The 144,179-nt window shown below is 46.7% G+C and overlaps 3 protein-coding genes across 5 annotated transcripts; 1 reads left to right on the top strand and 2 right to left on the bottom strand.

Moving 5' to 3' along the window:
* Nucleotides 1-38,184: 38,184 nt before the first annotated feature.
* Nucleotides 38,185-70,799, bottom strand: APOO (apolipoprotein O). 2 transcript variants are annotated; one of them, XM_038757234.1, is made up of 9 exons: nt 70,671-70,799; nt 64,841-64,948; nt 55,220-55,339; nt 51,416-51,470; nt 47,730-47,825; nt 44,964-45,055; nt 40,672-40,785; nt 39,408-39,486; nt 38,185-38,440 (listed from the first exon to the last, which is right to left on the bottom strand). In XM_038757234.1, exons 1-8 carry the CDS (start codon nt 70,677-70,679, stop codon nt 39,442-39,444), a joined length of 639 nt encoding a protein of 212 aa, XP_038613162.1. In that variant the 5' UTR covers nt 70,680-70,799; the 3' UTR covers nt 38,185-38,440; nt 39,408-39,441. The 2 variants fall into 2 exon arrangements, with proteins under 2 accessions (XP_038613162.1, XP_038613161.1); XM_038757233.1 differs by lacking the exon at nt 38,185-38,440 and adding an exon at nt 39,169-39,187 and having other exon boundaries at nt 70,671-70,727.
* A 537-nt stretch (nt 70,800-71,336) lies between these two features.
* On the top strand, nt 71,337-98,991 carry C15HXorf58 (chromosome 15 CXorf58 homolog). Of its 2 annotated transcripts, XM_038757282.1 has the most exons (10): nt 71,337-71,404; nt 75,955-76,082; nt 78,626-78,725; nt 81,038-81,132; nt 83,198-83,309; nt 84,476-84,607; nt 86,324-86,553; nt 92,883-93,024; nt 95,545-95,562; nt 98,120-98,991. In XM_038757282.1, the coding sequence occupies exons 2-10, from the start codon at nt 75,973-75,975 to the stop codon at nt 98,282-98,284; spliced, it is 1,104 nt and encodes a 367-aa protein (XP_038613210.1). In that variant the 5' UTR covers nt 71,337-71,404; nt 75,955-75,972; the 3' UTR covers nt 98,285-98,991. The 2 variants fall into 2 exon arrangements, with proteins under 2 accessions (XP_038613210.1, XP_038613211.1); XM_038757283.1 differs by lacking the exon at nt 95,545-95,562 and having other exon boundaries at nt 98,108-98,991.
* An 801-nt stretch (nt 98,992-99,792) lies between these two features.
* KLHL15 (kelch like family member 15) lies at nt 99,793-127,989 on the bottom strand. Its single transcript, XM_038757051.1, has 3 exons — nt 127,783-127,989; nt 116,622-117,333; nt 99,793-105,209 (listed from the first exon to the last, which is right to left on the bottom strand). Exons 2-3 carry the CDS (start codon nt 117,324-117,326, stop codon nt 104,100-104,102), a joined length of 1,815 nt encoding a protein of 604 aa, XP_038612979.1. The 5' UTR covers nt 117,327-117,333; nt 127,783-127,989; the 3' UTR covers nt 99,793-104,099.
* Between the last annotated feature and the right edge of the window lie 16,190 nt (nt 127,990-144,179).

Below are 144,179 nucleotides of genomic sequence, written 5' to 3'. Positions count from 1 at the left end.
CGCTTCACTTCTCTGGGCCTCAGTTCCCTCATCTGTAAAATGGGGATTAAGACTGTGAGCCCTCCGTGGGACAACCTGATCACCCTGTAACCTCCCCAGCGCTTAGAACAGTGCTTTGCACGTAGTAAGCGCTTAATAAAATGCCATCATTATTATTATTATTATTGGTATATTCTTCTCTTTCAAAGTTTGGGGGAAACGTTTCTTTTTCTTCATTCCTCCAAACCATCCCCTTTAATTCATGGAATCCAAGAGGAAAAGTGGTAATAATCAATCCTGTTTATTGGAAGATTTCTGTGTGCTGAGCACTGTGCTAAGCATTTGGGAGAAAACACTATAACAACTGATTCTCTACTCACAAGGAGCTTATAAATGAAGAGACAGGACCTGAGATCCCCCAGTATCAAGTCACAGAGAAATTCCCATAAGGGCGCTCAATAAATTTATTACTCTATTTATTTAGTTTACTCGTACCTATTTATTCGATTTATTTTATTTTGTTAATATGTTGAGTTTTGTTCCCTGTCTCCCCCTTCTAGACCGTGAGCCCGCTGTCGGGTAGGGACCGTCTCTATATGTTGCCAACTTGGACTTCCCAAGCGCTTAGTCCATTGCTCCGCACATAGTAAGCGCTCAATAAATACGATTGAGTGAATGAATGAATAAATACCACTGATCGATCGAAAGGTAAAAAATGTCAGTTTCACCGACCCCTCTTTCACCCCAAACGGGACTCCTTAAATTTATTCCAAAACGCGTTAATCCTTTTTAACTAGATCATACAACTAGAGTCCTCCTGCCAAAGCATTTACATAAGCAGATTTATTTTCGCTCCTTTTTGGAAAACTTCCTAGAAAATCACGTCTGCACAAGTGAGTCGCCCGCGTGCCTGTCAGCTGAGTTTAGGGTTCAAACAGGCACGCTGCTCGTTTGGGCAGGCACTGCTTATTTTAAACTTCTGACCGCAGTCCGGATCTGACGGAAAATCAGCTGAGGTTGGAGAACTATGAAGTTCATAACCTGTCGGTCTAAAAGGAGTTTATGAAAGGCCCGGTGACCGTGAGTGAGACTAAAACCCCACTTTTTTTTAAAAAAAGTAATTCAACATCAGTCTGATTTAGTGCTGCAGATCAATCAATCAATCAATCGTATTTATTGAGCGCTTACTGTGTGCAGAGCACTGTACTAGGCGCTTGGGAAGTACAAGTTGGCAACATACAGAGACAGTCCCTACCCAACAGTGGGCTCACAGTCTAGAAGACTGTGCCAACAAGTGCTATTATTATTATTATTATTATTATTATTATAAGACTTCAAACCACTCCCTAAGAGCAAAGGCAAAAACCACCAACAATGAGAAAATAGGCTTGAGGCGGACTTTAACATCTTTTATTTATCATTCCCAGGGAGTCTCAGACTGAAGGGGGACAGCAGTGGGGTGGTGGAGGGGTAAGCCCAGGCTCTGGAGGAAATCCTGAGGTGTTGGCCTGGAGTTGCTTTGGCTTTGTCCAGGGATGATGAGCAGGGGTGACCCAGGATGGCTTCCTACAGGCTCACGGGGAAGTTAGAGCCGGAGAGACGGGAAGACTGAGTCTAAAAACTCGAGGGAGATGTGGGAACTAAGATTTGTGTGGGGAAGGAGAACAGGATGAGGAGCAGAGAAGGAGACAGAGATGGGAAGGGAGTTAAGAGAACCAGAAATCCCACCCCACCAATCCCCTCTTCCTTACCCTGCACGGCCAACGTCCCTCCTGCCATGAGGTTTCCATGGAGATGGAGCTGAGGGGCAGTTTTCCCCCCAACTCCCACTGCATCCTCTCCCCATGCTGCCCCTACTTCCCCCCCGGCACTATGGGGGTGCAGGGGAGTCCGCAAGTCACCCATCACAAGACGCCTGCACGAGTCTTGCTCCGCCTGTATCTTCACCTCGTCGTCTCCTGGACTCCCTGCTCCCGCAAAGAACTAAAATCCTCCCCGCAGATTGTGAGGCAGAACAGCTACGGCAGGGGAAAATGTTCAGACGCTTCAACTCAACCCTCCCCTGCCCCACGTCCATCCAGAGGCGATCGCGACAGCCCACCGTTCCCGGAAACCTCCTTCACCCCTGCTCCTTCGTACTTCTGCTCAGGTTCCGCCCATCTCCGGGGAGATTGCTCGCTGCTTCATCTCGACGGGGCCTGGTGCTCTCTGGGTCAATCAATCAATCAATTGTATTTATTGAGCGCTTACTGTGTGCAGAGCACTGTACTAAGCACTTGGGAAGTCCAAGTTGGCAACATATAGAGACAGTCCCTACCCAACAGTGGGCTCACAGTCTAAAAGGGGGAGGGTCAGAGAGCCACCTCCACCTGTCCCATCAGCCAAGCCCCAAACTCTCCGCGCCCTTAGGGAAAAAAGTCTAAATGTGCCGGCTTAAAAGTAGGCAAGTCATTGCTCGTCCTTCGAGGAAACGACATTCTTAAAAGAAAGATGTCACCAGACTGGGCTGGATACAGCAGGCCCTGAAGACCTGTTAGGGAGGGAATAAACAAGCCATGAAGACCTGCAGGGGATGGAGTGAGCAGGCCCTGAAGAATTGTTAGGGAGGGAATAAACAAGCCATGAAGACCTGCAGGGGAGGGAATAAATGGGCCCTGAAGACCTGCAAGGGAGAGAATGAGCAGCCAGTGAAGACCTGCAAGGGAGGAAATGAACTGGCCTTGAAGACCTGCAGGGGATGGAGTGAGGAGGCCATGAAGACCTGCAAGGGGATAAAATGAGCTGGCTTTGAAGACCTGCCAGGGAGAGAATGAGCTGGCCTTGAAGACCTGCGGGGGAAAAATAACTGAATTGGACATGAAGACCTACACGGGAGGGATTGAGCAGGCCCTGAAGACCTGCAAGGGAGGGAGTGAACAGGCCATGAAGAATTCCTAGGGAGGGATGGAGCAGGCCATGAAGACCTGCAAGGGAGGGAATAAAGAGGTCACAAAGACCTGCAAGAGAGGGAGGGAGCAGGTCCTGAAGGCCTGCAATGGGATAGAATGAGCTGGCTCTGAAGACCTGCAAGGGAGGTAGATGAGCAGGCCCTGAAGACCTGAAAGGGAGGGAATAAACGGGCCATGAAGATTTGCAAGGGAGGGAGAAAGCAGATCCTGAAGACCTGAAAGGGAGGGAGACAGCAGGCCATACAGACCTGGAAGGGGTGAGTGAGCAGGCCCTGACAAACTGCTAGGGAGGGAGGGAGCAGGACCTGGAGACCTTCAAGGGAGGGAGTGAGGAGGACCTGGAGACCTTCAAGGGAGGGAGTGAGCAGGCCATGAAGACCTTCAAGGGAGGGAATAAATAGGCCACGAAGACCTGCAAGGGAGAGAGTGAGCAGGCCGTTAAGACCTACAACGGAGGGAAAATATAGGCCCTGAAGACCTGCACGGGAGGGACTGAGCTGGCCTTGAAGACCTGCAGGGGAAGAAAGTGGCGAGCCCATGCAAACCTGCTACAGAGGGAGTGAGCAGGCCCTGATGAACTGCTAGGGTGGGAGTGAGCAAGCCATGAAGCCCTACAAGGGAGGGAAGGAGCAGGCCCTGATGAACTGCTAGGGTGGGAGTGAGCAGGCCATGAAGACCGGCAAGGGAGGGAAAATCAAGCCATGAAGACTTGCAAGTGGGGGGGAAAGTAGGCCATGAAGACCTTCCAGGGAGGGAATGAGTCGGTCTTGAACACCTGCAGGGGAGGAAGTGAGCAGGCCCTGACCAACTGCTATGGAGCGAGTGAGCAGGCCATGAAGACCTGCAGTGGAGGGAATAAACAGGCCCTGAAGACCTGTAATGGGAAGGGTGAGCAGGCCATTAAGACCTACAAGGGAGGGAAAAAATAGGCCATGAAGACCTGCAAGGGAGGGAGAGAGCAAGTCCAGAAGACCAGAAAGGGAGGGAGACATCAAGCCATGTAGAACTGTTGGGGGGGAAAGAGCAGGCCCTGATGAATGCTATGGAGGGAGTGAGCAGGCCATGAAGAACTGCGAGGGAGGGAATAAACAGGCCATAAAGACCTGTAAGGGAGGGAGAAAGCAGGCCCTGAAGACCTGAACTTGAGGGAGTGAGCAGGTCCTGAAGACCTGCAGGGGATGGAGTGAGCAGCCCATGAATACCTGAAAGCGGGGGAGTGAGCAGGCCCAGAGCAGCAAAGGACCTGCCAGGGAGGGAATGAACTGGCCTTGATGACCTGCAGGGGAAAGAAAAACTGAACTGGACATGAAGACCTGCACGGGAGGGACTGAGCAGGCCCTGAAGACCTGCAAAGGACGGAGTGAGCAGGCCATGAAGACATGTTAGGGGGAAAGTGAACAGGCCATGAAGAATTGCTAGGGAGGAAGGGAGCAGGCCATGAAGACCTGAAAGGGAGAGAATGAGCTGGCCTTGAGGACCTGCAGGGGAAAGAAAAACTGAACTGGACGTGAAGACCTGCATGGGAGGAACTGAGCAGGCCTTGAAGACCTGCAAGGAAGGGAGTGAGCAGGCCATGAAGACCAGTAAGTAGGAAAGTGAGCAGGCCATGAAGAATTGCTAGGGAGGGAGTGTGCAGGCCATGAAGACCTGCAAGGGAGGGAAAATCAGGCTATGAAGATTTGTAAGGGAGGGAGAAAGCAGGCCATGAAGACCTGCCAGGGAGGGAATGGGCTGGCCTTGAAGACCTGCAGGGGAGGAAGTGAGCAGGCCCTGACCAACTGACAGGGAGCGAGTGGTGAGCAGGCCATGAAGACCTGCAGGGGAGGGAATAAACAGGCCCTGAAGACCTGTAAGGGGGAGAATGAGCAGGACCTGGAGACCTATAAGGGAGGGAGTGAGCAGGCCCTGAAGACCTGCAAGTGGGGGAGTGAGCAGGCCCTGAAGATTGGCTAGGGAAGGAGTGAGCAGGTCCTGAAGACCTGAAAGGGAGGGAGACATCAAGCCATGCAGACCTGTAAGGAGGAGCGAGAGCAGGACCTGACAAACTATTAGGGAGGGAGGGAGCAGGCCATGAAGACCTGCAAGGGAGAGAATAAACAGGCCATGAAGACCTGAAAGGGAGGGAGAAAGCAGGCCCTGAAGACCTGCCACAGGATAGACTGAGCTGGCTCTGAAGACCTGTAAGGGGTGAGTGAGCAGGTCCTGACGAACTGCTAGGAAGGGAGTGAGCAGGCCATGAAGACCTGCAAGGGAGGGAATAAACAGGCCATGAAGACCTGCAAGGGAGAAAATGAGCAGGCCTTGAAGACCTGCAGGGAAAAGAAAAACTGAACTGGACGTGAAGACCTACATGGGAGAGATTGAGCAGGCCCTGAAGACCTGCAAGGGACGGAGTGAGCAAGCCACAAAGACCTGCAAGGGAGGGAATTAACAGGCCATGAAGACCTGCAAGGGAGGGATTGAGCAGGCCCTGAAGACCTATAAGAGGGAGAGTGAGCAGGCCCTAAAGACCAGCACAGGAGGGAGTGAGCAGGCCATGAAGACCTGGAAGAGGTAAGTGCCCAGGCCCTGACAAACTGCTAGGGAGGGAGTGAGGAGGTCATGAATATCTGCAAGGGAGGGAGAGAGTAGGCCATGAAGACCTGCAAGGGAGGGAGTGAGCAGGCCTTGAAGACCTGCAAGGGAGGGAGTGAGCAGGCCCTGATGAACTGCTAGGGATGGAGTGAGCGGGCCCTGAAGACCTGCAAGGGAGGGAAAATCAGGCCATGAAGATTTGCAAGGGAGGGAGAAAGCAGGCCACGAAGAACTGCCGAGGAGGGAATGAGCAGGCCATGAAGACCTGCAGGGGAGGGAATATAAAGGCTCTGAAGACCTGCAAGGGAGGGAGTGAGCAGGCCCTGAAGACCTGCAAGGGAGGGAATAAACAGGCCATGAAGACCTGTAAGGGGGACAGTGAGCAGGCCCTTAGATCTGCAAGGGAGGGAATTAACAGGCCGTGAGGACCTGTCAGGGGGACAGTGAGCAGGACTTGAAGACCTGCAGGGGTTGGAGTGAACAGGCCCTGAAGACCTGCAAGGGAGGGACAATCAGGCCATGAGGATTTGCAAGGGAGGGAGAAAGCAGGCCATGAAGACCTGCCAGGGAGGGAATGAGCTGGACTCGAAGACCTGCAGGGGAGGAAGTGAGCAGGCCCTGACCAACTGCTAGGGAGTGAGTGAGCAGGCCCTGAAGACCTGCAAGGGAGGAAGTGAGCGGGACCTGGAGACCTCCAGGGCAGGGAGTGAACAGGCCATGAAGACCTGCCAGGGAGGGAATGAGCTGGCCTTGAAGACCTGCAGGGGATGGAGTGAGCAGGCCCTAGAGACCTGCAAGGGAGGGAATAAACAGGCCATGAAGACCTGTAAGGGGGAGAGTGAGCAGGCCCTGGAGACCTGCAAGGGAGGGAAAATCAGGCCATAAAGATTTGCAAGAGAGGGAGAATGCAGGTCCTGAAGACCTGCAAGGAGGAAATGAGCAGGACCTGAAGACCTGAAAGGGAGGGAGACAGCAGGCCATGAAAACCTGTAAGGGGGAGAGTGAGCAGGCCATTAAGGCCCGCAAGAGAGGGGAAAAACAGGCCATAAAGATTTGCAAGAGCGGGAAAATACAGGTCCTGAAGACCTGAAAGGGAGGAAATGAGCTGGTCCTGAAGACCTGCAAGGGAGGGAATAGAGCTGGCCCTGAGACCTACTACGGAGGGAGTGGGCAGGCCCTGAAGGCCTTCAAGGAAGGGATCGAGCATGCCCTGAGGACCTGCAAGAGAGGGAATAAACAGGCCATGAAGACCTGTAAGGGGGAGAGTGAGCAGGACCTGGAGACCTATAAGGGAGGAAGTGAGCAGGCCCTGACCAACTGATAGAGAGTGAGTGGTGAGCAGGCCATGAAGACCTGAGGGGAAGGGAATAAACAGGCCCTGAAGACCTGTAAGGGGGAGAGTGAGCAGGACCTGGAGACCTATAAGGGAGGGAGTGAGCAGGCCCTGAAGACCTGCAAGCCGGGGGGGGGGGCGGGTGAGCAGGCTCTGAAGACTGGCTAGGGAGGGAGGGAGCAGGTCCTGAAGACCTGAAAGGGAGGGAGACATCAAGCCATGCAGAACTGTAAGGAGGAGAGAGAGCAGGCCCTGACGAACTACTAGGGAGGGAGTGAGCAGGCCATGAAGACCTGCAAGGGAGAGAATAAACAGGCCATGAAGACCTGAAAGGGAGGGAGAAAGCAGGCCCTGAAGACCTGCAATGGGATAGACTGAGCTGGCTCTGAAGACCTACAAGGGAGGGAGATGCGCAGGCCATGAGGACGTGAAAGGGAGGGAGACAGCAGGCCATGAAGACCTGGAAGGGGTGAGTGAGCAGGTCCTGACGAACTGCTAGGAAGGCAGTGAGCAGGCAATGAAGACTTGCAAGGGAGGGGAAAAAACAGGCCACGAAGACCTGCAAGGGATGGAGGGAGCAGGCCTTGAAGACCTACAAGGGAGGAAAAGTGCAGGCCCTGAAGATCTGGACTGGAGGGACTGAGCTGGCCCTGAAGACCTGCTACAGAGGGAGTGACCAGGCCCTGAAAACCAGCAAGGGAGGGACACAGCAGGCCATGAAGACCTGCAAGGGAGAGAGTGAGCAGGCCTTGACAAACAGGTAGGGATGGAGTGTGAAGGCCATGAAGACCTGCAAGGGAGGGAAAATCTGGCCATGAAGACCTGTAAGGGAGGGAAAAAGCAGGCCACGAAGACCTGCCAAGGAGGGAATGAGCTGGTCTTGAAGGCCTGCAAGGGAGAAAATAAACAGGCCCTGAAGACTAGCAAGGGAGGACGTGAGCAGGACCTGGAGACCTACAAGGGAGGGAGGGAGCGGTGGGTTCACAGTCTAAAAACACATCGAGTCCATCAAATCAGCCCCACCACCCACTCGGAGCCGGCCACACAGCAAGTCTGAGATCCCCAATCATCTTGTTGTCTACATTCGCTCTCTCCATTACCTAACGCCCAAGACCGTGCGCCCGAACCCGCCTTCTCTTACCTCCTGCCCAGGCGGTACTTCTGGCTGCCAATGACCCCGCTGGGACAGAGCAGGAACAACTGTGGAAGGGAGATCCCGGACGATAAAACATCCATATCCTAACTTTGCACTCAGATGGTGGACAATCCTGCGTTTCTGTGCTGAGAGCTGCAGGTCAGATTTCGGTTCTGTGGGTCACAGGGGGGAGAATGTGCCAGGCACCTATTGCCAAGTAACTACTCCATACTACTAAGGGAAGGAAAAATCCCAATCTGACATTCTACCCATCGTCCCTCATGACATCCTGCCCCTAAACCCTTCCCTCCTCTGTCTTACCTTTGGTGCTGCCAGCTTCATGTTATCTGCCCACCTAACCCTTCCTCCCCTCCCGTTCCACGTTCAAGATCTGCTGTCCTGAACACAACGGGTCTGAGTACTTACTGGAACATTTCTTGTAACTTTTGGAGGCCACGGAGAGGCAGTTGTCTGGGCTTCTGCTAACAGATCTTTAACTGTTAGGGAGAACGGAAGTGGCTACCTGGTTTCAACTTTGCCTTATTTTGAAAGAAAAGTAAAATGCAGAAAAGAGACCAAGAGAATACCCCACCCCTCCCAAAACCCTTTTTCCCTGCCCTTCCCTCCATGCCACTGTCCCCCCTAAAACGTCGTTCGGGGGCACCAAGTGGCACTGTTCCCCTCCCATCCATATGCTACCCTTGCTTCCCTGGGGGTGCAGGAACAGCAGACAGGCCATTTACACAGACAGATTCACGGGATTCTTCCATTAGCCAGGGATTCTCTAACTGGATAGGAAAAAGCAGAGGAAAGAGAACCAGGAGCACCTAATAGCAATAATACAGCGTGGCTCAGTGGAAAGAGCCCGGGCTCTGGAGTCAGAGGTCATGGGTTCAAATCCCAGCTCCTCCAACTGTCAGCTGCGTGACTTTGGGCAAGTCACTCAATTTCTCCGTGCCTCAGTTACCTCATCTGGAAAATGGGGATTAAAACTGTGAGCCCCTGTGGGACAACCTGATCACCTTGTAACCTCCCCAGTGCCTAGAACAGTGCTTTGCACATAGAAAGCACTTAACAAATACCATTATTATTATAATGATATTTCTTTGGTGCTTACCATGTGCCAACCAATGTACAACACTCCTGCCCAAAACAGGACTGTAAGTCTAATATGAAGGAAGAACAGGTACCCGATTCCTGTTTTACAGCTGAGGAAACTGAAGCACAATCAATCAATCAATCGTATTTATTGAGCGCTTACTGTGTGCACAGCACTGTACTAAGCGCTTGGGAAGTACAAGTTGGCAACATATAGAGACAGTCCCTACCCAACAGTGGGCTCACAGTCTAAAAGCACAGTAAATTGTCTTGCTTGAAGTCACAGAGCAAGTAAGTGGCAGAGCAGAAATTAGAACCAGAGTTCCCTGACTCTTTCCACTAGGCCATATTGCTTGGCCCCATATTCCCTCTTCTCTGCCCCTCCATGACCTGCAATACTGCTGCTCTCCCTGTCCAAATGGGGTTTGGATTGAGGTTCAGGGGGTAGCAAATGATGGTGTAACCCCCCACACACACACTCTCCAGTAATAAGGGGCTGCAGGGACAACTGCTACAATCATATATTGTACTCTCCCAGAGCTTAGTAGTGCCCTGCACACTGTAAGCGCTCAAAAATACCATTGACTGACTGAACAATTCAGACACAATCACATACTCCTGCACTAGTCCATACTTTCTTGCTCCCCACCTGCACTTTATCAGACAACCCATCTCTTTCCTCCATATTCAAAGCCTTATTAAAATCTTCCTTCCCCAGTAATCCTTGCCTGATAAATCCTTCATTCCCCACCATATTTTCCCTCCCTACTGAGTCAACTATGCATTTAGACCCACCTATTAAACCTTTAGATATGCATTCCACCTCAGCAATTCGTACCTATCCTTTAAATCTGTTGTTTCTCCAAGCAATCAATCAATCATATTTATTGAGCTCTTACTGTGTGCAGAGCAGCAGGTCACCTCTTAATTCACCTCATTGGGTCAGCTACATTAGCCTTATCTTCCATTAGCCTCACAGTATCAACAATTACATTCACCATTCTTTTTCTTCTCACAATTTTAGAAATTGCCATAGCCTTAATCCAGGCATACGTCTTTACACTATTAGTAAGTCTATATTTACATGGCAACACTTAATGACCCACCAAACCCATGCTTACCACATAGTTAACCCTAGCCCATGACCCTTAACAGGAGCTCTGTCTGCTCTATTATTAACATCAGGTCTAATTACATGATTTCACGTCAATAATACTACACTACTTATACTAGGCCTATTTACTAATTTAATCTCATTTTATCAATGATGACGAGATATTGTGCAAGAAGGTACCTATCAGGGCCAACATACTAAGATTGTCCAAAAAGGTCTACGCTATGGAATAATCTTATTTATTATTTCAGAAGTTTTCTTTTTTCTAGGCTTTTTTTGAGCCTTTTATCACTCCAGCCTAGCTCCAACCCCAGAACTTGGAGGATGCTGACCTCCTACAGGCATCTCTCCTTTAAACCCACTTGAAGTTCCTCTATTAAATACCTCAATCCTTCTAGCTTCAGGAGTGACCGTTACATGTACTAAGCACTTAGGAGAGTACAATATGACAATAAACAGGCATATTCCCTGCCCACGAGTGTACAGTCTATGGGGAGAGACAGAAATTAATATAAATAAATTACATATATATACATAAGTGCTGTGCGGCTGGGAGGGGAGATGAGTAAAGGGAGCAATTCAGGGCAACATAGTAGGGCAGGAGGGAGTGGAAGAAAAGGAAAAGAGGGCTTAGGGAAGGCCTCTTGAAGGAGATGTGCCTTCAACAACGCTTTGAAGGGAAGGAGAGTAGTTGTCTTTCGGATAGGAAGAGGGAGGGTGTTCCAGTCCAGAGGCAGGACATGGGAGAGGGGTCAGCAGCGAGATAGACGAGATCAAGGTCCAGTGAGAAGATCAGCATTAGAGGAGCGACATGTGCGGGCTGGGCTGTAGTAGGAGAGCAGTGAGGAGAAGCAAGGAAGCAAGGGGATTGAGTGCTTTAAAGACAACGTTAAGGAGTTTCTGTTTGAAGCAGAAGTGCTTGGACAACCAATGGAGGTTCTTGAGGAGTGGAGAAACGTGGACTGAACTTTTTTGTAGAAAAACGACACAGGCAGCAGAGTGAAGTATGGACTGGAGTCGGGAGACGCAAGAGGGAGGGAGCAAGGAGGCTGATACAGTAACCAAGGCGAGATAGGATAAGTGCTTGGATTAATGTGGTAGCAGCTTGGATGGAGAGGAAAGGAAGGATTTTAGCAATGTTGCAGAAGTGGAAGGAACGGGATTCTGTGATAGATTGACTATGTGGGTTAAATGAGAGAGAGGAGTCAAGGATCAATCAATCAATCGTATTTATTGAGCACTTACTGTGTGCAGAGCACTGTACTAAGCGCTTGGGAAGTACAAGTCGGCAACACATAGAGACAGTCCCTACCCAACAGCGGGCTCACAGTCTAGAAGGGGGAGACAGAGAACAAAACCAAACATACTAACAAAATAAAATAAATAGGATAGATATGTACAAGTAAAATAAATAAATAAATAGAGTAATAAATATGTACAAACATATATACATATATACAGGTGCTGTGGGGAAGGGAAGGAGGTAAGATGGGGGGATGGAGAGGGGGACGAGGGGGAGAGGAAGGAAGGGGCTCAGGAAGAAATTAACAGGAATTTCTTTCTAAAAGAATATTTCTAATTACAAGCAATGAAAGCAATTTATGTTCTTTCCTATAAAGTTAATAAGGAAGGATAAAGCCAAGGCTATGGGCTTGTGAGACAGGAAGGATGTTGATGTTGTCTGTGGTGATGTGAAAGTCAGGGTTTGGGTGGAAAGATAATGTGTTCTGTTTTGGACATGTTGAGGTGACAGGACATCCAAGTAGAGATGTCTTGAAGGCAGGAGGAGGTGCAAGTCTGCAGAGAGGAAGAGAGATAAGGGCTGGATATGGAGATTTGGGAATCATCGCATAGAGGTGGTAACTGAAACTATGGAGAGATCTCCAAGGGAGTAGGTGAAGGTGGAGAATAGAAGGGGACCCAGTCACTGACGCTTGAGGGACACCCACAGTAAAATGTAATGTAAAATTTAGACATACAAAAACTTTATTAGACATTAATACCTCCTTCCCTTCCCCACAGCACCAGTATATATGTATATGTTTGTACATATTTATTACTCTATTTATTTATTTTACTTGTACATATCTATCCTCTTTATTTTATTTTGTTAATATGTTTGGTTTTGTTCTCTGTCTCCCCCTTCTAGACTGTGAGCCCACTGTTGGGTAGGGACTGTCTCTATATGTTGCCAACTTGTACTTCCCAAGCGCTTAGTACAGTGCTCTGCACATAGTAAGCGCTCAATAAATATGATTGATTGATTGATTAACAGGAATTTCTTTCTAAAAGAATATTTCTAATTACAAGCAATGAAAACAATTTATTTTCTTTCATATAAAGTTAGTAAAAGGCCTCAGATTATGCCCGGGTCATTGATCAATGGAGAGAATTGCTGCAAATCAGAGACTTTTAGGATTTGAAATTTGATATTTTATAAAATAAATATAAATTACATTTCCCTCAGAAATCAATTGACTCTAAGGCTTTTACCTAGTTTTCACATGTTATATTTAATTCTAGTTCAGCTCATTTTGTTTTCCATTTATTTAGTCCTAATTATCCTTAGGCTGCCTACTCCACTTTTCTTTAAGGTATAAAATCATACCAGCAGTAGTCACTTCTACTGAAAATGAATTGGATAAATACTTGTGAACAAAATAATTGCATATATTTTTTCTTATATATATCTTATATATATATATATAAATAAAAGTTTCTAAGGGATAAAAAAATACATCAGCTACAACAGCAATTTTTCAAACGATAATTTGGGTACCACAAGGATACAATTTTCCCCAACACCACAAATAATGATAAATTCTTATTTTTGTCAGTAGGGCAGACATCTCCTCTCTACATATCCTGGTCTCCATAGGTCAGCTGGTACCTCTCCAACATTCACTGAGATCTCTAACTCAAAATATCCCCTTAGGACTGCAGGAGAAGTTATCTGAGTGGTCCAAGAGTACCTAGCCTATCCACCCCAGCACTTAGAACAGTATTTTAGCACATAAGAAGCTCTTAATAAAATACCATAAAAAATGAAACAGCTGGGCAATCGCAATAATTTTCCCACCTTTTTTTCCTGTCAGAAATTTAATTTTCTTCTTAATCTTTTACAGAAAACCACCTGAAAATTTTAAAAAAAGATGCTTAACATTGAATAGTTTCCAAGATATCCATAATTCAATTTCTATCTTAGTTATTAAGGAGACAGGTCAAATTAAAGGAGCCCTTTATACTTCAAGGGTGTTTCCCTCTCCGAAGGGGACCTTTGCCTCCTATATTGTTTTTCCTGAAGACAAAGGTATTTTTACAAGTAGGTGCTCAATAAATGTTCTTGCTATGATTTTCTCCCTCTGTTGTGGTGCCTGTGTTGCTTGGCATTTTTCACCTTGCATTGGGGCTCCCATCTGAAGGTTTGCTGACATAGTTTCTGAAATTATGTCAACTCAAGCTTTGTCTGAAGCAGTTTAATAATCTTCCTCATCAATCACAGGGGGATCAATTCATCTCCTGGGGAACTCATTGGGACAACTGCCTTCCTTGAGATTTTGCAGGAAGTTTTCATTTTTTTAAACTCTTAAAGATCTCAGAATTTTTCCACAAAAGTAGGGAAAAGATTGTCTTTTTCATTTCTTGAGTGGAAATGTTGATGATAGAGTAGTATATTTAATTTTTCCACATTAAACCTGTTTTCAGAAGTATTGTACGTTAGTCACACATTCTGGAATGAGCATATTCCCTTCTCCACATAACAACTATTAAAAACAAATTCCTAAGGCACTCTGGCACTTAAATGCTTTTCTACACTTCATTTATTTCTGTTTTATCATGATTTTTTTCTCATCATTTAAGTTTTACATTTCCTATCAGTAATTCCCTTGAGGGTGACTTCCTAAAATTCAACTCCTAAATCACCGAAACCTTTAAATCCTTGTGTTCCACATACAGTGAGCGCTGAATAAATGCGACTGAATGAATGAATGAATAGCCTGTGAGGAAATCTTTTTAAGATTAATTTATCCTGATCTTTAAGAGTGAGATGAAAAAATCGTGATACTCTGAGGGGATTTTATCAAAAATATTCACATACTTGTTTAAAATAAGAGGGAGGATTTGAAAAGCTATCCCAGTAAAGTTTCCCCAAAATAATTTATCCAATTAAGGAAGGTTTTCTTTTCTGAAGTTAGGTTATTTTTGTTAGCTTTCATCAATTTTTTAAAAAATTTCATTTGACCTAATTTTAATTGTCTCCAGTTTTATTGCGGTTATCAGTAATTAGTATTATTTGACTGTGGTTCTTTGAATAGTTTTACGGCCTTCCAGTAAGCAAGAAAATTCTACAAAAATTATCAATCAAATCAATGTCCTTCCTAAAGAAAAAAATAAGCCTGACTAGCTGTTTTTCTCTTGGAATTAAATATTCACTAAATTGCCTGGGAGACAAGTGCTCAATAAATACCACTGATGATAAAATATCAAAAAGACGATGCAGGTTTTTTCCCTGGTGTTAGTTTCATGTTTATCTTGCACTTTGGCTTGCACTTTATCTGATGTTAATTCCTTTAAAGGATGACTTCCTTAAGCCAAACCCTTAAATCACTGAAACAGAAAAAAGATTAAGCTTGACTCACCCTTGCCCATAAGCGGAGTTGAGAACTGGAGAGCTGCTCTGAATTTTGCTTCCCAAACTAGTCTGTAATAACATATCAATAGTATTTATTGAGCACTTACTATTTGCAGAGCACTGTCCTAAGCACTTTGGAGAGGACACTACAATACGGTGGACGGATTTCGTCAGAGAAATGTCTGAAATGAGGTAGAAATTTTTGAGAGATTTGAGAGACAAATTTGACTCAACCACCCCAAAATGTTGGGTCCATGGTTAATCTCAATAATTTTTCTCTCTGCAACTATATAGAAGGCTTTTATCAGTCACACAAATTTTTGAAATGAGGCAGAAATCTAAGACAAATTCACCCCAACCACCCCCAAATGATGGGTCCACAGTTAATCTTAATCATTTTTCTCTGTGCTACTAGATAGAAGGCTTTTATCAGCCACAAAAATTATTGAAATGAGGTAGAAATTTCAGACAAATTCACCCCAACCGCCCCAAAATAATGGGTCCATGGTTAATCTTAATCATTTTTCTCTGTGCAACTAGATAGGAGGCTTTTATCAGTCACACAAATTTTTTAAATGAGGCAGAAATTTGAGACAAATTCACCCCAACTGCCCCAAAATGATGGGTCCATGGCTAATCTTAATCATTTTTCTCTGTGCGACTCGATAGGCTTTTATCAGTCACACAAATTTTTGAAATGAGGTAGAAATCTGAGGCAAATTCACCTCAACCGCCCCAAAATGATGGGTCCATGGTTAATCTTAATCATTTTTCTCTGTGTGACTAAATAGAAGGCTTTTATCAGTCACACAAATTTTTTAAATGAGGCAGAAATTTGAGACAAATTCACCCCAACCACCTCAAAATGATGGGTCCATGGTTAATCTTAATAATTTTTCTCTGTGCGACTATATAGAAGGCTTTTATCAGTCACTCAAATGTTTGAAATGAGGTAAAAATTTGAGACAAATTCACCCCAACCGCCAAGAAATGATGGCTCCATGGTTAATCTTAATAATTTTTCTCTGTGTGACTAGATAGGGTTTTATCAGTCACACAAATGTTTGAAATGAGGTAAAAATTTGAGACAAATTCACCCCAACCGCCCCAAAATGATAGGTCCATGGTTAATCTCAATAATTTTTCTCTGTGCAACTATGCAGACGGATTTTATCATTCACACAAATGTTTGACACAAGGTAGAAATTTTTGAGAGACAAATTCACCCCAACCACCCCAAAATGGTGGGTCCACGGTTAATCTTAATCATTTTTCCCCGTGCGACTAGATAGAAGGCTTTTATCGGTCACACAAATGTTTGAAATGAGGTAGAAATTTTTGAGAGACAATTTCACCCCAACCGCCCCAAAGTGATGGGTCCACGGTTAATCTTAATCATTTTTCTCTGTGTGACTAGATAGAAGGCTTTTATCAGTCACACAAATTTTTTTAATGAGGCAGAAATTTGAGACAAATTCACCCCAACTGCCCCAAAATGATGGGTCCACGGTTAATCATTTTTCTCTGTGCGACTAGATAGAAGGCTTTTATCAGTCACACAAACTTTTGAAATGAGGTAGAAATTTGAGACAAATTCACCCCAACCACCCCAAAATGGTGAGTCCATGGCTAATCTTAATCATTTTTCCGTGTGTGACTCGATAGAAGGCTTTTATCAGTCACATAAATTTTTGAAATGAGGTAAAAATTTGAGACAAATTTGCCCCAAAATGATGGGTCCACGGTTAATCTTAATCATTTTTCTCTGTGTGACTAGATAGAAGGCTTTTATCAGTCACACAAGTTTTTGAAATGAGGTAGAAATCTGAGACAAATTCACCCCAACCGCCCCAAAATGATGGGTCCACGGTTAATCGCAATAATTTTTCAGTCACACAAATGCTTGAAATGAGGTAAAAATTTGCGACAAATTCGCCCCAAAATGATGGGTCCACGGTTAATCTTAATCATTTTTCTCTGTTTAACTAGATAGAAGGCTTGTACCAGTCACACAAATTTTTGAAAATGAGGTAGAAATCTGAGACAAATTCACCCCCAACCACCCCAAAATGATGGGTCCACGGTTAATCGCAATAATTTTTCAGTCACACAAATGCTTGAAATGAGGTAAAAATTTGCGACAAATTCGCCCCAAAATGATGGGTCCACGGTTAATCTTAATCATTTTGCTCTGTGCGACTAGATAGAAGGCTTTTATCAGTCACACAAATTTTTGAAATGAGGTAGAAATCTGAGACAAATTCACCCCCAACCGCCCCAAAATGATGGGTCCACGGTTAATCGCAATAATTTTTCAGTCACACAAATGCTTGAAATGAGGTAAAAATTTGAGACAAATTCACCCCAAAATGATAGGTCCACGGTTAATCTTAATCGTTTTTCTCTGTGCGACTAGATAGAGGGCTTTTATCAGTCACAGAAATTTTTGAAATGAGGTAAAAATCTGAGACAAATTCACCCCCAACCGCCCCAAAATGTTGGGTCCACGGTTAATCACAATAATTTTTCAGTGACACAAATGCTTGAAATGAGGTAAAAATTTGAGACAAATTCGCCCCAAAATGATAGGCCCATGGTTAATCTTAATCATTTTTCTCTGTGCGACTAAATAGAAGGCTTTTATCAGTCACAGAAATTTTTGAAATGAGGTAAAAATCTGAGACAAATTCACCCCCAACCACCCCAAAATGATGGGTCCACGGTTAATCGCAATAATTTTTCAGTCACACAAATGCTTGAAATGAGGTAAAAATTTGAGACAAATTCGCCCCAAAATGATGGGTCCACGGTTAATCTTAATCATTTTTCTCTGTGCGACTAGATAGAAGGCTTTTATCAGTCACTGAAATTTTTGAAATGAGGTAAAAATCTGAGCAAATTCACCCCCAACCGCCCCAAAATGATGGGTCCACGGTTAATCGCAATCATTTTTCAGTCACACAAATGCTTGAAATGAGGTAAAAATTTGAGACAAATTCGCCCCAAAATGATGGGCCCACGGTTAATCTTAATCATTTTTCTCTGTGCAACTAAATAGAAGGCTTTTATGTCACACAAATTTTTGAAATGAGGTAGAAATCTGAGACAAATTCACCCCCAACCGCCCCAAAATGATGGGTCCACGGTTAATCGCAATAATTTTTCTCCATGCTACTTGAGAGACGGATTTTCTCAGAGAGACGTTTTAAATCAGGTAGCAATTTTTGAAAGACAAATTGCACCCCACCACCCTAAAACGATGGGTCGACTGTTATTCTTCATTATTTTTGTCAGTGAGACCAAATTTTTCCTCACGACGAGTTTTCCTAGGCGGTTTTCCTGGTCAGAGCAAGGGTCGGCCGCAGGCCGCTCCTCTCCCCTCAGAGAAAACGCCCTGCAGCCACCGCGGTCTGCGCCTGCGCGATGAAGGGGGCGGGGCCGGCCTTTTCCCGCGCTTTTGCTCCAAGCAGCCCTGAGGGAGAGAGAAGTGGCGGAAAGAGCCCGGGCTTGGGAGTCTGAGGTCGTGGGTTCAAATCCCGCCTCCGCCTTTTGTCAGCTGCATGACTTTGAGCAAGTCACTTCACTTCCCCGGGCCTCAGTTCCCTCATCTGCAAAATGGGGATTAAGACTGTGAGCCCCACGTGGGACAACCTGATCACCTTGTATCCCCCCAGCGTTTAGAACAGTGCTTGGCATATAGTAAGCGCTTAACAAATGTCATCATCATTATTTTTATTATCCCACCTCCACCACTTGTCAGCTGTGTGACTTTGGGCAAGTCACTTCACTTCCCCGGGCCTCAATTCCCTCATCTGCAAAATGGGGATTAAGACTGTGAGCCCCACGTGAGACAACCTGATCACCTTGTTTCCCCTCAGCGTTTAGAACAGTGTTTGGCACATAGTAAGCGCTTAACAAATGTCATCATCATTCTATTATTACCCCGCCCCCCCCCGCTACTTGTCAGCTGTGTGACTTTGGGCAAGTCACTTCACTTCTCCGGGCCTCGGTGACCTCATTTGTAAAATGGAGGTTAAGACTGTGAGCCCCACGTGCGACAACCTGATCACCTTGTATCCCCCCCAGCGTTTAGAACAGTGTTTGGCACATAGTAAGTGCTTAACAAATGTCATCATCATTATTTTTATTATCCCGCCCCTGCCACTTGTCAGCTGTGTGACTTTGGGCAAGTCACTTCACTTCTCTGGGCCTCAGTGACCTCATCTGTAAAATGGAGGTTAAGACTGTGAGCCCCACATGCGACAACCTGATCACCTTGTATCCCCCCAGCGTTTAGAACAGTGCTTGGCACATAGTAAGCGCTTAACAAATGTCATCATTATTATTCTTATTATCCCACCCCAGCCACTTGTCAGCTGTGTGACTTTGGGCAAGTCACTTCACTTCTCTGGGCCTCAGTGACCTATTTGCTAAGCGCTTACTATGTGCCAGGCACAAGCAAATAGAGAAGCAGCGTGGCTCAGTGGAAAGAGCATAGGCTTTGGAGTCAGAGGTCATGGGTTCAAATTCCGGCTGTGTGACTTTGGGCAAGTCACTTAACTTCTCTGTGTCTCAGTTCCCTCATCTGTAAAATGAGGATTAAAACTGTGAGCCCCCCGTGGGACAACCTGATCACCTTGTAACCTCCCCAGCGCTTAGAACAGTGCTTTGCACATAGTAAGCATTTAACAAAAAAAAAAAGCTAATTGTGTTGGACACAGTCCCTGTCCCACAGTGGGCTCACAGTCTCAATGACCATTTTACAGATGAGGTAACTGAGGCCTAGAGAAGTGAAGTGACTTGCCTGAGGTCACACAGCAGACAAGTGGCATAGCCAGGATTACATATACATATGTATGAGCGTGGCTCAGTGGAAAGAGCACGGGCTTTGGAGTCAGAGGTCATGGGTTCAAATCCTGCCTCTGCCAATTCTCAGCTGTGTGACTTTGGGCAAGTCACCTAACTTCTCTGGGCCTCAGTTCCCTCATCTGTAAAATGGGGATGAAGACTGTGAGCCCCCCGTGGGACAACCTGATCACCTTGTAACCTCCCCAGCGCTTAGAACAGTGCCTTGCACGTAGTAAGTGCTTAATAAATGCCATCAGTATTATTACATATACATATATATGTTTGTGTATATTTATCTATATATATATAGAGAGAGAGAGACTTCAAGATTACAGAAATTTTGGATTTCTTTTTTGGGAGAGGATAATTTGAAAATGGCAGGAAAACAGGACATGCTTCAGTTGTATTCCAACAAGCGCACATCCTAAAACCTTTAATTTAGTAATGACAAATGGATTAACCTTCTAATTTGATATCAGTTTGACATTACTGAGAAATACATGTTTCAAATGTATTATGTCAGCATTCATCCTTTAATTCTTTTGCCTCAGTGTAGTTATTTCTTCGGAGTATTTGTTGATTATTGTGATGATTTATGTGACTAAAGTTATTGAACCACTTTAACCTGTCCTTTAGTATGCGTGGTTTTGGTAAATTTCTGTGGGAAATTTTATTTGAATTACTACTGTTAAAAATAACAAAAAAACCTCCACTGCTCTGTCCTCTAATAAGGAAAAACCTCCGCTGCTTTGTCCTCTAGTACGCATGGTTTTGGTCAATTTCTGTGGGAAATTTTATTTGAATTACCACTGTTAAAAATAACAAAAAACCTCCGCTGCTTTGTCCTCTAGTACGCACGGTTTTGGTAAATTTCTGTGGGAAATTTTATTTGAATTACCACTGTTAAAAATAATAAAAAAACCTCTGCTGCTTTGTCCTCTAGTATGCATGGTTTTGGTAAATTTCTGTGGGAAATTTTATTTGAATTACCACTGTTAAAAATAACGAAAAACCTCTGCTGCTTTGTCCTCTAGTACGCATGGTTTTGGTAAATTTCTGTGGGAAATTTTATTTGAATTACCACTGTTAAAAATAATGAAAAACCTCTGCTGCTTTGTCCTCTAGTACGCATGGTTTTGGTAAATTTCTGTGGGAAATTTTATTTGAATTACCGCTGTTAAAAATAACGAAAAACCTCTGCTGCTTTGTCCTCTAGTACGCATGGCTTTGGTAAATTTCTGTGGGAAACTTTATTTTAATTACCACTGTTAAAAATAATAAAAAAAACCTCCGCTGCTTTGTCCTCTAGTATCCATGGCTTTAGTAAATTTCTGTGGGAAATTTTATTTGAATTACCACTGTCAAAAATAACAAAAAAATTCTGCTGCTTGGAGGGTGTTTTTTATTAGAATGAAATATTCACTGCATTATCTTAGCTACGTTTTTATTAAAATCTGCCCTAATCAGGTCTGCTGCTTAATGTCAGTTTGATGTTCCTCTAAAGTCCTTCTTTTTTCTTTTATTTGATCTAACTCCTTTAAAAGTAACCTTTTAAACCTAACTTTATCTTCCCTCCCTTAACCTTACCTTCACCCCTTCAGCCACCAGTGACCCCTTGTTGGAGTCAATCCACAGTGAAGGCGACACTTGGAGCAAAAGCGCGGGAAGAGTTTGGCTCCGCCCCCTTTTCGTCGCGCAGGCGCAGACCGTGGGCACTTGGGGCATATACTCTTGAAGGGGAAGACTTGGAGCAAAAGCGCGGGAAGGGTTTGGCTCCGCCCCCTTGTCGTCGCGCAGGCGCAGACCGTAGGCACTAGGGGCGCTCACTCCTGAAGGGGGAGACTTGCAGCAAAAGCGCGGGAAGAGTTTGGCTCCGCCCCCTTGTCGTCGCGCAGGCGCAGACCGTAGGCACGCGGGGCGCTCACTTGAAGGGGGAGACTTGCAGCAAAAGCGCGGGAAGAGTTTGGCTCCGCCCCCTTTTCGACGCGCAGGCGCAGACCGCGATCACGCAGTTGATTCACTCTTGAGGGAGGGCAGGAAGGATTGATGGTGGCTATAAAAATAATAGTAATAATAATAATAATAGCATTTATTAAGCGCTTATTATGTGCAAAGCACTGTTCTAAGCGCTGGGGAGGCTACAAGGTATCAGGTTGTCCCACAGGGGGCTCACAGTCTTAATCCCCATTTTACAGATGAGGGAACTGAGGCCCAGAGAAGTGAAGTGACTTGCCCAAAGTCACACAGCTGACAAGTGCTAGAGCCGGGATTTGAACCCATGACCTCTGACTCCAAAGCCCGTGCTCTTTCCACTGAGCCACGCTTACTACGTGCGAAGCACTGTTCTAAATAATAATAATAATGGCATTTATTAAGCACTTACTATGTGCAATGCACTGTTCTAAGCACTGGGGAGGTTACAAGGTGATCAGGTTGTCCCACGGGGGGCTCACAGTCTTAATCCCCACTTTACAGATGAGGTAACTGAGGCACAGAGAAGTTAAGTGACTTGTCCAAAGGTCACAGAGCTGACAATCGGCGTGAGCCGGGATTTGAACCCATGCCCTCTGACTCCAAAGCCCGGGCTCTTTCCACTGAGCCACGCTGCTTCTCTGCACTTACTACGTGCGAAGCACTGTTCTAAGCGCTGGGGAGGATACAAGGTGATCAGGTTGTCCCACGTGGGGCTCACAGTCTTCATCCCCATTTTACAGATGAGGGAACTGAGGCCCAGAGAAGTGAAGTGACTGGCCCGAAGTCACACAGCTGACAAGTGGCAGAGTCGGGATTAGAACCCATGACCTCTGACTCCCAAGCCCATGCTTTTTCCAATGAGCCACGATATCAAGTCGGTCAAAATTTTACCTTATTCAGTATTTCTACCTAATTTCAAACGTTTATGGTATTTTTGATAAAATCTGTTACCACTGACTAGCTAGGGTACAAGACTGAATGAATGACTCCCCACAGCACCTATGTATCTATCTGTAATTTATTGTGTTACCTATTTGTATTAATGTCTATCTCCCCCTCTAGACCGTGAGCTCGTTGTTGGGTAGGGACCGTCTCTATATGCTTCCAACCTGTACTTCCCAAGCGCTTAGTACAGTGCTCTGCACACAGTAAGCGCTCAATAAATACGATTGAATGAATGAATGAATGAATGAATTCAGAGCAGCCCCATGTCCTTCTTTCATGGGCCAGGATAAGTCAATCTGACCGTGATTTTTTCCACCGTGTCAGTGATTTAAGGGTTCAGCTTTAGAAAGTCACCCTTAAAGGAGTGATTCATTTATTTCCTTCAAACGTATTTATTGAGTGCTTCTAGACTGTGAGCCTGTTGTTGGGTAGGGACCATCTCTATATGTCGCCAACTTGTACTTCCCAAGCGCTTAGTAAAGGGCTCTGCACACAGTAAGTGCTCAATAAATACGATTGAATGAATGAATGAGTGCTTAGTGTGTGCAAAGCACTGTACTAAGTGATTGGGAGAGTACGCTTTAACAATAAACCAGATGAGATTATTGTCTCTATTGCCGAATTGTACTTTCCAAGCGCTTACTACAGTGCTCTGCACAAAGTAAGCACTCAATAAACACGATTGAATGAATGAATGAATATTCTATTTATTTTATTTTGTTAATATGTTTGGTTTTGTTCTCTGTCTCCCCCTTCTAGACTGTGAGCCCACTGTTGGGTAGGGACTATCTCTATATGTTGCCAACTTGGACTTCCCAAGCGCTTAGTACAGTGCTCTGCACACAGTAAGCGCTCAATAAATACGATTGATTGATTAAGTGAAAAGAAAAGGAAAAGGATTTAGATAAACATGAAACCAACACTTAAGGAAGAAGCCCTGTGTAAGGCAGGTTTGGGGTTTTGTTTTTTTTAAATATACCTCCAGGATGATTTAGTGAATACTTCATTTTAACAACTATCCTTGTATTACTATCTCTTGGAGGCCCAAAAGGAAAAAAAAACTCAATCCTTTTAACAATTATCCCTGTATTACTATCTCTTGGAGGCCCAAAAGGAAAAAAACTCCATCCTTTTTTTAAAAAGAATGTCTGTTTGAGGCAAATTTTCCACAGAAATTTGTTCAAACCATGGTTATTGGAAGACTAATGGCAGAGCCAAGATTGGAACCCAAGTCCTTCTTACTCCCAAGCCCACGTTCATGCTTCTTTTTCCCTACAGCAGCAGAGATCCAGCCCTCTTCCTTTGTCCAGGGAAGAACGAGGTGATGCTAAGTGGAGCAAGGGAGCATCCCTGATGAGCATAGGTATCGCCTAATTGTGACTTCACCCATGACCTGATAGCTGTCATATTGCAGGAGGCAGCAAGGCCGGCCACTGCCATTTAATGCCCTCTGTTCCTCAGTGGGAAGGACGGTGCTTAGTACAGTGCTCTGCCCACAGTAAGCACTCAATAAATATGATTGATTGATTGACAGTGGCAAGGCAGAGAGGGAGGGCAGGGAAATGGGGAGATTTGGGATAAATTTGGCCACCTCCCTCCCCATCTTGACCATTCCCTTTCTTCTATCCGACTTAGAGCATCATTATAATAATAATGATGGCATTTGTTAAGTACTTACTATGTGCCGAGCACTGTTCTAATCGCTGGGGTAGATACAAGACATGGTTGTGTTGACATTGGTGACCTGACGACTTTCCCATTATGCGAGGAGGGAGCAGGGCCTCATTGGGAGGGGGAGTAGTGGGACGGGAGACGTCTGCTACTTGCTACCCCCTGAACCTCAATGAGATACCCCATTGAAGGGGGAGCTGTGGCAGGGACCAGGGAATTAGGCCATTAACTCCAGGTTTTTCCTCTTCTCTCCCAGTCAGAGCATCCCTGGATAACGGAGGAATCCTGTGATTGTGTCTGTGTCGGTTGTCACTCCAAGCCCCATATTGCAGGGGAGTAGAAGTGAGAGGGGGTGGGGACACTGCTACTTGGTATCCTCAAAACCTCAATAGGATTCTCATGACTGGAGGGGACAGAGGTCGGGAAGAGAGGATTTGGGGGTGACTCTTTTCTCTATCCTACTTCTTCTTCTCTCCCAGATAGAGCAGTCCTGATAAATGGAGGAGTCCTATAATTATTTGCATCCATCTGGCACCTGTCCCTTAATAGCCCCTTATTACAGTGGGGGAAAGCAAGGACAGAGTGGGGAGGGAGACACTGGGGGTGGGAGTGGAAGCATTGCCACTCTATTCTCACTCCTACTTGGACTGTGAACCCCACATGATGATCTTGTGCTTAGTACAGTGTTTGGTACATAGTGAGAGCTTAAAAATACTATTAGACCAGTGCTAGGCACATAGTAAGCCCTTAACAAACGCCATCTCTATTATTGTTATTATTAATAATAACAATAATAATAACACATTATTGGGATACAGGAAGTGCTTAATAAGTACCATAATAACAATAACATGGGAATTCTAGCCCAGTAATGGTGAAATGCCAAAAGCAAATCTTGCCTCTACACACATTCAGGACAATGAAATACTGACTGAATAGTAACTGAGGAAAAGTGATAAAATATGCCATGCTAATGCTGACTCACTAATGGTAAGAAATAGCAATCAGGAGGTTGCCTTTTTGGGTTTCCTATCAAAGGACTGTGCCAACTCCAAGACCGCAAAAGGCCCGGATGCTCCAGTGAAAAGAAAATTGGAAGACTGAAGATGGTGGTGAAGAGTACAGTGCTCTGCACACAGTAAGCGCTCAATAAATACGATTGAATGAATGAATGAAGAATATAACTGAATCAGGTTGGTGATGGTTGGGCAAGAGATGGATAAAGGAAGACTCTTTTAGTTCCCAAACTAATGCCCTGAAACCTGTAGGTGCTCTACCTTATGTCTTTATGGCCAGGAGGAAGAAAAAAGAAACACTGAATACTTAAGGAAAAAGGAGAGATTTTGGCTTCATGCCAAGATTCCTGGTTAATTTTCTCCTTAAAGTCTTCATGGCTACTTTAGCTTTCCTGTTTAATTCATTCACTCAAGTCTTCAGGACCTATTTAATTCTCCCTTTCAGGTTTTTAAAGTCTGCTTAATTCTCCTTTGAAGTCCTGATGGCTTCATTAATGCTCACAATTAGGGCTTCATTCCCTAGTTAAATCTCCTAACTCACTCTGGTCTTAATGGCCTGTGAGGATTCCCATTTGATTAATTCTCCCATTTAATTCTTCCGTTGACCTGGTTAATTTTCCGTTTTAATTTTCCTAGTCAGGTCTTCATGACCTGTATAATTCTCCCAGTCAAATCTTCATGGTCTATTTGATTCTCCAGTTCAGTTATCCCATTTAGTTCTTTGTGGCCTCGATAATTTTCTGATCTAATCCACCTGGTCAGATCTTCATAGCTGGTTTAATTCTCCCGTTTAATTTCACCAGTCAGATCTCCTTGTCCTGTATGATTCTCCAGTTTTAATTGTCCCATTTAGACCTTCGTGGCTGGAATGCTTTTCCTCTCTAACTCTCCTAATCAGGTCTCTATGACCTGTTTAATTCTCCTTTTGAGCTCTTCACAGCCTGTTCTTTCATTTGTGTATTCATGGCTTGGATATATTTCCATTCGAATTCTCCCACGCAAGTCTTCACAGCCTGATTAATTCTCCCATTCTGGTCTTCACGGCCTGTTGGTTTTCCTCTTTAATGCTCCCATTTAGGTCTTCAAGGCCTGGGTACATTTCCCTCCTAATTCTCCTGTTTGAGCTCTTCTCAGCTTGTGTGATTCTGCAGTTTAATTATCCCATTTGGGTCTTCATGAACTGGATATTTTTCCATTGATATTTTCCATTGATATTTTCCCGCTCAGGTCTTCATGGCCTGTTTGACCCTCCTATTTAATTCTCTCATTCTGGCATGTTAAATTCACCCGTGTAAACGTGCCAATTAGGTCTTCATGGCTTTGATTGTGGTCCCATTTAATTCTCCCATTCAGGGCTTTATGGACGGCCTGATTTTCCCACTCAGTTTTCACGGTCTATTTGATTTTCTTGTTTTATTCTTCCATTCATGTCTTCACGGTCTGTTTGATTCTCCTGTTTAATTCTCCCATTTAGAACATCATGATCAGGATAATTTGCTATTCTGATTCTCCCAGTGAGGCCCGCGTAGCCTGTTTAATTCTCCCACTCAGGTTTTCGCGGCCTGTTGAATTTTCCAGTTTGGTTGTCCCGTTTAGGTCTTCATGACGTAAATCATTTTCCCTTTTAATTCTCCTAGTCAGGTTTTCTTGGCCTGCTTAATTTTTCTATTCAGTTCTTCAAGATCTGTATGCATGAGAGAACACAGATGACATTTTAGGTGGAAAAGGAGATAGGTAGCCCTCAGAAAAAGTTTGAACAAAATCAAAAACAGCTATCAGCGCCAGTATTTTTTTTGATGGTATTTGTTAAGTACTTACTATGTGTCAAACACCCTTCTAAGTGCTGGGGAAGGTATAGGTCAATTAAATAGGCTATAGTCCCTGTACCACATGGGGCTGACAGTCTAAGTAGGAGGGAGAACAGGAGTTGAATCCCCATTTTTACAGTTGATGAACTGAGGCCCAGAGAAGTGAAGTGACTTGCCCAAGGTCATACGGAGAGCAGTTAGCAGAGCCGGGATTACAAACCAGGTCTTTTTACTTTCAGGCGCGTGCTCTTTCCACCAAGCCAGGCTGCTTCCCTTTGTGGCTTGGGCTGCTGGAGAAAGAAAGAGAACGTTTGAGGCCTTAGGGGCATCCACGCTGTTTCTCCCAAATGAGCCGGGGAAAAGTTTTCATCTTTATCCTCTCGCCCTGCCCTGCTCCATCCTCTCATCGCGGGGACAGAAGCACCAAGCCCTCGACCGCTGAGCCAACGAAGCAGGTAAGAAGACGGGTCCCTTTGGGGGAGGGTGTGCTTGATATTCCTTAGATCCAGTCCTAAAATGTACAAGTCCCAGCTCAGCCGTGTTTGAACAGCTCACGGTGGGATAAAATGAGCCGCAGTTTGCTGAATTTAATTCAAACTAAAGTTGAAGTTTGCCCAATAAAGACTGTGTAGTTGGAATTCCAGTTAGAAGCTGACTTGGTTACTCTTCATCTCTGAGTCTCTGTGATATGATTTTAGTGATTTTAGACTGTGAGCCCACTTTTAGACTGTGAGCCCACTGTTGGGTAGGGACTGTCTCTATATGTTGCCAATTTGTACTTCCCAAGTGCTTAGTACAGTGCTCTGCACATAGTAAGTGCTCAATAAATACGATTGATGATGATGATATGAGAGAATGTAATTTTTGTTTCCTTAGCGTGAACTCTCTCAGCTTAGCACCTTGGAAACGCAGAGGACCGGAGAAATTTCAGACCGCTGGTCTTACCACTCAGCTTGCTCTAGAACCCCAAGGAGTTGTTTTTATTATTTCTGTGAGGATGAAAGGATAGGTTTGTGTGGTTCGATGCCATCAACTTCTCCCTCTTCCTCCCCTGAATCGAGTGAAACTACAGACTTTCAACCCCCTCAACTACCTGATGGTCTCTTATTGACTCTCCTGCAGATTCATTCATTCATTCGTTCATTCAGTCAGGTAATTGAGCTCTTACTGTGGGCAGAGCACTGTACTAAGCACTTGGGAAAGTACAGTAAAGCAATAAAGAGAGACAATCCATGCCGCCCACAACAAGCTCACGGTCTCGGAAGCGCCGTGGCCTAGCAGAAAGCGCTCAGGACTGGGTGTCAGAGGACCTGGGTTCTTTCCCTGGCTCCACCCCTTGTCTGCTGTGTGACCTGGGGCAAGTCACTTCACTTCCCTGTGCCTCATTTTCCTCATCTGCAAAATGGGGGTGCAATACCTGTACTCCCTGATTATTTTATATTAACTCCAGTTCTTAGTACAGTGCTTGATACATAGTAAGTGCTTAACAAGTACCATTATTATTACTGTTATTATTATTATTCTGGAGATCCAGTAATCGAGACAGGTTGGGATCTGTCATACAGTCATACGGAGAGCGAGATTGAGGATAAGGAAACAGATAAGTGAGGTAATCTAGGGATATATGATAGGCCCAGGCAGAAAGGAAAATGTGAATCATTTATAGCAGAGTAATTATAATTCTTTACCCTTTTGCTTGTGTGTGTTGTTCCAATTTGACCCGGGCTGTAAGTTGGCAAAGGTGGGATTCTGGTCTAGATACGATAAAGTATCAAAAGCAGTTACCTATAACAAACATTCAGGGCAGTGAAATACTGACTGAATAATAAATGGAGAAAATTGATTTTTAAAAAAGACACGGCAATGCTGAATCGCTAGCTTTAATGAACAACAATAAGAAAAATGAATTTTTGTGTTTCCCATCCAACGACTGGTATGAGAATTCCAAAACTTCCAAAGGCTCAGATGCCCCAAGAGAAAGAAAATCGAGACAATGAAGCTAGAGTTGAGGAAAATATATCTGTGAGTCAAGTTGTAGACAACTGGGCAAGAGATGAATATAAAGGAGAACTCTTTTAGGTAATAATAATGGTATTTGTTAAAAGCTTACTATGTGCCAAGCACTGTTCTAAGCATTGGGGTAGATACAAGATAATCAGGTTGGTCACAGCCCCTGGACTATATAGGGCTCACAGTCTTAATCCACATTCTACAAATGAGGTAACTGAGGCACAGAGAAGTGAAGTGACTTGCCCGAGGCTATACGGCAGACAAGTGGCAGAGTCAGGTTTAGAATCCATGACCTTCTGATTCCCAGGCCTGTGCTCTAACCCCATTAAATCTCAAATTATTTCTCAAAGACTTGTGAGCATTTCATGGCCGTGCCTCTATAGAATCAGCGTGGCTAAATGGGGAGAGCCTGGGCTTGGGAGTCAGAGGATGTGGGTTCTAATCCCGGTTCCGCCATTTGTCAGCTGTGTGACTTCGGACAAATCACTTACCTTATCGGTGCCTCAGTGACCTCATCTGTTAAAATGGAGATTAAGATTGTGAGCCTCATCTGGGACAACTCGCTTACCTTGTATCTACCCCAGTGCTTAGAACAGCGCTTGGCACATAGTAAGTGCTTAACAAAAACTATTATTATTATTATAGCCAGGAGCAAAAAATTGAATATTTGAAGAAGAAAAGGAAATATTTTTGGCTTTATGCCAAGCTTCCAGGTTAATTTTTCTCCAGGTTTTAGTGGTGGGTTTCATTTTGTTTAGTTCATTCGATCAGATATTCGGAGCCTGTTTAATTCTCCCATTCAGGTCTTAAAAGCCTCGTTAGTTCTCCCTCTGAAGCCCTTATTGCTTCATTAATGCTCTCGATTGAAGGCTTCACAGCCTGGTTATTTTTTCTGTCTAATTCTCCCAGTCAAGTCTTCATGGCCTGTTTAAATGTGCCTTTCAGGTCTTTATGGCCTGTTTGATTCACCACTTTAATGCTCTTATTAAGGTCTTTATGTCCTGGATCATGTTCCTGACTAATATTCCCGGTCAGATCTTTGCGGCATATTTAATTCTCCAGTTTAATTCTCCCACCTATTTCTCCTGGCTAGGTTTTCATGGCCTCTATAATTTTCCATTCTTAACCTTCTTGACGGGTCCTTATGACCTGTGATTCTCCACTGTAATAGTCTTATTTAGGTCATCGTCATGACCTGTTTGACTCTTCAGTGTAGTTGTCTGATTTAGGTCTCCATGGCCTGGATAACTTTCCCCACTTATTCTCCTGGTCATGGCCTGTTTGATTCTCCCTTTGAGAGAGAGAATTGGTCATGGCTTGTTAGACTGTGCAGTTTAATTCTCCCATTTAGGTCTTCAAGAAATGGAAGATTTTTCCATTCTAATTCTCCCAGCCTGGGAGAATTATGGCCTGTTTGATTCTCCAGTTTAGGTCCCATTTAGGTTTTTATGATCTGGATAAACTACCATTATAATTTTCCTAATCTTCAGATCTTCATGGCCTGTTTGATTCTCCAGTTTCATTCTCCCATTTAGGTCCCAATGACATGGGCAATTTTCCCATCTAATTCTCCTTTTCTGGTCATCATGGCCTTGATTATTGTCCCATTTAATTTCTCCATTCAGGTCTTCTTGGAGTTGCATGATTTTCCCATTCAGGTCTTCATGGATTTACCTGATTTTCCCTTGCAGGTCCTCATGGCCTGCTGGATTTTCCTGTTTTATTTTCCTATTTAGGTCTCCATGGCCTGCCTATCCCATTCTGCTCTTCACAACCTGTTTGATTCTTCCTTTAATAATCCCATATAGTTCTTCATGGCTAATTCTACTTTTCCAGGTCAGGTTTTTATGGCCTTTAAAATATCTCCCATTCTTGTTTTCATGGCCTGTTTGAGTCTCCTGTTTAATTCTCTCAGTCAGGTCTTCATGGCCCATTTGATTCTCCCCATCTAAGTCTTCATGGCCTGTTTGATTCTCCCCACGTAGCTCTTCGTGGCCTGGATAATTTTCCTATCTAATTCTCCCAATCAGGTCTTCCTGGCCTGTTGAAGTTTCTCTTTCAGGTTTTCCCAGTTTGGGTAATTCTTTCATTCGAGTCTTGATGGCTTCTTTTATTCTCCACTTTAGGTCTTTAAAGACCTGTTCAGTTCTTCTGCTAAATTTTCTCAGTTAAGTCTTCATGGCCTATTTTTTCTTCCAGTCTAAATTTCCCTAACAGGCCTTCAAGACCTAAATGCTTGAGGTGGAGAGGAAGAACTAGGTAGTCCTGGGAGTCAGAAGGACCTAGGTTATATCCCGGCTATGCCATTTGTCTGCTGTGTGACCTTGGACAAGTCACTTGACTTCTCTGTGTCTCAGTTACCTCATCTGGAAAATGGGAATTAAGACTGTGAGCTCTATGTGGGACAGGGACTGTGTCCAACCCGATTAGCTTGTATCTACCTAGAGCTTAGTACAGTGCCTGGCACATAGTAATAATAATAATAATGGCATTTATTAAGCGCTTACTATGTGCAAAGCACTGTTCTAAGCGCTGGGGAGGTTACAAGGTGATCAGGTTGTCCCACGGGGGGCTCACAGTCTTAATCCCGATTTTACAGATGAGGGAACTGAGGCACAGAGAAGTGAAGTGACTTGCCCAAAGTCACACAGCTGAGGGTGGAGCCGGGATTTGAACCCATGACCTCTGACTCCAAAGCCCGTGCTCTTTCCACTGAGCCACGCTGCTTGTGAACATATACCGTAAAAAAGTCTAGAACTTCAGACTGTAAGCTTTTGTGGGTAGGAATCATGTCTACCAACTCCGTTGTATTGTACTCTCCCAGGTGCTTAGGACAGTGCTCGGCTCATAGTAAACGCTCAAAAATTGATTGATTGTACGCTCCCCGGCGCTTAGTACAGTCCCTCTAGACTATAAGCTCGTTGTGAGCAGGGAATATGCCTGTTAATATTGTTATAGCGTACTCTCCCAAGGGCTTAGTACAGTGCTCTCCACACAGTAAGAGCTCAAACAATATGATTGACTTGACTGCTCAGCACACAACAAATACACTGATTTTCGCCATCGGTTTAGGAAGATGCCTATTTCCAAGTACGTCAGGGGTTCGGTGAGTATTTTTTAGCCGCTCTTTGGATTGTCGTGTGGACTGCTCTACTCAAATCTAGAACCTGGGCACTCCACGACAATCCAAAGAGCGGCTGAAAAATACTCACCGCCCCCGATGTACGTGGAAATAGGCATCTTCCTAAACCGATGGCGAAAACAAGAGATGATTGTTTTTAAATCAGCGAGTCGTCACCCGTGTTTCCTGTTGACAAAACTTCCACCTTGGCTTCCAGCTGCCGAGCCCCCAAGAAGGATTGCCCCCGCAACAGCCCCGTCTCCTCCCGCCCCGCTCCGGAGCTGGCCCTTCTGCCGGCTGAGGAAGAGGAAAGGAAAAAGACAATGAAAAAATTGGAGGCATAGGGGAGCGGGCGCATCTTGTCCACGTCCTGCCTCTGGCCTCGAATGCCCTCCTTCCTCATATCCAACAAATAAGTACTTTCCCCCCTTTCAAAGTCTTATTGGAGACTTTCCCCCTCTCCATCTCCCCCGCCTTACCTCCTTCCCTTCCCCACAGCACCTATATATATGTTTGCATGTATTTATTACTGTATGTATTTATTTATTTTACTTGTACATATTTATTCTATTTATTTTATTTTGTTAATACGTTTTGTTTTGTTCTCTGCCTCCCCCTTCTAGACTGTGAGCCCACTGTTGAGTAGGGACCGTCTCTGTATGTTGCCAACTTGTACTTCCCAAGCGCTTAGTACAGTGCTCTGCACACAGTAAGCGCTCAATAAATATGATTGATTGATTGATTGATTGATTGATTGAAGGCCCATCTCCTCCAAGAGGCATTCCCTGACTGCGCCCTCCTTTCCTCTTCTCCCACTCCCTTCTGCGTCGCCCTGACTTGCTCCCTTTATTCATCCCCCCTCCCAAACGGCACTTACGTCCATATCCGTCATTTATTTCTTTCTATTGATGTCTGTTGCCCCCTCTAGACTTAGCTCGTTGTGAACTGGGAATGTGTCTAATTATTGTTATATTGGCCTCTCCCAAACACTTAGTACAGTGCTCTGCATACAGTAAGCGCTCAACAAATATAACTGACCGACTGACCAGGGGCCCTGGTCAGCAGCGTGGCTCAGTGGAAAGAGCCCGGGCTTTGGAGTCAGAGGTCATGGGTTCAAATCCTGCCTGCGTGAACTTGGGCAAGTCACTTAGCTTCTCTGAGCCTCAGCTACCTCATCTGTAAAATGGGGATTACGAGTGTGAGCCCCACATGGGACAACCTGATCACCTTGGATCCCCCCAAGCGCTTAGAACAGTGCTTGGCACATAGGAAGCGCTTAACAAATGCCATCATTATTATGGGAAGCAGCGTGGCTCAGTGGAAAGAGCACGGGCTTTGGAGTCAGAGGTCAGGGGTTCGAATCCCGGCTCCATCAGTTGTCAGCTGTGTGACTTTGAGCAAGTCACTTCACTTCTCTGTGCCTCAGTTACCTCATCTATAAAATGGGGATTAAAACTGTGAGCACTCCATGGGACAACCTGATCACCTTGTAACCTCCCCAGCGCTTAGAATGGTGCTTTGCACATAGTAAGCGCTTAATAAATACCATCATTATTATTATTATTTGAGGCATGTTAGGATCTCATTACTTCCGATCTTAAAGCGATAAGGAAGGTGGGATCCCGCTGCCGCGTGAATAATACTAACAATAACAATAATAATCGTGGTATTTGTCAAGCGCTTACTATGTGCCGATCAATCAATCAATCATACTTATTGAGCGCTTCCTGTGTGCAGAGCACTGTACTAAGCGCTTGGGAAGTATGTGCCAGCCACTGTACCAACCACAAGTGAATTGGTTTGGACACAGTCCCTGTCCCACGTGGGGCTCACAGTCCCAATCCCCATTTTACAGACGAGGCACAGAGAAGTGGAGCGAACTAGCGAAGGACTCACAGCAGGCAAGTGGAAGAGCCAGGATTGGAACCCAGGCCCTCCTGACTATCCACTAGCCCACGCTGCTTCTCTAACAGCGCGGCTGCTGTTGCCTCACTGCCTCCGTGATACGGCTCCGGGAGCTTCCGAAAAACGCGTCGGGAGGCCTGAGTCAGTGTCCTGTTGTGAGGAAACCGAGCGGCTCTTCGGTGGGAAACCGAAACCACGTCTGAATCACAGGAATCTGTTTCAAGTGGGACACAAAGGCCGGCGATAATATCCCCTGTGAGAACAGAAGTTACAACTGAGTCTCACTTTGAAGGGCGCTGCCAACTTCTTCCTTGTTCAGTCCATCAATCAGTGGTATTTACTGAGCACCTGTCAAGCAAGGCTTTCAGTCTAATCTGCCCTCTGCCCCTCCGCCAAGCTCGCTCTCTTCCTCCCTTCAAGGCCCTGCTGAGAGCTCACCTCCTCCAGGAGGCCTTCCCACCCTCAGCCCCTTCCTTCCTCTCCCCCTCGTCCCCCTCTCCATCCCCCCATCTTACCTCCTTCCCTTCCCCACAGCACCTGTATAGATGTATATATGGTTGCACATATTTATTACTCTATTTATTTATTTATTTTACTTGTACATTTCTATCCTATTTATTTTATTTTGTTGGTATGTTGGGTTTTGTTCTCTGTCTCCCCCTTTTAGACTGTGAGCCCACTGTTGGGTAGGGACTGTCTCTATGTGTTGCCAATTTGTACTTCCCAAGCGCTTAGTACAGTGCTCTGCACATAGTAAGCGCTCAATAAATACGACTGATTGATTGATTGATTGATCTTAGCTCATAATAATAATAATAATAATAATGGCATTTATTAAGCGCTTACTATGTGCAAAGCACTGTTCTAAGCAAGCGCTGGGGAGGTTACAAGATGATCATGGGGAGTTCACAATTTTAACCCCCATTTTACAGATGAGGTAACAGGCACAGAGAAGCGAAGTGACTTGCCCAAAGTCACACAGCTGACAGTTGGCGGAGCCGGGATTTGAACCCGTGACCTCTGACTCCAAAGCCGGGGCTCTTTCCACTGAGCCACGCTGCTTCTCTGTATTCAGTCATGCATTCAATCGTATTTATTGAGTGCTTACTGTGTGCAGAGCTCTTCGACAGTATAATATAACAATAAAAAGACACATTCCCCGCCCACAAGGAGCTTACAGTCTAAGCTCCCTTTAAAGAGCTTTCGTCTCTAGACTGTAAGCTCGTGGGCCGGGAATCTGTCTGTTATATTGTCCTCTCCCAAGCGCTTAGTACAGTGCTCTGCACATACTAAGCGCTTAATAAATACGATTGATGATGATGATGATGATGCTCCGTACACTGGGAGCACTCAATAAATACAATCGAATGACTGAGCTTTCAGCCGAATCTTCCTGCTTGATGCAACTTGCTCGTTCTTGTTTGATTCCTGGCCCTTGACCCGACTGCTAATTCTGTTATATTGTACTCTCCCAAGCGCTCAGTACAGAGCTGTGCACATAGTAAGCACTCAATAAATGCCTTTGATTGATTACACTCCATAATAATAATAATTTTGGTATTTGTTAAGCGCTTACTACGTGCAAAGCACTGTTCTAAGCGCTGGGTCCATGGTCCAAAGCAGTCTGACCTAATGAAAAGAATCACAGGGTTGGGACTCAGGAGACATGGGTTCTAGTTCTGCCACTCACCTGCTCCGTGGCTTTGGGCAAGTTAATTTATCAATCAGTAGCGGTTATTAAGCACTTACGATGTGCAGAGCACAGTACTGATCGCTTGGGAGTGATTGGGAAGCCGCGTGGTTCAGCGGAAAGAGCCCGGACTTTGGAGTCAGAGGTCATGGGTTCAAATTCCAGCTCCGCCACTTGTCAGCTGCGTGACTTTGGGCAAGTCACTTCACTTCTCTGTCAGTTACCTCATCTGTAAAATGGGGATTAAAACTGTGAGCCCCCCGTGGGACAACCTGATCACCTTGTAACCTCCCCAGCGCTTAGAACAGTGTTTTGCGAATAGCATTATTATTATTATTAAATCCCGACTCTGCCAATTGCCCGCTATGTGACTTTGGGCTGGTCACTTCTCTGTGCCTCAGTTCCCTCATCTGTAAAATGGGGATTAAGACTGTGAGCCCCCCCTTGGGACAACGTGATCACCTTGTAATCTCCCCAGCGCTTAGAACAGTGCTTTGCACATAGTAATGTCTTAATAAATGCCATTATTATTATTACAATGCAACAGAATCGGCCCCACATTCCCTGCCGAAAATAAGCTTATAGTCTAGAGGTTTCAGTTTCGTTTCCTCATCTGTAAACTGGAGTTTCTGTACCCGTGTTCTCCTTTCCTTTTGAAATGTGGTGTTCAAGCTAATTATCTTGTATCTATGCCAGTGCTTGGCACATCGTAAGCACTTAAAACACCACAATTAGTATTATAAAGATGACTTTTTGTTGGATATCATAGATAAGAAGCAGCCTGGGCTGGTGGAATGAGCACAGGCCCGGGAACCAGAGGGAAGTGGGTTCTAATCCTGGCTCCGCCACTTGTCTGCTGTGTGACCCTGGGCAAGTCACTTCACGTCTCTGGGCCTCAACTGGAAGATGGTGATGCAGTACCCCCGTTCTCCCTCTTACTTAGACTGCGAGCCCCAATGTCAGCGACTGTTTTGAATTTCTCCCTTGAAGAGAAAGGTGTTTTCAGAGCTCCAATGTTGTATACTCTCCTTGAAGAGTGTGAATAAGATCGCTAGGTTCATAATGAATGGCGCAAATCAGGAACCACTTTATTACTGAAGGCATACGATCGCGGTTCTTGGAGGGGAGATTTACAATTCGGTCTGTGCCTTTCAATTTACAGGGATATTTACATTAGGATGCAAAAGAACGTTTGCAGGAAAAAAAAATGCATGGAAAGGAAAGATGGGCGGGGAGAGACTTTTCAACTCCTAAAGTGCTCAAAATGTCTCCCGAGCTCCTCATAAAACCCCAGTGTCAACTGGGGATAGGTCCACAAAAAGGATACTGTATTTACACAATGTGTAAATACACATATTGTGTAAATACAGTATGTGTGTACTGTATTTTACACATAGGTTTTATGTGTAAAACGTATTTTACACGTTTTACATACGTGTAAAAACATACACATATTGTTCTCTCCCAAGTGCTTAGTACAGTGCTCTGCATCTAGTAAGCGCTCAATAAATACAACTGAATGAATGAATGCAGTTCCCCTGTGAGGGCGTGAAAGTCAGTGTGGGATATGGGAGAGACACGCACACACACACAAAAATAAAATAAAATAAAATAAATAAAAATTTTGGCAGCCCCAGGCTCTAACTGGTTTCCCACCCAACACAACTTTCTTATTCTCGATCTGCTGGGCATTCAGGGAGAAAAGGGATCGATGCAAACGTTTCCCATCCATCATAATAATGATAATTGCGGCATTTGTTCAGCGCTTACTACGTGCCAGGCACTGTACTCAGCGCAGGTGTGGCTACAAGCAAATCAGGTTGGACACAGTCCCTGTCCCACGGTGGGGGGCTCGGAGTCTCAATCCCCATTTTACAGATGAGGGAACGGAGGCCCAGAGAAGTGAAGTGACTTGCCAAAGGGCACACAGCAGACAAATGACAGGGGCAGGATTAGAACTCATGATCTTTTGACTCCCACGCCCGGGCTCTATCCATTAGTCTATCCACCTGGGGCAGGATGGCAATCCATTATCTTTTAGATAACGGCCTTTTAGACTGTGAGCCCACTGTTGGGTAGGGACTGTCTCTATATGTTGCCAACCTGTACTTCCCAAGCGCTTAGTACAGTGCTCTGCACACAGTAAGCGCTCAATAAATACGATTGATTGATTGATTGATTATCTACTTTCCCTGGCGAGGCAGAACGTTTGATCAAACGGAAGGTGAACCCGAGAAAGCTCAACAGAAAACCGGCCCCGCAGGATTTTTCCCAGGGGGGCATCCGGGACCCCCATTTTCTTTTTCTTTCAAAACTCCACCGGCAGGACAGGGCTGAGGTTCTGGCCTCGAGGGTGTCGGGAGCAGAAAAAATGCCGGTGGCTTGGACTTAGTTGGAATTTTAATTATGTACATAAAAAGCAGCAGCAAGGGGGGAGGCGGGAGGCATCGGAGGTTCCTTCGGGGATCTCGGACAGAAAGGAGTTCAAATCAGTCCATTCCCGGTGATGTGGCTTCCGCCCGGACCCTCGAAGAGCTTGGCCGAAGCTTTCCTGAGGACGGGTCGGGGGTTTTCTGTATTCGGGACATTCATCTTTGACAGGAAACATGGCCTGCTGCGTGGGATCTGCAGGCTTTCCCTAAAGCCAGAAGAAAAAAGTAAAAAAAAACACGGATAAAAAGGCCTGAGAGACAATTTATGGCCTTCAGGTCAAGACACCTGGGTTCTCTGCCATTGGTGTGCAGGGTGGCCTAGTGGAAAGAGCTCGGGCCTGGGAATCAGAGGACCTGGGTTCTGTCCCTGGATCTGCCCCTTGCCTGCTGTGTGACCTCAGGCAAGTCACTTCACTTCTCGGTGCCTCAGTTTCCTGCTCTGTAAAATGGGTATTCTAAGTCTCCCTCTTACTTAGACTGTGGGCCCCACGTGGGACAGGGACTGTGTCCAACCTGATTAGCTTGGATCTACCCCTAGCCCACAGTAAGTGCTTAACAAATACCATATATATATACACATATACGTTTATATGTATATATATATTTAATAATTACAATGCACTCAGTACTATTGTAGAAAAAAATCAGTCAGATTAAGCACAGTTCCTGTCCCAAGTATGCTAGTCCCATTTTACAGAGGAAGAAATTGAGGCCCAGAGGGGTGAAGTGACTTACCCAAAGTCACACAGCAGGGGTTAGGTGTGGGGGTCTCCCGCTTCGCCACTTCGTGCTCCATCCGCTCGCCTGAGGTCACACAGGGAAGCAGCTTGGCTCAGGGGAAAGAGCCCGGGCTTTGGAGTCAGAGGTCATGGGTTCGAATCCCGGCTCCGCCACTTGTCAGCTGTGTGACTTTGGGCAAGTCACTTCACTTCTCTGGGCCTCAGTGCCCTCATCTGTAAAATGGGGATGAAGACTGTGAGCCCCACGTGGGACAACCTGATCACTCTGTAAACTCCCCAGTGCTGAGAACAGTGCTTTGCACATAGTAAGTGCTTAATAAATGCCATTATTATTATTATTATTCTTATTATGAGGAAATTAACGGTGGCTTTACATGCTTCTAAAAGGAGAAAGACCCACAGGGAGGGAGAGAGAGCGTTGTGTCCAGATTACCTGCTTCTTCCAGGCAGGCAGACCTTGGAGTGTTTCACTTGGGTCCCAGTTCTGCCGGAGGGCTGTTTTTCTCTCCGCCCTGGAGAGACCAAAAAAACGCAGAAGGGAAAGGAATCAATCAATCAATCAATCGTATTTACTGAGCGCTTACTGTGTGCAGAGCACTGTACTAAGCGCTTGGGAAGTCCAAGTTGGCAACATCTAGAGACAGTCCCTACCCAACAGTGGGCTCACAGTCTAAAAGGGGGAGACCGAGAACAAAACCAAACATACTAAACAAAATAAAATAGGATAGGTACAAGTAAAATAAATAAATCAATAAATCATCATCGATCGTATTTATTGAGCGCTTACTATGTGCACAGCACTGTACTAAATGCTTGGGAAGTACAAATTGGCAACATCTAGAGACAGTCCCTACCCAACAGTGGGCTCACAGTCTAAAAGGGGGAGACAGAGAACAAAACCAAACATACTAATAAAATAAATAGAATAGATATGTACAAGTAAAATAAATAAATCAATAAATCATCATCGATCGTATTTATTGAGCGCTTACTATGTGCAGAGCACTGTACTAAGCGCTTGAGAAGTCCAAGTTGGCAACATCTAGAGACAGTCCCTACCCAACAGTGGGCTCACAGTCTAAAAGGGGGAGACAGAGAACAAAACCAAACATACTAATAAAATAAATAGAATAGATATGTACAAGTAAAATAAATAAATCAATAAATCATCATCAATCGTATTTATTGAGCGCTTACTATGTGCAGAGCACTGTACTAAGCGCTTGGGAAGTCCAAGTTGGCAACATCTAGAGACAGTCCCTACCCAACAGTGGGCTCACAGTCTAAAAGGGGGAGACCGAGAACAAAACCAAACATACTAACAAAATAAAATAAATAGAATAGATATGTACAAGTAAAATAAATAGAGTAATAAATATGTACAAACATATATACAGGTGCTGTGGGGAAGGGAAGGAGGTAAGATGGGGGGGATGGAGAGGGGGACGAGGGGGAGAGGAAGGAAGGGGCTCAGTCTGGGAAAGCCTCCTGGAGGAGGTGAGCTCTCAGTAGGGCCTTGAAGGGAGGAAGAGAGCGAGCTTGGCGGATGGGCAGAGGGACTGGGGGCATTCCAGGCCCGGATTAGAACCCAAGTCCTCTGACTCCCAAGCCACTCTTTCCAGTCTTGCGCTCTTTCCACTGAGCCACACTGCTTGTTTTTATTGAGAGGCTTCAGAAGAGGCAGGCAAGAAACTTACCTTGCCCTTCTCCCCTGCTTCCTTTCCAGGTTTCTTCTTCAAGGTCTCCTTCCAAAGGTATTCCAGGGTGATGTATCCTTGCAGGCCCCAATCATACAGCTTCTCCCCGCTTATCTTCAACACACGCACACACACACACAAAAAGGGAATACAAAATGAATGACAGTCCCTACAAAAGACGAAAGTGCAGAATGCCGAATTTTTGTTTTTCGTCTTGTCAAGCGACTTGGGGGCTTAGATCAACTTTCCAGACTTTCTGTTTTTCTTTCCAGAATTTAGCAATAAACCTAACAGGGCTGTTGTGTGGCCAGATCGGTGGGTTTCTTCGACACTTTAACGTTGCTGGAAGATGCAGGATAAAATGCATGAAACCCAGGGAAAGTGAGGATAATTAGGCCATGAGTCAGTGTGCTGGTGGAGTGGAAAAAGCCCAGGGCTTGTAGTCACAAGATGGGGCTTTGAATTCTGGCTCTGGCCTGCTGTGTGATCCTGGGCAAGTCACATAGTAATGATAAAAGCAACTACAACAACGTTTGTTAAACACTTGCTCCGTGCCGAGCACCGTACAAAGCTCTGGTGCTTGAAACAGAATAAGTTCTAAATGCCCTAATCAATCAATCAATCGTATTTATTGAGCGCTTACTGTGTGCAGAGCACTGTACTAAGCCTAATGAGACTATTACGGAAGAGTGTCTGTCTGGATCAATCAATCAATCGTAGTTATTGAGTGCTTACTGTGTGCAGAGCACTGTACTAAGCGCTTGGGAAGTCCAAGTTGGCACATATAGAGACAGTTCCCTACCCAACAGTGGGCTCACAGTCTAGAAGGGGGAGACAGAGAATGAAACCAAACATATTAACAAAATAAAATAAATAGAATAGATATGTACAAGTAAAATAAATAAATGCAGTAATAAGTATGTACAAACATATATACAAATATACAGGATTCTCTGGATTTTAACAAGCCCCTTCCAGAATACTTTTTCCAAAAGAACGGAGAGCAGGAAAACAGCTAGACTAGACTGTAAGCTCGTCGTGGGCGGGAGATATGAATCAATCAATCAATCAATCGTATTTATTGAGCGCTTACTGTGTGCAGAGCACTGCACTAAGCGCTTGGGAAGTACAAGTTGGCAACATATAGAGACAGTCCCTACCCAACAGTGGGCTCACAGTCTAGAACGGGGAGACAGAGAACGAAACCAAACATATTAACAAAATAAAATAAATAGAATAGATATGTACAAGTAAAATAAATAAATGGAGTAATAAGTATGTACAAACATATATACATATATACAGGATTTTCTGGATTTTAACAAGCCCCTTCCAGAATAATTTTTCCAAAAGAACGGAGAGCAGGAAAACAGCTAGACTAGACTGTTAGCTCGTCGTGGGCGGGAGATATCAATCAATCAATCAATCAATCGTATTTATTGAGCGCTTACTGTGTGCAGAGCACTGCACTAAGCGCTTGGGAAGTCCAAGTTGGCAACATATAGAGACGGTCCCTACCCAACAGTGGGCTCATAGTCTAGAAGCGGGAGACAGAGAACAAAACCAAACGTATTAACAAAATAAAATAAATAGAATAGATATGTACAAGTAAAATAGAGTAATAAATATGTACAAACATATATACATATATGCAGGATTTTCTGGATTTTAACAAGCCCCTTCCAGAATAATTTTTCCAAAAGAACGGAGAGCAGGAAAACAGCTAGACTAGACTGTAAGCTCATTGTGGGCGGGAGATATCAATCAATCATATTTATTGAGCGCTTACTGTGTACACAGCACTGCACTAAGCGCTTGGGAAGTACAAGTTGGCAACATCTAGAGACAGTCCCTACCCAACAGTGGGCTCACAGTCTAGAAGGGGGAGATGGAGAACAAAACCAAACATATTAACAAAATAAAATAAATAGAGTAATAAATATGTATAAACATATATACAGGATTTTCTGGATTTTAACAAGCCCCTTCCAGAATAATTTTTCCAAAAGAACGGACAGCAGGAAAACAGCTAGACTAGACTGTAAGCTCGTCGTGGGCGGGAGATAATGCCTTCAATAAGGTTTTGAAGGTGGGGAGAGTAATTGCCTGCCGGATGGGAAGAGGGAGGGGGTTCCCGGCCACAGGCAAGACACGGGCGAGAGGTGCTGCGCACATAGTAAGCGCTTAATAAATGCCATTATTATTATTGTTGGCGAGATATATGAGTACAGAGAGTAGGTTGGCATTAGAGGAGTAACATGTTTGCGCTGGGTTGTAGTAGAAAATCAGGGCGGTAAAGTAGGAGGGGGCAAGGTGACAGAGGGCTTTAAAGCTGATGGTAAGGAATTTGTTTAATAAGGAGGTTCTTCAGTGGTGAAATGTGGACTGAACATTTGTGTAGAAAAATCATCATCAATCGTATTTATTGAGCGCTTACTGTGTGCAGAGCACTGTACTAAACGCTTGGGAAGTACAAGTTGGCAACATATAGAGACGGTCCCCACCCAACAGTGGGCTCACAGTCTAAAATCATCTGGGAGCAGCGGAATGAAGTAGGGACTGGGGTGGGGAGAGACGGGAGGCAGGGAGGTCAGCAAGGAGGCTGATATGGTGATCACAGTGGGACAGATTCACGTGGTGGCAGTTTGGACGGAGAGGAAAGGGCAGATTTTGCAATATCGTGACGGCTGATCTGACAGGATTCAGTGATAATCTGAACGTGGGTTGAATTATTCATTCATTCAATCGTATTTATTGAGCGCTTACGGCGTGCAGAGCACTGTACTAAGAGCTTGGGAAGTACAAGTTGGCAACATACAGAGACGGTCCCTACCCAACAACGGGCTCACAGTCGAGAAGGAGAGAGGAGTCAAGGATGACGCCGAGGTTTATGGCTTGTGAGACAGGAAGGATGGTGGTGATTAGTACAGTGCTCTGCACACACTAAGCGCTCAATAAATACGACTGAATGAATGTACAGTGACGCAAAAGTCCCGGGAGGACAGGGTTTGGGTTGGAAGGTAAGGAGTTCTGTTTGGGGCAAGTTAAGTTGGAGGTGACGGCGGGCATCCTAGTAGAGATGTCTTGGGGGCAGGAGGAAATGGCCAAAAAATTGGCCAGCGAGCTAAAGGACTGTCAAAATAGAATCCGGCCTGGAGGCAACTGGTCAAATTTATCCCAAGCAAAGGGAAACAAATTATTTCAGAGCAACGTTACCACGTGTTATTATCACAAACCGCATGAGACACATCTTGAATCCTGAGGCGGGTGGGGAAAAATCTAATCCCGGCTCTGCCGCGTGCTTGCTGTGTGAGGTCGGGCAAGTCACTTCACTTCTCTGGGCCTCGGCTTCCTCAACTTTAAAAGGGGGGGTACCTGTTCTCCTTCCTACCTCAAATGTAAGCCCCATGAGGGACAAGGGACTGTGTCAGAGCTAATTAACTTGGAGTTATCCCAGCGCTTAGAACGGTTTTTACCACGTAGTAAGCGCTTAACAAATACCACAAATAAAGGAATAAATAAAAGAACTTAGTAGATGAAATGGTGACCCTACACAACGTCACCCAAAGGCAAAGGGACATTCATTATTGTAAATATTATAATATTATTACAGTATATATTATATTATATATAATATAATACATAATATTATACATTATTATATATAACATTGTATATTATATTATTATATTTTATTTTATGATCTATGATATTATGTGTTGAATTATTAATTATAATAATAGTAATTATAATTATGGTACTTGTTACGTGCTTATTCTGTGCCAAGCACTGTTCTAAGCACTGGGGTAGATACAAGATAATCGGGTTGGACAAAGTCCCTGTCTCACATGGGGCTCACATTCTTAATCCCCATTTTCCAGATAAGGGAACTGAGGCCCAGAGAAGTGAAAGCCCAGAGAAGCAACATGGCATAGTGGACAGACGGTCCCACTCTGCAGTATACAGCACAGAGCCTGGCACATAGTAAGCGCTTAACAAATACCATCATCATTATTATTTTATTCTATTATTATTATTATTAAGTGACTTGCCCCAGGTCACACAGCAGACAAGTGACGGAGCTGGGGTTAGACCGTGAGCCCGCTGTTGGGTAGGGACCGTCCCTATATGTTGCCAACTTGGACTTCCCAAGCGCTCAGTACAGTGCTCTGCACACAGTAAGCGCTCAATAAATACGACGGAGTGAACCCGAGCCCTTATGATTCCCAGGCCCGTGAGCTGCCCACGAGGCCTCCCTGCTTCACCTGAGCTGCGGAGAGGTGGTCACTGACCTGGGCAAAGGTGATGGCCTGCTGGGGGTAATACAGGGAGGCACCGAGTCCCATAAAACCCAAAGGGTACATCAGCTTCTTTACTCTGGAACCTAGTGGATGAAAAAGACACCGGCACCGTGAAATCCCGCCTTCCCACCACACAGCTCACTCCAGCCGGGAATAATTCAAATCCCCGGACAAGGATCTCTTCCGGTTGAACCCAAAGACCAAAACCCTCGACAACGCGTGCAAAATATCCCCCGCCAGGCTGCCCTGCTTTTTATTTTATTTTATTTTTTTAATGGTTTTTGTTACATGCTTACGTGTCCCAAGTGCTGGAGTAGATACAAGCTAATCAGGTTGGACACAGTCCATGTAATAATAATAATAATTGTGGTGTCTGTTAAGCTCTTACCAGGTGCCAAGGACCGTTCCAAGCACTGGCAAAGATACAGATCAGTCAGGTTGGACACAGTCCCTGTCCCACATGGGGCTCAGTCTCATTCTACGTCTGTTATACATTATATATAACATTGTATATTATATTATTATATTTTATTATATGATTATGATATTATGTGTTGAATTATTAATTATAATAATAGTAATTATAATTATGGTACTCGTTACGTGCTTATTCTGTGCCAAGCACTGTTCTAAGCACTGGGGTAGATACAAGATAATCGGGTTGGACAAAGTCCCTATCTCACATGGGGCTCACATTCTTAAGCCCCATTTTACAGATAAGGGAACTGAGGCCCAGAGAAGTGAAGGCCCAGAGAAGCAACATGGCATAGTGGATAGATAGTCCTACTCCGCAGTATATAGCACAGTGCTTGGCACATACTGAGCGCTTAACAAATACCATCATCATTATTATTTTATTCTGTTATTATTATTATTAAGTGACTTACCCAAGGTCACACAGCAAACAAGCGGCACAGCCGGGATTAGCAGGCCCGGGTTCTATCCACTAGGCCACGTTGCCGTGTGGGGTTCACAGGCTTAATCCCCATTTACAGATGAGGGAACTGAGGCCCCCAAGTAACTTGCCCAAGGTCACCCAGAAGACGGGTGGCAGAGAAGCGATGAGAAATCGGGTCCTTCTGACTCGTGGGCCTGGGCTCTAACCACTGGGCAGCACTGCTTTTAGTTCGGGGCTCAGCTGACAAGGAGGCGGCGGACGGACGGAAAGAGCACTGGAGGACACTGTCCATCCTCCATCCTGTCTTAGTTCCTCACCAACTGGCCGCTGTACTGTACTCTCCCGAGCACCCAATACAGCGCGCTGACCCAGTGGGCGCTCAATAAATACCCCTGATCGACTGATTGGTATTGTCCATCCAGTGGAAGGGATGTACAATACCAGGAAACCGAGGTTTGGGTCCCGGTTCTTTCTGGAACCGGCGCCGGTGTCCTCCATAGCCCGTCTCTGCCCTTGGGTCGTTCATTCGGTCATATTTATTGAGCGCTTACCGAGTGCACAGGACTGTACTGAGCGCTTGGGAGGGTACAATGCAACAGTAAACAGAGCCCCTGCCCGTGACAAGCTTACAGTCTAGAGGGGGGAGAAAGACATTAATATAAAGAAACAAATGGCAGGTCTGGACCTAAGTGCTGTGGGGCCGGGAGGGAGGATGAATAAAGGAAGCAAGTCACGGAGACGCACAAGGGAGTGGGAGAAGAGGAAAGGACGACTTAGGGATGGCCTCTTGGAGGAGATGGGCCTTCGATAAACCTTTGAAGAGGGGGGATTATAATTGATTGAAGTGAACTCCGTCACTTTCTAAAGGTGAGGGGGGAACCCTCCTTCTCCCTAAAGTAAACTAGGTCCCTTGAAGAGGGGAGATTATACCTGATTGAAGGGAACTCCGTCACTTTCTAAAGGTGAGGGGGGAACCCTCCTTCTCCCTAAGGTAAACTAGGTCCCTTGAAGAGGGGGGATTAAAACTGATTGAAGGGAACTCTGTCACTTTCTAAAGGTGAGGGGGGAACCCTCCTTCTCCCTAAGGTAAACTAGGTCCCTTGAAGGCTAAGGGTTGGGATGTAATCTTTGAATCAAACCAAATGGAACTGTAGACAAGGGCCTTCTCTCACATCTGGCCTTCCCAGACTGAGCCCCTTCCTTCCTCTCCCCCTCGTCCCCCTCTCCATCCCCGCCATCTTACCTCCTTCCCTTCCCCACAGCACCTGTATATATGTATATGTTTGTACATACTTATTACTCTACTTATTTATTTATTTATTTTACTTGTACATATCTATCCTATTTATTTTATTTTGTTAGTCTGTTTGGTTTTCTTCTCTGTCTCCCCCTTTTAGACTGTGAGCCCACTGTTGGGTAGGGACTGTCTCTATATGTTGCCAATTTGGACTTCCCAAGCGCTTGGTACAGTGCCCTGCACATAGTAAGCGCTCAATAAATACGATTGATGATGATGATCTGAATTCAGCTGTTCAAAAACATGTACCATTCTGACCAAGGAAACGCCCCTCCAAATCCACACTGCACTTGGATTTGCCCCCTTTATTCACCCCACCTTCGGCACTTATAGACGGCGCCGTAATTTATTTATATTATTGTCCGTCTCCCCCACTAGAATGACAGCTCACGGTGGGCAGGGAACGTGTCCGTTAAGATTGTTCTATTGGACTCTCCCAAGCGCTTAGTTCAGTGCTCTGCACACATTAAGGGCTCAATAAAGACCACTGATGGGCCGATTGATTCCCTCAGGGTGGCCGTGAGTAACACACACTGTACGCATTTGAAAAAAGAGCACCCACCTCTAGCGAGGAACAGTCCGACAACCCCGGCGAAACCAATCACCCCAAGTCTTGGATAAAAACCCGGAGGGGCATTGCAGAGGAACTCGTAACCATCTGAAAGAAACAAAGAGAGCGGAATTTATGTACGGCGCTTAGGAGGGCTCACCGCCGTCTTCTAGAAGTTCACTACTGCAGTTTAAAAGCCATTTTGTCGCTTTCGGTACCCCGCTTCACTCAGGGCACCATGATGAATTACTGCGCTTGGATTCGCTCCCTTTTATCACCCCTCCCTCAGCCCCAGACCGTAAGCTCACTGCGGGTAGGAAATGTGTCTGTTTGCTGCTATGTTGCACTCTCCCAAGTGAGTAGTACAGTGCTCTAAACCCAGTAAGCGCTCAATAAATAGAACTGAATTGTATACATATCCGAAATTTATTCCTATTAATGTCCGTCTCCTCCTCTAGACTGTAACCTCATTGTGGGCAGGGAGCATGTCTAACTCTGTTTTACTCTCCCAAGTGCTCAATAAATGCCACTGATTGATTGACTGAAAAATGGGAATTAAATATCCATCCTCCCGCCTACATAGACTCTGAGTCCCATGGGGAACAGGGGCTGTGTCCAACTGATTATTTTGTCTCTGTCCCAGTGCTTGGCACATAGTGAGTGCTTAAATACTATTATTATATTTTTTATATTATATTAATAATAATGATATAAACTGCTTATGTTTTTCATATTAATGCTTAGCTCCCCCTCTAGACTGTAAGCTCATTCTAGGCACTGAATGTGTCGGCTACTTTTGCTGTTTCGTACTCTCCCAAGCGCTCAGTACAGTCTTCTGCACATAGTATATTCTATTGATATATTAAATATATTCTATTTATTTTATTTTGTTAGTATGTTTGGTTTTGTTCTCTGTCTCCCCCTTTTAGACTGTGAGCCCACTGATGGGTAGGGACTGTCTCTATATGTTGCCAATTTGGACTTCCCAAGCGCTTAGTACAGTGCTCTGCACATAGTAAGCGCTCAATAAATATGATTGATGATGATAGACTCTGAGTCCCATGGGGAACAGGGGCTGTGTCCAACTGATTATTTTGTCTCTGTCCCAGTGCTTGGCACATAGTAAGTGCTTAAATACTATTATTATATTTTTTATATTATATTAATAATAATATAAACTGCTTATGTTTTTCATATTAATGCTTAGCTCCCCCTCTAGACTGTAAGCTCATTGTAGGCACTGAATGGGTCGGCTACTTTTGCTGTTTTGTACTCTCCCAAGCGCTTAGTACAGTGCTCTGCACATAGTATATTCTATTTATATATTAAATATATTCTATTTATTTTATTTTGTTAGTATGTTTGGTTTTGTTCTCTGTCTCCCCCTTTTAGACTGTGAGCCCACTGTTGGGTAGGGACTGTCTCTATATGTTGCCAATTTGTACCTCCCGAGCGCTTAGTACAGTGCTCTGCACATAGTAAGCGCTCAATAAATATGATTGATGATGATAGACTCTGAGTCCCATGGGGAACAGGGGCTGTGTCCAACTGATTATTTTGTCTCTGTCCCAGTGCTTGGCACATAGTAAGTGCTTAAATACTATTATTATATTTTTTATATTATATTAATAATGATATAAACTGCTTATGTTTTTCATATGAATGCCTAGCTCCCCCTCTAGACTGTAAGCTCATTCTAGGCACTGAATGGGTCGGCTACTTTTGCTGTTTTGTACTCTCCCAAGCGCTTAGTACAGTGCTCTGCACATAGTATATTCTATTTATATATTAAATATATTCTATTTATTTTATTTTGTTAGTATGTTTGGTTTTGTCCTCTGTCTCCCCCTTTTAGACTGTGAGCCCACTGTTGGGTAGGGACTGTCTCTATATGTTGCCAATTTGGACCTCCCAAGCGCTTAGTACAGTGCTCTGCACATAGTAAGCGCTCAATAAATACGATTGATGATGATGATGATGATAGTAAGCTCTATGTAAATACCATCGATGGATTAATTATTGCAAGGCAGGTGGCCTTTCTGTTCCTCATGCAGGGCTTTGACATTGCTACAAAGTCGCGACTTCCGTCCGAGCAGCTGCTCAGGTAAGGTTGGGTGAATTAACGGGAGAAACGGGGTTGACATTATTAGAATCCATCGACTTGACACGGCTTAGATTCAGAACCACAAAGGAATAGCTTTAGAAAAGAAAGAGCAAAGGGTCTTCTCCATTTGGACTTTCCTTGCTCGGTTTCAGCAAGCCCCCGACTCCACAACTTGAATAAAACGGTTTTATGGCGGCCCACTGGATGCCCTCAATAGCACTACACAAAAGCCCACCAAGCAAGCATCCATGTGCTTTTAAAAAATAAAAATACACTGAACTTTTAGTGACAAAGCAGCAGCAGTAAGTGGAGAAAGGAGTAGCGAAGCAGCGGGACCCTAATGGATAAAGCAAAGGCCTGGGAGTTGGAGGGCCTGGGTTGTAACCCCGGCTCCGCCATCCATCAGCTGTGCGACCTCAGCCTGGTTGTTTAAGTTCTCTGTGCCTCGGTTACCGCATCTGTAAAATGGGGATTCAATCCTCCTCCCTCTGACTTGGACTGCAGTGCGTATATTTTAATGTCTGTCTCTCCCCGTGGACTAAGCTCCTTATGGGCAGGAATCCTAACTACCAGCTCTATCGTACTGGACTCTCCCGAGTGCTTCGTACAGCGCCCTGGACACCCTAAGCGTTCAATGAATACCATTATTGGTGAAAAGAAAAGAGGTATTAATAGCATCGTTTCCCATTCATTCATTCATTCATTAAGCGCTTAGTACAGTGCTCTGCACATAGTAAGCGCTCAATAAATACGATTGATGATGATTCATTCATTCAATCGTATTTATTGAGCGCTTACTGTGTGCAGAGCACTGTACTAAGCGCTTGGGAAGTCCAAGTTGGCAACGTATAGAGACGGTCCCGACCCAACAGCGGGCTCACAGTCTAGAAGGGGGAGACAGACGACAAAACAAAACGTATTAACAAAGTAAAATAAATAGAATAAATATATACAAATAAAATAAATCAATAAATAGAGTAATAAATCCGTACAAACATCTATACATATATACAGGTGCTGTGGGGAGGGGAAGGAGGTAAGGTGGGGGGGAGGGGGAGAGGAAGGAGGGGGCTCAGTCTGGGAAGGCCTATAATAATAATAATAATAATAATGGCATTTATTAAGCTCTTACTATGTGCAGAGCACTGTTCCAAGCGCTGGGGAGGTTACAAAGTGATCATTCATTCATTCAATCATATTTATTGATTGAATATTTATGTCCCACGGGGGGCTGATTGCCTGTATCTCTCCCAGCGCTTAGCCCAGTGCTCCGCACGCAGTAAGCGCTCAATAAATACGATTAAATGAATGAATGAATAAAAGGTGATCATTCATTCAATCGTATTTATTGATTGAATATTTATGTCCCACGGTGGGCTGAGTGTCTGTATCTCTCCCAGCGCTTAGCCCAGTGCTCCGCACGCAGTAAGCGCCTGAAGCGCCTAACTAGGAATCAGTTTACAGTTCTAGACTGTGAGCCCACTGTTGGGTAGGGACCGTCTCTATGTGTTGCCAACTTGTGCTTCCCAAGCGCTTAGTCCAGTGCTCTGCACACAGTAAGCGCTCAATAAATACGATTGATTGATTGATTTACCTTTTCCTTGTTGAAGAGCAACGTCTACTTTAGGCTTGGCTTTACAGTAAACATCCTAGAGAGAAGAAAAGATTGAGGGTGAACTGTCAAGTTCCGGTAAGTGAAGATGCCGAAGCGACCGGCAGACGTGAGAAGCAGTGCGGCCTAAGGTCCTGGGTTCCAATCCCGGCTCCACCACTTGTCGGCTGTGTGACCTCGGGCAAGACTGAGCCCCTTCCTTCCTCTCCCCTCCCGCTGTTCCCCTCTCCATCCCCCTCATCTTACCTCCTTCCCTTCCCCACAGCACCTGTATATATGTATATATGTTTGTACATATTTATCACTCTATTTATTTTACTTGTACATATATATTCTATTTATTTTATTTTATTTTGTTAGTATGTTTGGTTTTGTTCTCTGTCTCCCCCTTTTAGACTGTGAGCCCACTGTCGGGTAGGGACTGTCTCTATATGTTGCCAACTTGTACTTCCCAAGCGCTTAGTACAGTGCTCTGCACACAGTAAGCGCTCAATAAATACGATTGATTGATTGATTGATTGATTTTCTGTGCCTAAGATACCTCACCTGTAAAACAGGGGTTAGGACTTGGAGCCCCACGTGGGACAGGGACTGTGTCCAACTTGTCTGACACACAGCAAGTTCAAGTTTGACAAGGAGTAAGTTGGACACATATTAAGTCCAACTTTATTAGCCTGTGTCTACCTCAGCGCTTAGTACAGTGTCTGACACATAGCAAGTTCGACAAGTAGTAAGTTGGACACATATTAAGTCCAACTTTATTAGCTTGTATCTACCCCAGCGCTTAGTACAGTGTCTGACACATAGCAAGTTCGACAAGTAGTAAGTTTGACACATATTAAGTCCAACTTTATTAGCTTGTGTCTACCCCAGCGCTTAGTACAGTGTCTGACACATAGCAAGTTCGACAAGTAGTAAGTTGGACACATATTAAGTCCAACTTTATTAGCTTGTATCTACCCCAGCGCTTAGTACAGTGTCTGACACATAGCAAGTTCGACAAGTAGTAAGTTTGACACATATTAAGTCCAACTTTATTAGCTTGTGTCTACCCCAGCGCTTAGTACAGTGTCTGACACATAGCAAGTTCGACAAGTAGTAAGTTTGACACATATTAAGTCCAACTTTATTAGCTTGTGTCTACCCCAGCGCTTAGTACAGTGTCTGACACACAGCAAGTTCGACAAGTAGTAAGTTGGACATATATTAAGTCCAACTTTATTAGCTTGTGTCTACCCCAGCGCTTAGTACAGTGTCTGACACACAGCAAGTTCGACAAGTAGTAAGTTGGACATATATTAAGTCCAACTTTATTAGCTTGTGTCTACCCCAGCGCTTAGTACAGTGTCTGACACACAGCAAGTTCGACAAGTAGTAAGTTGGACACATATTAAGTCCAACTTTATTAGCTTGTGTCTACCCCAGCGCTTAGTACAGTGTCTGACACATAGCAAGTTCGACAAGTAGTAAGTTGGACACATATTAAGTCCAACTTTATTAGCTTGTGTCTACCCCAGCGCTTAGTACAGTGTCTGACACATAGCAAGTTCAAGTTTGACAAGTAGTAAACTTGACACATAGTAAGTCCAACTTTATTAGCTTGTGTCTACCCCAGCGCTTAGTACAGTGTCTGACACACAGCAAGTTCAAGTTTGACAAGTAGTAAGTTGGACACATATTAAGTCCAACTTTATTAGCCTGTGTCTACCCCAGCGCTTAGTACAGTGTTTGACACATTGCAAGTTCAAGTTTGACAGGTAGTAAATTGGACACATATTAAGTCCAACTTTATTAGCCTGTGTCTACCCCAGCGCTTAGTACAGTGTCTGACACACAGCAAGTTCAAGTTTGACAAGTAGTAAGTCGGACACATATGAAGTCCAACTTTATTAGCTTGTGTCTACCCCAGCGCTTAGTACATAGTACGTGCTTAACAAACACCATAAAAAAGACAACAACAGGAATTTGTTACTGCACCTTGGAAAAATAATTTAGAAGACAACGGGGCCACAGCCTTGCAGAACAGCTCTTTGGGATCAAGAGGTTCGCTTTTTTAGTTTAAATGGCATTTGTTAAGGGCTTACTTTATACCAGGGACTGTCCTAAGCGCTGAGGTAGATACGAGCCGATCGGGTTGGGCACAATCCAAGTCCCACATAGGGCTCGCGGGCTTAATCTTTTAGACTGTGAGCCCGCTGTCGGGTAGGGACCGTCTCTATATGTTGCCAACTTGGACTTCCCAAGCGCTTAGTCCAGTGCTCTGCGCACAGTAAGCGCTCAATAAATACGATTGATTGATTAATCCCCTTTTCACCGCTGAGGAAACTGAGGCACAGAGAAGTAAAGTGACTCGCCCAAGGTCCCGGAGGAGACAAGTGGAGGAGCCGCGATCAGAACCCAGGTCCTCCTGCATCCCAGGCCCGAGCTCTTTCCGCTAGGCCACGCCGCTTTCGAAAGAAAGCGATCTTCGAGTTACGAGGGCACAGCCCTCAAAGAGCCTCCTTGTTAATATTGCTTAATTAATTAATTAATTAATTAATTAATTAATTGCTTATTAATACTTGCCTAAGTAGCAATCCATTAAAATAATTAAAATAACCTCTCCCGCAGGAGGTTTGGTTCGCTTAAAACGCTACTCAAGCGCTGGTACGGACTTCGACTGCTTCCTGAAACGTGTCCCTCCGCGCATCAGAGAGACGATGGATCACGTTGGGAGAGCAAAATCAGCGCTTAACAAATACTACTTCCTTCCTCTCCCCCTCTCCATCCTCCCCATCTTACCTCCTTCCCTTCCCCACAGCACCTGTATATATGTTTGTACATATTTATTACTCTATTTATTTATTTGTTTTATTTGTGCATATCCTATTTACTTTGTTAGTATGTTTGGTTTTGTTCCCCGTCTCCCCCTTTTAGACTGTGAGCCCACTGTTGGGTAGGGACTGTCTCTAGATGTTGCCAACTTGGACTTCCCAAGCGCTTAGTACAGTGTTCTGCAATCAATCAATCGTATTTATTGAGCGCTTACTATGTGCAGAGCACTGGACTAAGCGCTTGGGAAGTACAAATTGGCAACACATAGAGACAGTCCCTACCCAACAGTGGGCTCACAGTCTAAAAGGGGGAGACGGAGAACAGAACCAAACATACCAACAAAATAAAATAAATAGGATAGAAATGTACAAGTAAAATAAATAAATAGAGTAATAAATATGTACAACCATATATACATATATACAGGTGCTGCGGGGAAGGGAAGGAGGTAAGATGGGGGGATGGAGAGGGGGACGAGGGGGAGAGGAAGGAAGGGGCTCAGTCTGGGAAGGCCTCCTGGAGGAGGTGAGCTCTCAGCAGGGCCTGCACACAGTAAGCGCTCAATAAATACGATTGATTGATTGACTACAATTATTATTATTAAAATCTAGAGCAGCAAGCACGCAACGGACAGACTCGGGTCACCCGCGACTCTAAACGAGGCCTGGTCAGTGGCGTGTAATAATAATCACGGTATTTGTTACGCGCTTACTACGTGCCAAACGCTGGGGCAGATACAAGGTGTACAAGAGAGGATTACCTTTCATCCATTCATTCAGTCGTATTTATTGAGCGCTTACTGTGTGCAGAGCACTGTACTAAGCGCTTGGGATGTCCACGTCGGCAACAGATAGAGACGGTCCCTACCCAACAATGGGCTCACAGGCTAGAAGGGGGAGACGGACAAAAAAATAAAGCATGCGGATGGATGCCAAGTCATCAGGATAAATAGAAATAAAGCTAAATGCACACCTGGCACCGGCTTGTATACGGTTCCGCAGAATGCCGAATGTGCGAGACGTATTCCTCCAGCTGGCTCGGACGACTCTCGACGTGCCTCGAGTTGCCCACAGGAGTTGAGTAGACTGAGAGCTGCGAGGTTGGAAAGAGAGAAAAGGATTTTGAAAAGAAAAAAAAAAAGCCTCAGATGCCACCACATCCAGTTCTGAAGGACCCGGGTTCGAATCCCAGCTCCGCCGCTTGTCTGCTGTGGGACCTTGGGAGAGTCGCTGAGTCGTCGTGGGCAGGGAGTGTGTCGGGTTGTTGTTGGATTCGTTCGTTCATTCGGTTGCATTTATTGAGCGCTTACTGTGTGCGGAGCACCGTACTAAGCGCTTGGGAAGTACAAGTTGGCAATATATAGAGACGGTCCCTACCTGGATTGTACTCTCCGCAGCGTTCAATAAATACTAACGGACTTCTCTGGGCCTCAGTCACCTCATCAGTAAAATGGGGATGAAGACCGTGAGCCCCACGCGGGACATGGACTGGGTCCGGCCCGACTGGCTGGAATCTATCCCAGCGCTTAGTACAGCGCCCAGCTCACAGTAAGCGTTTAACAAACACCAATGAAAAAAGTCGCTTCACTTCTCTGGACCTCAGTTACCTCATCGGTAAAATGGGGAAGAATCAATCAATCAATCGTATTTATTGAGCGCTTACTGTGTGCAGAGCACTGTACTAAGCGCTTGGGAAGTACAAGCTGGCAACATCTAGAGACAGTCCCTACCCAACAGCGGGCTCACAGTCTAGAAGGGGGAGACAGAGAACAAAACCAAACATACTAAGAAAATAAAATAAATGGAATAGATAGGTACAAGTAAAATAAATAAATAGAGTAATAAATCTGTACAAACATATATACAGGTGCTGTGGGGAAGGGAAGGAGGTAAGATGGAGGGAAGAAGACTGTGAGCTCCAGGTGAGACGTGGACTGTGTCTGACCCGATGAGACTGTATCTACCCCAGTGCTTAGTACAGTGCCTGACACGTAGTAAGCTCTTAACAAATACTATAAGAAAAAGTCACTTCACTTCTCTAGGCCGTAGTTACTTCGTCGGTAAATTCTATTTATTTTATTTTGTTAGTATGTTTGGTTTTGTTCTCTGTCTCCCCCTTTTAGACTGTGAGCCCACTGTTGGGCAGGGACTGTCTCTATATGTTGCCAAGTTGTACTTCCCAAGCGCTTAGTACAGTGCTCTGCACATAGTGAGCGCTCAATAAATACGATTGATGATGATGATGATGGTAAAATGGGGATGAAGACTGTGAACCCCATGTGGGACACAGACTGTATCCGACCTGATTAGCTTGTATCTACCCCAGCGTTTAGTAGAATGCCTGGCACATTAATTCAATCATTTATTGAGCGCTTAATGTGTGCAGAGCACTGTACTAAGCGCTTACCAAGCACATGATAAGTGCTTAATAAGTACCACAGGAAAACAAATTCTTAGACTGTGAGCCCCACGTGAGTGGGGGATTGGGTTCAAGCCGCTTATCTTGTATCGATCCCAATGTTTAGCACCATGTTTGGTGCAGATTAAGAGCTTAATCAATACAATGATCATCACTCGCAACTGCACACCAGTCACACACACACCAACAGCCGTCCTTCGTCTTTGAAGTTAATAATGATAACATCATCATCATCAATCGTATTTATTGAGCGCTTACTATGTGCAGAGCACCGTACTAAGCGCTTGGGAAGTACAAATCGGCAGCATATAGAGACAGTCCCTACCCAACAGTGGGCTCACAGTCTAAAAGGGGGAGACAGAGAACAAAACCAAACATACTAACAAAATAGAATAGATATGTACAAGTAAAATAAATAGAGTAATAAATCTGTACAAACATATATCCATATATACAGGTGCTGTGGGGAAGGGAAGGAGGTAAGGTCGGGGGGATGGAGAGGGGGACGAGGGGGAGAGGAAGGAAGGGGCTCAGTCTGGGTTAGTAAAGTAACAATAATTGTGGTACTTGTTAAACGCTTACTATGTGCCAGGAACTGTACTAAGCACTGGAGAGGAAACAAGTAAATCGGGTTGGACACGGTCCCTGTCCCCCGTGGAGCTCACAGTCTCGATCCCCATTTGACAGATGAGGGAACTGAGGCACGGAGAAGTGACGTGACTTGCCCCAGGTCAGCCAGCAGACACGTGGAAAAGCCGGGATTAGGAGCCATGACTTTCTGATTCGCAGGCCCGGGCTCTACCTACTAGGCCACGCTGCTTTCAATCGTATTTATTGAGCGCTTGCTGTGTGCAGGGCACTGTACTAAGCGCTTGGGAAGTACAAGTTGGCAACATATAGGGACGGTCCCTACCCAACAGCGGGCTCACAGTCTAGTCACGCTGCTTCCAATCGTATTTATTGAGCACTTGCTGTGTGCAGGGCACTGTACTAAGTGCTTGGGAAGTACAAGTTGGCAACATATAGGGACGGTCCCTACCCAACAGCGGGCTCAAAGTCTAGTCACGCTGCTTCCAATCGTATTTATTGAGCACTTGCTGTGTGCAGGGCACTGTACTAAGCGCTTGGGAAGTACAAGTTGGCAACATATAGGGACGGTCCCTACCCAACAGCGGGCTCACAGTCTAGTCACGCTGCTTCCAGTCGTATTTATTGAGCGCTTGCTGTGTGCAGGGCACTGTACTAAGCGCTTGGGAAGTACAAGTTGGCAACATATAGGGACGGTCCCTACCCAACAGCGGGCTCACAGTCTAGTCACGCTGCTTCCAGTCGTATTTATTGAGCGCTTGCCGTGTGCAGGGCACTGTACTAAGCGCTTGGGAAGTACAAGTTGGCAACATATAGGGACGGTCCCTACCCAACAGCGGGCTCACAGTCTAGTCACGCTGCTTCCAATCGTATTTATTGAGCGCTTGCCGTGTGCAGGGCACTGTACTAAGCGCTTGGGAAGTACAAGTTGGCAACATATAGGCACGGTCCCTACCCAACAGCGGGCTCACAGTCTAGTCACGCTGCTTCCAGTCGTATTTATTGAGCGCTTGCTGTGTGCAGGGCACTGTACTAAGCGCTTGGGAAGTACAAGTTGGCAACATATAGGGACGGTCCCTACCCAACAGCGGGCTCACAGTCTAGTCACGCTGCTTCTCCGTGACGGCGTTCCCGTGGCGTCCAGGAGCGGGTCGAAAAGAGCAGAACGTAATTGCCATCGGCACCGGACCCCCAGAGAGGCCCGTGACCTCCCCCAGATCCCAAGGAATCTGGCTGACCAACTTCCCGCTTCCTTAGCCAAAATAACCTCTCGGCAAACGGGCCCGGGAAGAATCCGGCCCGTGCTTCACTTGGTCACGCACCCCGGGATTTGCCTTTTAGCTTGAAATTTCCCAAGGCTGAGTCAAACCTCGAAACTTGAACAAAGACCACTGTTCCGCTGATCTCGGAGCAAAGGGGCCGTCCGCTTACAAGAAGGACGGGAATAGTTTCCAGCGTGTGAGAAATCTCTCCAACCGAAGGAATTTTTCCTCTGGCAAGAGCAAATTTGGTCTTTTAGACTCTTTTAGACTGCGAGCCCACTGTTGGGTAGGGACTGTCTCTACATGTTGCCAATTTGTACTTCCCAAGCGCTTAGTACAGTGCTCTGCGCATAGTAAGCGCTCAATAAATACGATTGATGATGATGATGATTTGGATTTTGTTCCTTTTTAACTGATGGGGCCACTGAAACGAAAATGCGGAGCTTCAAACCGAAGCATTTTAGTTGGCTTCTTCAGCTTGGTTTTGAAGATTTCATTCTGTAGGAGTTATGTGTCTAGAACCATTCATTCATTCAATCGTATTTATTGAGCGCTTACTGTGTGCACAGCACTGTACTAAGCGCTTGGGAAGCCCAAGTCGGCAACATCTAGAGACGGTCCCTACCCAACAGTGGGCTCACAGTCTAGAAGGGGGAGACAGAGAACAAAACATATTAACAAAATAAAATCAGTAGAATAAATATGTACAAGAAAAATAGAGTAATAAATACGTACAAACATATACACATATAGACAGGTGCTGTGGGGAAGGGAAGGAGGTAAGATGGGGGGGATGGAGGAGGGAGGAGGGAGAGAGGAATGAGGGGGCTCAGTCTGGGAAGGCCTCCTGGAGGAGGTGAGCTCTCATAAACTATCATCATCATCATCATCAATCGTATTTATTGAGCGCTTACTGTGTGCAGAGCACTGTACTAAGCGCTTGGGAAGTCCAAATTGGCAACATATAGAGACAGTCCCTACCCAACAGTGGGCTCACAGTCTAAAAGGGGGAGACAGAGAACAAAACCAAACATACTAACAAAATAAAATAAATAGAATAGATATGTATAAACTATCATTTATTCTACCAAATAAGCTTTTCTTCATCCACACACACGGGAAGGAGCGTGGTCTAGTGGAAACAGGATGGGCCCGGGAGTCCAAGAACCCTGGGTTCTAATCTCAGGTCCGCAACTTGTCCGCTGTGTGACCTTGGGCGAGTCACTTCACTTCTCCGTGCCTCAGTTCCCTCCTCTGTCAAACGGGGATTAAGACGGTGAGCCCCATGTGGGACAGGGACTGTATCCAACCTGATTAGCTTGGTTCTACTCCAGTGCGTAGAACAGAGCCTGGCACGTAGTCAGCAGTAAGCGCTTAAAAAATACCACAAAACAAGTGAAACACACAAACCTCCATTTGAAATCCCGGCTCTGCCAGCTGCCTGCTGTGTGACCTTGGAAAAGTCAGTTTACTTCTCTGTTCCTCATTCATAAAATGGGAATTGAATCCCTGTTCTTCCTCTGACAGACTGTGAGCCCAGTCTGGGAGAGGGACTGTGTCTAGTGGATTATCTTATATTGACCCCAGCGCTTAGAAAGTGTTTCTCACATAGTACACACAAATACCATAACTACATCAATCAATTGTATTTATTGAGCGCTTACTGTGTGCAGAGCACTGGACTAAGCGCTTGGGAAATACAAGTTGGCAACATATAGAGACGGTCCCTACCCAACAGTGGGCTCGCAGTCTAAATCAATCAATCAATCAATCGTATTTATTGAGCGCTTACTGTGTGCAGAGCACTGTACTAAGCGCTTGGGAAGTACAAGTTGGCAACATATAGAGACAGTCCCTACCCAACAGTGGGCTCGCAGTCTAAATCAATCAATTAATCAATCAATCGTATTTATTGAGCGCTTACTGTGTGCACAGCACTGTACTAAGCGCTTGGGAAGTACAAGTTGGCAACATATAGAGACAGTCCCTACCCAACAGTGGGCTCGCAGTCTAAATCAATCAATCAATCAATCGTATTTATTGAGCGCTCACTGTGTGCAGAGCACTGGACTAAGCGCTTGGGAAGTACAAGTTGGCAACATATAGAGACGGTCCCTACCCAACAGTGGGCTCACAGTCTAAATCAATCAATCAATCGTACTTATTGAGCGCTTACTGTGTGCAGAGCACTGTACTAAGCGCTTGGGAAGTACAAGTTGGCAACATATAGAGACAGTCCCTGCCCAACAGTGGGCTCGCAGTCTAAATCAATCAATTAATCAATCAATCGTATTTATTGAGCGCTTACTGTGTGCAGAGCACTGTACTAAGCGCTTGGGAAGTACAAGTTGGCAACATATAGAGACAGTCCCTACCCAACAGTGGGCTCACAGTCTAAAAGGGGGAGACAGAGAACAAAACCAAACATACTAATAAAATAAATAGAATAGATATGTACAAGTAAAATAGAGTAATAAATATGTACAAACATATATAATCGGGGGTGGCTACTGTATGTACCAGGCACTGTTCTAAGCACTGAGGTGAAGACAAGCAAATCAGGTTGGGCACAAACCCCCCGTCCCATATGGGGCTTAATGCCTCAATCCCCATTTTACAGACGAGGTAACCGAGGCACAGAGAAGGTCTAAAAGGGGGAGACAGCGAACAAAACCAAACATACTAACAAAATAAAATAAATAGAATAGATATGTACAGGTAAAATAAATACAGTAATAAATATGTACAAAAATATATACATATATACAGGTACAGTAAAATAAATAGAGTAATAAATATGTACAAACATACATATATACAGGTACATGCAATTTTCCATTGTCTTCTTCCTCCCCTCTATAATTCCTTCGGGTCTGCCTCTCCCTCTAAGACTGTAAGCTTCCTTGAGGGCAGGAATTGTGTCTTAATGTACTCTCCTGAGCACTTGTTCGGTACACTGCCCTCAGCTAGGTGCTCCATAAATACAAATCAGGTTGGGCACAAACCCCCGTCCCATATGGGGCTCAAGGCCTCAATCCCCATTTTACAGACGAGGTAACCGAGGCACAGAGGAGGTCTAAAAGGGGGAGACAGAGAACAAAACCAAACATACTAACAAAATAAAATAAATAGAATAGATATGTACAGGTAAAATAAATAAATAGAGTAATAAATATGTACAAAAATATATACATATATACAGGTACAGTAAAATAAATAGAGTAATAAATATGTACAAACATACATATATACAGGTACATGCAATTTTCCATTGTCTTCTTCCTCCCCTCTATAATTCCTTTGGGTCTGCCTCTCCCTCTAAGACTGTAAACTTCCTTGAGGGCAGGAATTGTGTCTTAATGTACTCTCCTGAGCACTTGTTCAGTACACTGCCCTCAGCTAGGTGCTCCATAAATACAAATCAGGTTGGGCACAAACCCCCGTCCCATATGGGGCTCAAGGCCTCAATCCCCATTTTACAGACGAGGTAACCGAGGCACAGAGAAGGTCTAAAAGGGGGAGACAGAGAACAAAACCAAACATACTAACAAAATAAAATAAATAGAATAGATATGTACAGGTAAAATAAATAGAGTAATAAATATGTACAAACATATATACAGGTACATGCAATTTTCCATTTTCTTCCTCCTCTCTATAATTCCTTTGGGTCTGCCTCTCCCTCTAAGACTGTAAACTTCCTTGAGGGCAGGAATTGTGTCTTAATGTACTCTCCTGAGCACTTGTCCAGTACACTGCACTCAGCTAGGCGCTCCATAAATACAACAGATAGTCCCTTGCCTCATATTCGGGGATGCTGAATGTCTTTAAGAAGACCGGCTCTGATTACACTGCATTTTTTCCCCCTTTTAAGGCCAATTCTCAAATCGCAGCAGAGGATAAATCCCCACCTGCCCCTTTTAAATAACAGATACCCATCAATCGTATTTATTGAGCGCTTAGTGTGCAGAACACTGTCCTAAGCGCTTGGGAGAGGACAACTCAAAGTATAACAGACTCGTTCCCTGCCTACAATGAGCTTGCAGTCGATTCTAGGAAAGTAAGGAATCAGAGAAACTGCTGTGATTCAGGGGACAAAAAGCAGGTAGAAGGGATTTGCCCGTATTCATTCATTCAATCATATTTACTGAGCGCTTACTGTGTGCAGAGCGCTGTACTAAGCGCTTGGGAAGTACAAGTCGGCAACATATCATCATCATCATCGTCAATCGTATTTATTGAGCGCTTACTGTGTGCAGAGTGCTGTACTAAGCGCTTGGGAAGTACAAGTCGGCAACATATGGAGACGGTCCCTACCCAACAACGGGCTCACGGTCTAGAAGGGGGAGACAGACAACAAACCAAAAAGTAGGAACCCTAGCGTTATTCATTCAATCGTATTTATGAATTCATGAATTTCCTGGCTCTGAAAAAGAGGAAATCAAGGCCAACTACTAAAACTTTTTCCACTTCACTTTCTACTGAGAGGGAAGGGTGAGAAGCCGGATGGAAAAATTCTGTCACGCCAGAGGAATCTTGTCCAAGATAACTAATTGTTCTCTCTCGGGCATGTATAAGTAAAAATTAAGACCTTGTGATTTTTTTTTAGGACATTTGTTAAACCCTTACTACGTGTCAAACACTGTTCTAAGAGCTGGGATAGGTCCAAGTTAATTATGTCCCTGTCCCGCATGAGGCTCACGGTCTAAATATGAGGGAGAACAGGGATTGATTCCCCATTTTACAGTGGAGAAAACTAAGGCACAGAGAATTTAAGTGACCTATCCAAGGTCACACAGCAGAGCCGGGATTAGAACGCGGGTCCTCTGACTCCCATGCCCAAGCTCTTTCTACATTTTTTAAGGCGTTTCCTTTGGATTTGAGCTTAGGAAAATTTAAAAAAAGAGGCAATTTGGTCTTAGCACTTCTTGAGTTGGAGCTTCCGAGCTTTCAAATGAGGCTGGATTCAGGAATAAGCGCAGAATAATGTTCTTACCAAGCACAGTGACCGGCCATGTTTTATTTTGTTAGTATGTTTGGTTTTGTTCTGTCTCCCCCTTTTAGACTGTGAGCCCACTGTTGGGTAGGGACTGTCTCTAGATGTTGCCAATTTGGACTTCCCAAGCGCTTAGTACAGTGCTCTGCACACAGTAAGCGCTCAATAAATACGATTGATGATGATGAAGGCATTTCTCCAACAACGGAATTTTTTTTTAAACGGTCTTTATTACGCGCTTACAACGTTCCAGGCACTGTACTAAGTACCGGGGTAGCTACAAGCTAATCGGGTTGGACAAGGTCCCACTTGAGCCTCGCGGTTTTAATCCCCATTTTACGGAGGAGGTAACTGAGGCCCAGAGAATCAATCGTATTTATTGAGCACTTACTGTGTGCAGAGCAGTGTACTAAGCACTTGGGAAGTACAAATTGGCAACATATAGAGACAGTCCCTACCCAACAGTGGGCTCACAGTCTAAAAGGGGGAGAGAAGTGAAGTGACTCGCTCAAGGTCACACAACAGACAAAAGGCGGGGCCTGTGTTCTTCCCACTGAGCCACGCTGCTCCTATGTAATGGGCACTGGGCCCTCTGGGCGATTAATAAGTACTACTACACCTCATCATCATCATCAACATCAATCCTATTTATTGAGCACTGTACTAAGCGCTTGGGAAGTACAAGCTGGCGACATACAGAGATGGTCACTACCCAACAGTGGGCTCACAGTCTAAAAGGGGGAGACATCATCATCATCAATCATATTTATTGAGCGCTTACTATGTGCAGAGCACTGTACTAAGCGCTTGGGAAGTACAAATTGGCAACATATAGAGACAGTCCCTACCCAACAGTGGGCTCACAGTCTAAAAGGGGGAGACGACATCATCATCAATCGTATTTATTGAGGGCTTACTGTGTGCAGAGCACTGTACTAAGCGCTTGGGAAGTACAAATTGGCAACATCTAGAGACAATCCCTACCCAACAGTGGGCTCACAGTCTAAAAGGGGGAGACAGAGAACAGAACCAAACATACCAACAAAATAAAATAAATAGAATAGATAGGTACAAGTAAAATAAATAAATAGAGCAATACATATGTACCAACATATATCCATATATACAGGTGCTGTGGGGAGGGGAAGGAGGTACGATTGATTGATTGTACTTCCCAAGCGCTTAGTACAGTGCTCTGCACACAGTAAGCGCTCAATAAATACGATTGAATGAATGAATGAATGAATGAATGAATGGGGTAAGATGGGGGGACGGAGAGGGGGACAGTTGGTCAGACAGTTTTGCGCCGGGAAAGGGGCTGGGATTTACCTCATCCAATTGGAGGGTAACCCTCGGAGGGGCTTCCTTCTTGGAGGCGGCGTAGACCTTGAAGGACAGAAGACTGAGGCTGGCGGGCCCAGCAGACCACCACACCACCTGAATAATCAGAGCACACATTAGGCGAGGAAGGGGGAGCCGTTAAGGAGCCTTGTAACCTCCCCAGCGCTTAGAACAGCGCTTTGCACACAGTAAGCGCTTAATAAATGCCATTCTTATTAACCTCGTTTCTCTCCACCTCACCACCGACTTCTGGGCCACGTCCTCCCTCTGGCCTGGACCGCCCTCCCTCCTCAAATCCGACACTGACTCTCTCCCTCTTCAAAGCTTAGTGAGAGGCAAGAGGCGCTGGAGAAGCAGTGCGGCTCGGTGGAAAGAGCCCGGAGTCGGAGGTCATGGGTTCAAATCCCGGATCCGCCAACTGTCAGCTGTGGGACTTCGGGCAGGTCACTTCACTTCTCTGGGCCTCAGTTCCCTCATCTGGAAAATGGGGATGAAGACCGTGAGCCCCACATGGGACAACCTGATTACCTTGTAACCTCCCCAGCGCTTAGAACAGTGCTTTGCACATAGTAAGTGCTTAATAAATGCCATTATTATTATTATTATTATCTCCTCCAAAAGGCCTTCCCTGACTAAGCCCCTCTTTCCTCTTCTCCCACTCCTTTCTGCATCGCCTTGACTTGCTCCCTTTATTCATGGGTGAATGCTCCATATTCATCTCATAGTATTTATGAGAGGCAGCGCGGAACAGTGCTTTGCACATAGTAAGTGCTTAATAAATGCCATTATTATTATTATTATTATCTCCTCCAAAAGGCCTTCCCTGACTAAGCCCCCCTTTCCTCTTCTCCCACTCCCTTCTGCGTCGCCTTCACTTGCTCCCTTTATTCATGGATGAATGCTCCATATTCATCTCATAATATTTATGAGAGGCAGCGCGGCTCGGTGGAAAGAGCCCGGGCTTTGGAGTCGGAGGTCATGGGTTCAAATCCCGGATCCGCCAATTGTCAGCTGTGGGACTTAGGGCAAGTCACTTCACTTCTCTGGGCCTCAGTTCCCTCATCTGGAAAACGGGGATGAAGACCGTGAGCCCCACATGGGACAACCTGATTACCTTGTAACCTCCCCAGCGCTTAGAACAGTGTTTTGCACACAGTAAGCACTTAATAAATGCCATTATTATTATTATTATTATCTCCTCCAAAAGGCCTTCCCTGACTAAGCCCCTCTTTCCTCTTCTCCCACTCCCTTCTGCGTCGCCTTGACTTGCTCCCTTTATTCATGGATGAATGCTCCATATTCATCTCATAGTATTTATGAGAGGCAGCGCGGCTCGGTGGAAAGAGCCCGGGCTTTGGAGTCGGAGGTCATGGGTTCAAATCCCGGCTCCGCCAATTGTCAGCTGTGTGACTTTGGGCAAGTCACTTCACTCCCCTGGGCTTCAGTTCCCTCATCTGTAAAATGGGGATTAAGACTGCAAGCCCGCCGTGGGACAACCTGATCACTTTGTAACCTCCCCAGTGCTTAGAACAGTGCTTTGCACATAGTAAGCGCTTAATAAATGCCATCATTATTATTATTTATCCCCCCGCAAGCCCCACACCACTTATGTACTTACCTGCAATTTTATTTATTTCTATGAACGTCTGTCTCCCCCTCTAGTCCCTAAGACCTCTGTGGTCAGGGCATGTGTCTTTTTTTTTTTGTTTTATTGTACTTTTCCAAATGCTTAGTACAGTGCTCTTTATGGACTGTCTCTTTTTTTATATAGTATTTGTAAAGCACTTACTATGTGACCGGCACTGTACTACGAGCCGGAGTAGATACAATCTAATCAGATTGGACACAGCCGGTTTCCCACGTGTTGGCTCCCCGTCTTGATCCCCATTTTCCAGATGAGGGAACTGAGGCCCAGAGTACTGAAGTGACTGGTCCAAGGGCGCACAGCAGGCCTTTCCACTAGGCCACACCACTTCTCCCGAGTAAGACGGCACCCATTAGGAGAACAGCCAGGAGAGACCGGATTAAGTCATAAACATGAAAAATGCTGACTGTGACATCAGCACCCTGAATATTCTCAGGGCCACAGCAGAGAAGCTTTCAGTAGGACCTGGGTTCGAATCACTTCCGAGACCTCGGGCAAGTCACTTCGCTTCCCTGTGCCTCATCCGGAAAATGGGGATTAAGACCGTGAGCCTCACGTGGGACAGGGACTGTGTCCAACCTGATTAGCTTTGATGTCCTCCAGCGCTTAGAGCAGTAAGTGTTTAATACTATTTTTTAAAAAATAGCACTTGGGCCCAGCTGCGATATGAATGAAACCAAAAAAGGTCTACACACAGACAATTCACGTAGAGAGGTCGGGGCCACGAAGCCATTGACCTCTTCCATAGGAGGCTCCTAAACATTCCCTGTGGTATTTCTGACAAGGAGATCGGATGATTCCCAAGAAAGCCCACAACTTCCCTGCCTTCGAATCCGGTCTACAAATGGCATGTGCGACTATGGTGACAAGAAAATGCCACCCCCCCCCTCCCCCTCTTCATTTTTTTTAAATAATAAATTCCATTTCTTAATTAGCTCTTCCCCTGGTTTCCAAGACGATCTGAGTCTGGAATATTTTCTTTTCCCCACACAATGGGTCTTTGTGTCACCATAATGCTATCTCCTCGGCAATTAGTTTCCATTCCGAAAGCATCTCTCATCCAAACCCCAAAATGGACTCAGAGAATCATAAATGAGGTTCTGGCTGGCGTGGGGAAGTGGGGCATAAAACGGAGGGCGGGAGAAAGTTTTGATGTTTTCCATAATAATAATAATTGTGATTTTTTTAAGTGCTTAGTGCAGCACTGTGTCTAAGCGCTGGGGAGGTTACAAGGTGATCAGGTTGTCCCCCGGGGGGCTCACAGCCTTAATCCCCATTTTACAGATGAGGCAACTGAGGCACAGAGAATTTAAGTGACTTGCCCGAAGTCACACAGCTGACAATTGGCAGAGCGGGATTTGAACCCATGACCTCTGACTCCAAAGCCCGGGCTCTTTCCTACTGAGCCACGTTGCTTCTCAACAGCGCTTAGAACAGTGTTTGGCACAAAGTAAGCGCTTGACAAATACCAACATTATTATTATTATTATTATTATTAAAATGGGAATGAAGACTGTGAGCCCCACGTGGGACAACCTGATGACCTTGTATCTCCCCCAGTGCTTAGCACATAGTAAGCGCTTAACAAATACCATCATCATCACTTCACTTCTCTGGGCCTCAGTGACCTCACTGAGGTCACTGAGGGGGCTGATTGTCCGCATCTCTCCCAGCGCTTAGCCCAGTGCTCCGCACGCAGTAAGCGCTCAATAAATATGATTGAGTGAATGAATGAATAAAAGGTGATCATTCATTCAATCGTATTTATTGATTGAATATTTATGTCCCACGGGGGGCTGATTGTCTGCATCTCTCCCAGCGCTTAGCCCAGTGCTCCGCACATAGTAAGCGCTCAATAAATATGATTGAATGAATGAATGAACAGTGATCATTCATTCAATCGTATTTATTGATTGAATATTTATGTCCCACGGGGGGCTGATTGTCTGTATCTCTCCCAGCGCTTAGCCCAGTGCTCCGCACGCAGTAAGCGCTCAATAAATACGATTGAATGAATGAATAAAAGGTGATAATTCATTCATTCAATCGTATTTATTGATTGCATATTTATGTCCCACGGGGGGCTGATTGCCTGTATCTCTCCCAGCGCTTAGCCCAGTGCTCCGCACGCAGTAAGCGCTCAAAAAATACGATTGAATGAATGAATGAATAAAAGGTGATCATTCATTCAATCGTATTTATTGATTAAATATTTATGTCCCACGGGGGGGCTGAGTGTCTGTACCTCTCCCAGCGTATAGCCCAGTGCTCCGCACGCAGTAAGCGCTCAATAAATACGATTGAATGAATGAATGAATAAAAGGTGATCATTCATTCTTTCAACCGTATTTATTGATTGAATATTTATATCCCACGGGGGGCTGATTGCCTGTATCTCTCCCAGCGCTTAGCCCAGTGCTCCGCACGCAGTAAGCGCTCAATAAATACGATTGAATGAATGAAAGGCGATCATTCATTCATTCAATCGTATTTATTGATTGAATATTTATGTCCCACGGGGGGCTGATTGCCTGTATCTCTACCAGCGCTTAGCCCAGTGCTCCGCACGCAGTAAGCGCTCAATAAATACGATTGAATGAATGAATGAATAAAAGGTGATCATTCATTCAATCGTATTTATTGATTGCATATTTATGTCCCACGGGGGGCTGATTGCCTGTATCTCTCCCAGCGCTTAGCCCAGTGCTCCGCACGCAGTAAGCGCTCAATAAATACGAGTGAATGAATGAATAAAAGGTGATAATTCATTCATTCAATCGTATTTATTGATTGAATATTCATGTCCCACGGGGGGCTGATTGCCTGTATCTCTCCCAGCGCTTAGCCCAGTGCTCCGCACGCAGTAAGAGCTCAATAAATACCATTGAATGAATGAATGAATAAAAGGTAATCATTCATTCAATCGTATTTATTGATTGACTATTTATGTCCCACGGGGGGCTGAGTGTCTGTATCTCTCCCAGCGTACAGCCCAGTGCTCCGCACGCAGTAAGCGCTCAAAAAATACAATTGAATGAATGAATGAATAAAAGGTGATCATTCATTCTTTCAATCATATTTATTGATAGAATATTTATGTCCCACGGGGGGCTGATTGCCTGCATCTCTCCCAGCGCTTAGCCCAGTGCTCCGCACGCAGTAAGCGCTCAATAAATACGATTGAATGAATGAATGAAAGGTGATCAATCTTTCACTTATTCATTCATTCAACCGCATTTATTGATTGACTATTTATGTCCCACGGGGGGCTGATTGCCTGCATCTCTCCCAGCGCTTAGCCCAGTGCTCCGCACACAGTAAGCGCTCAATAAATACGATTGAATGAATGAATGAAAGGTGATCAATCTTTCATTTATTCATCCATTCAACCGTATTTATTGATTGAATATTTAGGTCCCACGGGGGGCTGATTGCCTGCATCTCTCCCAGCGCTTAGCCCAGTGCTCCGCACGCAGTAAGCGCTCAATAAATACGATTGAATGAATGAATGAAAGGTGATCAATCTTTCATTTATTCATTCATTCAACCGCATTTATTGATTGACTATTTATGTCCCACGGGGGGCTGATTGCCTGCATCTCTCCCAGCGCTTAGCCCAGTGCTCCGCACACAGTAAGCGCTCAATAAATACGATTGAATGAATGAATGAATGAAAGGTGATCAATCTTTCATTTATTCATTCATTCAATCGCATTTATTGATTGACTATTTATGTCCCACGGGGGGCTGATTGCCTGTATCTCTCCCAGCGCTTAGCCCAGTGCTCCGCACGCAGTAAGCGCTCAATAAATACGATTGAATGAATGAATGAAAGGTGATCAATCTTTCATTTATTCATCCATTCAATCGCATTTATTGATTGAATATTTATGTCTCACGGGGGGCATATTGTCTGTATCTCTCCCAGCGCTTCGCCCAGTGCTCCGCACGCAGTAAGAACTCAATAAATACGATTGAATGAATGAATGAATGGTGATCAATCATTTATTCATTCATTCAATCGTAATTTATTGATTGAATATTAATGTCCCACGGGGGGCTGACTGTCTGTATCTCTCCCAGCGCTTAGCCCAGTGCTCCGCACGTAGTAAGCGCTCACGAAAGACGAATGAATGAATGACTGAATGAATGAATGACGGAGGAGCCGCTCACCTTGAACATGCTGCCGGGCGAGGCGCCTCTCGGCGGGGTCACCCCGGCCCCGCCCACCCGGGTGACGTCACTACGGCGGCCCAAAAGGGCCGCGCGCCTTCCAAACGCGGTGCGGACGGGGACCCGTACGACCAACTTTATTGATCACCAGGAGGGACGGACAGGCGAACGGACCCCGCCGGTTGCTAGGCAGCGCGGGGGGGGGGGCGCATGCGCGGCTCCGCCTCGTCTGTTGCTGGGAGGCGAGGGCGCACGCGCGGCCCCGCCCCGCAGGTTGCTAGGCAGCGCGGAGGCGGGGGCGCATGCGCAGCTCCGCCCCTCCGGTTTCTGGGCAGCGCGGAGGCGGGAGCGCATGCGCGGCTCCGCCACGCCGGTTGCTAGGCAGCGGCGCATGCGCGGCTCCGCCTCGTCAGTTGCTGGGAGGCGAGGGCGCACGCGCGGCCCCTCCCCTCCGGTTGCTAGGCAGCGCGGAGGCGGGGGCGCATGCGCAGCTCCGCCCCGCCGGTTTCTGGGCAGCGCGGAGGCGGGAGCGCATGCGCGGCTCCATCACGCCGGTTGCTAGGCAGCGGCGCATGCCTGGCTCCGCCCCGCCTGTTGCTAGGTAGCGCCGCGGACGCGATGGGGCGGTGCGCATGCGCACCTCCTCCAGCGAGGCCCGAAGAGAGGATACACTTGGCGCTCTCCCGTCCCTCGCCGACCTATCCTAATCATCCCCAGCTGAGCTGAGCTCTGGGGTAAATACAGCACAACTTGCTCCCTTTATTAATAATATTACTACTAATAATAATTGCTGTTAACTTCTCCAGGCCTCAGTTCCCTCATCTGTACAATGGGGATTAAAAATAACAAGAATGAAGGCCTTTATTAAGCGCTTACTATGTGCAAAGCACTGTTCTAAGCGCTGGGGAGGTTACGAGGTGCTCAGGTTGTCCCACGGTGGGGCTCACAGTCTTCATCCCCGTTTTACAGATGAGGGAACTGAGGCCCAGAGAAGTGAAGTGACTGGCCCAAAGTCACACAGCTGACAAGTGGCAGAGTCGGGATTTAATAATAATAATGATGATGGTATTTATTAAGCGCTTACTATGTGCAAAGCACTGTTCTAAGCGCTGGGGAGGTTACAAGGTGATCAGGATGTCCCACGGTGGGGGCTCACAGTCTTCATCTCCGTTTTACAGATGAGGGAACTGAGGCCCAGAGAAGTGAAGTGACTAGCCCAAAGTCACACAGCTGACAAGTGGCAGAGTCGGGATTTAATAATAATAATGATGATGGTATTTATTAAGCGCTTACTATGTGCAAAGCACTGTTCTAAGCGCTGGGGAGGTTACAAGGTGATCAGGTTGTCCCACGGTGGGGGCTCACAGTCTTCATCCCCATTTTACAGATGAGGGAACTGAGGCACAGATAAGTGACTTGCCCAAAGTCACACAGCTGACAGTTGGCAGAGTCGGGATTTAATAATAATAATAATGATGGCATTTATTAAGCACTCACTATGTGCAAAGCACTATTCTAAGCGCTGGGGAGGTTACAAGGTGATCAGGTTGTCCCACGGGGTGGCCTCAGAGTCTTAATCCCCGTTTTACAGATGAGGTAACTGAGGCACAGAGAAGTGAAGTGACTTGCCCAAAGTAACACAGCTGACAATTGGCAGAGCTGGGATTTGAACACAACACCTCTGACTCCAAAGCCCGGGCTCTTTCCACTGAGCCACGCTGCTTCACAGGCTGCTTCTTAAGACTGTGGACCCCGCCGTGGGACAACCTGATCACCTTGTAACCTCCCCAGGGCTTAGAACAGTGCTTTGCACATAGTAAGCGCTTAATAAATGCCATCATTATTATTATTATTATGTGGTCTTTGCTAAGTGCTTACTATGTGCCAAACACTGTTCATTCATTCATATTTATTGAGTGAATGAATGAACGAACTGTTTGGCACTGCTCTAAAAGCTGGGGCCGTACAGGATAATCATGTTGGCCACATCCCCTGATTCACATAATAAGGATGATAATAATAATAATTGCTATTATTGTGGTCCTTGCTAAGCGCTTACTATGTGCCAAGCACTGTTCTAAAAGCTGGGGTGGATGCAGGATAATCATGTTGGCCACAGCCCCTGATTCACATAATGATGATGATAATAATAACTGCTATTATTGTGGTCCTTGCTAAGCGCTTACTATGTGCCAAACACTGTTCTAAAAGCTGGGGCGGATACAGGATAATCATGTTGGCCACAGTCCCTGATTCACATAATGATGATGATAATAATAATTGCTATTATCGTGGTACTTGTTAAGCTCTTACTATGTGCCAAGCACTGTTTTAAAAGCTGGGGCAGATACAGGATAATCATGTTGGCCACAGCCCCTGATTCACATAATGATGATGATAATAATTGCTATTATTGTGGTACTTATTAAGCGCTTACTATGTGCCAAGCACCGTTTTAAAAGCTGGGGCAGATACAGGATAATCATGTTGGCCACAGCCCCTGATTCACATAATGATGATGATAATAATTGCTATTATTGTGGTACTTATTAAGCGCTTACTATGTGCCAAGCACCATTTTAAAAGCTGAGGCACATAGGGGATAATAATGTTGGCCACAGCCCGATTCACATAATGATGATGATAATAATTGCTATTATCGTGGTACTTATTAAGCGCTTACTACGTGCCAAGCACCGTTTTAAAAGCTGGGGCAGATACAGGATAATAATGTTGGCCACAGCCCCTGATTCACATAATGATGATGATAGTAATAATTGCTATTATTGTGGTACTGGTTAAGCGCTTACTATGTGCCAAGAACTGTTTTAAAAGCTGAGGCAGATACAGGATAATTAATGTATGCAGTGCACTGTACTAAGCACTTGGGATGACAGTAATAATAATAGTTTACCTTGTATCCCCCCAGCGCTTAGAACGGTGCTTGGCACATAGTAAGTGCTAAACAAAGGCCATCATTATATGATGCATTATATGATGGCATTTGTTTAGTGCTTACTATGTGCCAAGCACTGTTCTAAACGCTGGGGAGGGGGATACAAGGTAAATTATTATTAAATCATTATTATAATGATGGCATTTGTTTAGCACTTAACTTTGTGCCAAGCACCGTTCTAAGCGCTGTGTGGGGGAGCGGGATACAAGGTAATCAGGTTGTCCCATGTGGGGCTCACAGTCTTCAACCCCATTTTACAGATGAGGTAACTGAGGTACAGAGAAGTGAAATGGCTTGCCCAAAGTCACACAGCTGACAAGTGGTGGAGCGGGATTAGAACCCAAGACCTCGGACTCCCAAACCTGCTTCTCTAGCCACGCTGCCTGTGCCAAGCACTGTTCTAAACCCTCCGGAGAGTACAATATAACAGGGTTTGGTAGACACGTTCCCTGCCCACAACCAGCTTACAGTCTAGAGGTGGAGAGAAGCATTGATCAATCAATTGTATTTATTGAGCACTTACTATGTGCAGAGCACTGTACTAAGCGCTTGGGAAGTACAAATTGGCAACATATAGAGACAGTCCCTACCCAACAGTGGGCTCACAGTCTAAAAGGGGGAGACAGAGAACAAAACCATACTAACAAAATAAAATAAATAGAATAGATATGTACAAGTAAAATAAATAGAGTAATAAATATGTACAAACATATATACATATATACAGGTACTGTGGGGAAGGGAAGGAGGTAAGATGGGGGGGATGGAGAGGGGGGTGAGGGGGAGAGGAAGGAAGGGGCTCAGTCTGATCAATCAATCAATCGTATTTATTGAGCGCTTACTGTGTGCAGAGCACTGTACTAAGCGCTTGGGAAGTACAAGTTGGCAACATATAGAGACCGTCCCTACCCAACGGTGGGCTCACAGTCTAGAAGTCTGTTGATAAAAATACATAAATTAGGGATACGGACAGAATTGTTGGGTGGCTGAGGAAGGGATGAATAAAGGGAGGCAAATCCAAGTGCCAGAGTGAACAGCGGCACAGAAAGGTAGTGACTTGCCCTAAGTTACACAGCAGTGAAGTGGTGGAATTACGACTAAAACCCAGGTCTCCTGACATCCCGTCTTGCGCTCTGCTCTTTGAGCAACACTGGTTTTTTTTTGAGGCCGAAGTGGTTTGCCCTAAAAACAGAAGCTTTTCAATTAGAGATCTTTAAACTTTGACTAATCCTCAATCGTATTTATTGAGCGCTTACTATGTGCAGGGCACTGTACTAAGCGCTTAATGCATTTTAATGCATTAATAACAGACTACTAAAAGCCTAATGCATTTTACAGGAAACGACAGAAGATAAATGACATACTAGTACATTTCGTTATTGGCGTAGTGCCCTCTCCCAATTGCTTAGAACAGTGCTCTGTTTACAGTAAGCGCTCAATAAATACACTTGGATGAAGAATACCCTAATGCAAAAAGAACTAATTTATTTCCGTATCTCCTTTTCCTCCTTCTTCCTGCTTGAAAATTGTGTGTGTGTGTCCTTCCCCTTTAGAATGTACGTTTCCTGAGGGCAGGAATCACGTCTTACAACAATTGGACTCCCCCAAGCTCGTACTTCAGTGATCCGCACACAATTCATTCATTCAATCTAATTTGTACTTCCCAAGCGCTTAGTCCAGTGCTCTGCACACAGTAAGCGCTCAATAAATACGATTGATGATGATGATGATTCAATCGTATTTATTGAGCGCTTACTGTGTGCAGAGCACTGGACTAAGTGCTTGGGAAGTCCAAGTCGGCAACATCTAGAGACGGTCCCTACCCAACAGCGGGCTCACAGTCTAGAAGGGGGAGACAGAGAACAAAACCAAACGTACTAACAAAATAAAATAAATAGAATAGATATGCACAAGTAAAATAAATAAATAAATCAATAGAGTAATATAAATATAGAGACGGTCCCTACCCAACAGCGGGCTCACAGTCTAGAAGGGAGAGACAGAGAACAAAACAAAACATATTAACACAATAAAATAAATAGAATAAATATGTACAAATAGAGTAATGCATACAAACATATATACAGGTGCTGTGGGGAGGGGAAGGAGGTATAAACGCTCAAAAAAATACTGTTGATTGATGGATGGGTTTATATGGCCAAAAAAACCCCAGAATTTGCTTGAGACGGATCAAATAATAAAAAGTGTCTTATTTTAATAGTGGTTTTAGATATACAGCATAGCAGCACACAATAAATAAGTTGTCAAGGGAGACTATAATATAATATGCAGTGTTTTAGAGGGTTTTTTTGTTCTTGTTTTTTCCAGATTTCTTTGCCGCTAAGAATGACGACTTCCCCGGTCTCTTCACTAACTTCGATTCCAGGTAATGAGTCTGGAGTCCTCGATCCGGAAACACATCTGGGGAAATTTTTAAATCCAGACACATTAAAAACGTAAGTACCTGCTTCCTTATACCTGTATCTGGGTCCTGAGTGCGGAGTTTCCATTGAGTCATTTTTTTTCATTTTGAATGCCGGGGATGCAAAAGGGGCAGGGATTTTAGAGCAGGTGGGAACTAGGAAAGATGGCCCACTTCAAAGGCTGAGGGACCAGAAGGCCATAATTTTGGGTCTTTTCAGTCTTCTCAGGTTTTGTCAGGGAATGAGTGAATACCCATTTTTCATTTTGAATGCCAGGGGTGAAAAAGGGGCAAGGATTTTAGAGCAGATCAGAACTGGGAGAGATGGCACTGCTGAGAGCTCACCTCCTCCAGGAGGCCTTCCCAGACTGAGCCCCTTCTTTCCTCTCCCCCTCGTCCCCCTCTCCATCCCCCCGTCTTACCTCCTTCCCTTCCCCACAGCACCTGTATATATGTATATATGGTTGTACATATTTATTACTCTATTTATTTATTTATTTTACTTGTACATATCTATTCTATTTATTTTATTTTGTTAGTATGTTTGGTTTTGTTCTCTGTCTCCCCCTTTTAGACTGTGAGCCCACTGTTGGGCAGGGACTGTCTCTATGTGATGCCAATTTGTACTTCCCAAGCGCTTAGTACAGTGCTCTGCACATAGTAAGCGCTCAATAAATACGATTGATTGATTGATTGATTGATGGCACACTTCAAAGGCTGAGAGACCAGAAGGCCATAATTTTGGGTCTTTTCAGTCTCCTCAGGTTTTGTCAGGGAATGAGTGAATACCCACTTTTCCTTTTGAATGCCAGGGGTGAAAAAGGGGCAAGGATTTTAAAGCAGATCAGAACTGGGAGAGATGGCACACTTCAAAGGCTGAGAGACCAGAAGGCCTCCATTTTGGGTCTTTTCGGTCTTGACTGGAAACTCGCCGAAAGACCGGGGAATGAGTGAGTGCCCGTTTTTCATTTTAAATGCCAGGGATGAAAAAGGGGCAGGAATTTTAGAGCATCGTCATCATCATCAATCGTATTTATTGAGCGCTTACTGTGTGCAGAGCACTGTACTAAGCGCTTGGGAAGTACAAATTGGCAACATCTAGAGACAGTCCCTACCCAACAGTGGGCTCACAGTCTAAAAGGGGAAGACAGAGAACAAAACCAAACATGGCATTTATTAAAATGGCATTTATTAAGCGCTTACTATGTGCAAAGCACTGTTCTAAGCGCTGGGGAGGTTACAAGGTGATCAGGTTGTCCCACGTGGGGCTCACAGTCTTAATCCCCATTTTACAAATGAGGCAACTGAGGCCCAGAGAAGTTAAGTGACTTGCCCAAAGTCACACAGCTGACAATTGGTGGAGCCGGGATTCGAACCCATAATAATAATAATGGCATTTATTAAGTGCTTACTATGTGCAAAGCACTGTTCTAAGCGCTGGAGAAGGTTACAAGATGATCAGGTTGTCCCAAGATGGGGGCTCACAGTCTTAATCCCCATTTTACAGATGAGGTAACTGAGGCCCAGAGAAGTTAAGTGACTTGCCCAAAGTCACACAGCTGACAATTGGTGGAGCCGGGATTCGAACCCATGACCTTTGACTCCAAAGCCCGGGCTCTTCCCACTGAGCCACGCTGCTTCTGTGTCATCCTGGTACCCTCTAGTCACCCCACCCTCGGCCCCAGGATTTATTTTAATGTTTTGAATTATTTTAATGCTCGATAAAGCACTTACTGTGTGCAGAGCACTGTACTTAAGCCAAGACGCAGCGTGGCCTGTAGATAGAGCATGGGCGTGGGGGTCTAAAGGTCATGGGTTCTAATCCCAGCTCTGCTACTTGTCTGCTGGGTGACCTTGGGCAAGTCACGTCACTTCTCTGGGCCTCAGTTACTTCAGCTGTAAAATGGAGATTGAGACCGTAAGCTCCATGTGGGACAGCCTGATTGGCTTGTTTCCACCCAATCAATCAATCAATCAATCAATCGTATTTATTGAGCACTCACTATGTGCAGAGCACTGTACTAAGCGCTTGGGAAGTACAAATTGGCAACACATAGAGACAGTCCCTACCCAACAGTGGGCTCACAGTCTAAAAGGGGGAGACAGAGAACAGAACCAAACATACCAACAAAATTAAATAAATAGGATAGAAATGTACAAGTAAAATAAATAAATAAATAAATAAATAAATAGAGTAATAAATATGTACAACCATATATACATATATCGCCTGGCATGTAGTAAGTGCTTAAACACCTCAATTATTATTACTATTATTATTAGGTTACACCATTCAGTGTCATTCCAGGTTATCCAAAACAAATTAAGGCCGAATAATGACTTTTCCCCAAGAAGAATGCCTTCTCATGGAGAAATTTTCACCACCTTTTTCAAATCCTGAGCAAAGGATGGCAACTACTTGATGTGAGCCCACTGTTGGGTAGGGACTGTCTCTATATGTTGCCAATTTGTACTTCCCAAGCGCTTAGTACAGTGCTCTGCACACAGTAAGCGCTCAATAAATACGATTGATGATGGTGTGCGTGAGAGTTTAAATTCCGTTCTTTTTCCTTTCAGTCTTCAAAGGGAATTAGCTGCCACAATGATCCAAAGAGCCTGGTGGTCTTACCGGGATCAATCCTTGTTTCAGCTCTTAAAACATACAATTTGTGCAGCGGTAAGTTGTGGTTTTTTTTAATTTTATGGTATTTGTTATTATTATTATTATTGACAATAATGATAATGGTATTTGTTCAGCGCTTACTGTATGCCAGGCACTGTACTAAGCACTTGGGTAGGTACAAGCTACTCAGGTTGGGACAGTCCCTGTCCCACACAGAGCTCACAGCCTTAATTCCCATTTTGTCGATTAGGGAACTGAGGCCCGGAGAAGTAAAGTGACTTGTCCAGGGTCACACAGCGGACAAGTGGTGGAGCCGGGATTAGAACCCATGACCTGATTCCCGGGGCCACACTCTATCCACTCTGCCATGTACCTACTATGTAGCAGCCACTGTACTAAATGCTGGGATAGATTTAAGATAATCCGATTGGACAGAGTCCCTGTCCCCCGTGGGGCTCACAGTCTTCATCCCCATTTTACAGATGAGGGAACTGAGGCCTAGAGTAGCGAAGGGACTTGCTCAAGGTCACACACCAGAGGAGTGGCGGAGCAGGATTAGAACTCAGGTCCTCTGCCTCCCAGGGCTGTGCTCTTTCCACTTCTTCTTCTTCTGATGGCGAGAATCATCCAACTTAACAGAAAATACTTCATTAACTTGTCCAGTGCCGCGTACTGAGGAGCAAATGCCAAGGAGCAGCGTGGGCCTAGTGGGAGCTGGGAGTCAGAGGACCTGGGTTCTAATCCTACCTCTGCCACTTATCCGCTGAGTGACCTGGGCAAATCGCTTCACTTCTCTGGGCCTCAGTTACCTCAACTGAAAAATGGGGATTCAATACCTGTTCTTCCACCTATTTAGAGCACGGACTGTGTTTGATGTGATGATCCCCAGCACTTAGAATAGTGTTGAACACACAATAACCTCTTAACATCATCCATGGTATGGATTAAGTGTTTACTTTACGCAGAGCATTGTACTAAGCACTTGGGAGAGTACAATATAACAGAATTGGTAGATACCTTCCCTGCTCGCAATGAGCTTACAGTCTAGAGGGGGAGACAGACGGGAATATAAATAAATAAATTACAGATATGGACATAAATGCCATGGGACTCAGGGAGAGGGGAATAAAGGAGGCAAAGCTTGGTGAATGAATTAACAAATAAGGGCTGTGAGGCTGAGAGAGGGGTGGATAAAGGGAGCTTTAGACCGTGAGCCCACTGTTGGGTAGGGACTGTCTCTATACGTTGCCAATTTGTACTTCCCAAGCGCTTAGTACAGTGCTCTGCACACAGTAAGCGCTCAATAAATACGATTGATGATGATGATGAGCAAACAGGGCGATGCCGAAGGGAGTGGGAGAAGAGAAGAGGGCTTAGTCGGGGAAGGCTGCCTGGAGGAGATACCACCTTCAATAAGGCTTTGAAGGAGGGAAGAGTGTACGGAAGGCTTCAAGGAGGAAGAAAGGGACATAAAAATGTCAGTGGTGAGAACCACTCATTATTAAACCATCAACCCAGAACAATGCGGAAGGAGTTTTGCTGGCTTAAGAGGGTAGGGGCCTTTGTTAGTATGTTTGGTTTTGTTCTCTGTCTCCCCCTTCTAGACTGTGAGCCCACTGTTGGGTAGGGACTGTCTCTATATGTTGCCAACTTGGACTTCCCAAGCGCTTAGTACAGTGCTTTCCACACAGTAAGTGCTCAATAAATACGATTGATTGATTGATTGATTCACCTTCCAAACATGTGCAGAGGAAAACTTGAGCCACTGACTCTATAGCCCAAGGAAAGAATGATCCTAACTCTGATTATAGTTAAAAATGTTAGAATTTCTTTAAAAAAACAAGACACCATGGGAGAGGGATAGATTAAAAGGTGGCCACTGGCAGACCCTTTTGAGCATACAATTTTCCGGATCTGCCTCCCATCATGTGCGGGATATGATGGAGAAGCAGTATGGCTTAGTGGATAGAGCCCAGGCCTGCAGCTCAAAAAGGACCTGAGTTCTGATCCCGCCGCCACCACCACCTGTCTCCTGTGTGATCCTGGGCAAGTCGCTTCACTTCCCCGGGCCTCAGTTCCCTCATCTGTAAAATGGTGATGAAGACTGTGAGCCCCAATCAATCATATTTATTGAGCGCTTACTATGTGCAGAGCACTGTACTAAGCGCTTGGGAAGTACAAATTGGCAACACATAGAGACAGTCCCTACCCAACAGTGGGCTCACAGTCTAAAAGAGTGGGATGGGACTGTGTCCAACCTGATTAGCTCAGATCCATCCCAGTGCTTGGCACAGAGTAAGAGCTTAACAAGTACCATAATTATTCTTATCATCTGCCGTTTGCTAAACCCCTGCCCTCTCCTTCAGGAGAACTGTGTGACCCATGAAATATTGAAGAAAGTGAGTCCCTTGGAGGCCGACCTCGCCAAAGATCCCAGCATGCAGTGTAAGATCAGATTCAGGTAAGGAAGTTGTGAGCCTTTATTTCCATACCGCCTGCACGGGAATAATATTTCGTCCTGTGTCGGCGTATCCTGCAGATGGCCAGTTTGTCTCCAGACAGAACGGGCGGAGAGAGATGACTTTCCATTATTAAGTGACACACAGAAAGGCCTGCCCATTTTCCACTTTCTCTAGACTGTCAGCTCAACGTGGGCAGGGAATGGAGTCCCCCTCTCCATCCCCCCCATCTTACCTCCTTCCCTTCCCCACAGCACCTGTATATATGTTTGTACATATTTATTACTCTATTTATTTTACTTGTACATATCTATTCTATTTATTTTACTTTGTTAGTATGTTTGATTTTGTTCTCTGTCTCCCCCTTTTAGACTGTGAGCCCACTGTTGGGCAGGGACTGTCTCTATATGTTGCCAATTTGTACTTCCCAAGCGCTTAGTACAGTGCTCTGCACACAGTAAGCACTCAATAAATACGATTGATGATGATAATAATAATACGTTGCCGACTTGTCCTTCCCAAGCGCTTAGTACAGTGCTCTGCACACAGTAAGCGCTCAATAAATACGATTGATGATGATAATAATAATACGTTGCCGACTTGTACCTCCCAAGCGCTTAGTACAGTGCTCTGCACACAGTAAGCCCTCAGTAAATACGACTGAATGAATGATGATAATTGTGGTATTCGTTAAGCACTTACTATACACCAAGCACCGTACTAAGTGCCGGGGTGGATCCTGGCGAGTCGGGTTGGACACAGTCTCTGTCCTACACAGGACTCACAGTCTTAATCCCCATTTTGCAGATGAGGGAACTGAGGCTTTGAGAAGTGAAGTGACCGGCCCAAGGCCACCCAGCAGACGCGTGGCAGAGCCGGGATTAGAACCCAGATCCTTCCACTTCCCAGGCCCGTGCGCTAGCCACCAGGCCACGCTGCTTCTCTCCCAATTGCTTAGTACAGTGCTCCACTCGGAGCAAGCACTCAATAAATAAAATGGATGAATTGATTTCCGGAGGCTGTTTCTGTTGGGAACTCTCAGTCATCTGTTGTTAGGTAGTGCGGGATATCTTTGAGAGGATCCACAAAAGGTTGTCTGTCACATCTTCTTAGTACAGTGCTTTGCACACAGTACGCGCTCAATAAATACAATCGACTGACTGTCACATCCCACCGTAATCCGCTGATACTTGTCACAGGCAACAAATGAATTGGGCATTGGGGCCTCCCTCTAACCTGAACAGTGATTTTCCCCCTTCTAGACTGTGAGTCCGCTGTGGGGTAGTTGCCAATTTGTACTTCCCAAGCGCTTAGTACAGTGCTCTGCACACAGTAAGCGCTCAATAAATACGATTGATGAATGAATGAATGAATTCAGTTGAATTTTTTGAGCTACGATGATGGTAGTAATTCCACAGCAGGGAATATAACTATATATTGTGGGAATACACGGTGCTACAGAGCACTGTACTAAATCATCATCATCCTCGATCGTATTTATTGAGCGCTTGCTATGCGCAGAGCACTGTACTAAGCGCTTGGGAAGTACAAACTGGCAACATCTAGAGGCAGTCCCTACCCAACAGTGGGCTCACAGTCTAAAAGGGGGAGACAGAGAACTAAACCAAACATACTAACAAAATAAAATAAATAGAATAGATAGGTATGGCACTCTCCCAAGCACTCAGTACAGTGCTCTGCACACAGAAAGCTCTCAATGAACACAAATGAATGAAACGGGGGGGAAAACTGGCATGTATTTGATTTTTTTTCTGCCTAATGCTTGGGAGAGTATAATAGAACAATATAACCGACACATTCCCTACCCTTAACGAGCTTACAGTCTAGAGGAAGAGCTTGCAGTCTAGAAGAGGAGTTTATACCCTAGAGGAGGAGATTTCAGTCTCAAGGACGAGTTTACAGACTAAAGGATGAGTTTACCGTGTAGAAGAGAAGATTACAGTGTAGAGGAGGAGCTCACAGTCCAGAGGGACGAACTTACTGTTTAAAGGCTGAATGCCGCGTGTATCCTAGAGGTCTAACCGACCCCCTTCTTTCTTCTTTAAGATTTGGCGGGGAGAGATTTCCACCGTTCATCGTGTTCAAAATCTTCCGGCACCCAGGAGGCTGCGGAAGCAAGTACATTAGTGGGAAGAAGACATTCCGGCCAACGTGCGAGGTGATGGGCTTGCACCGGTTTCTAAGTCGCCATTTCTTCCTTTCCTCGATTTTAGCACCCCGGTACAGTCCTGGGAAAGGGCATAACCAAAATAGGAAACAAAACCTATGGCGGAGGTGGCTGCGCTCCAACAGCCATGGACCGCCTACTCCGAACAATAAAAATAATAATAATTATTATAACAACAGTAATTGGGGGGGGTGTTCAGCACTTACTTTGTCCCAAAGCACTGTGCTAAGCCCTGGCGTAGATAAAGTGCAATCAGATCAGCCACAGATCAGTACACCTAGAATACATAATGACTCGGTGATAATAATGGTGATGTATATATATATATATATATATATATATATATATATATATATATATATATATACATCACCATTATTATATATATTATCATATATTATATGTATATGTGATAATATATATATATTATTATATATATATATGTTTGTACATATTTTTTACTCTATTTATTTATTTTATTTATTTCTACATATCTATTCTATTTATTTTATTTTGTTAGTATGTTTGGTTTTGTTCTCCGTCTCCCCCTTTTAGACTGTGAGCCCACTGTTGGGTAGGGACCGTCTCTAGATGTTGCCAATTTGTACTTCCCAAGCGCTTAGTACAGTGCTCTGCACATAGTCAGCGCTCAATAAATACGATTGATGATGATGATGATGATGGTGGTAATTCCACAGCAGGGAATATAACTATATATTGTGGGAATTACCATGCTATGCAAGTTGAGGTAACTAACAGCAAAACTCCCGATAACAGAGCCGTTGCCAGCACAGTCATATTAACGCATGCTCTCTTTTATAGGCTATGGTTGACGCTTGCAAACAACGATGATGGTAGTAATTCCACAGCAGGGAATATAACTATATATTGTGGGAATTACAATGCCATGCAAGTTGAGGTAACTAACAGCAAAACTCCTGATAACGGAGCCGTTGCCAGCACAGTCATATTACGCATGCTCTCTTTTATAGGCTATGGTTGACGCTTGCAAACAACGATGATGGTAGTAATTCCACAGCAGGGAATATAACTATATATTGTGGGAATTACAATGCCATGCAAGTTAACTAACAGCAAAACTCCTGATAACGGAGCCGTTGCCAGCACAGTCATATTACGCATGCTCTCTTTTATAGGCTATGGTTGACGCTTGCAAACTGATGGGGAACCGGAAATATTATAATCAAATGATTCAGGATCAGCTTCAGTACCAGAAACACAAAATCGCCGACGAAATAGATGTCGTGACTCTGAAAGATTATATGCAAGTAAGGAATGTTTTCAAGAATTTGTGGCCGGGGGGAGTGTGGTGTTTATTGAGTGCTTTCTGGTTGCAGAGCACTGCACTAATGGTTCAGGAGAGTCCGACACAAGACACGTTCCTTTTCCACAACGACCTTCTGGTATAATAATAATAATGATGGCATTTATTAAGCGCTTACTATGTGCAAAGCACTGTTCTAAGCGCTGGGGAGGTTACAAGGTGATCAGGTTGTCCCACGGGGGGGCTCACAGTCTTCATCCAACTTGTACTTCCCAAGCGCTTAGTACAGTGCTCTGCACACAGTAAGCGCTCAATAAATACGATTGATGATGATGATCCCCATTTTCCAGATGAGGTCACTGAGGCCCAGAGAAGTTAAATGACTTGCCCAAAGTCACGCAGCCGACAAGTGGCGGAGCCGGGATTTGAACCCTCCATCTCTCAGGAGATCCTTACAGGAGATCAGTCAATCAGTGGTATTGATTGAGCATTCACTGTGAGCAGGGCACTGTATTAAGCGCTTCAGAGGGTATAATACAATTGAGTTGGTAGGCATTGATCCCTGCCCTCAAGGGGAAGCAGCGTGGGCTTGTGGAAAAAGCACAGCCTGGGAGTCAGGAAGACCTGGGTTCGGATCCCGGCTCCGTCTCGCACCTGCTGTGTGACCTTGGGCTGGTCACTTCGCTTCTCTGGGCCTCAGTTCTCTTCTCTGTCAAATGGAAAGTGAGACACGTGGGACACGGATAGCGTCCAACCTGATTAGCTCGTATCCACCCCCACGCTTAGTATATTGCCCGGCACCTAGTAAGCACTTAACAAATACTATTAAAACAACCCAAACAGAAGCTGACGGTCTAAGCAGCGGGGTGTAGTGGAAAAAGCCCGGCTCGGGAGCCAATGTGGGTTCCAATCCCGCCTCCGCCACTTCTCTGCTTTGTGGTGTTGGGCAAATCACTTAACTTCTCTGTGCCTCGGTCACCTCATCTGGAAAATGGGGATTAAGAGTGTGAGCCCCACGTGGGGCATCATCATCAATCGTATTTATTGAGCGCTTACTATGTGCAGAGCACTGTACTGAGCGCTTGGGAAGTACAAATTGGCAACATATAGAGACGGTCCCTACCCAACAGCGGGCTCACAGTCTAAAAGGGGGAGACGGAGAACAAAACCAAACGTACTAACAAAATAAAATAAATAGGATAGATATGTACAAGTAAAATAGAGTAATAAATATGTACAACAATATATACAGGCAACATATACATATATACGGGGCAACCCGATTACCTTGTGGATACTTAGTACAGCGCCCGGCACGTACGAAGCGCTTTAAGAAATACCGCTGTTGTTATTATGATGTTGCCAATTTGTACTTCCCAAGCGCAACATATACATATATACGGGGCAACCCGATTACCTTGTGGATACTTAGTACAGCGCCCGGCACGTACGAAGCGCTTTAAGAAATACCGCTGTTGTTATTATGATGTTGCCAATTTGTACTTCCCAAGCGCAACATATACATATATACGGGGCAACCCTATTACCTTGTGGATACTTAGTACAGCGCCCGGCACGTACGAAGCGCTTTAAGAAATACCGCTGTTGTTATTATGATGTTGCCCATTTGTACTTCCCAAGCGCTTGGTACCGTGCTCTGCACATAGTAAGCGCTCAATAAATACGATTGATGATGATGATTCTTATCTGTGCCGTTCAGTACGCCAGTTACCTGGACGAGACGCCCGCGTACCTCGGGGGCAGGAACAACTGCTGGAGGAGGCTGTCGCTGGAGAACTTCCCCAGGGCGATGATCGTGTACGACATCGTGAGCTACGCGCAGTCGGGGACCATCTCCGGGCGCCTGCAAAGACAACTCAAGTTTCTGCTCCAGAGGCCAAGCGACGAGGAGATGAAGAGACACCAGGCAGCCCTTGTGTCTCAAATCAGGTAAACCAGATGGAGCCGACCTTTCCGGCGCCGTAGCCAATCGATCAATCAATCAATCAATCGCATTTATTGAGCGCTCACTGTGTGCAGAGCACTATAGGCTTACAAGTCGGCAACACATAGAGACGGTCCCTACCCAACAGCGGGCTCACAGTCTAGGAGGGGGAGTAATAATGATGATGATGATGGCATTTATTAAGCGCTTACTATGGGCAAAGCAATCCATCAATCGGATTTATTGAGCGCTCACTGTGTGCAGAGCACTGTACGCTTACAAGTCGGCAACACATAGAGACGGTCCCTACCCAACAGCGGGCTCACAGTCTAGGAGGGGGAGTAATAATGATGATGATGATGGCATTTATTAAGCGCTTACTATGGGCAAAGCAATCAATCAATCGGATTTATTGAGCGCTCACTGTGTGCAGAGCACTGTACGCTTACAAGTCGGCAACACATAGAGACGGTCCCTACCCAACAGCGGGCTCACAGTCTAGGAGGGGGAGTAATAATGATGATGATGGCATTTATTAAGCGCTTACTATGGGCAAAGCAATCAATCAATCGGATTTATTGAGCGCTCACTGTGTGCAGAGCACTATACACTTACAAGTCGGCAACACATAGAGACGGTCCCTACCCAACAGCGGGCTCACAGTCTAGGAGGGGGAGTAATAATGATGATGATGGCATTTATTAAGCGCTTACTATGGGCAAAGCAATCAATCAATCAGATTTATTGAGCGCTCACTGTGTGCAGAGCACTATACACTTACAAGTCGGCAACACAGAGACGGTCCCTACCCAACAGCGGGCTCACAGTCTAGGAGGGGGAGTAATAATAATGATGATGATGGCATCTATTAAGCGCTTACTATGGGCAAAGCAATCCATCAATCGGATTTATTGAGCGCTCACTGTGTGCAGAGCACTATACGCTTACAAGTCGGCAACACATAGAGACGGTCCCTACCCAACAGCGGGCTCACAGTCTAGGAGGGGGAGTAATAATGATGATGATGGCATTTATTAACCGCTTACTATGGGCAAAGCAATCCATCAATCGGATTTATTGAGCGCTCACTGTGTGCAGAGCACTATACGCTTACAAGTCGGCAACACATAGAGACGGTCCCTACCCAACAGCGGGCTCACAGTCTAGGAGGGGGAGTAATAATGATGATGATGGCATTTATTAAGCGCTTACTATGGGCAAAGCAATCAATCAATCGGATTTATTGAGCGCTCACTGTGTGCAGACCACTATACGCTTACAAGTCGGCAACACATAGAGACGGTCCCTACCCAACAGCGGGCTCACAGTCTAGGAGGGGGAGTAATAATGATGATGATGGCATTTATTAAGCGCTTACTATGGGCAAAGCAATCAATCAATCGGATTTATTGAGCGCTCACTGTGTGCAGAGCACTATACGCTTACAAGTCAGCAACACATAGAGACGGTCCCTACCCAACAGCGGGCTCACAGTCTAGGAGGGGGAGTAATAATGATGATGATGGCATTTATTAAGCGCTTACTATGGGCAAAGCAATCAATCAATCGGATTTATTGAGCGCTCCCTGTGTGCAGAGCACTATACGCTTACAAGTCGGCAACACATAGAGACGGTCCCTACCCAACAGCGGGCTCACAGTCTAGGAGGGGGAGTAATAATAATGATGATGATGGCATCTATTAAGCGCTTACTATGGGCAAAGCAATCAATCAATCGGATTTATTGAGCGCTCACTGTGTGCAGAGCACTATACGCTTACAAGTCGGCAACACATAGAGACAGTCCCTACCCAACAGCGGGCTCACAGTCTAGGAGGGGGAGTAATAATGATGATGATGGCATTTATTAAGCGCTTACTATGGGCAAAGCAATCAATCAATCGGATTTATTGAGCGCTCACTGTGTGCAGAGCACTATACGCTTACAAGTCGGCAACACATAGAGACGGTCCCTACCCAACAGCGGGCTCACAGTCTAGGAGGGGGAGTAATAATGATGATGATGATGGCATTTATTAAGCGCTTACTATGGGCAAAGCAATCAATCAATCGGATTTATTGAGCGCTCACTGTGTGCAGAGCACTGTACGCTTACAAGTCGGCAACACATAGAGACGGTCCCTACCCAACAGCGGGCTCACAGTCTAGGAGGGGGAGTAATAATGATGATGATGGCATTTATTAAGCGCTTACTATGGGCAAAGCAATCAATCAATCGGATTTATTGAGAGCTGTGTGCAGAGCACTGTACTAAGCGCTTGGGAAGTATATATGTTTGTACATATTTATTACTCTATTTATTTTACTTGTACATAGCTATTCTATTTATTTTATTTTGTTAGTATGTTTGGTTTGGTTCTCTGTCTCCCCCTTTTAGACTGTGAGCCCACTGTTGGGTAGGGACTGTCTCTAGATGTTGCCAATTTGGACTTCCCAAGCGCTTAGTACAGTGCTCTGCACATAGTAAGCGCTCAATAAATACGATTGATGATGATGATGGAAGTCCAAGTTGGCAACGTATAGAGACTGTCCCTACCCAACAGTGGACTGGATAAGACTCCGGGCCTGGGACTCAGAAGGACCTGGGTTCTAATCCCGGCGCCGCCACTTGCCTGCTGTGGGACCCGGGGCCGCTCGCTTCGCCGCTCTGGGCCTCCCTCTCCTTATCTGTAAAATGGGGATTAAAACCATGCACCCCATTGGGACAGCACACGGTAAGCGTTCAATAATAATAATAATAACGACGGCATTTGTTAAGCGCTTACTATGTGCAAAGCACTGTTCTGAGCACTGGAACACGGCCAATCAATCGACAGCAGCGGCGATAGAAGTAGTAGGATTTGTTGAACTTCCAGGGGATCAGTCAATCAATCAGTCATATTTATTGAGCGCTTACTGTGTGCAGAGCACTGTACTAAGCGCTCGGGAAGTCCAAGTTGGCAACATCGAGAGACAGTCCCTACCCAACAGCGGGCTCACAGTCTAGAAGGGGGAGACAGAAAACAAAACCAAACATATCAACAAAATAAAATAAATAGAATAGATACGTACAAATAGAATAAATCATCATCATCATCAATCGTATTTATTGAGCGCTTACTGTGTGCAAAGCACTGTACTAAGCGCTTGGGAAGTACAAGTTGGCAACATATAGAGACGGTCCCTACCCAACAGCGGGCTCACAGTCTAAACGGGGGAGACAGACAACAAAACAAAACATATCAACAAAATAAAATAAATAGAATAGATATGTACAAATAGAATAAATCATCATCATCAATTGTATTTATTGAGCGCTTACTGTGTGCAGAGCACTGTACTAAGCGCTTGGGAAGTCCAAGTTGGCAACATATAGAGACGGTCCCTACCCAACAGTGGGCTCACAGTCTAAAAGGAATAAATACATAGAGTGATAAATGTGAACAAATGCAATGCACTGAACTAAGTGCTTGTAAAAGGGGAAAATAAAGGATTCAATCAAGACTATTTATGGAGCACCTACTCTGAGCAGTCCCCTTTTAGACTGTGAGCCCACTGTTGGGTAGGGACTGTCTCTATGTGTTGCCAATTTGGACTTCCCAAGCGCTTAGTACAGTGCTCTGCACATAGTAAGCGCTCAATAAATACGATTGATGATGATGATGGCACCTGGAGAGTTTCCAGTCCTCTACCAGTCTTGGCTACGGGAGGGAGAGTCGAGCAGAGGCCTGTCCATTCCACTCCTAGCTTGGCCAGCGGCCACTAAGATGTATCTTCTCGACTGTGAGCCCACTGTTGGGGAGGGACCGTCTCTTTGTGTTGCCAACTTGTACTTCCCAAGCGCTTAGTACAGTGCTCTGCACACAGTAAGCGCTCAATAAATACGACTGAATGAATAGGAAGCGGAAGGCCATCTGCTACGAGTCAAAACTCACCCCGTGCTGGGCAGAAGCGACACGGAAGAGAGTCGAGGGCGGAGAGTCAAGGTGAAGGCGTGGAAGAAAGCGATGATAAACCGCTTCCGGATTTTTAACCAGGAAAACTCCCTGGATCCACTAGCAGATGGAGAGCGGGGCGTTCCGGGAGGGATGCGCCCGTGGAGTCGCGACGGGTCGGAGACGACTCGACGGCATAAGACAAGACTCTGAGCAGGACACTGTACAACAATCAATCAATCAATCAGTCGTATTTATTGAGCGCTTACTGTGTGCAGAGCACTGTACTAAGCGCTTGGGAAGTCCAAGTTGGCAACATATAGAGACGGCCCCTACCCAACAGCGGGCTCACAGTCTAGAAGGAGGAGACAGAGAACAAAACAAAACATATTAACAAAATAAAATAAATAGAATAGATATATACAAGTAAAATAGAGTAATAAATACGTACAATCAATCAATCATATTTATTAAGCGCTTACTGTGTGCAGAGCACTGTACTAAGCGCTTGGGAAGTCCAAGTTGGCAACATCTAGAGACGGTCCCTACCCAACAGCGGGCTCACAGTCTAGAAGGGGGAGACAGAGAACAAAACAAAACATATTAACAAAATAAAATAAATAGAATAGATATGTACAAGTAAAATAGAGTAATAAATACGTACAATCAATCAATCATATTTATTAAGCGCTTACTGTGTGCAGAGCACTGTACTAAGCGCTTGGGAAGTCCAAGTTGGCAACATCTAGAGACGGTCCCTACCCAACAGTGGGCTCACAGTCTAGAAGGAGGAGACAGAGAACAAAACAAAACATATTAACAAAATAAAATAAATAGAATAGATATGTACAAGTAAAATAGAGTAATAAATACGTACAATCAATCAATCATATTTATTAAGCGCTTACTGTGTGCAGAGCACTGTACTAAGCGCTTGGGAAGTCCAAGTTGGCAACATCTAGAGACGGTCCCTACCCAACAGTGGGCTCACAGTCTAGATGGAGGAGACAGAGAACAAAACAAAACATATTAACAAAATAAAATAAATAGAATAGATATGTACAAGTAAAATAGAGTAATAAATACGTACAATCAATCAATCAATCGTATTTATTTAGCGCTTACTGTGTGCAGAGCACTGTACTACGCACTTGGGAAGTCCAAGTTGGCAACATATAGAGACGGTCCCTACCCAACAGTGGGCTCACAGTCTAAAAGAGTGGGCTACAAACATATATATATACATATACACACACACACACATATATACGTATATATACACACACACATATATATGTATACATATACATATCTGTGTATACATATATATACACACACATATGTATGTACATGTGTGTATATATATACACGTATACACAGATATGTATATGTATATATACATATACACATATATATACATACACACACACACACATACATACATATATATATATATATATATATATATACACACAGGTGCTGTGGGGAAGGGAAGGATTCCCAAACAAGTGTGTGGGAACATAAAGTAGACCCAATTCCTGCTCTCAAGCAGCTTGGAGTCTTACCAGGTAGATGGATATAAGTGACACTGACAAATAATAGTATTCTAAATAAAAAATCAAATGTACAATTTTATAACCAGACCTACTATAAGTGCTAGGAAGGGGCGTCAACAAATACCCAAGTAGCAGGGCTGGCACGTGGGTCTATACATTCATTCGTGCATTCATTCAATCATATTTATTGAGCGCTTACTGTGTGCAGAGCACTGTACTAAGCGCTTGGGAAGTCCAAGTCGGCAACATATAGAGACGGTCCCTACCCAACAGCGGGCTCACGGTCTAGAAGATACATCTTAGTGGAGGTGTCTGATGCATTCCGAGGCGCTGTGTTGGACGCTAATTCTTCTTGGGTGTCCTCCTGACTCCCAGCCGTGTGCTCTTTAGTAATAATAAAAATAGTGGTATTTGTGAAGCGCTTACTATGTGCCAGGCGCAGTACTAAGTGCTGTGGCAGACGCAAGCCAATCAGGTTGGACACAGTCCCTGTGTCGCAGCTTTCATCCCCATTTTCCAGACGAGGTAACTGAGGGCCCAGAGAAGTTAAGTGACTTGCCCAAGGTCACACAGCAGACAAGCGGCGGATCCCGGATTAGAACCCATGACCTCCCGACTCCCAGATCCGCGCTCTTTCCATTAGGCCACGCTGCTTTAGAGGGAGGACACAGGTACCGAATCCGCATTTTCCAGATGAGGAAATGGGCACCTCTAGGCGGCAATCGATTCTGTCGTACTGGACTCTCCCAGGCGCTTAGTACAGTGCTCTGCCCACAGTCAGCACTCAGCAAATCCCGCGGATCCTGCACGTGACTTCTCGTTTTTCGCCGCCCGACTTTCTAGGTGCTCTTCCCCTTCTTCAAGCCCCTCTTCCTCCCCCCGGTCCCGTCAAGGACCAGGACACCCCAGGCACTTGGGCCGCCGCTCCAGACAAGCCCGACAGAAGATCGCGAAGATGAAGGAAGCTTTTAGGCGGGACCAGGAGGTAAAGCGGACGCGCTGGGGGCTACTCGGTTCGCTGAAAACAATGCCGACGGCATCCGTTAGGCGCCTAATCTGTGCCAGGCGACTGGACTAAGCGCCGGGGTGGCCACAAGCTGGACACCGATCCTGTCCCATGTGGGACATCACCGTCACCATCCCCGTTTTACAGATGTGGGAACGGAGGCACAGAGAAGTGGCATGCTGTGTTGAACTGCATCATCATCATCATCATCAATCGTATTTATTGAGCGCTTACTATGTGCAGAGCACTGTACTAAGCGCTTGGGAAGTACAAATTGGCAACGTATAGAGACAGTCCCTACCCAACAGTGGGCTCACAGTCTAAAAGGGGGAGACAGAGAACAAAACCAAACCTACTAACAAAATCAATCAATCAATCAATCGTATTTATTGAGCGCTTACTATGTGCAGAGCACTGTACTAAGCGCTTGGGAAGTACAAATTGGCATCACATAGAGACAGTCCCTACCCAACAGTGGGCTCACAGTCTAAAAGGGGGAGACAGAGAACAGAACCAAACATACCAACAAAATAAAATAAGTAGGATAGAAATGTACAAGTAAAATAAATAAATAAATAAATAAATAGAGTAATAAATATGTACAACCATAATGTACAACAAAATAAACTAAATAGAATAGATATGTACAAATAAAATAGAGTAATAAATATGTACAAACATATATCCATATATACAGGTGCTGTGGGGAAGGGAAGGAGGTAAGATGGGGGGATGGAGAGGGGGACGAGGGGGAAAGGAAGGAAGGGGCTCAGTCTGGGAAGGCCTCCTGGAGGAGGTGAGCTCTCAGCAGGGCCTTGAAGCCCAGGGTGAGGAGTTTCTGCCTCATGCGCAGATTGATCGGCAGCCACTGGAGATTTTTGAGGAGGGGAGTGATATGCCCAGAGCGTTTCTGGACAAAGATAATCCGGGCAGCAGCATGAAGTATGGATTGAAGTGGAGAGAGACACGAGGATGGGAGATCAGAGAGAAACTGCACTCTTCCAAGCGCTCAGTGCAGCGCTCCGCACAGAGTAAGCGCTCAGTCAATACCAGTGATCAATTGACAGAAGTCCAATAATCCACGTACCAGTTGCAGGGGGTGAATCTGGGGAAACGTTTCTGGCCCTTGGGCACAGCTCGGCACGTGCCGCTTGTCGAAGCTTGAAATCTGATCAACCAGTCTGTCCGTCGATGGGATTTACCGAGCGCTCACCTTGTGCAGACCACTGTACTAAGCGCTTGAGAGAGTCCGGTACGCCCCCCCTGCCCTCATGGAGCAGTGTGGGCTACTGGGGAGAGCCCAGGCCTGGGAGTGAGAAGGACTCGGGTCATCATCATCATCAATCGTATTTATTGAGCGCTTACTATGTGCAGAGCACTGTACTAAGCGCTTGGGAAGTACAAATTGGCAACATATAGAGACGGTCCCTACCCAACAGTGGGCTCACAGTCTAAAAGACTAATCCCGGGGTCCTAATCCCGGCTCCGCCACTTGTCCGCTGTATGACCTCGGGCAAGTCATTTCTAGACTGGGAGCCCACTGTTGGGTAGGGACCATCTCTATATGTTGCCAACTTGGACTTCCCAAGCGCTTAGTACAGTGCCCTGCACACAGTAAGCGCTCAATAAATACGACTGATTGATTTCACTTCTCTGGGCCTCAGTTCCCCCTCTGTAAATTGGGGGTGAAGACCGTGAGACTGTGTGAGGTGAAGCTGTGTGACTTTGGGCAAGGTACTTGACTTCTCTGTGCCTCAGTTCCCTCATCTGTAAAATGGGGATTAAGTCTGTGAGCCCCACGTGGGACAACCTAATCACTCTGTATCCTCCCCAGTGCTTAGAACAGTGCTTTGAAAATAGTAAGCGCTTAATAAATGCCATTATTATCTTTTAGACTGTGAGCCCACTGTTGGTTAGGGACTGTCTCTACATGTTGCCAATTTGTACTACCCAAGCGCTTAGTACAGTGCTCTGCACATAGTAAGCGCTCAATAAATACGATTGATTATGATGATGTGAGCCCCGTGCGGAACAGGGGCCGTGTCCAACCCGATTAACCTAGACCTGCCCCCACGCTAAGAACGGTGCCTGTCACGTAGTAAGCACTTAACAAATACCATAATTATTATTATTTTTTAATCAGTCAATCAATCAATCAATCAATCGTATTTGAGGGCTTACTGTGTGCAGAGCACTGTACTAAGCGCTTGGGAAGTCCAAGTTGGCAACATCTAGAGACGGTCCCTACCCAACAGTGGGCTCACAGTCTAAAAGGGGGAGACAGAGAACAAAACCAAACATACTAACAAAATAAAATAAACAGAATAGATATGTACAACTAAAATAATATAATAATAAATAATCAATAAGGAGCTTAGAGTTTCTGCTTCAACACCACCGAGACACAGATAAAATCGGCTCTGCCCGCCTAAGTCATCACCTGACACTTGTCCAGTGTGGTTGTAGCACCTTAATGGAGTAACAGTTTATTTCCCTCAGGGACGGCCAAAGCCTATTCCCCATCAATCAATCAATCAATCAATCGTATTTATTGAGCGCTTACTGTGTGCAGAGCACTGTACTAAGCGCTTGGGAAGTACAAGTTGGCAACATATAGAGACAGTCCCTACCCAACAGCGGGCTCACAGTCTAAGAGGGGGAGACAGAGAACAAAACCAAACATACTAACAAAATAAAATAAATAGAATAGATATGTACAAGTAAAATAATATAATAATAAATAATCAATAAGGAGCTTAGAGTTTCTGCTTCAACACCACCGAGGCACAGATAAAATCGGCTCTGCCCGCCCAAGTCATCACCTGACACTTGTCCAGTGTGGTTGTAACACCTTAATGGAGTAACAGTTGGTCCTCTTGTGCTTTTATTTCCCTCAGGGACGGCCAAAGCCTATTCCCCATCAATCAATCAATCAATCAATCGTATTTATTGAGCGCTTACTGTGTGCAGAGCACTGTACTAAGCGCTTGGGAAGTCCAAGTTGGCAACATATAGAGACAGTCCCTACCCAACAGTGGGCTCACAGTCTAAAAGGGGGAGACAGACAACAAAACCATACATACTAACAAAATAAAATGAATAGACTAGATATGTACAAGTACAATAATATAATAATAAATAATCAATAAGGAGCTTAGAGTTTCTGCTTCAACACCACCGAGACACAGGTAAAATCGGCTCTGCCTGCCCAAGTCATCACCTGACACTTGTCCAGTGTGGTTGTAGCACCTTGATGGAGTAACAGTTCGTCCTCTTGTGCTTTTATTTCCCTCCGGGACAGCCAAAGCCTATTCCCCATCAATCAATCGTATTTATTGAGCGCTCACTGTGTGCAGAGCACTGTACTAAGCGCTTGGGAAGTCCAAGTTGGCAACATATAGAGACGGTCCCTACCCAACAGTGGGCTCACAGTCTAAAAGGGGGAGACAGAGAACAAAACCAAACATACTAACGAAATAAAATAAACAGAATAGATATGTACAAGTAAAATAATATAATAATAAATAATCAATAAGGAGCTTAGAGTTTCTGCTTCAACACCACCGAGACACAGATATAATCGGCTCTGCCCGCCTAAGTCATCACCTGACACTTGTCCAGTGTGGTTGTAGCACCTTAATGGAGTAACGGTTCGTCCTCTTGTGCTTTTATTTCCCTCAGGGACGGCCAAAGCCTAATCCCCATCAGTCAATCAATCAATCAATCGTATTTATTGAGCGCTTACTGTGTGCAGAGCACTGTACTAAGCGCTTGGGAAGTCCAAGTTGGCAACATCTAGAGACAGTCCCTACCCAACAGTGGGCTCACAGTCTAAAAGGGGGAGACAGAGAACAAAACCAAACATACTAATGAAATACAATAGAATAGATATGTACAAGTAAAATGATATAATAATAAATAATCATCATCATCATCAATCGTATTTATTGAGCGCTTACTATGTGCAGAGCACTGTACTAAGCGCTTGGGAAGTACAAATTGGCAACATATAGAGACAGTCCCTACCCAACAGCGGGCTCACAGTCTAAAAGGGGGAGACAGAGAACAAAACCAAACATACTAACAAAATAAAATAAATAGAATAGATATGTACAAGTAAAATAATATAATAATAAATAATCAATAAGGAGCTTAGAGTTTCTGCTTCAACACCACCGAGGCACAGATAAAATCGGCTCTGCCCGCCACAGTCATCACCTGACACTTGTCCAGTGTGGTTGTAGCACCTTAATGGAGTAACACTTCGTCCTCTTGTGCTTTTATTTCCCTCAGGGACGGCCAAAGCCTAATCCCCATCAGTCAATCAATCAATCAATCGTATTTATTGAGCGCTTACTGTGTGCAGAGCACTGTACTAAGCGCTTGCGAAGTACAAGTTGGCAACATCTAGAGACGGTCCCTACCCAACAGTGGGCTCACAGTCTAAAAGGGGGAGACAGAGAACAAAACCAAACATACTAACAAAATAAAATAGAGTAGATATGTACAAGTAAAATAATATAATAATAAATAATCAATAAGGAGCTTACAGTTTCTGCTTCAACACCACCGAGACACAGATAAAATCAGCTCTGCCCACCTAAGTCATCACCTGATACTTGTCCAGTGTGGTTGTAGCACCTTAATGGAGTAACAGTTTATTTCCCTGAGGGACGGCCAAAGCCTATTCCCCATCAATCAATCAATCGTATTTATTGAGCGCTTACTGTGTGCAGAGCACTGTACTAAGCGCTTGGGAAGTACAAGCTGGCAACATATAGAGACAGTCCCTACCCAACAGTGGGCTAACAGTCTAAAAGGGGTAGACAGAGAACAAAACCAAACATACTGACAAAATGAAATAAATAGAATAGATATGTACAAGTAAAATGATATAACAATAAATAATCAATAAGGAGCTTAGAGTTTCTTCTTCAACACCATCGAGACACAGATAAAATCGGCTCTGCCCGCCTAAAGTCATCACCTGACACTTGTCCAGTGTGGTTGTAGCACCTTAATGGAGTAACGGTTCGTCCTCTTGTGCTTTTATTTCCCTCAGGGACGGCCAAAGCCCCATCCAAAGGTTCCGACTGCCGAAGGCCATCCCGTCGCCCCTCCGGCTTCAGGCGCCGAGGAGGGCCAGGTGGCCCCGTCAGATGAAGACTGGGAACAAGAGGTTACGGAATTGTACGCCTGGTCCCAGGAGCTGCGCCTCGAAGACACCACGACCCCATAGCCCGTCGCGAATCAGGACGAGAATCGATGGCCATCGCCGCGCATCAGATGAGCGTTCAACAAGTAGCACGCGAACAAGGACGCTTAGTTTCCTCCCAACCCAACGCCAACGAGCGATAAAACCGTCCCCACCCTCATTCCGAATGCCGCTGGACACAAACGCCCCGTCAGGATTAAAATCTGAACAAATACTTCGGACCAGAACCCAGAACGAGCGTCTCAACCCTCAAGATTGACGAGCGGCCTTTCACTCTGCTGTGCTCTTCTCTTATTTTTCCCTAAATAGCCGACCAACCGTTTGAAAAAGAGACTCGAACTCCAGTCAGCCACCGAGCCTCGTTTTTCGCCCCGGATGTCGCCGTCTCCGTCCAGCTTGGGCCCGTTCTGAACGTCATCGAGGGAAATCATAAATATCGCGTCGGGAGAGAAGGGCATCTCAGCAAGGTAACGACTCCCCACGTTCGCTCTGCACCAACCGGGTGATACGTCTCCTTGCCGCGTGGCAAAAATGAATGCGGACTGAGACGCTCATTCTGGGTTCTGGTCCGAAGTATTTGTTCAGATTTTACGATTTCCAGCTGGTATTTTCAGCTCGACGTCAGCTACTTTGGGGAGAGGCAGATCGCCAGGCATCAGGCCCCGGTCACGGGATCTTTTGTAACCGTTATCGATCGGGAAATAGCAAATAAAATCAGGCGGGGTCAGCGACTACCCTTCCGACGGGACTCTTCCATTTCGGGTCACATTTAAAAGGCCGGGGTGGATTAGGGCTTCGTGTACTTTCCAAGCGCTTAGCACAGTGCTCTGCACCCAGTAAGCGCTCAGTAAACACGACTGAGTGAATTCAGAGGGATCCAATTCAGAGCAGCACAACCAGTTACCCCTTCCCTGACAGATTATCAATCCATCAATCAGTCCGTATTGATCGAGCCCTTACTGTGTGCGGAGCAGGACGCTTGTCTGCTGTGTGACCTTGGGCAAGTCACTTCGCTTTTCTGGGCCTCAGTTTCCTCACCTGGAAAATGGGGATTAAGACCGTGAGCCCCATGTGGGCCAGGGACTGTGTCCAACCTGATTAACTTCTATCCACCCCAGTGCTTAGCACACAGTAAGCGCTTAACAAATATTATTATTATTAACTAATAATAATCCCCATTTTAAAGACTGTGGGACAGGGACTGTGTCCGACCTGTTTAGCTTCATTCATTCATTCATTCAGTTGTATTTACTGAGCGCTTACTGTGTGCAGAGCACCCTCCTAAGCGCTTGGAAAGTACAATTTGGCAACAAATAGAGACAATCCCTACCCAACAACGGACTCACAGTCTAGAAGGGGGGAAAAAGGTGTACGTACCCCAGTGCTTAGCACAGTGCCCGGCACATGCTTAAATACCATAACAAACATTAAAAAAAACAACCACAAACCGGTCATTAACAATGGAACACAAGGAATTTGAGAGCAACGGCGCGTCCGTAAGACCGCTCGATAACAAGAACGAAGGAAGACGGTTAAAGATTAAAAATATTTTATTTACACTTTTCTTTATACACACTTTTTACATGTTCTCCCATTTCCAAACAGAAGAGACAAAACGTACGCAGGTCTGGACGCACGGAGTCCACGGCTTGCGACAATCCCCTGCCCAAGAATGTCAAGGCTTTTCAAAACGGTTATAAAAGGCAAACCTTAAATCAGTCTAAGGGTTTTATAAGGGCCAGAGGACTGAGAGTGGTCTAGCCCAAAACGTACAGAAGGGGTCAAAAATATTTCCTAGAGACACAAGAGGCCCGAGGGAAAAGCGCATTCAGTCAAAAAAAAAAATAAAAGGTCTTCGAAACATTCGTTTGGAAAACAACCCACCTCCACCCCTGCGATATACGGGTAATGTGACGAGGAGAATTTCTTCACCGATGAAAAAAATATTTCAAAAGGTGCCCAGCATCACCCACAGACAGGAGCAGAGCCCACCCACAAATCGCTGTTTTTTAACCCCGGATAAATGACTAGAGTTTGCATGAAATGAATAAGAGTCGCATGGATTTAGACTGTGACCACCCCTTCCAAGTGAGAGAGAGATTGGGTCCGGCCTGATGATCCTGTACCTGCCCCCAGGGCTCGGTACAGCGCTTGGCACCCGGTAGGTGCTCAATAAATACCCTCCACTAACTACTTTGGGGTCTAAGACTATCACGACTCTCTAGGAATATACTCTTCAAGTCTATTTTCATTCTGACATTGCACTTGAAACGCACTCGGGCTCCTTTTCCAGGGCTTTCTTTGAATCTTGAAAGAGATTTTCTCCCCGCCCCGCCTCCCCCGGCCATCGGCCTTAACCCAAAGATGCGAGTGAAACTCAAGATCCCTAAAAATAGCACCAAAAATAATGAACCTGAACGCCGTCGCGGCGGTGGGGAAATCGAGTCAAGCCGGGGACCTGGGCTCTAAAGACCGCGCGGTCACCCCCTAAGGGGTCAGGGGCCCACCAGCCGGCGATCGCCCTGTAGTTCGTTCTTTCAACGCGTTTTATAGCAACAAAAAAAAAAAACGAAAAAAGAAAAAGTCGGGTCGGCTGAGGCGAACGGAAATGTTTCGACCTACCTACCCTTCCTCGCTCCCCGCCAGAACCGCCGAGCCCCGCTGGAAGTCTGCCGTTTTTACATGAGCTATCCTTAATCTCACGTCATTTATGATAAAATACTTTAAAGTAGTTTCATAGAATTCAGATATAAGCTTTCCACGGACTTCTTTCTCCATCCCTTTCCTGGTCGCTAGATTCGTCGACTCTTTTGCGGAATGAGGTTTCGGGAGATGCTAGTTGATGAAGACTTAAGAGAGGTTTTAAAAGCCGGTACTTTGGGATTTTGCCCCGTCGGGGCCGGCAGAGTGTGGGGTTGGGGAATGGAGCAGAAAATCGCGTCACCTTTCCACCGTGGCTCATCTGTGGCCTTCCTTTCCCTTCCACGAAAGCCAAACCGGCGGGACGGCTGTGTATTTGGAGAAGAAGGCGGCTGCCCAGTAAGGAGTTTTCCCCTCAACTCGGATCGCGGCTCGTATCTGAAATGAAGCGGCAAGGCACTGGGGATGTTTCTGGGAAAGGACGCTTAAGAGCCGTTGGGTTTCTTTTTAAAAACAGGTCAGGAATTTCGAATGCGAAGGAACGTTAAAATCCATACAAAGAGCTTGATCGGGATACTGTACAGTTTGGAATCCAGACGGTGAATTTTTAAAAAATACTTTTTTAAGTACAGGGACACACTAGCAAAGAAAACGCCCACGAAATGGTTCAGGAAAAAATCACATACGACCCAACTAACTGCGGGGGGAAAATGGCCCTACCTTTTAACAAAAATAAATCTCTTTCAACCTGTAAATCGCATTTAAAAAAGGGAATGTCGGCTAATGATGGACTTAAACTCCCCGGAAATGTCAGAAACGTCAACGTGGTTCAGGTGAAAAAGCTCTTCCCCGCAGCGTTCAGAACCCCAAGCAGATCTCCGACATCCTTAAACCTCACAAACGACCCCAGCGAGTTCAAGTGAGGATTTCCCAGAACAGTGAGTCTGACTGGCTTTGACCCTCACGACTTCAACGTGGAAGACCGAGCGCCTCGAAACTGAAGTTTTTTCCCAGCCCCTTCCCCACCCACCTCGGAGCCACAGGGCGGGGAAGGGTCACCGGGAAAGCTAAGCCCCTTCCCGGGGCCGTGGGGATGGGGGGAAGAGGGCCGGGCCTCGTGGGGGACGTGAGCGGATCTTCAAGGGGAAAGACAGAAAGAGGGGGAGGAAGCACGGCGTCAAGGAATTCGACTTCCCGAGGAACGTCTTCGGGTTTGGAAATGGCTTTCACGGGCAGAACCCAAGGCCGACTCTTGCCCAGCCTCCGGGTCTCGGCGACCGTGGGGCTCTTGCACCGTTTCCCCCCGGCTTTTAGCCCCCGGCGGCCCAGGCTGCCGGAGGCTAACTCCATCCGTCAAAATCGAGGCCGGCCTCCTCTTTTTTCCCCTCGAAAGCCTCCCCGTCTACCCCCCGATCACTTGGTCACCCGCTCCCACCCGCCGGCCGCCGGGTCCCGCTCCCCCGGCCTGAGGCGACGCGCCGGGCGGACGACGACCGTCACTTACCTCGCCCGTCCGAGGCTCGCTCGTCCTGAGGTCCGGCCCGCCCGAGACAACTGGACCGAACCCACCCGGGCCGGCCAGGATCACCTACGTCCCCCCCCACACCCCGGGGAGAAAGGCCGGTGAAGACACAGTGGTGTCTTCCGTCCTGAATTTCGGCCGTGTGACGCCGCCGGCGTCTGACGCGTTCGGCCGAGAACGGGCGCACGCCCGATATGGGTCGAACACTGCTCTAAACACTGCGGTAGGGAGATGCAACTTAATCGGGCCGGACGCCGAACCCGTCCCGCCTGGTGCTCAGAGTCTAAAGCCCCAAAACACTCGGGTCCGCCCCTTAACACACCCGATCGAGAACAGCGGGCTGGGGTCGCGAGAATCGGGGCCTGGAGGGAAGTGGGGTGAGCACTCAAAGTTCACGGGCTTCTGAGGTGCTACGGCAACAAAAGCCCTTGGCGATCATGTGCAAACATCACAGTTCGGGGGACTATTATACCGGACTCTCCTAAGCGCTTAGCACAGCGACCCGCACACTATAAGCGCTCAATAAATACCATCGCTCAACTGGATCGGGGTCTTTTCTCCCCTTCCTCTAAAGGGGAGGGACGGTCGACAGGACGAAAACCTGGACTAATGACGCCCGGCTCTTTTGACTGATGATGACCGTCGGCCCAGCCCGCTTCCCTTCGCTTACGGGGGACACCTCGACGGCAATCAGGGTCGCGGACCGCAGGGTTCAACCTTCCCTGGAGAGGAAAATCCAAACGGGCTGCTCTGGGAAAACTCGGGCCGAGACACGTCGCGTCCGAGTGACGGTCGACGGCCGCGGGACTGGCCCGGTCACAAAGGGGAAGGCCGTTCTCCGATATGATATACTTCGATATCTACCTCTAGATAAAACAGAAAATCTGATTCTTCCTCCCGTCACCTAAGGACGGTGAACATACGGCGTTCACGGGTTCCCGAATCGATCCACCTGTACCAGAGAGAGGCTACGTTCCCGGATACCAAACGAGGCCTCCGGTTACTTGCCCTTTCTCCTTTTCCTTTTTAAATGTCGACACGTGAAAAGACGTTACCGCCCCTCCGAGTCGACCGGTACGGCCGACAACCTGGGTGCTGCTTAAAAAGAGAGGACGCTAACCACACGCGGAAAGACGCACCGCCTCTAAGATCTCAAGATGGACGTGAGAGGGTACTCGTCCCTCTTCAGCGCCGACACACACGGCGCGGACAAGGAAAGGCGGCGTAGAAATCAAGGTCGGGCTATTACAAAAAAAAGAAGCGTCCATTTGGTAGAAAAACGGCCCGTTTCCGCATCCGTCGGCAGACCGCTGTACAAAAGCCGCGGCGGAGGGTGACGGACGGGGAGAGCCGAAGGCTCCGGAGGGACGGGACGGGCGGCCCGCTTTCCGGCCGGATAGATATTCCCGCCCCCTCCCCGGCCTCCGGGAGCCCGAGGCGGCCGATGGCTAGTTCTAGAACGAGCTCGGGCCTCGGAACGGGAAGAGGGGGCGGCTCGAGGTTTCCCCACCGAGACCCCTCACCCCTCCGGGCCACCCGCGGCACCGAGGGGACCGGTTTCTCCCGCCTCCGGTCACCACGACACCAACCGGGCGCCCTCCCGTTCCGGCCGGAGGAGGGGATCTTTTCCCCCCCGGGGTGGGGGGAGAGGGCGAAGCGGGGCCGCGGGGCGCACTTTCAGTCGCAACGCCGCACGTGCTCCAGCACGTACTCGGGGAAGTGGAGGCTGCACACCTGCAGGCCGTCCAGCTTGCAGGGCATCCGGGGGTACTCGTCCTCCTTCCACTTGTTCTCTTCCGGGTCGAAGGTGAGGATGGAGTCGCTGTAGTGGCCGTTGTAGCAGAGGCCGCCGAGCACCATGATCTGCCGGTCCAGGACGGCCACCCCGTGGCCGCTGCGGCCGATGGGCATGGAGGCCAGGATGGTCCACTGGTCCGCGGCCGGGTCGTACACCTCGGTGGAGGGGCAGCCCTGGGACTCGAAGGAGGCCCGGAGGACGACGCAGACGCCGCCGAAGACGTAGAGCTTGCCGTTGTGGGAGATCATCTTGTGGAAGCAGCGGGCGTAGTTCATCTTGCAGCGGTTCTCCCAGCAGGTGGTCACCAGCTGGGTCCGCCGGGTCCGCTGCTCCACGGTCCCCTCCCGGCCGGGGTCGAAGACGCACACCTGCTTGGACGTGGATGACGAGGTGATGCCCCCGGTGACGTACAGCTTCCCGCCGAGGACCGTGCCCTCGTGGCCGTACTTGTTGACCGGGTAGGGGTCGGCGAACTCCCACTTGTCCTCCACGATGTCGTAGCGCTCCGTGGAGTAGAAGGTCTCGTCCCGGGTCCGCCCGGCCACCGCGTAGACGTGGCGGCCGATGACGCCCACGGCGAACTCCGAGCGGGGCACGGACATGTCCGCCATGCGCAGCCAGGCGTTCTGCCTGGGGTCGTAGCGGAACACCTTGGACGAGGCGTGGAACTCGCCGTCGGGCCCCAGCTCCTCGCCGCCCAGCAGGAACACGAAGTTGTTGACGATGGCCAGGCAGTCGGGGCGCAGGGGGACCTGCGGGCCCTCCAGCTCCCACCACACCCGCGGTTTGTGCAGCAGGAGGATCTTGCTGTTGACCATGCTGTGCCCGATCATGCCCCGGAAGACGGCCGTCTGCGCCTTGGCCGAACGGATGCGGCTGCTCTTGCTCTCCATCAGCGGCTGCCGGTGGACGCTGTGGAAGTAATTCAGCGCCTGCTCGACCTCGTGGCGCAGCTGCCGGGAGTATCGATAAAACTCAGAGGTCTTAACCTGGGGGCGGGGGGGGGGACAGTGACAGACATTTACTCTCCGGCCGACCCGCCGCTCTACCGTCCTCGCGGCCCCCGCTCCGCGCACTGGGGGGGTCGGCGGGCGTGACGAACGGACCCCTTCCCCGCCCGCGACGAGCTGAGTCGGCGGGGGCGACCGCGCTGTACTGAGCGCCCCGGGGACTACGGCGCAGAACCTCACAACGGCAGCTCGGCCCGCCGGGTAGGGCCTCCTCCCGGGAGACGCCACCCCTACCGACGTCCGTCTCCCCCCCCCCCCCAGACCGTCAGCTCCTCGTGGGCGGGCAGCGTGTCCGTTGATGGTCCGCCGGGACTCTCCCCGGCACTCGGTGCAGCGCCCCGCGCACGGCTGGCGCTCAATAAATACAACCGGCCGACTCGCCGGGAATCGGAAGGATGGGGGTTCTAATCCCAGCTCTGCCGCGGGACCTCGGGCAAGGCGCTTCACTTCTCTGGGCCTCGGTTCCCCCCCCCGGAAAATGGGGATGAAGACTCTGAGCCCCACGTGGGACGGGGATCGGGTCCAACCCGATTCGCTCCTATCTGCCCCGGCGCTTAGTACGGTGCCTGGCCCACGGTAAGCGCCCGACAAATACCGCAACCGGTGTTGTTATTATCATTGCTATTATTATTCCTGAGCGGAAACGTTCCCTGTCCATTAACACACTTCCAGGGACTTAGAAGCAGCGAGAAGCGGCGTGGCTCAGTAGGAAAGAGCCCGGGCTTTGGAGTCAGAGGTCACGGGTTCAAATCCCGGCTCCACCAATCGTCAGCTGTGGGACTTTGGGCAAGTCACTTCACTTCTCCGGGCCTCATCTGTAAAATGGGGATTAAATCTGTGAGCCCCACGAGGGACAACCTGATCACCTTGTAACCTCCCCGGCGCTTAGAACAGTGCTTTGCACATAGTAGGCGCTTAATAAATGCCATCATTATTATTATTATTATTATTACTTGGAGTCTTAAGACAGGATGGACCCCTACTAAGTGCTCGTCCAGTAAGTGCTCCACAGACACCACCGGCTGACCGAAGAGACCGCAGGCTCCTCGCGGGCAGGGCTCGGGGCGACCGACTCTACGGGCCCCGGGCCGGCCAGGGGCTCCATACCACGGGCTTCCGGAAGAAACGGTTCGGCCCACGAGGGCGGGGATCTCGACTACTAACTCCGCTGTGCTCTCCACACCCGGAGCTTAACAAACGATGCCCGGCCAACGTAGGCGCTCGGTTAAAACTCTGGATCCGTTACAGAGCAACAGAAAAACGGTCGTCGGGGCTATTTGGGATACGCCCCGGGTCACGAACTTCCCGCCCCACTGGGGTCAGAGTCGCGTCTCCGACTTGCCACTCTTGCTTAAGGTCACCCCGAATTCTATCACCGGATTAGACGCTTGCACAGATTCTCACTTTACAGCAACTCACTGCCTGTCCTACCCGGGATTTATACATCTCCTATTACTTAAAGACTAAATCGTGTATGGATCCCCCTTTTCTTCTTCCTCCCGTCTGTAAATCAATCAATCAATCAATCAATCGTATTTATTGAGCGCTGTTTGCAGAGCACTGGACTAAGTGCTTGGGAAGTACAAGTTGGCAACGTATAGAGACAGTCCCTACCCAACAGTGGGCTCAGGGCCCGTCTCTCCAGCTAAAACTGTAAAATTCTTGAGGGCAAAGGTCACGGACGCCCGCTATTTTACTCTCCGGAGGGCTTAGCGGAGCGCTCGACACCCAACCGGCCCTCAAGGAATGCTACTTACTGGGCCAAGGATGCACCGCTGTTTCCCAGTAAAAGTGTTAACAGGCAGCATGACTTAGTGGAAAGACCCCAAGAGCGGGTGGCAGGAGACCCGGGTTCCGATCCCGGCTCCGCCGCCTGCCTGCTGGGTGACCCCACTCGATTTCTCCGTGCCTCCATTTCCTCAACTGTAAAACGGGGGTTCAATGCCCACTGGCCTAATGGAAAGAGCACGGGCTTTGGAGTCATGCGACCTGGGGCCCAGCTCCGCCGACTGCTTGCCGGGTGACCGAAGGGCGAATCGTGTCACTTCCCTGTGCCTCGGTTTCCTCCACCGTAAAATGGGGATTCAATCCCCGTTCTCCCTCCTACTTACGACTGTGAGCCTCCGCGTGGGACAGGGACCATGTCCGACTTAATGCACTTGTACCTACCCCAGCGCTTAGAACGGTGCTTATCACACGGTAAGCGTTGAACGAGTACCATAAAACAAATAAAAACGAAGAAGCAACAAACAATTCCTATTTTCCCCCGCCTCTCCCCTGCTGACCAAGACAGTTGAGTCCCACGGCGAATGGGGAAGCTCTCCGTCCTGACTGCGGCTACCCCAGCGCTTAACACGGTGCTTGGCTCATGCTAAGCCCATACCAAACACCACAATGACCATTACAACTACCCCATTTAAAATAGACAGTATTTTCAATATACAGTATTTGATTAAATTTGATTAAATATATAGTATAGTATATAAATATATAGTATTTAAAATACAGTATTTTAAAGACAGCCTATGTGGACATAAATACCTGTCGAATACGTGGACGATTCCTCGTTCCTTATGGGGAGAAGGGGGGAAGGAAGATTCAAAATTACCTCATTTGGGAAGAACAGGGAGGCCCTGGTGGAAACAAAATAAAACGCTACCTTGGGAGAAATGATTTTATTCGATTTTGTTTTTTGTTTTTGCTTTGAACCCTTCAAGGAGTAGCCTGCCTTTTTAAAGTAGCCCAATCTTGGAACACCCTCTGGCTGCTGTTCTCAATTGTACTAGAAACAATTCTCCCCCCTTTTAGACTGTGAGCCCACTGTTGGGTAGGGACTGTCTCTATATGTTGCCAATTTGTACTTCCCAAGCGCTCAGTACAGTGCTCTGCACACAGTAAGCGCTCAATAAATACGATTGATGATGATGATAGAAACAATGTCGGGATTTAAACGGGCATCCTTAGCAACCAAGGGACCGCGATTCTAAAAAGTGAGCACCGTAATCCCCTCCCCTCGGGCTCACAGGATCCCTCTCCTCAGATGATGTCATTGGGAATGTCACTTTTACGCAGGGTCGGTAATCCATCCCGCTGACTTCAATACGGACACTGCCTAAAAAAACCTGAACCGTCTAATAAAAATGCTCAGCGCAGGGGATGAAACCCGAGAGCAAAATGGCACAGCTTACATCCTACTCTTCCAAACGAGCCTGGGGGATGGAGACGAATCCCCCCACACGCCAACTGCTTTTTCAAATGGGCTGTCCTCTCTCCTTTAACGTCTGAAACGATTTCCTAACTAGCTGGCCCTCTCTCCTGGAAAGTCGCCTGAAATACAGCAACGCCTTCGACCATCAGAATGGTTATCCGCCCCGTTGGCAAGGGGCTATCTTACCCGTATTTACGGAAAAGTGAGATGCTGGTTGGCGTACTTACTTGCCAGGCACGCCGTGGGCAAATTTAAGAGCTTCTTGCAGTGGCGCCGAGCGGGCAAACTTTTCTCCTAGCCAAGATTAGGCTCACGTCGGAGACAACCCCCCAGGATTCGCGAATAAAGCAGGGAGTAGCTTTTTAACGAGGCAATACGGAAATCCACATCCAGTTCAGACAGACCGGATGGATGCCTGTATCTCCCCCTCAGCCAAAAAAAGAAACCAGGACAACGAGACAAGAAGCGTCTTCGGTGAAGAAGGGAGGACATCACGGCACGCTTGGGAACTCCCAATTTGGGTCTCTCTAGACTCGAAGCTCCTAACGGGCAGGGAACGTGTCTGCCGATTCTGTTCCATGGCTATATTGTATTCTCCCAAGCACTTAGGACAGTGCTGTGCACACCGTAAATGTCCAACGAATACGACTGTTCGGGGAAGGAGAAAAGTTGCTTAAAATCGGTGTTGTTTATTGAGCGCTTAGTGGGGGACAGCACTGTATTAAGTGCTTGGGAGAATACAATCGAACAATAAACAGACACGCACGTTCCCTGCCCGTGACGAGCTTGCAGTTTAGCGGAAAAGAAAAACACGGAAATCAGTTGGAGAGGCCTGGATTTAAGCGGGACTTAAGTATAAATGACTTACATATCTGTGAACAACTGAGTGTTGTATATGTATATATGGTTGTACATATTTATATACATATATATACATATTTGTACATATTTATTACTCTATTCATTTATTTATTTTACTCGTACCTATCTATCCTATTTATTTTATTTTGTTGGTATGTTTGGTTTTGTTCTCTGTCTCCCCCTCTTAGACTGTGAGCCCACTGTTGGGTAGGGACTGTCTCTATGCGTTGCCAATTTGTACTTCCCAAGCGCTTAGTACAGTGCTCTGCACACAGTAAGCGCTCAATAAATACGATTGATTGATTGATTGAGTGAACCACAGAGAAAGTAACAAACATTACTTTTCCCCTTTACATTGGCTCCCAGACTATAAGGGTTTATCGCCTCGACTCAGAGACTCGCCTTGGGATGCCAGGGGGGAAATGGCACCGACACGCTCTCTTGCCGTTGGCTAGCTCTGTTTCTTTCCGTGACTCCGCAGCTCCAGCGCGCCATCATCATCATCAATCGTATTTATTGAGCGCTTACTATGTGCAGAGCACTGTACTAAGCGCTTGGGAAGTACAAACGGGCCATCAGAAAGCGATCGTTTCACCCCCTACCTCCACCGCCCCACTCGCCATCCCCGTTGACGCTCACGCCCGGGGGACAAAGACCCCGATTCTCAACTCGGAAGCGGACGGCTTCCCGACTGCTGAATCGGAGCGTGATCCGGTCTGCCGACAGTCTCCCCGGCTTGGATGAAACGGCTGAATTTGACAGAGCGGTACAAAAAGGGCCCCCATCGCTCGATCCGTCCATCCTTGGGCGCCTACTCTGCGCACAGCACTGTACCAAGCCCTCGGGAGAGGTCCGCAGGGTTCACCGGGGGCACACGTAACGGGTCGCGATGGCTTTCGACGGGAAAGTCGAGGGCTTGGCTCTTTAAGTGACCGAATGGAGAAGCGGCGTGGGCCAGTGGATGGAATATGTTACCAACTTGTACTTCCCAAGCGCTTAGTACAGTGCTCTGCACACAGTAAGCGCTCAATAAATACGATTGATGATGATGAAATAAGGCCCTGGAAGTCAGAGTTAGGACCTGGGTTCTAATCCCAGCTCTGCCGCTTGTCAGCTGTGTGACCGTGGGCGAGCCGCTTCGCTTCTCTGGGCCTCAGCTCCCTCATCTGTAAAATGGGGATTAAGATGGTGACCCCCCACATGGGACACAGCACATAGTAAGCGCCTAAATATTATCATCATTATTTTTCTTATTATTGATACCTGAAAATCAACAGGCTTCAGTGAACGAGACCACTGACCTACGATGAGTATATACCATGGGCATGACGTGTGCCCTGGACACTATACCATGTTTCACATAAAGAAATGCCTCCCCGTGTCCCACAAGGGGCTCACGAACAATCCCCATTTTCCAGATGAGGTAACCGTGGCACAGAGAATCAATCAACCATCATCATCATCAATCGTATTTATTGAGCGCTTCCTATGTGCAGAGCACTGTACTAAGCGCTTGGGAAGTACAAATTGGCAACATCTAGAGACAGTCCCTACCCAACAGTGGGCTCACAGTCTAAAAGGGGGAGACAGAGAACAAAACCAAACATACTAACAAAATAAAATAAATAGAATATATTTAATATATAAATAGAATATACTATGTGCAGAGCACTGTACTAAGTGCTTGGGAGAGTACAAAACAGCAAAAGTAGCCGACCCATTCAGTGCCTAGAATGAGCTTACAGTCTAGAGGGGGAGCTAAGCATTAATATGAAAAACATAAGCAGTTTAATCAATCATATTTACTGAGCGCTTACTGCGTGCAGAGCACTGTACTAAGCGCTTAATGGGGATTAGGAGTGTGAGTCCCACATGGGACAACCTGATTACCTTGGATGATAATGATGGCATTTGTTAAGCGCTCACTATGTGCAAAGCACTGTTGTAAGCGCTGAGGAGGTTACAAGGCGAGAAGCGGGGTGACTTGCCCAAGGTCACACAGCGGACGAGTGGCGGAGCGGGGATTAGAACCCAGGTCCTTCCGACTCCCGGGCTCTACCCACTAGGCCAGGCTGCTTCGACGACTCCTAGAGAAGACAGGGAGGGAATCCAGACTGTGAGCTCTCTGTGGGCAGGGAATGTCACTGTTTTACTGTTGTGCTGTACTTTCCCAAGCGCTTAGAACAGTGCTCTGCGCACGGTAAGCGCTCAGTAAATATGACCGAATGAATGCAAGGGTCAGACTCCAAAGGCGAAGGAGGAGAAAGAGAGTGAGCCAAATTGCATTCCGATCTGGTACGTACCAAAAGAGGAGATAAGCAAACAGCACGGGCCAGAAACAGAGGTTCCGAGATATTTAAAGGAAGAGACGTCTATAAAATATCTGTTTTTCTTGCTCACTCCTCAGCATAAGGACGGCCCACAGCGGATCTTATGTTTTTGAGGCCGTGCTCTGTCTGAACACACTCCATTTCCCACACAGCTACGCGGGCCGGGGCGGGACGGGAATGATTCTTTCCGCCGGGAGGAGGATGCAGCTCTTTCCGCCAAGGTTTAAAGCGAGGTGAGAACTGGACAAATTGTAGCGTGTTTCCTCTGAAATTTGATTACAGCTTGTTCTGGGCCACTGCTTACGCTCGGCTCCACGGGTAATTTGAGAACCGTAGTCGTGAGAAAGAAAAAGCAAATCTACTTTCTTATTTTATCTTGTGAATTCCTGGGTTATCTTCTTTGGTCTACTGTCCTTTATCTATCAGTTTAGCTTCTTTTTCTGGCAAGGAAAGCCTTCCTTTCTCCCTCCTGGGGGGAAAGGGAGGAGGCGAGAGGAACTGCAGTGATTCGGGGTCTCCTATGCTTCTCTCTCTGTCTTTTTCTCTCTCCCTCTCTCGATTCGATTGAAGCGTATATATTGAGCGCTGTGTGCAGAACACTGTACTGAGCGCCTGGGCAAGTATAACAACAGACACATCCCCTGCCCATAGTGAGCTCACAGTCTAGAGTGGGGAGACAATTAATTCTCTCCCTCCTGTCCCTCTCGCCATCTTAGAACTGGTCAATGCCAGTTGGCTTCCCAAATCAGCGATGGGAATGGTGGGGCTTCACTGGTTTCCTAGGTGAAGGACTTTTCTCCCGTTTTCTTCTTTAAAGCAATCCCATCACCTTGCCCTCCATCTTACTTCGCTGCTCTCCTACTACAGCCTAGTCCACACACTTTCACTCCTCCTGCTAACTGGGCCTCCACCTCGTCTTTCTTGCCGCCGATCCCTCGCCCAGATCCTGCCTCTGGCCTGGGACGCCCTTCCCCCTCCATATCCACCAGACAATAATAATAATAATAATAATAATAAATAATAATAATAATAATGGCATTTATTAAGCGCTTTCTATGTGCAAAGCACTGTCCTAAGCGCTGGACAACTTCCCTCCCCAGCTACACAGCCTTATTAAAATCACACCTCCTCCAAGACGCCTTCCCCAACAAAACCCTTATCTCCCCTAATCCCTCCAGTTTCTGCACTGCCCTTGAATATGCACCCTTTATTCACCTCACTCTCAGCCCCACAACACTTAAGTACATATATGTGATTTATTTATTTATATTGTCCATCTCCCCCTTGAGACTCTAAGTTCCTCGTAGGTAGTGAACCCGTCCACCCTTTATTCCCTTTATTCACCTCACTCTCAGCCCCACAACACTTTAGTAAATATATGTGATTTATTTATTTATATTGTCCATCTCCCCCCTGAGACTCTAAGTTCCTCGCGGGCAGGGAACCCGTCTACCAATTCTGTTTCGGTGTACTCCCTAGTGCTTAGTACAACGCTCTGCACACAGTAAGCGCTCAATACGTATGATTGATTGTAATGTGCTCTCCCAAGGGCTTAGTACAATGCACTGCACACACTAAACGCTCAATAAAAATGAACGCTTAATTACAGTGTGCTCTCCCCAAGGTTCAGTACAGTGCTCTGCGCACAAGGAAGTGCTCAGTAAATACAACTGATTGGTCAATATATAAAATTCTTCTCCACATTCCCATTTTGCCGGTTTAGAACACCAACCACATCCACACCAAGTTTTTCCTCCCAAGGTTCAGTACAGTGCTCTGCGCACAATGAAGTGCTCGGTAAATACAGCTGATTGGTCAATATATAAAATTCTTCTCCACATTCCCATTTTGCCGGTTTAGAACACCAACCACATCCATACCAAGTTTTTCCTCCCAAGACTATCAACAGATGTTTTTTCCCCTCACCCTACTCCTAATAAAGCTGCTCAAATAGAAGGTCTTGTTGCCAACTTCTACTTCCCAAGCGCTTAGTACAGTGCTCTGCACACAGTAAGCGCTCAATAAATACGACTGAATGAATTAGTACTTAGACTCTCTACCGAGACTGCCATCAGATTAACTTGCCCGATGTATAATACTTGTCATAACATCATTGAGGACTGAGGTTTCACGGAAGGCGTAAAAGAACCAAGGAATATGACTTTCGGCCCCTGGTACCCTACCCTTCCTTTAGCTATGGATGGTATTTGTTAAGCGCTTACTATGTGCCAAGCACTGCTCTAAGCACTGGGGAAGATACAAGGTTGTCAGCTTGGAAACACCACGTGGGGCTCACGGTCTTCATCCCCCTTTTACAGATGAGGGAACCGAGGCCCAGGGAAGTGACGCGTGCCTTGCATTTGGGACCAAACCAACCCCAGAACAAAGAGCCTTTCACTAAAGCAATCAATCGATGGCATTTATTGAGCACTCTCTGTGGGCAGAGCACCGTACTGAGCGCCGGGCAGAGGACAATATAGCAGGAACGTCCCCTGCCCAGGATGAGCGTACAGTCTCCCACGTTGAAATCCCACCAGATTGGAAAATTCAAACTGCCATCCCAACCCGGGCGATGCTACGCCTCGGGGCGAAACAGCGTTTTAATCTTAATGGTGGGAGAACATGTGCATTAAGTAGGACCTAAACCCAGACCCCCAAACTTTGGCGACGAGGAAGAAACGCGTTCTGAGAGCAAGGCTAGATTTTAACTTTCATTTAGGAGAGAGAACTGCCATGGGGCGGATCGGGATGACAAGAGTGCCAGGGTCCGATAACCAAGGATCACGGGGTGGGGGGGGGATCGTGAGGTAACCTACTTGTCGGATCTGATTTCTTCTCTTGGAACCACTCTTTTGGGAGTCTCAGTTCCACGAATAATAATAATAATAATAACGGCATTTATTAGGCGCTTACTATGTGCTAAGCACTGGGGAGGTTACAAGCTGATCAGGTTGTCCAACGTAGGGCTCACAGTCTTAGTCCCCATTTTACAGATGAGGGAACTGAGGCACAGAGAAGTGAATGTGATGGTGCTAACCAGGAGTATTTACTCAGTGCCGCCCTTCTGAATCCCAGGTCCGAGCTCGATCCGCTCCACTCCTTCGGAGGAGAGGGTTTTGGAAAGAGAGTTCCTGAGAAATCGGGAGATGACGACCTTCGAAGGAGTGGTCGTCGGAGGGCTGGAAACCGGGAGTGAGCTAAAGAAAACCCGGAATTCACGCTGTATCTTCCGAGTCCAGTTTATTCTGCATCTGCACACGGGGGTCACCGGGCCACTGGAACCCAAACCACCGCTAGCGCAGGATTTTCAACCGGAATGGGGAAAATCATCCTTCGCTGAAGGGATCATCTCCGCCGTGCTGCTTAGCCTTCTACCCAATTGTCTAGTTTCAAATGCCAGCCCCAGAGCACTTAGGTACATATCTGTAATTGATTTATTTGTACTGATGTCTGCTTCCTCCCCCCTCCACGGACTGTAAGCTCGCTGGGGGCAGGAAATGTGTCTGTTTATTGTTGTATGGCACTCTCCCAAGCACTCAGTACAGTGCTCTGCACACAGAAAGCTCTCAATGAACACAAATGAATGAAACGGGGGAAAAAACCGGCATGTATTTGATTTTTTTTCTGCCTAAGAAGAAAGGATAAGCACCTCAACACATATCTGGTCTCCTCTTAGCCTTCTACCCAATTGTTTACTTTCAAATGGGGGTGAGCAGGGGGGAAAACTGATACCAATTCGCTTTTCCTCGGTAAGAAGTGAGGGCACACACCTTACATATCTGGTCTCCTCTCTGCCTTCTACCCAACTGTCTAGTTTCAAATGGGGGGAAAAAAACTGGCACGTATTTGTTTTTTTCTGCCTAAGAAGAGAGGATAAACACCTCAACACATATCTGGTCTCCTCTTGGCCTTCTACCCAATTGTTTACTTTCAGATGGGGGTGGGCAGGGGGGAAACTGATACCAATTCGTATTTCCTCGGTAAGAAGCGAGGGCACACAACTTACATAACTGGTCTCCTCTCTGCCTTCTACCCAACTGTCTAGTTTCAAATGGGGGGAAAACAACTGGCATGTATTTGTTTTGTTTTTTTCTGCCGAAGAGAGGATAAACACAACACATATCTGGTCTCCTCTTAGCCTTCTACCCAATTGTTTACTTTCAAATGGGGGTGGGCGGGGGGAACTGATACCAATTCGCTTTTCCTCGGTAAGAAGTGAGGGCAAACACCTTACATATCTGGTCTCCTCTCTGCCTTCTACCCAACTGTCTAGTTTCAAATAGGGGGAAAAAAACTGGCATGCATTTGTTTTTTTCTGCCTAAGAGAGGATAAACACCTCAACACATATCTGGTCTCCTCTCTGCCTTCTACCCAACTGTCTAGTTTCAAATGGGGGGGGAAAAACTGATACCTATTGGTTTTTTCTGGGTAAGAAGCGAGGGCCAACACCGTGACACGTATCTGGTCTCCTTTCAGCCTCCTACCCCGATGGTCTAGTTTTAAATGAGGGGGAAAAACTGATAGGTATTTGGTTTTTTTCCGGGAAAAAGGAGGGCCGTAAGCACCTCAACACCTATCTGGCTTCCTCGGGACGCTCTGGACATCAAGGGGGCCGGGGGGGGACGGAAACGGCCGGCCCCACGAGACGAGACGGCTCTGAAGGGAGGACGCGAGGAGAGACGCGGAGAGTGGGGCTTCTCGGTCCTCCGCCGCCGAGCGCGACCGGGCCTCCCCGGGCACACCTACCTGCTCCCCGCTCCGCCACGCCAACGCCAACGATCCGATCCGTGGGGATCGGGCGTCTCCAACGGGTCCCGGGGCCTATCCGCCTCCTCTCTGGGATCCTGACGGGCCGGAAGAGGCGGGGGTGGGCGGGGAGGAGGGGAGGGGCGGGAGGAGGGGGAGGAGAGGCCGGGAATCTTACCTATTCGAAGGCAAACGCTGCCCTAGCTAAGTGATGAGTCCTGCCTATGGCTTTCAAAAGCACCAACCTTCTCAAACACACTGGCCGGGGTCATCAGGCAGAAGCGGACGTTGCGGATGATGGCGTCCGTGTGCCGCCAGCGTCTCCGGTCGTGCCGCAGCCAGGCCTGGACGGCCTCGTACAGTTCGATCTCGGGGAACCGGCTCAGCCGGTCGTTGTCCAGGTAGGCCGTGAGCTTCTCGAAGCTCAGGTAGGCCAGGAAGTCCGGGCGGGCCATGAGGGGCACGAAGTTGTCGAGCAGGAAGGCGTCCAGCTTCTCGCGGACCCCCTCCACGCTGACCCCGAAGTCGTCCAGCAGCCGCATGATCTCGGCGCAGTTCTCCAGGCCCATCTTGGCCAGGAGGAAGGAGCAGCAGAACTTGACCACCTCGAGGAGCTGGACGTACATGGCGGCCTGGAGGATCTCGTGGACCGTGGCCATGCTCAGCTCGATGGTCCCGTAGTACATGAACTGCAGGACGTGGCTGAAGCCCGGGGCCGTCAGCCCCTTCAGCTGGATCTTGTCCTGGTCCCGCTCCCTCATGTCCGCCGTGAACATGATCCGGAAGTAGTCGCTCTGCGTGGCCAGGAGGGCCTTGTGGGCCTGGAACTCGTGCTCCTCGATGACCAGCGTCACGTCCAGCAGCAGGCCCTCCTCGTACAGCGCCCTGAAGCCGGCACAGACGCTGGTGTCGTGCAGGGAGGAACTGAATCCTTCCACGTCCCCTGCCATGAATCACCTGGGGAGGGGGGCCGAAAAGGAAAAAGAAAAAACACAACGGTACCCGTGAGAAGCAGCGCGGCTCGGCAGGCAGGAGCACGGGCTTTGGAATCGGAGGCCGTGGGTTCGAATTCCGACTCCGCCGACTGCCGGCTGCGTGACTCTGGGAGAGTCACTTAACTTCTCTGTGCCTCAGTTCCCTCGTCTGTCAGATGGGGATTGAGACTGTGAGCCCCAGGAGGGGCGGCCTGATAATCTTGTAACCTCCCCAGCGCTTAGAACAGTGCTTTGCACGTAGCAAGCGCTTAATAAATGCCGTCATCATTATTATTATTAAGCCCCTACTACGTGCCAAGCGCTCTTCTAAGCGCTCGGGGGTAGATCCAAGGTAGTCAGGTTGTCCCACGTGGGGCTCACGGTCTTCACCCCCCATTTTACAGACGCAGTCACTGAGGCCCAGAGAAGCGAAGCGGCTCGGCCAAGGTCGCACGGCAATCAATCAATCAATCGTATTTACTGAGCGCTTACTGTGTGCAGAGCACTGTACTAAGCGCTTGGGAAGTCCAAGTTGGCAACACATAGAGACGGTCCCTATCCAACAGCGGGCTCACAGTCTAGAAGGGGGAGACAGACGACAAAACAAAACATATTAACAAAATAAAATAGACAGAATAAATACGTGCAAGTAAAATAAATAAAGAGTAATATGCACAAACATATATACATGCAATTACAGCGCCAGGCCCATAGGAAGCGCCTAACAAATGCCATGATGATTATTATTAATCAATCAATCAATCGTATTTATTGACAGACAAGTGGCAGAGCCGGGATTAGAACCCACAACCTCAGACTCCCAAGCGTAGGCTTTCTCCACCAAGCCACGCTGCATCCGAGTTGCAACCGGGGCCTCCTTCCATTCAAGCTGGCGGGCTTTCCGTCTCCCCCGGATTAACCTCCCGGGGAGTGAATGAACTTGAAATTTAACTTAACGCACTGGATCTTCGCAGTCCTCAGGGACCTCCTAAGTCTCTGTCTTGGCCAATTTGAGTCTTTTATATCCACTACTGTTGAGAAGAAACCTCCGCCTCCGAATAACGGAGGCGAATGAAAAATGTTGCCGCATCCCAAGGGAAAACATATGTAAAAACGGGACAATTTTACAACCACCATTTTTTCTGCTGTTAAATTAACCCGAGATGGAGGGGGGGAAAAATAGGGTTCCAAAGACAGGATGTATCCAACCTGAAAATAGAAGTGGGGAAATCACTGAGACGATAAAGATGGTCTCAGACACGATTGTGATCTTTTGGTATAACGGGCTTAAGGGCCATTGATTTTTCTCAGCTTGGGTGAAGACGCTTTTACACAACACTTAAATTGAGCCGAGAAGTCTGGGAAAGAATTCCTCGCGTGGCTAATTTTAACAGCTGTTCTTGGAATCACGGAAATTTGGAACAGTTCTGACATTTGGCAGGAAACACGCCCTCCCTAATGAGTCCAAGCAAGTGAGGTTTACTTGATCTCGGCCGTGGCTTGGTGGCTGCAGCCCGCCCTCGGGAGTCGGAAGGTCCTGGCTTCTAACCCCGGCTCTGCCGGCTGTGTGACCTCGGGCAAGTCACTTCACTCCTCTGGGCCTCGGTTACCTCATCTGGAAAATGGGAATGAAGACTGAGAGCCCCACGTGGGTCAGGGACTGTGTCCAATCTGATTAACTTGTGTGTGCCCCAGCACTTGGAACGACGCTTGGCACTTAAATGCTTAACAAATACATTATTATTATTATTGTTAAATTCTAACGATCCTCAGGGCTGAAAATACAATATCGCAGAGCAGAGGCTTTTCCACATGGGAGGAGAAATTCCTGTTTCCAAGAGGGGATGATGGACTCTCCCAAATGCTTAGTACAGTGCTCTGTACAGAGTAACCACTCAATAAATACGACTGAATGAATAATGAGAGGCACTTCTCGAAACGGACAAAACGGTGGGATGGTTAGAAGTGACCCCAGTGAGACCGTTTTTATTTTTTACCTCTGGAAGATGACCTTGTATCATCATGGTCATCAAGTGCTTACCGGGTGCAGAGCACTGAGCTACACATGTAGGAGAATGGGTCAGAATACACCTTAGAATCAATCAATGGTATTTACTGAGCGCTTACTATGTGCACAGCACTGTATTAAGCACTTGAGAGAGTATAACGCAATGGGATTAGCAGACACGTTCCCTTCCCCGAACGAGCTTACGGTCTAGATAGTTTACGAGACCGTTATTAGAAGACGGCGGCTATCTGGTAGCTAGCTGACCGCCAGAATCAAAGATCGGCGTTACCTATCAGCCAGGAAAGCCTCCCCGCATCCCGGAAATCACTCCTTAGGAACTGCAAAATGTGGGATGAGGGAAACAACTCCACAACGGGAGTCAAGGGGCCCGGATGGGATCCCGATTCTGCCGCTTCACTTCATTCAATCGTCGTTTACTGTGGGCCGAGCGCTGTACTAAGCGCTTGGGAGACAAGCGGCGTGGCTTGGTGGACGGAGCCCGGGGCTGGGAGTCGGAAGGACCTGGGTTCTAATCCCGGCCCCGCCACTTGTCTGCTGCGTGGCCTGGGAAGTCACTTCATCATCATCATCAATCGTATTTATTGAGCGCTTACTGTGTGCAGAGCACTGGACTAAGCGCTTGGGAAGTACAAATTGGCAACATCTAGAGACAGTCCCTACCCAACAGTGGGCTCACAGTCTAAAAGGGGGAGACAGAGAACAAAACCAAACATACTAACAAAATAAAATAAATAGATATGTACAAGTAAAATAAACGAGTAATAAATCTGTACAAACATATATCCATATATACAGGTGCTGTGGGGAAGGGAAGGAGGTAAGATGGGGGGGATGGAGAGGGGGACGAGGGGGAGAGGAAGGAAGGGGCTTCACTTCTCTGTGCCTCAGTTACCTCGTCTGTAAAATGGGGATTCAGACTGTGAGCCCCACATGGGACAGGGACTGTGTCCAACCTGATTAGCTTGGACTCATTCGATCGTATTTACTGAGCGCATGCTGTATGTCCGGCACTATACTAAGCGTTTGGGGAAAGTACTATATAACAATAAGCAGACACACCCCCGCGCTTAGAACAGTGCCTGGCACGTATAAGCACTTACAGATACCATCATTATTCTTCTTATTATTACAATACGATGATAAACAGACACATCCCCTGCCCACAAAGAGCTTACGGTCTAGGGTGTCTTTGTAACCTTGGGGAAGTTACTCTATCAGTCAGTTCAATCTGTTGAGCGCTTACTGTGCTCAATATACTTAGAGGACGCAATTTTTTTTTTTTAATGGTATTTGTTAGGCGCTTACGTGCTTGCCGAACAGCAGCGCCCGTAATGTTCAGAAATTGGCTCCAGGAAGACTACATAAACCTCCCGGGGGAAAATCAAATCGAGAAGCAGTTTGGCCTAGGGGATAGAACATGAGCCTGAGGGGAGGGAGGACTTGAGTTCATTCAATTGTATTTATTGGGCAATTACTGTTGCAAAGCACTGTACTAAGCGCTTAGGAGAGTACAATCTAACAACAGACACATTCCTGCCCACAACGAGCTCACAGTCTTGTCTAGACACAACACTCATCTGTCGTTGACCTTGGGCGACTCACTCCCTTTGTCTGTGCTTCAGTTACTTCATTTCTCTGTCCGTTACCTCATTTGTAAAACGGGCATTGAGACTATGAGCTCCATGTGGGACATGAAGTGTCCAACCTGATTAGCTTCTATCCACCCCAGCGCTTAGTACAGTGTCTGACACATATCTAAGACCGTAAGCTCGTTACGGGCAGGGCGCATTTCTGCTAATACTGCTGTGCTGGACTCTCCCAGTAGTACTCTGCATGTAATAAACGCTCGATAAACACCATGGACTGAGCGAAGCACTTAACAAATACCATTAAAAAAAAAAAAAAACCCAAAATCTGATCACCAATAGTGTGCTCTGGTGAAAACGGAGAAAATTATTTCATAATCATCAAGAGTAAAAATCAATTTCACATTTTCGGTTGTGCCTTTCCAAACCGATAAACGCTCGATAAACACCATGGACTGAGCGAAGCTCTTAACAAATACCATTAAAAAAAAAAAAAACAACCCCCAAAAAATCTGATCACCAATTGTGTGCTCTGGTGAAAACGGAGAAAATTATTTCATAATTGTCCCCACACACCAAGAGTAAAAATCAATTTCACATTTTCAGTTGTGCCTTTCCAAACCGATAAACGCTCGATAAACACCATGGACTGAGCAAAGCACTTAACAAATACCATTAAGAAAAAACAAAAAAGCCCCCCCAAAATCTGATCACCAATTGTGTGCTCTGGTGAAAACGGAGACAATTATTTCATAATCGTCTCCACACACCAAGAATAAAAATCAATTTCACCTTTCCGGTTGTGCCTTTCCAAACCGATACGCACCTTCCGCGTGGAACCCCCTCCCTGCCGTAAGTGCATTTTGGAGCCTCTGAATCGGGAAACGACCCTCAAAAATGACACCGCAGACTATACGGTGAATTTCTGGAACTATTCCCTGAGCTTCAAAACTCAAATGGAAAGTTTATTGGATTTTTTTTTCATATGGGAAGATTGGAACCCTCCCCCAAAAATAGTCTTCCTCATTTCTGTCTCTCTACCTCCCGCAGAGAAAAAGCAATACCTTGCATCCTTTTATGTCAACTGCACTAATACTCTTTGGATGTCGACACCATCATCAATCGTCATCAATCGTATTTATTGAGCGCTTACTATGTGCAGAGCACTGGACTAAGCGCTTGGGAAGTACAAAATTGGCATTCGACGCTGTCCTAGCGTTGCTGAGTAAGAGATTCCGCAATATTTCCAATTCAGGCCTATTGTGGCCTCCGTGACTTTGTTTCTCTCCCTCCTCTTTTATCACCTTTTCCAAGGTGTGTATGTGTGGGGGTAGGTGGAGGGGAAGGGTGTCTCGCAGCTACAGTTTTTCCTCTCATGGTTGAAGCCTGCCTAAACCTGGTGACCACTGGGGCTTGGCATATTCCCGTTTGGGGGAAGGAGGACAAATCCAGACCCCCGGCAAAAGCGAAGAAGGATCCCTGCTGTCCAAAGGGTGACAAATCAAAGGATCCAAACCATCACTATTCACATCAATAAATATAAATAAGGCAGCATGGCGTAGTGTCTACAGACCGGGAGTCTGAAGGTCATAATAATAATAATAATAATAATAATAATAATAATAATGGCATTTATTAAGTGCTTAGTATGTGCAAAGCACTGTTCTAAGCACTGGGGAGGTTACAAGGTGATCGTGTTGTCCCGTGGGGGGCTCACAGTCTTAATCCCCATTTTACAGATGAGGTCACTGAGGCCCAGAGAAGTGATTTGCCCAAAGTCACACGGCTGACAACTGGCAGAGCCGGAATTTGAACCCATGACCTCCGACCCCAAAGCCCGGGCTCTTTCCTACTGAGCCACGCTGCTTCTCTTTGGCTTCTAATCCCGGCTCCGCCACTTGTCTGTTACGTGACCCTGAGCTAGTCACTTTACTTCTCTGGGGCTCAGTTACCTCATCTGTAAAATGGGGACTGAGACTGTGAGCCCCACATGGGGCAGGGACTGTGTCCGGCTCGATTTGCTTCACAAATCTGCTTAGCAAATACCAGAGTTATTATCATTAATGTCTCTCCCTCTAGACGGTAAGCCCATCGCGGGCAGGGAATGTGTCTGCTAATTCTGTTGAATTGTGCTTTCCCAATGCAGTGCCCTGCATATACTAAGCGCTTAATAAATAAATATGACTGACTGATTGATATCTGCGTTGGTCCATGAGGATTTACCAACCACCGTGTCCATCCTTCTCCGGCCCAGGGCAACTCCTGTATGGAAAAATCACACGGCTCACTGCCGGCTTGCCCTAGACTGTCCCTGGCTTAATTCATTCAATCGTATTTATTGAGCGCTTCAGAAGCCCCTTCTACTACCCTGCGCCCCGGCCTCGAAATCTAAAGAAGCAGCACAGCGAAGTGGGTAGTGCCCGGGCTCGGGAGTTAAAAGGTCCTGGCTTCTAATCCCGACTCCGCCGTCCGTCGGCTGGGCGACCTTGGGCAAGTCGCTTCACTTCTCTGTGCCTCGGTAACCTCACGGGTACAACGGGGATGAAGGCCGTGAGCCCCACGGGGGCCGCGTCCAACCTGATTAGTTTGGCTCTACCCGAGCGCTTAGTTGGTAGCGCGGTAAACGTGAAGTCACTCAATTCACAGGCCCTTCATCCTGGGCGACAAGATGACTCCTAATATTATCAATTCTGTTCGCAGAGCAGGCCACTAAACCCTTGGGAGAGGAGAAAAGATTTAGAAGACGTACTCCCTGCCCTCGAGGAGCTTTAATCATTTCTAACTGCTGAAAAGTTTTTCAACTTTTAGACTGCGAGCCCACTGTTGGGCAGGGACTGTCCCTATATGTTGCCAATTGGTACTTCCCAAGCGCTTAGTCCGGTGCTCTGCACACAGTAAGCGCTCAATAAATACGATTGATGAGGATGAACCGTGACCTCAGTTCATGGCAGTGTAATCGATGAAGGCGAAAACTGACCGGAACGGTTAATACGGCGCTGCAAGGACAGGGAAGCTCAACTGTAGCGAGCAATGTGCCTTCATTCGTTCTCATTAAATAGGCCCTGCGAATCAATCAATCAATCCTACTGATTGCTCTGCACATAGTAAGCGCTCAATAAATACGATTGATTGATTTATTGAGTGATTCCAGGGTACAGAACACCGGACTGACAGTTTGGGAAGAGAACACTATAATGGAGGTGGTAAACGCGTTTCCTGCCCCTGAGGAGCTTACTGATTAGAGTGAAAAATTAGCACATCTGTGGTATTTTCACCAACCGAAAGCAAAAAGCGGTAACTACTCTTCTCAGGGCTATTTCTTCTCTAGATACCTACAGAAGATATCTAGATACCTAGTAAATACCTTTCGCCCACCGCAGATTTCAGTCCCGAAAAGGCAGTCGGTCAGTCAGTAAACGGTATTTATTGAGCGCTTGGGATGCCACAATATAACACCGTAAAGACGTATTCCCTGCCCACGACGAGCTTACAATCTAGAGGCAACGCAACATTACCACTATACATCTGAAGACTGGCAATGTTTGGAAGACTGCTAATACTTCAATAAAATTAAGTAGGTGGCCTGTACCATGCATTTTTTTTTAAAGCGTTAAAAAAAAAAATAGGAGGCTGGGGAAGAAGGAACTGTGACAACGGAGCCACAATTGAAGCTAAAATCAACTTTTTCATCAAAGGAAACCTGCCTTCCCAGTTCAGGGACAGAACACAAGGCTGGCAGTTCGAGCCGGTCGACCGGCATAAATTCACCAATATTCCTAAACCTGGGGGCCGATCTTATTCCTTTCATCATCATCACCATCAATCGTATTTATTGAGCGCTTACTATGTGCAGAGCGCTGTACTAAGCGCTTGGGAAGTCCAAATTGGCAACACATAGAGACAGTCCCTACCCAACGGTGGGCTCACAGTCTTAAAGGGGGAGACAGAGAACAAAACCAAACATACCAACAAAATAAAATAAATAGGATAGATATGTACAAGTAAAATAAATAAATAGAGTAATAAATATGTATGTTCTGGGCTTTCAATCCAGCCCAGCGTTTCGCGGAGTGCGGTTGGATAGGAGCCCTTTGGGGAAGCAGAGTGGCTCAGCGGGAAGAGCTTTGGAGTCAGAGATCACGGGTTCAAATCCCGGTTCCGCCGATTGTCAGCTGTGTGAGGGAGTCACTTAACTCCTCTGGGCCTCAGTAACTTCATCTGTAAAATGGGGATTAAGGCTGCGAGCCCCCCGTGGGACAACCTGATCACCTTGTAACCTCCCCTTTGCACATGGTAAGCGCTTAACAGGTGCCATCATAATTATTGTTAACACCGTGGACCGTCCTCTCCCGAGCGTTTAGTAGAGTGTTCTGCACCCAGTAAGCGCTCAGTACATAGCACCGATGCACGCGCTCGTTGTGAGCGGGGGATGGCTACCAACTGTTGCACTGTAGCTTCCCAAGTGCTTAGTACAGTGCTCTGCACACGGGAAGTGCTCAACAGATACCACTGATGATGTGCTCTACCAACTCTGTTGCACTGTATTCTTCCGAGCGCTTAGCACAGTGCTCTGCTCACAGTAAGCTCCCAAAAAATACCATTATGATGGGCTTGTTGAGGGTGGGAGATGAGTCTACCAGCTCTGTGGCGCTGTAGCCTCCCAAGCGCTTAGGACAGTGCTCTGCCCACAGAGAGGGCTCAATAAATGCCACCAGCTGATCATCATCAATCGTATTTATTGAGCGCTTACTGTGTGCAGAGCACTGTACTAAGCGCTTGGGAAGTACAAGATGGCAACATATAGAGACGGTCCCTACCCAACAACGGGCTCACAGTCTAGAAGTCGAGGAGAAGCAGCGTGGCTCAGTGGAAAGAGCCCGGGCTTTGGAGTCGGAGGCCATGGGTTTGAATCCCAGCACTGCCACATGTCTGCTGTGTGACCTTGGGCAAGTCACTTAACTTCTCCGAGCCTCAGTTCCCTTCATCTGTAAAATGGGGATTAAGACTGTGAACCCCAAGTGGAACAAACTGATCACCTGGTAACCTCCCCAGCGCTTAGAACAGTGCTTTGCACATAGCAAGCGCTTAATAAATGCTATCGTTATTATTATTGTTCTCTGGGCCTCAGTTCCCTCATCTGGAAAATGGGGATGATAATGATAATAATACTAATGATGGCATTTGTTAAGCGCTTACTATGTGCCAAGCACCGTTCTAAGCACTGGGGAGGATACAAGGTGATCAGGTTGTCCCACGGGGGGCTCACAGTCTTCATCCCCATTTGACAGATGAGGGAACTGAAGCCCAGAGAAGTGAAGTGACTTGCCCAAAGTCACACAGCTGACAATTGGTGGAGCCGGGATTTTTGAACTCATGACCTCTGACTCCCAAGCCCGTGCTCTTTTATTCATTCATTCATTCAATCGTATTTATTGAGCGCTTACTGTGTGCAGAGCACTGTACTAAGCGCTTGGGAAGTACAAGTTGGCAACATAAAGAGACGGTCCCTACCCAACAGCGGGCTCACTTTCCATTGAGCCACACTGCTTCTCAATGATGATGACTGTGAGCCCCATGTGGGACAACCCCATCACAAGAGAAGCAGCTGGGCTCATTGGGAAGAGCCCGGGCTTTGGAGTCGGAGGTCATGGGTTCGAATCCCGACACCGCCACATGTCTGCTGTGTGACCTTGGGCAAGTCACTTAACTTCTCTGCGCCTCAGTTCCCTCATCTGCAACATGGGGATGAAGACTGTGAGCCCCATGTGGGACAAGCTGATCACCTTGTATCCCCCCCAGCGCTTAGAACAGTGCTTTGCACATAGTAAGCGCTTAACAAATGCCATTATTAATATTATCACCTCGTATCCCCCCCAGCACTTAGAACAGTGCTTTGCACATAGTAAGCGCTTAACAAATGCCATTATTATTATCATTATTACCTCGTATCCCCCCCAGCGCTTAGAACAGTGCTTTGCACATAGTAAGCACTTAACAGATGCCATCATTATTATTATTATTATTACCATTAGAAGGCAGAGAAAGGCAACAAAACATGTGGACAGGTGTCAAGTCATCAGAATAAATAGAAATAGAGCGAGGTGCACATCATTAACAAAATAAATAGAATGGAAAACACGTCACCTTGCCCACAACCTGGCAAGGGGGGGGGCCCTAGACTTTGGCCGACTTCCCGAGCGCTTAGTACAGCGCTCTGCACACAGTAAGCGCTTGATAAACATGATTTAATGAATGAATGAATGGTGGGGAGGGTGATAGGCTGAGGGGCACGGGGTGGGAAGAAGCGCTTAATATGGCGCTCTGCATAGTTAGCGCTCAATAAATACAACGGAATGAATGAATGAATGGTGGGGGGGGCCATAGGCTGAGGGGACACGGGGCGGGAAGAAGTGCTTAGTACAGCAATCTGCACACAGTTGGTGCTCAATAAATATGATTGAATGAATGAGTGGCGGGGGGGCGATAGGCCGAGGGGACACGGGGCAGGAAGAAGTGCTTAGTACGCAATCTGCACACAGCTGGCGCTCAATAAATATGATTGAATGAATGAATGGCAGGGGAGGCAATAGGCTGAGGGGACATGGGGCGGGAAGAAGCGCTTAGCACAGCACTCTGCACACAGCTGGCGCTCAATACGATTGAATGAATGAATGGTGGGGGGGCGATAGGCTGAGGGGACACGGGGTGGGATGAAGCGCTTAGTACAGCGCTCTGCACACAGCTGGCGCTCAATAAATACGATTGAATGAATGGGACTGATTGATTGATTTGGGCGGGCGCGCGTCGGGGTACCCACCTTCGGGGCCTGGGCCCGGCCCCTAGTGGACTGGTGCCTGCGCCGGGAGAAGCGCCATGGGGGCCCGGCTCGGCGGCGGTGGCCCTGGGTGGTCCGGGGGCCCGGCGGGGGCTACGGGTGTGGCCGCCGGGGCCCGCGGTCCGGCCGGGCGCAGCTGCCCCTGAGCCCCGGCGGAGGGCCCTCCGGCCCGGGACGGACCCGCATCGGGGAGGGCGGACGGCGGCCCACCGAGAGGGCGGCGGCGGCGGACGGAGAGGTCGGCGGCGGCGGGACCTGTTCTGTGGAGACACGGTCGGGTCAGTGGTCCGGGGGCATGGGACGGGACGGCCCTCAAGGACCGTGGGGGGTGGGCCCGTCGCCCCCTTCCCAACGCGCACGGCCACTCAGTGGAAAGAGCCCGGGCTTTGGAGTGAGAGGTCACGGGTTCAAATCCCGGCTCCACCACTTGTCAGCTGTGTGACTTTGGGGAAGTCATTTCACTTCTCTGGGCCTCAGCGACCTCATCTGTAAAATGGGGATGAAGACTGGGAGCCCCTTGTGACCTCCCCAGTGCTTTGCACATCGTAAGCACTTTATAAATGCCATTATTATCCCAGACTGAGCCCCTTCCTTCCTCTCCATCCCATCTTACCTCCTTCCCTACCCCACAGAACCTGTATATATGTATATATGTTCGTACATATTTGTTACTCTTTATTTATTTTACTTGTACATAGCTATTCTATTTATTTTATTTTGTTAGTATGTTTGGTTTTGTTCTCCGTCTCCCCCTTCTAGACTGTGAGCCCACTGTTGGGTAGGGACCGTCTCTATATGTTGCCAACTTGGACTTCCCAAGCGCTTAGTACAGTGCTCTGCACACAGTAAGCGCTCAATAAATACGATTGATGATGATGATGATGAAGTGACCTGCCCAGGGTCACACAGCTGACAAGTGGAGATGGCGGAATTCGAATTATTACTCTATTATTTTATTTGTACATATTTATTTTATTTTGTTAATCTGTGTTGACAACTTGTACTTCCCAAGTGCTTAGTCCAGTGCTCTGCACACAGTAAGCGCTCAATAAATACAATTGATTGATTGATTGATTAATGTTTCATTTTGTTCTCTGTCTACCCCTTCTAGACCGTGAGCCTGCTACTGGGTAGGGACCGTCTCTATATGCTGTCAACTTGTACTTCCCAAGCGCTTAGTACAGTGCTCAGCACACAGTAAGCGCTCAATAAATACGACTGACTGACTGAATGAATGAATGAATGGTGGGGGGGGCGATAGGCTGAGGGGACATGGGACAGGAAGAAGCGCTTAGTATAGCGCTCTGCACACAGTTAGCGCTCAATAAATACGATTGAATGAATGAGTGAATGGTGGGGGGTGCGATAGGCTGAGGGGACACGGGACGTGAAGAAGAGCTCAGTACAGCGCTCTGCACACCGTTGGCGCTCAACAAATACGACGGAATGAATGGATGGGGGGGGCGATAGGCTGAGGGGACACGGGGCGGGAAGAAGCGCTTAGTACAGCGCTCAGCACACAGTTAGCGCTCAATAAATACGACAGAATGAATGAATGAATGGGGGCGATAGGCTGAAGGGACACGGGGTGGGAACAAGCGCTTAGTACAGTGCTCTGCACACAGTTGGCACTCAATAAATACGATTGAATGAATGGTGGGGGGGGCGATAGGCTGAGGGGGCACGGGGCGGGAAAAAGCGCTTAGTACAGCGCTCTGCACACAGTTGGCACTCAATAAATACGACTGAATGAATGAATGGGGGGTGATAGGCTGAGGGGACACGGGGAGGGAAGAAGCGCTTAGTACAGCGCTCTGCACACAGTTAGCGCTCAATAAATACGATTGAATGAATGAATGAATGAATGGTAGGGAGGGCAATAGGCTGAGGGAACACGAGGCGGGAAGAAGCGCTTAGTACAGCGCTCTGCACACAGTTGTTGGCGCTCAATAAATACGATTGAATGAATGAATGGGGAGTGATAGGCTGAGGGGACACGGGGCGGGAAGAAGCGCTTAGTACGGCGCTCTGCACACAGTTGGCGCTCAATAAATACGATTGAGTGAATGAATGGTGGGGGGGGGCGATAGGCTGAGGGGACACGGGGCGGGAAGAAGCGCTTAGTACGGCGCTCTGCACACAGTTGATGGCGCTCAATAAATACGACTGAATGAATGAATGAATGGTGGGGGGGGGCGATAGGCTGAGGGGACACGGGGCGGGAAGAAGCGCTTAGTACAGCGCTCTGCACACAGTTGTTGGCGCTCAATAAATACGATTGAATGAATGAATGGGGAGTGATAGGCTGAGGGGACACGGGGCGGGCAGAAGCGCTTAGTACAGCACTCTGCACACAGTTGTTGGCGCTCAATAAATACGATTGATTGAATGAATGAATGAATGGTGGGGGGGGGCGATAGGCTGAGGGGACACGGGGCGGGAAGAAGCGCTTAGTACGGGGCTCTGCACACAATTGGCGCTCAATAAATACGACTGAATGAATGAATGAATGGTGGGGGGGGCAATAGGCTGAGGGGACACGGGGCGGGAAGAAGCGCTTAGTACGGCGCTCTGCACGCAGTTGTTGGCGCTCAATAAATACGGTTGAATGAATGAATGAATGGGGGGGCGATAGGCTGAGGGGACACGGGGCGGGAAGAAGCGCTTAGTACGGCGCCCTGCACACAGTTGTTGGCGCTCAATAAATACGACTGAATGAATGATTGAATGAATGAATGAATGGTGGAGAGGGCGATAAGCTGAGGAGACACGGGGCGGGAAGAAGCGCTTAGTACAGCGCTCTGCACACAGTTGTTGGCGCTCAATAAATACGGTTGAATGAATGAATGGGGGTGATGATAGTCTGAGGGGACACGGGGCGGGAAGGAGCGCTTAGCACAGCGCTCTGCACAGTTACTGGCGCTCAATAAATACGATTGAATGAATGAATGGGGGTGATGATAGGCTGAGGGGACACGGGGCGGGAAGGAGCGCTTAGCACAGCGCTCTGCACAGTTATTGGCGCTCAATAAATACGATTGAATGAATGAATGGGGGTGATCATAGGCTGAGGGGACACGGGGCGGGAAGGAGCGCTTAGTACGGCGCTCTGCACACAGTTGTTGGCGCTCAATAAATACGGTTGAATGAATGAATGAAGGAAAAGGGAAAAGGGGGGGTGCGCGCGCGGCTGAGGGGAGCGACCGGGCGGACCGGGGTGAGAGCAGGGGAGGGGGGGAGAGAGGGGGTCCGATAGGTCGAGGTGGGGGAGAGGGGGCGGACCGGGGTGAGAGCAGGGGGGAGGGAGGGAGAGAGGGGTCCGATAGGCTGGGGGGGGGGGGGCGGACCGGGGTGAGGACAAGGGGAGGGGGGGGCGGACGGGCCTCGGTAGGAGCAGGGTCGGCGGCAGCGGCGGCGGCTCCTACCTGCCCCGCTCCCTTTGGCGTTGGCCCCCGGGCGGGCCGGGCCCGCGTCGGACGTGTGTGGGGCCGGGGCCGGGGATGGGTCCGGGTCCGGGTCCGGGAGGAGGAGGCCGGGAGGAGGAGGCCGGGAGGCGGCGGCGGCTTGGTCCCGGTCCGGCCCCGCGCGGGCGGTCAGGGCGCGGGCGGCGCTCTCCCCCGGCGGGGCGGCCGCCCTCACCGCCGCTTACCTCCCCCCGGCTTCCCCCACAGCGCCGCCATCTTGCCCCTCGACGCCGGGCAGCCCCCCCCTCCCCTCCCCGAGTGCGTCACTTCCGCCGGCGCCGCCATCTTGCTCCTTGGCAGCGCCCCCTCGCCCCGTGATGGCGTCACTTCCGGCGCGGCCCGGCCCGGCCCGGCCCCGCCCGAAGCCTGAGGTGGCCGCCCGCCCGCCATCTTCTCCTGGGCCGTCATGGTCACCCCAACTCTTTCTCCCCCCTAAAGAAGGGGGAAGCAGCGTGGCTTAGTGGAAAGAGCCCGGGCTTTGGAGTCAGAGGTCGTGGGTTCAAATCCCGGCTCCGTGTGACTTTGGGCAAGTCACTTCACTTCTCTGAGCCTCAGTTCCCTCATCTGCAAAATGGGGATGAAGACTGTGAGCCCCCCGTGGGACCACCTGATCACCTTGTCACCTCCCCAGCGCTTAGAACAGTGCTTTGCACATAGTAAGCGCTTAATAAAGGCCATCACTATTATCATTATTCACTGGGCCTCAGTTCCCTCATCTGTAAAATGGGGATGAAGACTGTGAGCCCCCCGTGGGACCACCTCATCACCTTGTAACCTCCCCAGCGCTTAGAACAGTGCTTTGCACATAGGAAGCACTTAATAAATGCCATCACTATTATTATTATTGTTCACTGGCTCAGTTCCCTCATCTGTAAAATGGGGGTGAAGACTGTGAGCCCCCCGTGGGACCACCTGATCACCTTGTCACCTCCCCAGCGCTTAGAACAGTGCTTTGCACATAGTAAGCACTTAGTAAATGCCATCACTATTATTATTATTCACTGGGCCTCAGTTCCCTCATCTGTAAAATGGGGATGAAGGCTGTGAGCCCCACATGGGACAACCTGATCACCTTGTATCACCCCCAGCGCTTAGAACAGTGCTTTGCACATAGTAAGCGCTTAACAAATACCAACATTATTATTATTCACTGGGCCTCAGTTCCCTCATCTGTAAGATGGGGATGAAGACTGTGAGCCCCACGTGGGACAACCTGATCACCTTGTATCACCCCCAGCGCTTAGAACAGTGCTTTGCACATAGGAAGCACTTAGTAAATGCCATCACTATTATTATTATTGTTCACTGGCTCAGTTCCCTCATCTGTAAAATGGGGATGAAGACTGTGAGCCCCTCGTGGGACAACCTCATCACCTTGTCACCTCCCCAGCGCTTAGTACCGTGCTTTGCACATAGTAAGCGCTTAATAAATGCCATCACTATTATTTTTATTCACTGGGCCTCAGTTCCCTCATCTGTAAAATGGGGATGAAGACTGTGAGCCCCACATGGGACAACCTGATCACCTTGTATCACCCCCAGCGCTTAGAACAGTGCTTTGCACATAGTAAGCGCTTAACAAATACCAACATTATTATTATTCACTGGGCCTCAGTTCCCTCATCTGTAAGATGGGGATGAAGACTGTGAGCCCCACGTGGGACAACCTGATCACCTTGTATCACCCCCAGCGCTTAGAACAGTGCTTTGCACATAGTAAGCGCTTAACAAATACCAACATTATTATTATTAAAGAAAAACCCAAAATTTGGGGTCCCCCTAGGGGGTCGGGGTGAGGATTCATTCATTCAATCCTATTTATTGAGCGTTTACTGTGTGCAGAGCACTGTAATTCTAGACTGTGAGCCTGCTTTTGGGTAGGGGCCATCTCTCTATGTTGCCGACTTGTACTTCCCAAGCGCTTAGTACAGTGCTGTGCACACAGTAAGCGCTCAATAAATAGGATTGAATGAATGAATAAATACTAAGCGCTTAAGCACTGGGGAGGTTACAAGGTGATCAGGTTGTCCCACGGGGGGCTCACAGTCTTAACCCCCATTTTACAGATGAGGTAAACGAGACCCAGAGAAGTGAAGTGACTTGCCCAAGGTCACACAGCACACATGTGGGGGAGCTGGGATTCGAACCCAGGACCTCTGACTCCAAAGCCCGTGCTCTTTCCACAGAGCCACGCTGCTTCTCTGTACCGTACTAAGCGCTTAAGCGCTGGGGAGGATACAAGGTGATCAGGTTATCGCACAGGGGACTCACAGTCTTAACCCCCATTTTACAGATGAGGTAACTGAGACCCAGAGAAGTGACGTGACTTGCCCAAAGTCACACAGCTGACAATTGGCAGAGCGGGGATTCGAACCCATGACCTCTGACTCCCAAGCCCGGGCTCTTTCCATTGAGCCACGCTGCTTCTCAGCAGGATTCGACGTCACGGGCGTCGTCCCCCCCGGCAGCCATCCTCTTCCTGAGGAAACTTTCCCTTCCCTCCCCACCCTCCTCCCGTTTGAACCCGCTTCCGCCTGTTTTTATCCTTTTGGTGTGTTTTCTGTGGTATTTGTTAAGCGCTTACTACATGGCAGGCACTGTACTGGACCCCTTCTAGACTGTGAGCCCACTGTTGGGTAGGGACCGTCTCTATGTGTTGCCAACTTGTACTTCCCAAGCGCTTAGTACAGTGTTCTGCGCACAGTAAGCGCTCAATAAATACGATTGATTGTTTAGTGTTAGGTGTTTAGTGTTTAGTTAAGTGTTTAGTACAGTGCTGTGCACACAGTAAGCACTCAATAAATACAATTGATTGATAGATTGGTTGTACTAAACACTGGGATGGATACAAGGAAGGGGTCACAGTCCCTGCCCCACGTGAGGCTCACAGTCTTCACCCCCCCACCCCACCTTTGACAGATGAGGGAACTGAGGCCCAGAGAAGCGAAACGACTCGCCCACAGTCACACAGCAGACAAGTGGCGGAGTCATTCATTCATTCAGTCGTATTTATGGAGCGCTTACTGTGTGCAGAGCACTGTACTAAGCACTTGGGAAGTACAAGATTAGAACCCAGGTCCTCCAACTCCCTGGCCCAGGCTCCTTCCAGCAGGCTGCCAACGAATTTGGATACCAACCGGGCCTCATCATCTTAAACCCCATTTGACAGATGAGGCCCTACTGAGAGCTCACCTCCTCCAGGAGGCCTTCCCAGACTGAGCCCCTTCCTTCCTCTCCCCCTCGTCCCCCTCTCCATCCCCCCCATCTTACCTCCTTCCCTTCCCCACAGCACCTGTATATATGTTTGTACAGATTTATTACTCTATTTTACTTGTCCATATCTATTCTATTTATTTTATTTTGTTAGTATGTTTGGTTTTGTTCTCCATCTCCCCCTTTTAGACTGTGAGCCCACTGCTGGGTAGGGACTGTCTCTATATGTTGCCAATTTGTACTTCCCGAGCGCTTAGTACAGTGCTCTGCACACAGTAAGCGCTCAGTAAATACAATTGATGATGATGAAACGAGGCAACCGAGGCACGGAGAAGTGAAGTGACTTGACCAAGGTCACACAGCGGACAAGTGGCAGAGCCGGGATTGGAGCTCAGGGCCGTCGGGTTCCCAGGCCCGGGCTCTATCCGAGTAGGCCACACTGCTCCTCCGCCTTTTCCATGTGGCATTCCTTGGACTGGGAAATTTAGCACCAAAATCGCACCTTGCTACCCTTATCTGGGCCCTTCTGGTGGCACATCTCAGCAGCTAATCTTCCAGAGGTGGCATCAGGGCTGGAAAAATAAATCCTCGGCATGACTGAGGGAAAAGAAAGGGAAAACAGATGACTTTTACCTCAGCCCATCGTGTTATCTGCATGCATTAACCACTAACTGCTGGACGGAAACATGACACTAGGAGGAAAATTGTTTTTTTTAAAAAAGCCATCATTTAGGGCCCCTGCTGGGAAAGAAATGGGGAGAAATAAAACAGGTGTCAGTTAGAGGAGCAGCGTGGCTCAGTGGAAAAGAGCCCGGGCTTTGGAGTCAGAGGTCATGGGTTCGAATCCTGGCTCCACCACATGTCTGCTGTGTGACCTTGGGCAAGTCACTTAACTTCTCTGAGCCTCAGTTACCTCATCTGTAAAATGGGGATTAAGACAGTGAGCCCCATGTGGGACAACTTGATCACCTTGTATCCACCCCCAGCGCTTAGAACAGTGCTCCGCACATAGTAAGCGCTTAACAAATGCCGTCATCATTATTATTATTATTATTATTAGCCACAGAAATGAGGGACTTTTGAATAAGGCGTCAGAACTTGGTGTTTATTCAAAATTCAATCAATCGTATTTACTGAATGTTTACTGGGTGTTCTTTTCATCATCATCATCATCATCATCATCGATCGTATTTATTGAGCGCTCACTGTGTGCAGAGCACTGTACTAAGAGCTTGGGAAGTCCAAGTTGGCAACATATAGAGATAGTCCCTACCCAACAGTGGGCTCACAGGCTAAAAGGGGGTGACATCATCATCATCGATCGTATTTATTGAGCGCTCACTGTGTGCCGAGCACTGTACTAAGCGCTGGGAAGTCCAAGTTGGCAACATATAGAGACGGTCCCTACCCAACAGTGGGCTCACAGTCTAAAAGGGGGAGACAGAGAACAAAACCAAACATACTAACAAAATAAAATAAATAGAATAGATATGTACAAGTAAAATAAATAGAGTAATAAATATGTACAAACATATATACAGGTGCTGTGGGGAAGGGAATCGCTGAATCAATTGCTGAAGCTTCCCCCGACTGATTTCCAGTCTCCCTACTCTATATCCTCTCTGCCATTTCAGCACCTCCCTGTCATTTAAACACTCACTAAGATATTTCCCTTTAATATCTTCCTCTTTTCTATAGTTTAGTATGTCTCCCAGTTTAGACTGTCAATCCCTTGAAGGCAGGAATCGTGTCCTCTAATTATTACGCGCTCCCTTAGCGCGGTGCTCTGCACACAGAGGGTGCTCCAAAATACTGCTGACTGATGGGTGCATTTCTCCTTAAAACAAGACATTCTCCTTGTGGACAGGGAATGAACACTCTCTAAGATATTTCCCTTTCATTTATCTTCCTCTTTTCTATAATTTAGTATGTCTCCCAGTTTAAATTGTCAATCCCTTGAAGGCAGGAATCGTGTCCTCTAATTATTACGCACTCCCTTAGCACAGTGCCCTGCACACAGAGGGTGCTCCAAAATACTGTTGACTGATGGGTGTATTTCTCCTTAAAAACAAACCAAGACATTCTCCTTGTGGACAGGGAATGCTTCTACCAACTCCTCCTTATCATCATCAATCGTGTTTATTGAGCGCTTACTGTGTGCAGAGCACTGTACTAAGCGCTTGGGAAGTCCAAGTTGGCAACATATAGAGACGGTCCCGACCCAACAGTGGGCTCACAGTCTAAAAGGGGGAGACAGAGAACAAAACCAAACCTACTAACAAAATAAAATAAATAGAATAGATATGTACAAGTAAAATAAATAAGTAAATGAATAGAGTAACAAATATGTACAAACATATATACATATATACAGGTGCTGTGGGGAAGGGAAGGAGGTAAGATGTACAACTCCGTTGTACTCCCGCCATGGCTCAGTCCAGTACTGCGCGCAAAGGAAGCGCTCAATAAGTACCATTGATTAAATTTAAGCTGAAATCCACACCTGTCTTTGCTGAACCCAGGGAAGGAAGTCTAACGATCCCGGTTTTCCAAACCCAGTATCTTCTCGCTCCTGTTTCCTGAACGTTCAAGGCCGGGAACAAGTACCTGGAGTGAAGGGGATGACCTCTGCCTCTCTGAAGGTGTGATGGCCGTGGGGAAAAGTAATAAGGCTTCCTAACTTTTTGCCCCATGTCATCTGCTGGAACAGAAGCAGCACGGCCTAACGGATAGAGCCTGGGCCTGGGAATCAGAAGGACCTGAGTTCTAATTCCGGCTTCGCCACTTGTCTGCTGTGGGACCTTGGGTAAGTCGCTTCATTTCTTTGTGCCTCAGTTACCTCATCTGTAAAGTGGGGATTAAGACTTGGAGCCCCATGTGGGACACGGTCTGTGTCAGTCAGTCATATTTATTGAGCGCTTACTGTATAAGCGCTTGGGAGAGTCCAGTACAACAATAAACAATAAAGTCTAGCGGACTGTGTCATTCATTCAATCTTATTTATTGAGCGTTTACTGTGTGCAGAGCACTGTACTAAGCTCTTGGGAAGTACAAGTATATGAGAGGCAGCGTGGCTCAGTGGAAAGAGCCCGGGCTTTGGAGTCAGAGGTCATGGGTTCAAATCCCGGCTCCACCAACTGTCATCTGGGTGACTTTGGGCAAGTCACTTCCCTTCTCTGTGCTTCAGTTCCCTCATCTGTAAAATGGGGATTAAAACTGTGAGCCCCCTGTGGGACAACCCGATCACCTTGTAACCTTCCCAGCGCTTAGAATGGTGCTTTGCACATAATAAGCACTTAACAAATACCATCATTATTATTATTATTAGTACAAGTTGGCAACGTATAGAGACGGTCCCTACCCAACAACGGGCTCACAGTCTAGAAGATCAGGCTGATTACCTTATATCTATCCTAGTGCTTAGTATAGTGCCCGTTACATAGTAAGCACTTAACAAATTCCATAAAAAAAGAAGATAAAGGTGGAAATATATACTCTGGCTAGCATTATTGGCCCAGATCACCGGTCAATCATTTGAACTATGAATATAGCCCCACGCCAACCAGTGATCTCCCGTTCTAGACTGTAAGCACCTTGTGGAAAGGGAACATGCCTACGATCTCTTTTTATATTGTACTGTCCCAAGTGCTTAGTACAGTGCTGTACGCGCAGTAGGTGCTCAATAAACGCCATTGATTGATTGGTATAAATACGCTTTGTGTGTATGAGCTACATCTCATCGTCACTTTCCTCTGCACACAGTAAGCGCTCAATAAATACGATTGAATGAAGGTAAACGGCTGTTGCTGATAAGGCTCTATTGTACTCGCCCAAGCACGTAGTACAGTGTTCTGCACACAGTCAGCACTCAATAAGTTCCAACGATTGATTGATTGATGTTCCCCACTCCTCTCCACCAAATGGAGGTCAGTTGTTAGGAGCAGGACTCTACTTTGCCCAAAGGGAATCAGTCGTATTTATTAAGCGCTTACTGCGTGCGGAGCATTGTACTACGCGCTTGGAAGAGGACGGTGTAACGGTGTAAGAGACGCATTCCCTGCCCATAATGAGCTTACGGTCTAGAGGGACTTGAAGGGAAGGTAAAAATCGAATTGTAAGAATAGAGGGACTTCCAAAAGGAAATTGCAAGTTGAACTAACATCCAGGTCCCTGAGGGGATAACCTTTTCCCTTTCCCTCAGTCATCATCAATCATCATCATCAATCATATTTATGGAGCGCTTACTATGTGCAGAGCACTGTACTAAGCGCTTGGGAAGTACAAATTGGCAACATATAGAGACAGTCCCTACCCAACAGTGGGCTCACAGTCTAAAATGGGGAGACAGAGAACAAAACCAAACATACTAACAAAATAAAATAAATAGAATAGAGATAGAATAGTCATCAGTCCTCTAGACTGTAAGCTTGTTGTGGGCAGGAAATAATGTCTTTTACTGAGTCTTTTATGTGTCTCTCCCAAGTGTTCTGCACACAGTAAGCGCAGCGTGGCTCAGCGGAAAGAGCACGGGCTTTGGAGTCAGAGGTCATGGGTTCAAATCCCGGCTCTGCACATTGTCAGCTGTGTGACGTTGGGCAAGCCACTTAACTTCTCTGTGCCTCAGTTACCTCATCTGGAAAATGGGGATGAAAACTGTGAGCCCCTCCATGGGGCAACCTGATCACCTTGTAACCTCCCCAGTGCTTAGAACAGTGCTTTGCACATAGTGAGCGCTTAATAAATGCCATCATTATTATTATTATTATTATTATTATTATTATTAATAAATGCCGACTGGCTAACACATGGTGTTTTTGCCTGGGTGATTGTGGCTGAGCAAATATGAGAGCAGGCTAAAGGCAGCCAAAAGGAAATGACTAACTGGATTCTCTGTGGACAGGGATTGTGTCTACCGACTCTGTTGTATTATTCACTGCTAAGTGCTTAATACAGTGCTGTGCACAGAGTAGGCGCTCAGTAAATACCACTGGTGGATTGATTGGGCCTGCCACGAAGGAATAAGTGCTCTTCTGGTTTTCAATCAAACCAACACGGAGGGGTAGCTCCACAGACTTGACCCTGCATCCAAGCACCAAGGACGAAATCCCACCTCATCCAGGTGGCTGTCCTGGGTCATAATAATAATAATCATGGTATTTGTTAAGCGCTTACTATGTGCCAAGCACTGTTGTAAGCGCTGGGTCAGTTTCCATTTTCTTCTCTCCAGCACTGATCCCCCACCAGGTACTGCCTCAGCATTTAGGCCCACACGGCCAATTTTTGTACACCTCAGTTGACGTTCGCGTGTGCTGTCAGTTAATCAGGCCGAGAGACCCCGGGAATTTCCCCAGCTTATTCACCCTCCCTTCTGCGTTTCACGTGCTTTCGGGTCTGCTCCCCTTAAGCATTTAGATCATCACTTCCCACCTCAGTTATGTCTACATTCCTTATCATCAATCATCATCAATCGTATTTATTGAGCGCTTACTGTGTGCAGAGCACTGGACTGAGCGCTTGGGAAGTCCAAGTTGGCAACATATAGAGACGGTCCCTACCCAACAGTGGGCTCACAGTCTAGAAGGGGGAGACAGAGAACCAAACCAAACATACTAACAAAATAAAATAAATAGAATAGATATGTATAATTCTATAATTCCGTTGTACTCTTCCAAGTGCTTAGCATAGTGTTGGCACACAGTGGGTGCTCAAAAAATGCAACTGATCGACTAATCCCCACACTCCCCTCATGAGGTCATCGTCATCAATCGTATTTATTGAGCGCTTACTATGTGCAGAGCACTGTACTAAGCGCTTGGGAAGTCCAAATTGGCAACATCTAGAGACAGTCCCTACCCAACAGTGGGCTCACAGTCTAAAAGGGGGAGACAGAGAACAAAACCAAACATACTAACAAAATAAAATGAATAGAATAGATATGTATGTCATCCCCCTAGTCACCGATATCACTAGTCAGTCCATCGTTTTTATTGAGCGTTCACTGCGTGCAGAGCACTGTGCTCAGCACTTGGGAGAGTACAGTTATAACAGACACAATCATCACAATCGCTTATAAATCAACGGTATTTACTGAATGCTGGCTGTGTGCAGAGCACTGGACTAAGCACTTAGTTTATTCTTCTTGACAGAATTACTAATCTTCATTTACTTTTGCTGTTACCAGTTTCCCCTTCCTATTATACATCTGCGTCTGTCAATCTCCTCCACTAGACAGGAAGTTCCTTGAGGGAAGGACCACGTCTACTATTCCTATCGTATATAAGTACAACTAGTACAGTGCACCGAGCGACTAGCACAGTGCACTTTAGGTGCTCATTACCAGTGACGATGGTAATGATGGTGATAGCATCCATAATGTGCAGACGCAGCCCAACACAGGCTAAACAGTTTCACAGTGGTCTGAAAGAGCTTAACGCCCACCTTAAAAAACGAACTTATTCCCAAGGAGTAATTTCTGCATCCTTGTTCTTCAATACTTAAATGAAAATCTGCTCAGATCCTTCCATTTTTAAAAGTGCTTCTCCTTTTGGAGTGATTCAAGGGAAATTTATACCCGTTCTAAGACTTCTGTTACATAACAATAAATGCTCTGCTGCTTCGCCTACCTGTAATGTATTTTAATATCTGCCTCTCATTTATTCATTCTGACATTCAATCGTATTCAAGGCCCTGCTGAGAGCTCACCTCCTCCAGGAGGCCTTCCCAGACTGAGCCCCTTCCTTCCTCTCCCCCTCGTCCCCCTCTCCATCCCCCCATCTTACCTCCTTCCCTTCCCCACAGCACCTGTATATATGTATATATGGCTGTACATATTTATTACTCTATTTATTTATTTATTTATTTATTTATTTATTTATTTATTTATTTTACTTGTACATTTCTATCCTATTTATTTTATTTTGTTGGTATGTTTGGTTTTGTTCTCTGTCTCCCCCTTTTAGACTGTGAGCCCACTGTTGGGTAGGGACTGTCTCTATGTGTTGCCAATTTGTACTTCCCAAGCGCTTAGTACAGTGCTCTGCACATAGTAAGCGCTCAATAAATACAATTGATTGATTGATTGATTGATTTACTGAGCGCCTAGGTGCAAAGCAGTGTACTAAGCGCTTGGGAAAGTTCAATATAACAACAGACACATTCCCTGCCCTCAACGAGCTCACGGTCTAGAGGGGAACGGTCTAGACTTCAAGTTCCTCGTGAACAGGGATCGTGTCTGTGATTATGACATTGGACTCAAGTTTTTGTGCTTCTTGCCTAGCCATTTCATCATCATCATCATCAATCGTATTTATTGAGCACTTACTATGTGCTGAGCACTGTACTAAGCGCTTGGGAAGTACAAATTGGCAACATCTAGAGACAGTCCCTACCCAACAGTGGGCTCACAGTCTAAAAGGGGGAGACAGAGAACAAAACCAAACATACTAACAAAATAAAATAAATAGAATAGATATGTACAAATAAAATAAATAAATAAATAGAGTAAAAAATATGTACAAACATATATACATATATACAGGTCCAATGTCACCTGATAAACGGTTTTAACTCGGGTCTGGATTATGTTTAACTAAACTTTACAATCAAAGGGTGCTTTAGGAGTATTTATTTATGTATATTAATGTCTGTCTCCTCCTCTAGATTGTAAGCTCATTGTGGACAGGGACTGTGTCCGTTTATTGTTGTATTGTCCTCTCCCAAGCGCTTAGTACAGTGCTCTGCACACAGTAAGCGCTCAGTTCGATAGACTGACTGGTGATTTTGGGTTGAAACATAGTTGCCCTGGAGAACCCTCAAATTCCTGTATTTGAGGAATTGATTTATTTGAGGAATAGTATTTATTAAGTGACTATTAATAATCGTGGTATTTGTTATGTGCTTCCAATGCGGGACCTAATCATCTTGTATCTATCACAGCGCTTACTTCAGCGTTTAGCATATGGGAAGCAGTGTAGCCTACTGGAAAGATGACGGATGTGGGAGTCAGAGGACTGGGGTTCTCTGCCACCCGTCTGCCGTTTGACCTTGGGCAAGTCACTTCACTGTTTTGTGCCTCAGTTACCTCATTTGTAAAATGGGGATTTAAACCGTGAGCCTGATCTGGGGCAGAAACTGTATTGAACCTGATTATGGTGTATCTATCCCGGTGCTCAGCACAGTGCCTGGCACACAGAAAGGACTTAACAAATGCCATATAAAAAGAAATAGCAAGGGCTTAACGAGTTCCATAATGGTAAGCTCACTGTGGGCAGGGAATGTGTCTGTTTATTGTTGTACTGAGCTCTCCCAAGTGCTTAGTACAGTGCTCTGCACATGGTAAGAGCTCAGTGAATATGACTGAATGAATGCATCAATGATTTAATTATTACTGAATGCGATAAAAGTAGATTAAAAACAGATTTTGTCCCACATGGGACTTATAGTCTAAAGAGAGGGAGAAGAGGCATTTCATTCCCCATTTTACAGTTGAGGCGTGGGAAATTAAATGGCTTATCATCATCAATCATATTTATTGAGCGCTTACTATGTGCAGAGCACTGTACTAAGCGCTTGGGAAGTACAAATTGGCCACATATAGAGACAGTCCCTACCCAACAGTGGGCTCAAAGTCTTATCCAAGGTTACCCAGCAAGTGGCATCGATCATGTGTAAACCAGTGTACTAAGCCCTGGGAAAGAAGTAGAGAAGGGAAGCAGCGTGGCTCAGTGGAAACAGCCCAGGCTTTGGAGTCAAAGGTCATGGGTTCAAATCCCTGCTCCGCCGCTTGTCAGCTGTGTGACTCTGGGCAAGTCACTTAACTTCTCTGGGCCTCCGTTACCTCATCTGTAAAATGGGGATTAAAACTGCGAGCCCCTCGTGGGACAACCTGATCAACTTGTATCCTCCCCAGCGTTTAGAACGGTGCTTTGCACATAGTAAGAGCTTAATAAATGCGATTATTATTATTATGAAGTACACTTATGAGGCATTAGATGACCTATTGCATATGAATTTTATATTTTTGTTTCATCTTGTCTTAGGCCAACTCCCCTCTCCCTTAGACCATGATTTCCTTGGAGGTCATAGCGTACCTCTGTAACCCTTGGGAACCAGTTTATCTATGTAGTTTTCAATTCTGAGTGAAGGGTTTTGCACAGTGTAAGGGCTTCATAAATACTAGCCCTCCTACCATTGAAATGCCTGCCACCTCCTCTCCCTATAATAATAATGATAATTGATCATCAATTATTATTATCAATTATTATCAATTATTATTATTATCAATTAATAATGATGATGGCATTTGTTAAGCGCTTACTATGAGCAAAGCACTGTTCTAAGCACTGGGCAGATACAAGGTGATCAGGTTGTCCCACGGGGGGCTCACAGTCTTCATCCCGATTTTACAGATGAGGTCACTGAGGCTCAGAGAAGTTAAGTGACTTGCCCAAGGTCACACAGCAGACACGTGGTGGGGCCGGGATTCGAACCCATGACCTCTGACTCCAAAGCCCGGGCTCTTTCCATTGAGCCACGCTGCTTCTCCCTATCCTCATTGTCACCTGAAGGTTGGAGTGAGACAAAACTAGGAGTCTCATGGGTGGCTTAGTGGTAATAATCACGATGGCATTTATTAAGTGCTTACTATATGCTAAGCGCTGGGGAGGTTACAAGGTGATCAGGTTGTCCCACGGCGGGGGGGGG

The sequence above is a fragment of the Tachyglossus aculeatus genome, chromosome 15 (assembly GCF_015852505.1).
Source record: "Tachyglossus aculeatus isolate mTacAcu1 chromosome 15, mTacAcu1.pri, whole genome shotgun sequence".
In the NCBI taxonomy this organism is placed as follows: Eukaryota; Metazoa; Chordata; class Mammalia; order Monotremata; family Tachyglossidae; genus Tachyglossus; species Tachyglossus aculeatus.
This window is presented reverse-complemented; position numbering and strand designations above follow the sequence as displayed.

Coding starts and splice junctions, on each gene's coding strand:
- APOO (XM_038757234.1), bottom strand. Junction 55,340..64,840: donor TTACCCTCCAATTGGATGAG/GTAAATCCCAGC, acceptor CCAACCTCGCAG/CTCTCAGTCTACTCAACTCC. Junction 39,487..40,671: donor AAGCAGGGGAGAAGGGCAAG/GTAAGTTTCTTG, acceptor TGGTCTCTCCAG/GGCGGAGAGAAAAACAGCCC.
- C15HXorf58 (XM_038757282.1), top strand. CDS start 75,973: ATGACGACTTCCCCGGTCTCTTCACTAACTTCGATTCCAGGTAATGAG. Junction 81,133..83,197: donor CAGTGTAAGATCAGATTCAG/GTAAGGAAGTTG, acceptor TTCTTCTTTAAG/ATTTGGCGGGGAGAGATTTC. Junction 83,310..84,475: donor CATTCCGGCCAACGTGCGAG/GTGATGGGCTTG, acceptor TCTCTTTTATAG/GCTATGGTTGACGCTTGCAA.
- KLHL15 (XM_038757051.1), bottom strand. CDS start 117,326: ATGGCAGGGGACGTGGAAGGATTCAGTTCCTCCCTGCACGACACCAGC. Junction 105,210..116,621: donor CGGCCAGTGTGTTTGAGAAG/GTTGGTGCTTTT, acceptor CCCCGCCCCCAG/GTTAAGACCTCTGAGTTTTA.